Consider the following 121,896-nt stretch of genomic DNA (forward strand, 5'->3'; position numbering starts at 1 on the left):
TATAAAATCGTTACTCCAGTTGATGCTATACTATTGTTAGCTTGCGCACAGCTTAATTTACATCGCACACATTAAAAAATTTTTCATTTGTTACAGTAACTAGAAAAATTCAATACAACAGATATCGCTAAAAAAACTGTTTGAATATTGTTGGGATTACGAAAAACGAGGTACGCGTAACCATTTTGCGCTATTGTCGATCCTTTTTTGGTTATTGCAACGCAAAATCCGTTCGTTCGGTTTACTCTAGTTTTTTAGTTAAATAAGGCTTTAACGTCAATTTATTTTCGCACAAGCACAAAATTTTCGCAACTAGTTACAAGAAAATATAGTAACAGTGATCGTAATGAGAAAGAATAGTAACGGATACTAGACTTTCTGGCAACAGCTAACAAACTAATTTTCATTTTCTACCTAGAACTATATTTTTCGATTGTGGTAAAAAATGAAAATAGGTAAGGCCTGACCGGTAACCGGAACTAAAAATTTCTCTCAGTGCACGGTAAAGATGTAGTTTCATTCGTGTTTACCACTATTGGCACAAATAAGATTGCTGGAGATTTTTTAGAACATTTTCTCTCATTTCCCAATTTTTTATTCATGTCGCAATACAATTGAACAGGGGTGACTAAACGGGGCTCTTTTGCCTGGAAAGAACTGTCATGGCCTAGGAATCGAAAAGGTGTACGCACCTCGCAGACATATCTGACAAGGTTGCATACACACGACCCTCGAATACAGGTCTAATATATCTATCGACCAAAACATTAAATATAGCAAATGTTCCGCGACTCTGGGTCCAGGAGGAGCAATTATTTTTACTAAACGTCCGATCCTTACAATCGTTATTAAATTCTCGGCAGTGCCTGAAGGGAAACGGAATCGTTCGTGACTTCTCCGTACTTTCCATCGACGAACGAACGTCGCCTGCAAGATATACGACTTACCCTCGCTATTATTTCTCTCGCGATCGCGAGGGTGGAGAAAAAGTAAAAGAAACACGTCAGCGGAAAAGTTATCTAGGGACACCCTTTCGGTTATACAATACGTACATGTACACGCTGTACGTCCACGATAAGTCTTTGAAATCGGTAACACTGAAACATGACTCACGTCGCAAGTTTTCTGTGAAACTTGCCGCTCAACGCAGCGAACGTCGCTGCTTACGCTCATCAAAAACGTTGCTTTATTCTTCCATCCACCGGCGTTTAACGGCAATTTTTACAAGCGAAAGACTCCCGATACAATATCAGGATTGGATTTACAGGGTGTTCTTCGATTTGCGTCGAGTGCTTCCTTATTACACGGCGTAAGGGATCTTCGTGCAATATCCAAGGCATTTGTCAGGCAAAATGGAATCGCGGAAGGTTGAAAATCGGGTGTGAAAAGGATGGCGGTTATCCTACGGTAACCAAGACCTCTCTGTCGAGTATGTTGTCTCAGGCGCACCCCGTTGAATTCGACTTGTTGCTGTGGTCTCCGAACGACATGCGCAAATATATCGACCGCGCCTCACCCTATATAAGGTACGGGAACTATGGTGATGAAAGGCAGAACAGATTTCACAGCCGGGGTAAAATACGCCGGAAATAATACACAAGGCTGTACGAAACCGAGAGACAGCGACTCTGGCGGAAAGGGTTAGACACTCACCTCTCACGCTGATGAAAGATTATTAAGGTACGCATTCATCTCAATCGATCAAACCCTGATTACTTCTCCGTATTTTCCACGCTGTCAAATTCCGGCCGAGTTTTATTCGAAAACAATTCCACTCGATAACTCGCGCATGAAATATTCAATCCCACGGTACAATTTCCACAAGATTTTGCCGACAGACGCCCCCCTCTTACGTCACGAAATCTATAGGTTCGGAATGATGGTTAACTGCGCCGTTTTAGATTCTCAGTTCACCCGATTTAATTCATGTGAAATCGAGAATTCGTAAAAACGTCGTTGGAAGTTTATACTACATTTTCTTTTTCTCCATCCATGTGTTGCGGCAAATTATCCAAAACTCGGTGAATTTCTTGCCTAACAGTCACGGATATTCGATGAAAATTTTTAAGATTTTAGAAGAGAAAAATTAACGCGCAATTTTAAAAATTTTACGTATGAATAAGACGGAAGTTTTTACACTTCTTAGTTGATTTTTATTCTTAACTCAGGTGAGTATCCGTACGCAAATTGTCCTGGGCTGTAGGATATTTCTTTTACTTTTTGTCATACCTGCAGTGATGCAGATGTCGCATAGCGTGATTATTACAGTAACTACGGTCGCCTGGTAAGCACGATATGGATATGTGATTTTTATTGCCGCATCATCTTTCAAAATAATAACGATAATTCGCAACACTGGTTGGAATACAAGTAATATTAATAATAAGCCGTTGCGCAAGCTATAATTTAGGGTTGCTTTACAACCGTTCTAATTCTTGTATTTAGATACTTTCGTACTTCAGGCAACCCAGGGTACGGCGTTGCGAATAAATAAACGTCCACGATCCGCATCGCGTAAATTTACGCGTTAATTATAACATAACGAGTCATTTTGTGGAAACGTAACAAAGGGAATTTAACATAGGGTAAATCCTGCTGAATTTACGCAATTACGCAATACGGTTTTACAAAAATCTTTCCGCATTTATACAGTACAAGGTAAATTTTAATCGTGGATCGATTCGAAATTGTTACATGAATATGGTAAATATTTAGCCTGAATTGCTCAAGTGTAGGAGTATTTACCCTGTGTTGGATTATCGATGAGAAATTTTTATTTATTAATGACTTGCACATAATGGAACCAACTGGCACGATTGTAACGAAGGTTCAACGAGCGCAAAGGTGGTGTAAACAAGAAATGAATCTCAATTCGTTAATTAGGAGAACCATATAAGGGTTACGAATGTCAATTGTCTTCCCTAATTGTCACCTACTCGGTTTTAATCCTGCTTGTTAAAGTGAGAGTCTCGCAATCTTTTGACGTATTCTAGCACTTGAAATGGATTGCACTCACAATCGCCGTGAAATACGCGATATATGTATAAGGGATTGCACGAGGTATCGATCAAGATCGAAAGTTGAGATTTTTTTTAGATTTGTTCGAAAATTTTTAACACGTATCCAAGTCCTGGTCACAGAACAGATGTTGCTTTACCTTTTAACGTTCCAACTATCAAAAACTGAAAAAGTTTAAAAATGAATTTAGTAAAGTATACCGACATTTTTAAGCACTTCCAGACAGTGAAATTTTCATTAGAGAAAAAGATATGTGATTTTGTAAAATAATCCAAATTCGAAAAATAAAGTCTTAATGTTAAATTGAGAGAAAAAAAACGTTTCTGATAGCGTAAATTGAAAAAGTACATTTACAAAATCACAAAGTAGCGAGTATATTGTGTATTTACATATTTACAATTTCTGAATATTTATGATTATTTTTCAAAGTAACGGATCTTTGGCTTTCATTTCATCAGCTCCATATTCGACGAGAGTTCAAAAACTTCATCAAAATTTACCTGTTGTTTCTGAATTTATGGAAATTTTACAATATCGGCGGTTCGGGAATAGTAAAATAAATTTTCTATCAAATAGGAATGGTTGAATAAATGTTCTTTTTACTTACGCTCCGTCTTTTAATCAGTACTTGGGCATGAAAAATTCAAACTCTCACTTCTGGAGGAATTCGAGACACCCTAGATACAGACACGTTTTTCCGGCGTTGATCCCAGGAACGAAATCTCCCAAAGTGCAAGTGGGTCGATTCATTGCAATAACCGCACACGTTTGTAGTTACACATATATGACGTAGATCTTAGCAGACGCCCTCAGCTGAGACCAACCAATTTCTTCGAATAAGATACCAATTGCGGTAAGTACATACAAGTGGAGGCAGCGCACCCTTACCGTAAATGCTATTCCTTGCTATATGTATATATATATATATATATACATATGTGTCTGTATATATCTTGTATCTTTACGTGAGCATTTTACGCGTACAACTAAATAAATAATGCAAAGGCATCTAATGGAATTAAATACATTAACGAACAATATATTTCTATGTGCGGTGGCTGGTAGTTTTAAACTGAAATTAACACAATGATTTTCGGAAAATAAAAGCACTGTTTTCGAGAAATTTAATTGACAATCGGTAAGAAAAAAAAAAATGTGCTCAGCGAGTGCTTTGGGTAGTTTCAGGGATGATTGGGCTAAAATCAACAGTTTAGAATTAATTACATTACGTTGTAGCCATACATTGAGTATTTATCGAATCATTATATTTTTGAGCTACGAACATCTCTTAATAAATTGAAATATAGAAATTACTGGTATTGTGAGTAAAAGTTTAGCTGTCGATGTTTAATATTCAAAGAGCTTCTGGATGGAAAAAAATTTAGTCGATTTATTTCGTTTATTTTATAGTGTCTGATTTTATTCCGAATACTATTTTTTACAAACTCGCGGGAACGTATTTGCTTAATTTCAGTAGTCGATGTAATATAACCATTTGTTGATTATAATCGATATCGCTGCGATATCGTAAAATTAAATATTCCGCGATGTTAACATTATGAAAATAACGTGTTTCAGTAAATTTGTAAAAAACAGTCTCCTGAATAAAACAATCCATCCTATAAAGTGAAATCGAACAAATCTACTATATTGTTCGCTAATTCAAGCGATTTGAAACGAACAATCGATATTTAAAGTTTCATTCATAGTTTCAATATTTGCTATTTAGTTTACGATGTACAACTATCTCGTAATGAGATTGATAAAAGGTATGGATTTTTTGCCAAGCAACCCCTTTCAACGTTCGCTTTAAGCAAAGTACTTAACACTGCACACCCTACTAAGTACATTCATCGGCCGAATATATGCATAAAATGCTTGACTATGTTGCGTATAACATCAGCCGTGAAATAGCTTTTATCTGATTGCGAGTGCATTTTTCGATACGCCAACAATGAGCCAGCGTGCCGATATCACTGTTAGATCATGAGGCAAACAGCCATAAATCACATCGCCAAATGTCCAGTAATAACGCTTCGATAAAACTTCAACATCCATTCATAAATAAGAAAATGACAGATAATTTGCACGACTGTTTGATTTTGCAGCAGATATCGCTACTGATACGGCGCATTCCTTTGCTGAACTGTGAAAATCCTGCGATGACCATCGTGTAATAAATTCAGTCAATTAACCGATCGGTTCACGAATATAGAATATCATCGAAAGAATTGACAAAGGCGAATATCGAGGCATTTGGCCAAACGGTACACGAATAAATTCGACATTACATGAAAAATTTTCGACATTCAAATGGAGATGAACGTTTCAAGATTGAATAAATAAATACTGAACTTCCTCTGCCAACTTGCTCCATTTTGCAAATTATATGTAATCTTTTGTACATTAATAAATTAGGGTACTTGGAATGAGATGTTCAATCACACGTTTGCCTACATCAATTTTAGAAAAAGTCAATAGATCATTTCGAATTGATCTCGTGGGGTGAACAAACCAGGCTGTATTATTATTATTAATCTAAAACTCGACGCTATAACGATACATGTAAGAAAGACAAAATAAATGGTAAGTATCTGAGGAGATAGGAAAGACCCGAAGATCAATTTTATTGCTGATTATCGCTATAAACAATGAAAAGTGCAAAGAGTTTAAATTGCCTGAAAATTGCTAATAGCAATTAACATGTTTACATGTTTAACGGCAAGTTGAATCGATGACGATGAAGAATGACGACGAACAACGAATAGCACTGCAAATTATTTGTTCATTTTTCTCATTCATAACCAAAAAATTGAATTGGCGTTTAATGAACGTTGTAAAATAAACGTGAAAGATATTTATGTTTCAAAGTCGTCAAAACGAATTTATGGTGTTGATCAATAGAACAATAATCCGATCTAAATCGATAATATTCACTTGAAATATGCGATTCAGGTTATACCCTGAAGCTCTGAAGCTTATTATTGGCACTTATATTCAAACATGGAAATCGAATTAGGGCAGTAAATGATAGTTTGTTCGTTGATTATTATCGAAGAGTTTTTTCTCACCTATAAGTCAGGAATACAACCTTATTTCATTACATAAAACTTGTCTTCCAATGTACTGCATCAATTGTGAAAACCTTTTAGTTGTCTCACAATTTACAAAGAAGAATTTTTCCACTGCTCCACTGACCTTTGGAAATGATGACAACGTACGATATTCTATACTAATTATGCGTGGAAATTGTTGCTATTTTTCAGAGAGTCAGTGAGGCGGCATTTGGATATATATTTTTGCATCGATATTATCAACGTCTAAAAGTTAAAATGTTATTGACGCGATAAACGAATGAAATATTTTTATATCTCGACGTTAATACCCATGATAAGTTATCGATTCAGGGAAATTTCGGCCAGCTTTTTGCAAAAGAATATCGATTTTGCGTACAACGTATACAAACAAATAATAACATTCAAAGTCTTGGGCCCCTAAGTCGTACAGTTTACGAGGAATTTGTCGATCAATTTCATCACGATTTCAAATTAAGCCTTTGTCTTCGATTTTTAGCACTTCCTGCCATCGGAAAATATATCACGTAATGTACATTTTGTGACAAAAAGAAGACTGATTATTCATAACATGAAATCCATTTTACGGTAAACCTTGGAAAAATTTCGAGAACCTCGACGACTGATCAAGACTCGAATATTCGTTTCGATTCCATTCGCACATCCATATTGTAAATGGATGTAAAATTTATCGTGTTCATTTTGAGCGCGCTTCGAAATACCAAATGAGTAGCATAGCGGAGACAAACGCATCGTTACGCCGGTGAATGTGCGACAGATAGATGGATATAAAGAGGGTGTAGTCTATTGATCGTAACTCAAGCCGTGTCCTCAGGCCAACTTCTAAGATGCTATCTGACGATGAAAGAAAGCTCAACGCTCACTTACAATTAGTTTTACGATACTTTTGATTTGTCTCGGTGCACATCGGTAAAACGCAACAACTTTCGTCGGAAAAAACCTTGTATACTTTTTTGCTGATGAAAAACTCGTGTCTCAGTTCAATCCTCCGGTGCTCAATTCGCGGTACTTATACGTGTCAGCCTCAGGATCTGTCTTTATTTTTTGTAACAAGAAAGAAAACCACTAGATTGTTACATCGCTACACTGAGAAAAATTTCATTTGCTATAGTAACTAGAAAAATTCAGTAAAACGGATATAGTTAAAAAAAACTGTTCGAATATTGTTGGGATTACGAAAAACGAGGTACGCTATCGTCGATCCTTTTTTGATAATTGCAACGCAAAATCAGTTTGTGAGGTTTACTTTACTTTTTTAGTTAAATAAGGCTTTAACGTCAATTTTTGCAACAGTTGCAAGAAAGTATAGTAACAGTGATCGTAATGAGAAAGAATAGTAACGGATACTAGACTTTCTGGTAACTGCTGCGAAACTAATTTTCATTTTGTACCTAGAACTATATTTTTCGATTGTGGTAAAAAATGAAAATAGTTAAGGACTAAACGGTAACCGGAACTAAAAATATCTCTTAGTGTAAATTAAAATACTGCGCTGAGTGGCGATTTATTTTATTTGTCCAGATTAAATTATTTGAAATAATTTTTTTAATGCAATGTGTATTTTATTTTTCCCTAATTACAGAGTGATATAAGAAATATAATTTTTGTTTTATTCCACCTCAATTACGAAGAAGAAACGTTATTTTTTATCTCGTTCGGATTACAAATTCAAAAATAATTTTTGTTCTATTTTTTCAGATGACAAAATATAAGGGTGAATTTAAATTGATTAATTACAATTTTGCCCATCACTGGTACGTACACATCGTAGAAGATCTCGACACTCTCTTTGAATTATGCGTATTCCATATTTAAATACATTTATTGTACGTTAAAGTTTGCTCTGTTATAATGTATTCAGGGATCGAGAAACGTGCCAAGTTCACAGCGTTGAAATAACCGACAACTATAATTGACACATGAAACCCAGTATTTACTGTAGCGAAAAATAATTTGATCATAATATTATGTGACACACGCGAAATGACGAACGAAGCGCACCGACGAAAGATAAACATATTCTAATACAATCTCTAAAACTTGGGAAAAACTGTATTCGCAGTATAGTCGAAGTCGATGTTTAACAAACAAACGTTCAAAGAAAAAGTTTCACTTAGCGTGCAATGTTGACGTACCTTACCAACGGTTTTGAAAACTTTTTGCGACTTAATATCGATATTTGAAATTGAAGCATTAAGAAGACACATTCTATTATCTATCCAAATCATTGCTTAAATGTAATTGATAATTTTTCAGACAAAATGATGAGAAAGAGCTGGATCTTGTTGGTTGTTGCGGGTTTCGCATCAGCTCTTGGTCCACCACCACATCGAACAGAGGAAGGTTCGCTTCGGAGTGCTTTGAATGCGGTTACCAGAAAACAACGATCTCTAGAATCCAGCCCTGATGAATATTACAACGATCTTCATTCCCTGAAATTCTACGGGAATCGAGACCGCGAACGCGACGACGACTTAGAATTTTTACCATTTGGTAAGAAGTGATTTGGTTGTCTTCGACTTTTGATTATCAGCTTCCTGCTCGAAAAGAATGGGATATTATTGCGCTGACACAAAAGAAAATCATCACATCTCAAAAACTTGAGAAGCATTCGATTATTTTTAACAGATACGATTTGAATTTATTTACCTCTTCATACCTACGTGTATGTAAACGTAGACATTCCTTTAATTCATTGGTAAAACTTAAAATTCATTCGTTCGACAATAACTCGAAAATAGCTAATTGTAAGCAGATTTAGGTGAAATTTAGTAAATTCATTGGATTTCATTTAGCTGAGAACTCACAATATTTTCAAATAATCAATCGAGCCATTCGTAGGTTGTGTTTTTTTCTTTCGAAGATAAGAATGATTTTGCGCAACCCATTAAGTCAATCGGAATCGTTGCCCAACCAAAGAGCAGACTTAAATCTGATGTAAACGTCGAAGTACAAAAAATTAATAGTAAAGAATCGATTGTAATTAGACTAGGCCAATTGTAAGTTTCGAGAGTGAAAGAGAGAGAGAGAGTAATCTTGATACTACAATTCTGGCTTTCAGAAAATGGTCAGCTGGAGACAATCGGAGAAGGTGTTCAAAAAACTCTGCCAAATGCTCATTGGGCAGATGAAAAACCTAAAGATAATCTTAATACTAAACTGTTCGACAAGATGTTGCTGGACTACTTGGGAAGTGAAGCTGGCCAGGTGAGTTTCTACTTTTGATTATTATGTCAGAGTAGCGGCGTGCTAATCCATCAAACGGTATAACCAAGAAGTGCAGAACCATACACGAAATCGTTGTTGATATGCATATTGTACAGTAGTAGGAAAAGCCAAAGCTACTTTCACGGCTTATTTTATTTAGGGAGAACCGGTACCATCCGCGTTTAGGGAACGAGATCGAAGCGGAAGTCAGAAAAGGGGAGGAAACAATGCTCGGCCAAGTATCGACGACAAACAATTAGCAAAGTTGTTTTTAGAAGAATTGCAGGATGAGCCATCCGCGGATTCAGCAGAAGTTGATGACGAAGTGGACTTGAACATCTTCCGAGATTGGTACAACGATAAGCACAACGTTGAACCTGAAAGTAAAGCTGATGGGTAGGTTTCATTACGCATCGTAAGTTGGCCCAAGTTCCAATAAATAGTCGATTAGAGATGTCGAAAACCCCAATGAACGACCCTAGTGATGTTAAAACACCTAAACAATGAAGTCATTGGAATGGTTATTAACCGATGCAGTCAATCTGATATTTCACTTGTCCCAACAAGTTTCCTTGTCAAATTAAACCAGTGATTTGATGTCACATGAAACTTCAAGTGCTGAAAGAATGTGAGGTGGGAATATTTCGTTTACAGGTACAACTTCCTAAATACACCAATGTCTTGGGGCGGAACTTTCAGCAAGCAAAATGTCAAGGATCAGGATCGAAACCTTGTGTACGTGCTACCTGCGGAGCGCAGAAATGTTAATGGCAGGTATCCATTGGGACGAGAATACAAGGAATACATAGAGTTAAGAAAACGTTATCCGGTTGCTAAGAGAAGCCCGAAACCAATGCCGCAGAAAAGACAAGTAACAGATCCAAAGGTAATTCGTTGTCAGTGAATCGATGAATATTTTGCTGAGCATTGAAAGATATCGATTGTCTAATTGTCTTGCGTTAGGGAAATAGCGCCAGATCGATACTCTGCGTACCGCAATAACTTTTTCCTGTTTTCTGGCATCGTTAAATTAGGTGGCACAGGATCTGGGGAATTTATTTGGTGAAAAATCGAAACGCCATCACGATCATACACATGAACATGACCACGACCATTCCCACTCTCATGACCACGATCACAAACACGAACAAACATCGGAGGCTCCCAACACCACGACTCACTCGAAGGTTCAAGACAAGAAAGTAACCGAGCAAGATAAGCCGAGAGAGCATCCAATTGAAATCAAGAAGAAGAGCGTTGATTGGTCCCAGTATTTTGGAATCGATCGGAGGAAGAAGAAGGCAAATTTATTAGCCCGACCTGGTACACAGGACCAAGATGACGAATGGCTACTGCAACAATATTACAAGGTACTTTGTCTCGTTGATGCACGATCTAGTGCTAATGGAATGAATAACACTTCGAATTACATTTTCACTCTGCTGCGAATGAATTTTTGTATCAATAAATTTCACACACGAGATTAAGATTAAAATGAACCAAATATTGGACTTTCGAATAATATTAAAATAATGTTCGTATTGAATTAAAATATGCGATATGTCATCAGAACATGGGATTCTAATGATAGTGAGGATCGACAAAAATTGAATTGATTGAATTGAAACGTAGCTTTGAACAAAGCGATCAATCGTTCACGTTTCAGACAATGGCTGAAAATTTGAAACCATCAGAACGCGTTGCCAACAGAGATAGCAGTGAAAAAAGAAACATGCTGCAACAAATAGATTCGAGACTGAAGAGTCTTGAGGATCTGATAATCGAAGAACCGTTACGATACACAGGCTCTAGAGATGCCATCGATATTCAAAAGGTAAAACGCTGTGGAATATCATTAAAAAAATTACTTGCCATGCGGCATATTTGACTTACGGTAATAATTTTTAGGTCAAAGATAATATCATGGCTCGGGCAGCGGCGTCTTATTCTTTGGAAAAAATGAGACGGACGCTGAGTGAATTTCAAAATAATATAACCGGACAAAGACAAACTCAAAAAGTAACTTCTCCACAGAACAATCTTACCACCGGGCTGCCCGACAATACGAACGACGACAAACGAGGCGGTAACAGCGAAGCAAATGACGAAGGTATTTATTATATATTCGGTCATATTTATACGAGGTATTCCATTTCAGGTGGATCACTTTTCGAACGCGTAATCACAGAAATTCTCGAAGTTTGAAGTCTTGGAGTTTGCTTTACGTACATCTAATCTTCATTTAGTCAATAATTTGGTTTATTGGAAAATTTAGAACAATTCAATTCTAAGTACGTAATTCGGACATTACCATATCGACGTCGTTTCGAGAACACCATTTTGAGAGAACCTGCATCAAAGTTTTAAAACAACGTTATGATCATAAAACATTGAAGGTTCATTGCTTACCCTGAATCATTTATGCCTACCGTATTAAAAACACTTTCCTCAAACATTACGTTCACTATGCGCTAACAATAAGCGCCGTACATTGATACGTTCCAAGAAATTATTGACCTTGACCTATTCTTTCATGATTCGTATTTATACAATTTTAAAGGTACCGACGATGACGGAAGTTGTCCTGAAATCGAAATTGTCGAGAGAAGATGCAAGGCAGTTGATATGTGGGTGGGAAATAGGGCGCAAATTTTCTATCCACTTTGTATCATGCATCAAATCTGCCGCGCCTGTGTGAGTAAAAAATGATCGAAATTACTGTAAGATTTTGGGTTAATTGATGCATTTTTATTTTCGATAATTTACAAAGACGGAAACTTAATTATCTCAGGAACATAAATTGTTTTGTAACCTTAATACTAATTTTAAGCGGTTGCATCCCGTCGTAGCGTCGCAATAGAGATACATTTTTGGGATTTTTTTACAAGCAAAGTAAGGAATAGATTTCATTGATTTTTGAACAGTGATAACATACTATTATTACGTATATACAGTAAATTTTTTGGTTGAAAGAAAGGCGGTCAGCAGTTAAAACCATTGTGCCGAACCTCTGCGTTTCTTGCAGATCTAAACGATGGGGGTTTTAGTGGCGAAGCATCGTATCTGAAATCAAAAATTTTAAATCAGTCTTAATATAAATGACAATAGTTATGCTTTACTGATTGGGATTTTAAAAACTCGAAAAAATTCGAAATATGTGACGATTTGAACGAAATCACCGTTTTCTCGATAGAAAATCGTTTCGTATTTAGGGTGTTATCAAAAAATGGTGAATCTTATCGTAACATCCGATCGACAAAGCACGCTAAATCATAAAAGAAATGTGTATGCAAAACTTTGAAGTCCATTCATCGAACGTTGTTCGAGTCAGGAAGCCCATCACGTCACAAAATATTTGTAGATTAGTTTCGATAAACGCGTTTAAAGGTGAATCCCAGTGTGGCAGCCGCGCGTGAAAGATCAGAATCATGAATTTTTTTCACAGACATATTCAGAAAGATCTCCTGAATGATAAAACAAAATTGAAGGAAAAAAAAAATTACGTCTTCAAATTTTCAAACTGGGATACCACCTTAAAGTTTTGACCTCGGTTTTGACGCTGATTTTCTGTCAGATGAAATGAAAATTTCTCTTACCCTTAATCACCGATTCCTCGGGCATATAAGAGGCCTTCAATCTTTATGGCTTTCTGGCAGTTCTGGCCTCTTTAGTCGACGTTACCTATACTAACGCGGCTAGCATCTTCCTCGACACAGATATCGTGGGTTCGGGGCCCAATCGAGACATTCAAAATCCGTAAAATGTCAAGCAGGCTTCTGTGTCCATCATTGAATATAGTGGTCGCAACAAATGCCGCGATTTCGTTAATTTTAGCATTACTGAAGTTGGTTTTCGGGGCGATTTGCCAAATCAAATCGTCTAAACTCTCATTCTTGCCGCTCCTCACACGTCCAATGCTTTCTTTTTTTTTTACCGACTCATCATACGGATTCGATTCTGCAATGTCTTTAAAAATCTTGCAATCCCCGTCCCCGACGCTATTCAAATATTTCACGTCGTGTAATTCTTGCGATCTGGAAAACATTTCCCGAACAGCGTCGACTTCCATCTTGTCCGCACTTCCTTCCTGATTGACGTCACATTGGTGTCTGCAATTCCATTCTTCATATTCTGCAGTATTGGCTTTCGTTTTCATCGATTCACACTCGATGCAATAAGCAGATTTCACTGCTACATCGAGAACTTTTCCCGAATGATATCCTATCAGACTTGCAACACCGTACAATGAAAAAAGACCTTTCTTACTCCATGTTCCATACCCAGAAACAGTCAGTCCTCGAGGTTTTTCAATATTATCAGCTTCAGCTGTAAGATTTATTTCTTCTTTCGCCGCATTTTTCATAGAATTTTCACAGACAGACGACGCAGCACAATGAATGTTCTTTACTAACGCGTCGTAAGTTGTTTGCCCGCCGGGCTTGGGTAAATCCATGAGGCCACAAAATTTTTCTATACCTTTTCCTCCGATTCCTAACATTCTAAATGAGAACACCAACCGTCTATTTATCTCATAAGAGTGATTATCGGTACACGGACAAGAATTTATACTTTTTGAATCGCAAGAGGCACACTCTACCACCAATTTAAACCCAAGTCCGCGAATAGACGATTGCCCAAATTTGACGTCACCCCCGCAAGTCTTGCACTTGACGTAATTACTAAGCGAAGAGAAAACGTCGATAAAATTAATAATTGTATAGCCAAGCGACGGATTCACGATTACATCAATATTTTCACCCGACTTCAATTTTTTAGCCAAAGTACTCGTGCTGACTTGCTCCTGCTCTATTTGATGACGGTTCGGTGGTGGCCGTTTTTTTAACGGCCGTCTACGAGAACTTCTACTGCCTTTACGATCCATGATGTAATTTCACTTTCGATCAAAAACTTTTATTCACAAGCCAACGATGTGCACTCTTGCCCTGTACGCGGACGACTGAATGCTATGGCCAAATTTTAAACCGGCTTACATTCTTCCTGTCGAGGGTACGAACGATTTATAGATACAGGGAAGGTCTTCTGAAAAGGTCCGTTCCGATCCCTCAGGTAGAAGTTCTGTATATGTGCTAACGGTAACCGCTTGGGTCGGAACGGGCCCTTTTATGGGGCCTTCCCTCTACGGCAGCTGCATTGATTTTTTCTTAGAATTCATACAACAGGCCAAACTCGTGGAAGGACGCAGGGCCCATAAACTCGGCTTTAATGAGGCTCGCACCGATTTCCTCAATAGCTGTCGTGCGTTGTTTCACTCAAGTGCTCGTAACTTTTTCGGCTTTTGAAAATTCTATATCGGCTTTGGGCCTAAATACTCCTTAATGATGTAGTTGTATTAATATGCTGGAAAAAAGAAATCGATTTCTTTAAAGTTTCGACCGGATGGAACCGCTTCGTGGCAAAGAAGGTTTTTTTGTCTGGAGCTACTTCCTAGCTACGTTTGGGTCTCGTTCGTCGGTAATCAATAACTCTGACGCGGTCTTTTTCAATTTCGTTGTAACTGATTAGTCGATGAGAAATTTACTAAAACGCTAGTGACATTTTAGGAACACCTGTTTTTAGAATTCAAAAATAATGTTTGACCAATAAAAATGAATAATACGTAACACCTTACATAAATTTGGCACTTTTAATAGCTCTTCGATTCAATACATTGACGGAAGGTTTGTAAATGATTGTCGTTTTTCATAACAGGTTCAAGAGGAAAAGGACGATCGATCGTGCGATAAACTATTTTCTTCGGCGTCTAGGGCGTGCGAAGGTCACGTAGGCTGTATCAGGGCAGCACATGTTGCCCGCACCACATTATCGCAGCTGCAACCACTTGTTGGGACACCCGGTTTGTGTCTTTGCGAATTACAGGCTCAGATGAGAAAGTAATCACTGAGCGATAATAACCACGGCGAGGCTTTCCTATGATTTGAAACGACTTTCGTATGATGTTCGATTTAAAATAACCGTTAAAAGACATTCCATATGAAGATAAAGATTCGACACGCTAATTCCAGCATTGTACAAATTTGACACTGCAACAATGAAAAATAAGGAAAATAGTAGGGGTGAGCGGGACACAGATAAGCATTCCTAGTACATGCAGCTAGCGCCATTTCTAATTTTTTGGCACATTAGGTAGAACTGCAATTCTCATACCGAGGTGAAAGTTGGCGGACTGAGTAATCGACTGCGCATGCGCAAAATAATGGGTCTCCATTCGTCGGCGGGATCGTGCCGCGTCAATATTTTCGTCTGTAAAGCAGGGCAGCCAACTTACTCTGTAGCGTAACTCGGTTTATAACAAAAGTTTGCCAAATCAGAAGGTCTGCAACTATTCGAGATCAGCCTAACGTAAAAAAAGAATTGCATCGAAATAAGCTCTGTAAGCTGTGTTTGACGAATGAAATTTAGGCGACCTGCCTGCATGAAAATCAGGAAAAGCTTAGTTTCGCCGTTTCTATTTTTCGACAAATAATTCAATTAATTGAATTAATCTAGATGCGAAATCGAGTATATAATTGAAATAAACATTTTTAGCGTCAACGATAGACTCCCTGATGTTGTGTTTGACCAAGGGACAAAAATTTTCTGACGATATTACGATAGATTTTGTGAAGCTAAGCTTTCTCAACGTGTCTTCTGAGCCCCTAGACTCTCCCCTTCATATATAAATATAATTCAATGTACATGGTATGTACGTCACTATATTCAAAATTATACAATGTTTTATGGCAGTGTGAAAATTTGAAGAATTTGTTGTTATTTGTTACATGATATATATTATACATATATGTATACATAATACATATATTATATATAAATGAATAATGGTCTGGTATGACTGAAAATTTTAATCAGTTCTATCAAGATACACATTACATATTTATTATAGATATATTTATATGATGAGTGAAAATGGTTTATCCTTCTATAAATATTAATTGCCCTACGGTTTTTCTTATAAAGTACGATTTTTCCGAAGCACCTTGTGCGTAATATAATGATTTATAAATAGCTATTACCAACTATTGAAATGTTTATTGACTATTTCATAGTGAAACTAGCAAATGTAATAATCTTACATTCTACTGTTACATCGAAAAATTGATAGGATTATTTTTCAGCTCGAAAGCCAAATAATTCTTACGTGTAATTTAAAAACTGTAAAAATCAGTCTTATAATTTTCTTCTCTCGTTATGAACATGAAACGTACTAAAATTCGATGTGATGGCCTATATTGTAGTTCGAATGAGCTTGTCCTGATGTTATATGGTTAAGGAATTCATTAAAGAATTGGCGGAAGGTATGTTAAAAATAGGAATGGCAGAATGGAGCATGATCTATCTATTTGCGAGACATGAACTGGAAATGTACTTGATTTTTATACTGTTGCGTAGATCCATTTTTGAATGAACATTGGTTAAATATGACAAATATTTTCGATCAATCAAGACAATAATAATTGAACATTTTTTAAACTTGTATGTAGCACTTTAGGCGTATATATGTATAATTAATATACGTGTACAAACGTTTCATATAGAAGTCCAATTAACAAGAAGACGAGTTTGAATTGTGGATAATGTTAAATTTTATTTTAGCTCTAGCCGTATTTACTTCACCTTATTTAAAACTCAAACTGGGCTTCCTGTGATGATTATGATAAGAGCGTCAAAGATGACGATGATGATAGTAGTGATTATTTATTATCTTCTTCGCATATTATGAAAATATTAACATACCAAAGTACTTTGATGCTTCGCAAATAGATGAATTCATTCGTTTTCTATTGCCGAACACGGATGACACGCGACACCTTAATCGTCGCTTACAGAAACGTCCACTTACGATTCAAAAATACATCTATCTTGTGAAAATTCAGTGGTGCATACGTACATACTTATAGGGAAATACGTATGAAATCGATCGATTTTTTCTCTCGCTTCATCGAGAGTACCTACGATAGTAAGACCTACTTAAATTATTAAAAAATCTTCACTCGTTGCTGTTATAATGCTGTAGCATTTTGAAATTTTTATTGAAAAATTATTTACAATGATTAAGGGATTAAAAAATTTGAAAACATTTAAAATGGAATTCCTGTACCGTTCTACGCCTAATTTAAGAATTTCCAAAATTGTAACACGATTGAAGAAGGCGAGAAAAAACGTGTATTGTTTTCATTTGGCTTTCCTGTATATGTATCAGAGAAAATACTCGTATATTCATAAATATAATATACTAAATGTTGTTGAGGCACGTATTAAAAATGAACAAAACCGATATCTTATATATTATTAGATAATATACGTACTTGTACAATTATTGAAATGATATTCATGACCAGAAATTGAACAAGGAAAATGTTGTGTCCTACGAACCAAGAGCAGCGAAATTTTTTGACATTCTTATAAACGTATTTTCTCTGCTGCTGCATAGAAAACCGTCAAGAATTAAATGCACGTGGTATTGTGTATAGTATGGAATTATTTCCCTATAGATGAAGTACAGCCATCAAGAATAATGGACTCAGTTCTTGACACGCAATAGCTACCAAAGGACATGATGATGGATTTCAACAAGCACCTTTGCATAATATTGCGTTTTGTTGATTTGATAGATTCAATATTCTATTCATGTTATAAAATATACTCACGTAACATGTGTATCAAGCCTCCATGTATGAATATAATAAATATATTTAAACATAGCCAAGCAGGCGTTGCAGTCAATAGAACTTGCTGCATACTTACATCCATGACAAAGGAGGATACTTGCATCTACCGATAGGAAATGGTGAAACTTAGCAGATCGAGTACCTGACTGCGCATGGGGTAACCATGTGGGATTTTCATGCCGGTTGATCACCCCAACAGGTTACAGGTAACAGGATTTCTATTTTAGGCTAAACAGATCTTACATAGTTCGTACGTTAGTTCAAGACGGCTTGGTAAACTTGCTACCATTCATTACAACACCATAATTTCAATTCGCTATTTGACGTACATGAGAAAATTGGACATACCGTATGCAGCGTTATGATTCGGTTTATACAACGCAAGCATGTTTTACGTGTTATTAATGCGTGTTTTTCGTACACGAAGTACCCGTTCCTATGACGGTCGAGTGAGTCTGCGAATGCGCATGCGCGGAGTACGGAAAAGACCATTTTTCACTCCTAGCAGTTAAAACTGGTCTTTTCAGCACTGTGCGCATGCGCTGTCGTAAACAAATCTGACGTTATGCGGCCGTAAACTCAATCTCGAACTTCGTGAAAAACGCCCAACATACTCTTGTTACATAAAGAATCGTGTGCAACAAGAAGGCAGCGGTCCTTTCTCTTTTAAGAAAAAGGAACTATGCACATCAATTCGATTTTATTTCTTGTACTTTGTTAAATATCAACACTCCTTAACATCTGCCCAATCGTTTTTATTTGTACATTCATACGTATCTTTTCTTATCGTTAGCGGGAAGACATGTGGATGTAAGGTCTTGTTGCAGGCAATCCGCCACGCGGATGAAACAGAGATATGACTGCGGACTACTTTTGTCGCAATGAAACACTCGGAAATCAGTATGAATCATCCGAATCACCAATGTCGTTGGACTTGACGTGTATTCCCACTTGACAGTGGTTTGCGGAGTCGTGGCACTGTGAAATAACATCAACTATTTATTACGAAACCGTTACACCCATAAAATTGATAGATTTCAAACGTATTACATCGGAAATCCCGATTGAAATTCCAAACGATGTGCAGAGATGACGTGCGAAAATACTACAATCATGTACTACCGTTGTATCAGACAAGATTAATCCAAGTTTGTGAATTACGCTATCGCGCCTGACACAAAGTTTCGCCATTAGCCTTTGTGCTATAAAATAATGATAACCCTTGTCACGTGAATGATACGCAAGATAAGTAATAGATAAATTAACGTTAAAATTAGTCAAGTATTTATCGTCGAGCAGAAATGTCACAACACAATATTGGATATGTTCCCGATGAAATTCGCCCTAGTGCACCGCCAGAATCTGGTAAAACTATACTAACTTGCTCCAATTAACATGAAGATACAATAAAACTTTCCGTAGAGATAGCACTTTCTGCAACTAATTTCAATGTGTGAATCCAGCAACATTCCGTGATAAAGCCAAGTGCCGATATATGTCTGATCAAATAGTTGCTTTTATTGCACGACCATTTGTAATTCGTTGTTAAATTAGTATTTCGAAGATATTACACATGGCTCAAACTTTCAGCAGTTTACGATGAGGTTTCTCGGGACTCAAGGGGAAATTCAACACCTGTCGTTCCGCCCGTATACATGAAACAAACTATTATTACGGTGCAACCACACAATCAGAACGGTGAGCATAACGTTCTTTGTATCTCCAACTTTTCACCTCTTGATAAGATGAAGCAATTTACGTTACTCGTAATCAGGATGGCCATGATAATTTAACAAAAAAAATTCCGGAATGTTTTCCGAATGAAAATCACCTTGTTTATTTACATTTATTCTAATATCGTTCGATTTCAGACGTCTACTGTAATTATAGTATTTTGGCAGTATTCGGTATAATTTACAGTACAAGAATTTACTTCAAATAACAGAACACGCGATGAAGGGTAAAAATTCAGCTGCATAATTAAATAATAAACTTGGAGTAAATCTGCTTGCATTTATGTAATTCGGGGCACTTATTTTCAAATTTCACGTGTTTTCGGCAATCGAGAGTAAATTTTATCGATCGACTTTTTTGATACTTTTTACGACTGGCTGACTTATCACTCTCAAACGAATCGTAGACCGCGAGAAAAATATAGATGGATGAAATGTACTCTCAGTTGCCAAAATACAGGCGGGTTTCGGTGAAAAAATGTACACTGAACTGCGTAAGTGCATGTGGATACATCTTTTGGTTAAACAACCATGTTGTATTTCCACGAACAAATAAAATATGCATTATGTATAACAACAATAAAACAGTATCACTTCACAATATGTTCTAATGGAATGCAACTCAAACTCCGTAACATTTCTTTTCAAAATTTTAAAAATTAAACAAAACATCCCAAATATATGATTTATTTATTTAAACCACAGGTTCATTGTTACAAATATAAATAGTACCGCATGTAGACTCTAGGCAAGTATCTTTACATCATGATCTGAACGCCATCTAATAAAGAGCAACTTTGAATAGCAATTTCTAATCTTGATGGGATAGGTCACCGTAATTAGATTTCGCTGTTTTTTTTTTCTCCGCAAACTAAAAAATACAAAATTCTCAGCTTTTCGGTATATTGAAAAATTCCGAAATGCAATAATAAATTGCAATAACTGCTTCAGGTACAAATAGAGCACAAAGAGTCCCAGTTCCAGTCAACACAACCGAATGGGTTTCGACGCCGCGAAGTCAACTGAATCCGCTCATCGGAACGGACTTTTTAAATGGAATCGAGCAGCTTGAAATTCAACAGACAGTACAACTGAGCACTTGTAATTACTCTTTTATTATTTTTACGGAGCTAATCGAAGAAGAATAAAAGCTTATGTAAGTTTCTGGCTCTTCAGTCGGTAAAGAAATCAAATTTCTTGTATTTATTGTATAATTTGAGCGTAAAAGATTTACTTATCGGTTGTTCTCTCGCCATTATTTGAAACTTGCATTTAATGTATTGTTGAAAAATATCTGCGATGACACGTCGAGTCCTCTCGGGAATCGAGATCGGTACAAACGATTTATTGGGAGAATCTTAAAGCACGACGAATTCTATGAGTATAAAAAATGAAAATATATCTTTCGGTCCGAGACAATAACAAGAACTTTGTTTTCTTAAACAGGGCAGCGTGAATTCTAATACAAATATCTGACAGTCGATCGATTCTGTAGCAAAAGCTGTTTGTCTGATTTTCTATTTCAGTACTAGGTGAAACGAAGTCGGGAAATCAATATAGAGTCAAAGTTCCCAGAGCCGAGACAATATTTCTAGCCACGGAAACATCCACCGAATGCCAACGCGATATCTTGGGTTCCTCCAGAGGTTTCAGTTTGACTTTGACAGATCCCACGGGACAAGATGCTTTCAAATTTACAAAAAGTCCAGGCTGGGGTTGCGTACCTGGATTTTTACACGTAAGCAGGGTCGTTACGTCGTAGAAGAACTTTTATATTTAAAGTATTCGTAGGTGATACGTACAAGAACTTTTAAAAACTCAGTTTCTGGACAGGATCTAATCGGCAAGCAAAATTGTCCCAAAACATAAAAATCGAGTGAAAAAAATTAGACTTTCATTATTTTGAACGTTTTGGCTATAAAACCTTTTCTCAAATTATTCATATCTTAGCTTGTGCCCATTATTTGTTCGGATTCAGTTCTATTACAAACAAATAGTAAGGATGTTTTTGTCATCGGTGTTCAGTATCATCGGTGCTAATAATAATTCTGGAATATTTAAACGATTCTTTTCGCTTTTCCTAACTTCTGATTCAGGCGGTGGGATCTATGAATCCTTTTAAGGATAGAATAAACATTTTTCTCGATACTTGTGTTTTCAATTTCATGTAAAATTGCGCTAGCTGCGACGTCTTCGAGTCGACTATGAGCTGGTTCTGATAATAGCAAAAATAAGTGACATTTAACTCTGTCGGTTATGATGGACTATATAATTATAAGCATCCGCTTGATACATGAATAATATTACAGAAAATGTTTGTCGATTGCACGGATCCGATCGGAAGTATAGAGCAGAACTTTACACTTCTTGGGCCTAGCTTTACGGTGTACAATAATGCACGGAACCCCCTGTGCAAAATATATGGACCTAATATGTTTTGCTGTTGCATATCGAGAGATACCCAATTCCAGGTAATGGATCCTACTAAAATTGAATAAAGTTTTGTCTTATCTGTACTGTGATACTAGTTTTCCTTTAATTCGCGATTTCGCGTATTGCACAATTATTCTAGCATATTTAAACATTATAGATAGTATCTGTCGATGGAACACATCAGATTGCTTCCCTCATACGCCAATGGGATCACATACTACTAGATTATACGATAACGTTGACTGTGCCAGCAGGTACAAATGTGAACCTCAAAGGTTTGCTACTCGGAGCTGCATTTTTGTTGGTGAGTATCGTAATTCGGATGTAATGTCCGTCGAGAATTATAGAACACTTCGTCGTAGTTAATTATTATTTGCCTGTACGGATTATATTTTAATTTTTACTGAAAGAAACCACTGTACAGTTATTTAAATACATTGCAAACATGATAAAGCTGTAACAACAAAATAAAAACGTATCGAGTAATTTTTATCTACAAAAGTGCCCGTTTTTGGGACGCTTGGGATAGATTCAATTATTACATGTATTATAATTTTCACGTATGTTTACAGGAATATTTGTATTTTTCACGCTTGAAGAAATCTTGATACTGATAACACATAGCAAAACGGCTACTTACAAATAATAAGCCTTTCTGCAGTCAAAGAACATTAAAGAGTGCAAGGGAACGACTCTTCTTACACTGTCGAATTGCTTCAAATTTTTTCCTTATACAATATTATATGAAATGTATAATGTAAAGCAAATAAATTTGATTTGACCATCCTCGAAACTTGAAAAATGTCAACGAATATATTCACTTATATATAATACGAGCACATAACAACTTAATAACTAGTACAAAGAATGGTCACAGAACTTTGCATGTTTGATCTGAAAAAAAAATCCATTCCTGTACAACCAGAGCACTCGTTTCAAATTCCTTGTAGGGCTTGTAGGTATCAGTCAATGCCTATTCGGATTAACGAGTATTTGAATTTAAAATCGCTGTCAAGACCTGCATCTGTTTTCATGTTTCATCAATTTTATTTTATAGTTGAATGAGATAAGCTCACGTAGTCTATAACCGCATATTATTTCAATTTTGAAATGTACGACGGTCAAATAAACTTGGGCACACACATTTTGGTGAACAAACCAACGAAGCAAAATTATTCTGGCCCCCGAGATGAAAAAAGTGGACTTGGCGAAGGAATCGGTTGTATAACCTACAATCGAGATGATGTAGATATATATACGTTAATTATTATATGTTTTTTGCCTGTTTCTTCGATCAGTGTAAATAATTTTAATGCAAATCTATAATGATTTGTATTCCAGTACACGCAACGCTATGAGGGAAAATTCGTATGGAATAACATGCATGGTTATGGCGACTACGAGTACGTTATGTCTGAAGTTCGATGCTAATTTGTTACAACATATTTTTGAGAACAACTATACTGTAGAGACTATGCGCAATCATTTTGTAAGGCAGCGTTCCCCGGATCGTGGTCCAGTGCATTAGAAAAAGTAGCCAAATTTTGCAGTTAGGACGATAAAAAAATTGAATTTATTACCCATAAAGACGCGTTGGTTGAAGTTTAGGTTGGGCTAGATTAGGTTATGCTATACATATAGTACGTTTTTGTAAGCAATTAGTATCCTAGGCTACAATCTACGGAATCCATTTTATAAACGCCTTTCAGTAATGAAATCAATTTATCCGCATATGCCATTTTTCAATCAACTTTTGTACTGGTTCGTCAAGAAGAATACGTTCTTCCTTGCATTTAAAATCAAACACAAATCCTACTTCCTTCCGACTTATTGTTGATTATTTTAAATAATAGGTGGCAGCCAGCGAGATTAAATTACGAAGGCCAGTGGTATGTTAATAAGAAAGAAGGATATGGTCGCTTCTCGTACCCATCTGGTGCATACTTTGAAGTAAGTTTAAAAAAGATTAGATTTTATTTTCTATGGACTGTATCATGTCTGTTGATCATATTCACAGCACCGAATACCGCTGATTGATCGAAATTATACACGGGACATTGTATGCCAAATGGACAGCTGATGACCAATTCCGACCATATTTAGTTGAACCCATTTTTTTACTATATGCTCTACACAAGCGAGTAAAGCTGCAAGAAAATTTCATGGAATATTTTCAGACCTGCTAGCTTACTACCGATCTGCGATTAATTTTTTAAGGCGTGCTAAATTTAATCATGGTCCATGAATTTGCCATCGGTTATATGTTATAACGTAGAAGTTCCCTCGGAAAAATTAAGTACTTGTATAAACTAGTTACTCATTTTTAATTTTATTTTCATATTCGTACATTAGCTGTCGTCCATTTACAATAAGGAATTTATCCACCTAACGAACCCCGGTTATGTCGTGCGAGCTTTGGCGAATAAGTCGCACGCGTAAGGAACTTGAGAAAAGGGAACGAGAAAGTATGACGAGTGTTTTCCTCGGCTCTCGTTGACTCGTAAGCTCTGTAATGCGGACAAGCAGCTTGGCAATACCATGTCGACCAAGAGTCCGTAGGAGCTTATGAGGGTTGAATCAACGAGGTAGTGTTGCGATCTCGGCATCTTCCTGCGAATATTACGGCCGGAGAACCGTACATGCACATAAAAAAAGCACGAGGTTGAAGTTAGTAACGTTAGCCTGACTAATCGTTATGAAAAAATTCGTTACTTTGCAATTTTGGAATAAATTTGAAGGAGTTTGCTTTTCAAAATATCAGTATGTTCTGCTGTATTGAGATTTTATAAATTTCAGATAATCTTGAAACTGCGAATAAACAGTTTTTTCTAAACATACATCGTCAAGCTATCGTTCGTAACTTCAACCTCGAAAAAAAAACGAGCCAGGCATCGTGTAATGCGGCGCCGTTGCGAGCGAATCGTTGATATACCGTACTCGCGTCTACCGGTAGGGATCCGAGCACCTCTACTGCGCATGCGCGGCGGCGAGTTCGCGCGCCGAGCGCGGTTACTCAAGTCGGGTAGAAGCGAGCGGCGGTCAGTGTGAAATCAAACTCCGAGTACGGTGGGTGACGGGACGGGTTCGTCTCCACAAAATCGGAGTAACGTTAGCCTGTGTGTACGGGACCTTGGCAATCGTGTGTTTTGAACCCTTCGGAAAACACTTTTCCGAAGTTACAATACGAAAATCGAGATTTTGCAGCACGTCTTATTTGATTTTTACCTAGCAGGATAAGGAATAGTGAATATTAGAATTTTTTTAAATCGGAGACGATCCTTGGAAGAAAAAAGTTTCTCAAAAGTTATCAGAGTTCCTCTTACTTGGGTTAAATACAGAAAATAATATGAGTAAAATAAAGATTGGTCGGATTGTGTGGTGAATTTTTTTAGGGTCTATATCGTGAAGACGATAGATTTGGTCCAGGCATTTATACCGATGCTGCAGGGTGTCAAGACGTCGGTATTTGGTTATCATCTCAACTAATTCGTTTGTCCAGAACCTTTGAGGCTGAGCAAATGATGCCTCGTTTGGCTGTTAAAGATGAGGATAAAATTACAATTTTACAATACCGTCAAATTGTGCATCTACAAAAGGTAATCCGATTCGTCATTCCTAATGTATAGCATGTTATTGGAGTAAACTATACCTATCTGTACCAAGAATAAATAGTGAAACTATTTAGCGGATTCACCGTCCGACTGCGCACGTACGAATTTTGCCCTTTTTTTTATGCAGGTTATGCAAATTTTTTTAAATCAAGCAGATATGAAATAGTTGATGTAGTAAACCGAGAAGGTTTGGCAAACTTCTATCGTTTATTTATCGATGATTGATGAATTCCACGAGTTCAACATTTCGTGCTACGTTTCGAACAATATTTTACGCATCCGCGGTCGGCTACTCGGCCTCCTAATTTTCAACATTTCTCCTCGCGATGCTACTCACTTACCGAATAATACAACTAATTATATTACAGGATGCTGCAAAACATTTGGCAGAGAACTTAATCGAATCTCTGATGCATTCACGAAATTTTGACAAAAATGCTCTTAAACGAGCCAGCGAATTGTACAACCCACAGTGTAAAGACAACAGAGCACTGTGGTTTAACAAACCAAGGTATTGTTATTTTACGGCAGTATATTTTAGGTTTCTCTTTTTTCACCGACAGAGGTAGGTAAGTTTTATTTTTATCACACGGTTAAAACTAAAACATAAACACGTGTAGTCAATTTTAACTATTTCCCAGAAAGTTTATAGGAGTGCAATTCATTACAGGTATGTGATTTATCTGTCATTTAAACTAGGTATGACGAGACATTTTTTGGAAATGAATCCGAGCAATTTACAATAGATGTTCTTATGACGGATGAAGAAATCCAGTTAAAAATTGGTACAGTGTTTGCACTAGTTTGTATAATTATACTTTACAACATACAGACCTGACACGGGCAATCTGACAATGAGCACTCAACTAATCATACGATAGATCAGAATCGGGCACTGCCTAATTACAATTTCTAATTAACCTCATGTCAATTATAAGTTAGAGGTGTTATTTGTAATGAGTGCAAGAAAAGATACAAATTGCATTTGCGTTATTTAATCAAAAAAAGGAAACCAAACCATATTATTATTTTGTAACTAGGACAAAATAAAATATGAAGCAAATTTGTATTCGATAATTAGAAAAGAATAAAATGATAATATCTTGTGTACAGAGCGGAGTAAAATATAAACTACATTACTGATAGAATCGTTTTTAACAACAGCCGAAAACGAAGAAAAAAGCACTACTATGATGAAAGATTTGGCCATTGATACTACACCACAGATTCATGAATCAAGAGTTGTTCTCGAAGTATTACATGATTCGGTAGATATTGGTGCAAAAGAGCAATACACCAGAGACGATTCGAATGACGACAAACAGATTAAAATATCAAACAAATATGAAAATAAAGAAGAATCTGATTATTGCGGTATAAAACCAGCTCGAATTAATTCACAAATTATGAATAGCACATTTTTCATGGGCATAAATCACGAAGAACAGTGGAACATATTTCGAAACTCTGCTGTCACTATACCGCCAAAATTTGTATGTATTTCTACCAAAATATATTTACTCCTGAATTGTAATTGTTCACAAGTAATGCAGCGAGCCAACATATTTTGACAATTTGATTATCAGTCAAAGTCCGAAAGTTCAGATGTGAATTCCTCGCCTGAAGAACGGCTTCAAGGCTTAAGTAAAAAAGAATCCTCGGTTGTAGAATTTGATGACTTTGGACGAATAAAAGTCAAAGGAATGCAATACACGAAGAAAGTGTTAGTCACCGACCTGATGGCTTGGAACAATAGTCCGATATCCATTGAGCTTCTCAAACACGTTTTCAAGCATCATAAGTTTGAGGTGAGTATTATGAATTATGACAACCTTTCCAACAGCCAGGCCATTGTTGATATTCACATTGAATTATAACTTAAACCGGACGTGTGGCCAAGATTCTATACCTATAATATTTATGTAGAAAACATTGAGCTTTGACGTGAGTAAAGTCCTAGCTGGTAGACGAGGTTCGTTCAGGCAAGAGGGAGCTCACGAAAATGCTGCAGTAGAGTTATTGAAATCATGCTCTGATGGTCTTCACAAAAGTATCATCATGCGGTTAATTTCATCAAAAAACTTATGCCCAGATGTTGCTGACAGTAGAGGGAATACAGGCTTGTTATTTGCAGCAGCGAGGTAACTAACAATAAACAGTGTTCGCAACGAATATGCTTTTTAATCTGCAAGCCAATGAATCCAAAAAAGTTTTGACAAGCCTTACACTCTACCCGATAAAAAGCAAAGATTACGGGATTGAAATAATGAAAAATTTTCTATACCACAAAATAATGCAATCTATAATACTTCGAGTATGGTATGACAAGTAAAGACATTTGCATTGCATTGTTTACGCTTTAATAATGAAGGTTGTATTAATCCATTAGAGATAGATTGGAAGTGATAGACGTACTATTAGATCTTGGTGCAAATATTGATGCCATAAATGACGAATGTTTGACACCACTTTCCTTGTGCATCTTACGACTACTAGAATTGATACACGGTGTGAGCAATTGGTCGGATGCATTTTTACCAAAGAAAAGAATATCCGAACAGACAGTTGACAATGATTCTACAACGTTTAAAAACTGTGAACAATGGCACGGAAGAATCAGCTACGAGTCACTCGTCAAACGGGTTTGTCAATTATTATTAACCTCCGTAAAGTACCAAGTTGACGTTAGTAACGTTAATGTAACGAAACGTTGAAACTAAATATCAGTATTTCGTAATTTTTCTTACGCTGTTAAAAAAGTTGAGTCTCCGAAATATAAGCATGTTTTGACTCGTTATGATTTACTGAATTTCAGACAAACCTAAATTTACGAGACAACGAATTTTCCTGAAAATACATCGTTACATTAACGTTACAAAATTCAACTGATTAATATGAAAACAACACTTGCAAAGTTCTGTCGAACTTTACAATCGACATAGTTCAGTACCATAAGTTTGCAGCGAGGGTCAATGAGTCCAGCTTTGCAAATTGATTGAACGCAATTCGCTCTTCAATATTTTATTTCAGATGCCAAAACAGATGGATTTGACTCCAGCACCAACAGAAAATCTACTATCAAAATTTCAACCAAAATATTTCTCTAGTAATGGCGAATCAGGGTCAGGTACGAATGCAATGAACGCCATGACAGATCGTGCAGGCCCGATAAAGTTATTAGATCCCACGAATCAGGTAATAAATAATGCCACGGTCAGATAGTAAAGCCATAACATCCAATGAATGATAATTACTTCTTGGCAGCATAAAAGCATAGGCAGTCAATTAAACGAAAAACATCCAGACGTAGAAGATAATCATCAGATAAGTGTAGCAGCTAGTAAGTCAGACTTCAGAACAATTAATTTGACTTCTACATCCAAGAGAGAAGCTTTACAAATCTAAATTTTATGATACCGAAATGAAATATTGTCGCAGGTCAAGCACAGATCCAGAAATACATTTTCGACATGTCACCTATCATGGAAACATTTGATTCTCAGAGGAAATCGAAAATCAGCAAACCTAAGCGCAAAAATAAAATTGAAATTAAAACTACGGACGATAGAAAACCGACAGATAGAAAATTATTTTCTAAAAGTAACAAGCCGTTAATTGGACTGGAAAAAATTAGTAATAACAACAACAGAGAAATCTGTGCAAAGTTAGTCTATGTCTGTAGATCACATATCTGGATCAATAATAATTGAAATCATTAGACTTTCTGTGGAACAAATTTTTATCTATGAAATAACACAGTTGATTCACCTATCGTTTCTATGCGAGAATCTGACTTGTTTCTTATAGTATACTTTGTCTCGTATTTTTACTACGCTTTTCTTTCTTCGTGCAGAATCGAAAAAGTACATGCTACAATATCGAAACTTTTACAACGAGGTGCCGATCCAAACTTTTCACAAGTACCTTACCCGGTTACAATAATGGTAATTTTTACCAAAACGCCATCTCTTCTCTCAGAACTGTTGGAGTACGGAGCGGATCCCGATACCACATTATCCAAAGTTGTAAGCCAACATAAGCCTCGTTAGTGTACGTATGGGACATTATTTTTTATATCGAACAAGAATTGAGGTGAAATATATAGTTGACGTTATTTTTAGTTTCATTCTGCCTATCTAAAAAAGTATTCATGATTTTTCGTCAGGTTTTACTGTTTTTTTATTCTGTTTCGATGCATAGTTGTGATCCGATTACTTTTCATATTTTTAAATACTATTTATTTCAATGTGAATATTTTCGAGCTGCTCTCAAAAAACTTTTGTACCCCATCAGGTGAGAAATTTATTACATGAAATTTGTTGTTGTCTGACAAGCGACATTTTATACGATATATTCGCGTCCATTAAAAATAAAACAGACGGTTAATTTGACTGACGATAAGAAAGCCCAACTCTGATGCGTTTGGAGTCAATAAATCATTAACAAATGCTATCTTTAATTTTTATTTTGTTATTCACATAAGTTTAAAGCTACTCGACTGATGATATTCAAAATACGGTCAGTTTTAAGGTAAGAAAGTCGCGTCGATTGAGACAAAAAACATCAAGAAATTCCGTTTATCCATTCTTGAAATATCATCATTTTATTTCTTTCTACTTTTCGTCGCCTATAATGGTAGAATAGAAAAACAGGCTTTATTACATCATGTACCATATTTAAAAAATAATGCCCCATATGCATGATGAACGACTATGAAATATTACATTCCGTTTTATGCTTAATACTCAGGATCACTATTTTACACCACTGCTGATCCTGGCGATTCTTCAACCAGCTTACGAGCATGCGCTTATGGCAAAAGCTTTGCTAAAGGCCAAGGCAAATCCAAGTGTAAGAGCCGATTCTCACTACCGGTACATATTACGACAGACTAATTTCAGTAATATTGTCGAATGACTTCATCAAAAAAAAAAAAAAAACAATTTGCTGTATATAAACATTTTCTGATGTAGATCAGACGTAATGGAACGTGTGAGACAAAATAGATGTGCAGAATTTCTCGACAGTTGCCAAGGTATGACGGCCTTGCATCTTTTGGCTGTTAGACACGATATGGATGCAGACACGGGTGAAGTACGATTAGTATCAAAGTATTATGAAAACTTGTTACTTCGTTTATTGTTCGATTCAAACAAATGTTATAGTCATTTTATTCTAACAGTACTTAGGGACACTCATCAGAGCCATCTATCAATATGGACGTATCAAACGCAGTGATTTATATCAAGGACATTCCCCATTATCCTTAGCAATCTTCGAAGGTACAATTCATCCAAGCCAACTTCAAATGAAATAAAACTGATTACTGCGAACTAAATTTTTACCAGCTATTTTCTATTTTACCAAAATGTAATTTTTTTTTTTTTACAAATACACGTATTTAACACGACTTCATCAACTTTGAGCAGGTAATTTTACAGCGACAAAAGCACTTCTAAGATCCACGTATGTTGATGTTAACGAACAGTTGGGTATAGACTTGGGCAATGCTATGTTGATGCTAGAATCTCGTGTATTGCAAGAACTCTTGCCACCTCAACTTCTGCAAAAATTTGTAAGTCACAACTCTGTGATAGTTTGAAAAAAATAGTCTCCGAACTATCGAACTTATGAATTACATGATTGATTTTATAATTTCACAGCTCGAACTGCTGTTACAGTACGGAGGCTGTCCATTTGAGTCGGTCAACGTAAGGATTTGAATAATTATATAATTGTCATTTCATACACATTGTATGTACATGGTTCCAGCAATCGAGTATCGAAGTTCTTACTGTTCACTGTCAGGTATTAGGAGAAGACTATAACCAAATAGAATACGGAAGGAAAGAATTAATGAAATTATCCAATCCAGTTGTGAGTACAACAGAAATTAAAGAGAAAGGAAAAAAGACAAATGCATCGAAGAGATCCAAATCCTCAAAGCTATCTACAGCAACGAACTTTGCTAAAAGCATGAATTTCATTGAAACAGTGGCTAAGGAAAAATTGATACGAAGAATCAAAGCAAATCTTGTGCGAGGCTTGATGGACTTGCCTGTAATGCTGTAGGAAACCAAAAGAAATACAATATCGGGATTTGAATGGTCAATTTCAAAATTTAGACGCTGCTTCCATATTAACTATATCGAAATTTTATAAATTTCGGATTTCATATTTGTAAATAAGCCTGTAATCTCAAAAAGTGATTTTTAAGGAAAGTATAGTAATGCTTTACTAATATCGTTGATCCACTATATCGTGTAGCTTGCCTGTAGAAAACCGATTAGCATTGCTTAAAGAGCCATTATTTAAGCATGCGGAAGCTTGGATGAATGCGGAAGATTTGGCTATTATTATGGAAACTATGAACTGCAGTCGTAGTAACGTCAAAGGATTAGTGAGGCTCTTTGTAACGGCATGTATACCAGCTTACGAAAAAATGGTACCTGAAATAGATACAGTGAGTTATGAATAGATGTGAGTAACACTCCATCGACTTCACGCGACAACGTATTCTAAACGCCAATTGTAATTACAAATGTCATTTGTATTTGGGAAAAAAAAAATACTCATTAACATTATAATTTGTAATTAGCAATTTTCACGCAATTCAGTACAAAAATTATTGCTCAAAGGTACCCAATACGTATTCGATTTACGGTGCAAGGTTCGAAATGGAATCGTGAGAATATTATCAACAACTTTACAAAATATAACCGGAATATCATCATAATATAATCCGTTACCTACATCTTTCAGCTGATACAAAACGAAACAGAAACAATAATGAACAGAGTAATGCCGTTGGTAGGCCTTAAGAAAAATGTTGCAACAGCTGCAGATTATAAAGTGGAAAGAGCCAGTTTCGACACAGAAACCAAAAACTTGAATTCAATTGTAGTATATCCAACTGAGACGGATCCTAACGTACAGTATAACTGAAGCTTTTTATTATACAGTATCATATTTTGCGGATGTATCGCTTGATTCACTATAAACTTTCTTTGAAAATTATAATTAACTGTAGGATAGTTTTACATTTTCAGCGTAATAAGTTTAAAGTCTGTTTCGAGTGCTTCGGTGTTCATGGAAAAGTTCTGATCGTATGTCCCACGTGTAAGCAATTGTATTTCTGCTCGCAAGAGTGTAACGAGAAAAATGTTACACTGGAGAAAAATCCTCACCAATGCCCGAGTAATTGATATTTTTAATTAGACTGAATCTATTGTTTTATTCAATTTATAATGTTAATGAAATTATTTCAATTATGAATAACATTAGGCCTGACATCGATGACACATAATAACAACACCTATTTCCCTGAGAACACGATTGTTTTGCAATAATAATGAATACGTTGTAAAAATTGTTTAGTTTTCTACCAAAAGGAACGGACCAGACTGGAGAGAATTGCCATGATTTTAGGCATCGACCCAATAAATTGTATGCGAGAAAAGTTTCAAAATCCGGAGCTGTACACGGATCTTGAAAAACAAATTGGACTATTCATTGAGCAAAGAGGTAAAGCATTTAATTATTTTCTGAAAATTTCTTTAATTATTAAAAAATACTATAAATATAATATAAATGGCTATTCGACATACACAACAATGTTAAATAAAATTGACAAAAACAAGCTTACACGCTAGAGCTCATATTTAAAGAAGTTTAAACAAGTTAGACACAGCAGGAGTAATTTTGACTGTAGTCAAATTATCCACGGTTAAAAAATGACAGCTGCCAGCAATCTTATCTTAAATTGTAAAGATTGTTAGTAATATCTTCTACCACATAAATAACATATTTATCCTATTTTGTACTTTTTATTTGTATTTCATTTATTGTATATTATACTCTTGATATACTGCAATAGTGAAAATATAACCATCAAGGTTACTTGTATTTCAATATAAAAAACATACAGGAATACTCTTAAGGTAAGCCAGGTATCAGGAATTTGGACGATAACGCATCGATTAGTACATTGAAATATAATGATGAGGAATTTACAACTGATCAAAAGTATGTAGGATCGAACCATGCAAAATTGAATATTCATAGAACGGATCTGCAGATTAAAACGATGGGATTAGATATAATAATAAAGATAACAGCGCACACGTCACAGAAGCCAAATATCAAATGAATTCAGTTAATTAAGTAATTAAGTAACGTCTGTATGCAGTGCAGTATTTTGATTACTGAATTTTATCCACTTTCAGAAAATAGTATTGGTGAGCGGATCGAAAACAAAGCTGATGGTGATAATGTAAAATCTAGAAAAAACCCAGTGCCTGGTTTGATTTTTGAAAAAGTAAACAAAGAGGATGATGGCGGTGAAATTAATTTACAAAACATCGTCAAAGGTGGCGAATTAATCAAAAACAACAGTGGTGCGAAAAATGTTGGCGAGGCGAAAATTTTCAGCAAGGAAATCGATGAGAGTTATAAGGATGTCAAGTTCAAGGGTAAGAAAATTGAAGACGGTAATATTAAATCAAAAACGGAAGGAGAAAAAACTGGATACAAGACTATGAATAGTAAAATAAATAGTGATGAGGGATATGAGATGCTATCGGAAAAAGGCAGAGAATATCCTGTAAACGATAATTACAAAATTGAAAATAGTGGCGGTTATGGTAGAAAATATAAGGAAACAAGTAAAAAAGGTATTAAGCTTCATAAGAACGAAATCGAAGACAGTAGCTCGACGTTTAAAAATAAATTTGGTAATTTGGAAGGGAAGAAAGGTGACCGGAAACCAAATTACGTTGATACCAGAGACCGTGTACAAAAAAACCGTGAAGATAAACCGAATAAAGAAAATTGGATAAAACACACGGATAAGAAAACTAATGAACTGCCATCACATGCTATAAAATCACCAAAGAAAAAACACAGGCATATAGCTGAAAATAATATTCCAAAAAAATATATCAATTGGTTACTAAAAGTTAGTAAATCTGCAGGAAAAAATTTGGATATTGATATGCTTCTACTTCCTTACGTAGTTTTTGCACAAGGAGATACATATTTCAGAATACTACCAAGCGAACAATATTCCAAGTCTGCAGGAAACTATAGTCTGATTTGATCAGAATAATTTCTCTAAGTACGTGTGCATTAATTGAATAAAATTGATCTTGTTCTTCCTGGTGATTTGTAGAAAAAATACATGGTCATCTAATCGAGTGCTTAATATATCATACGAAATTATGATTTCGAGTACAACATGCTCGAATTAAACACTGGTTAGATTGAGCACATTCAGATAACTGTAGGTGGTTATTATACTCATTTTTAAATTTATTTTTTTTTTGTGTGTACTTTACCACCCCACCTAGCAACGAACGCCTTGACGTCGAACTTGCGCTGACATCCTTTGTAATTCATAAAACGTATTTTTCCAAAAATACTCCTCTCTGCCCAGCCTTGGTCGTGGATACCGCATATGGACCACATGCATCCTTAAAGAAATGTATTTTTTAAAGCTATCGATGCCTTGGGCCTGACAATCGTGTCACTGCTTAATACGGATCGGACATTTTGTAACGGTAGTGATTCTCAAAGACTATACTTTCGGTATGTATGTTCAAACTTCAATTACCAACATATCCACTCGGGTCGCGCCCATCCATACTGTACTTGTCGTTTAAGTAAATTGACCATTCAAGTGCCTCTTCGGGGGTACGAGTCCACTCTAGGATTTTCTTTGCCCAGTACATTCTCAAAAATCCATGTATTTTTCCATCCTGTAGTAACTGATTCTGAGCTGAATTCCACAGGTCATCGTGAGTCAAGGAATTTTCAAATTCCTTCAACGTGTATACATACTCACGTTTATCCTTGCTAATCAACATATTACACAGATTTAATTCAACAGTTATTATCTCACCCTGATAAGAAAACTGTCTCTCGCAAAAAAAAAAGTAGCACTGCGGTACTGAGATTACGAAAGTAATACTGATTTTTAATTACTTCGTGAGTACTTGAAGCATCAAAAATTCACACCTACTTTCACCCACAGAATTACGTTGCTGCAAGCAAATTTCAAAGTTACATCTTACCGATGATTATCTAAGGTATCGACGGCCCACTGCTTAGCACCTTTAAGAGAGTCATAATGTTCGTTATAAAAACAAAAATTATCGGACAATTCTCTCCTAACTATAGCTTCTTCCATGAAACTTTCGACAGATTTTTTGTGACTGTTCTTATATTTTGACACTTCTAAGATACATCGTTGTACAGATATCATGCCGAAATGAAACCATGGTGATAAATTGCTCAGAGCGTTGAGCGTCGGATCATTTCGCTTGGAATCATACAGCTTCAGACGCTTTTCTATGAACCTTTCAAGTTCCAAAATACCTTCTTCATACCCTGGCTTCGCCCATGTTATTTCCTTCACTGATTTATCGATTTCAACATCTTTCAAAGCATTTTCCCAATCATTTTCAGTGAACTTTTGCTTTGTAGTATACGGATGTTTGATTACGGGTGGAAATTGTGTCAAGTATTCATCCAGCTTGGAATTTATTTTATTGCGAATCGTTCGTGCTGAATATTCCAGTTTATCTGATGCTTCCCAACAAGGTACAATGTTATGCGCATCGACCTAAAACATGACTGGGATAAAAATGATACGACGATCATAAATGGATTACAATTTAGTAAATATTAGAAATTATTAGATCAGTTCGTTCCAATGCCCGCATATGCCTGAGAATTCTCAAAGATTTTGCACAATTATATATCAAAAGGAAGTAATTTCGAAATATTAACTTTAGAATCCTTCGCAGTAAATGAATCGAAGGTAAACAAAGTCTTATTAAATAATCATGAATTTCTCGATCTGTATTTACTTGACAAAGGGGAATGTCTTCTGGTAACTTCTTCTTCAAATCATCGACCCAAGAGAGCGGTATTCGTAACGGGAAGAAATCTGTGATGACTGCGCCCATATCATGTTTTTCCACGAATTTTAATATGACATCATTTGGTTCTCCGCGCAGGAGATGAAAATTCACGTTTAAATTCTTGCATTCTAATTCAACCTGTTTTAAGGCTGCCAAATGAAACTTATAATGTCGAATTGTTGCGCCTAAAAATTTTGGTAGAATGCAAAAACAGACATGAAGAGGCAGACGATTTTTTATAGCTGTTTTTTGAGCAAACAAAAAAGCCCAGTTATCTGTAAAAAGTTATGTAGGATATAACAACGGTTCTAGCTTAACAATATCAGTTACTTTGAATGAAATATTGAGTTCATGATTTTGAAAGGCATTGTGAAATTTATTAATGCATTGTTTCTCATGATACTCAAAGCATCGGTATTTATAGATAATTCTTTGGAAGTCAATACGGTGGTAACAGACTGTGGAACTCCGAATGAAACTATATTCTTCGGATATCAGGAAATTCACGTCGAAATTACTGGAATTTTATTACATGGTTTGCATTACTTCTGCTTCCCTAATTTGAATCTACCATGCGGATTTGATTAGAAAACATGTTTGCCTGAAAATCTTAAATTTCTGTTAAATTACCTGCATGTCTTTTAAAATTTGATTACCAGGGTAACTCATTAAAATGCAACTTTATAAATTCAGGAGAAAATTGATTTTCCTCTGCAACATCACTCTGAAATTTTCTTTGAATCTACCACCAAAGCTTCTTGTTGCTTACCTGAATTTTCTGTAATATTCAATGAATTTCTAGACTATAACTCATGACAATGAATAGATTTCCTGATCTAGATGGAACTGAATTTAAAAATTACATAAATCGCGCCTACCTTGCGTTTGAATCAACTTCTCCGCATAGGTTTTTCAGTTAAAAATGTAAAATATGATAATGACTTAATTTATTTTCCATTGATACTTGAACTTCTGCTTGCAAAACTTTATCTTCAACGGGGGGACTTTGGTGAAATTTTTATAGGAAGACTTTTTTAGTTTTCCAAATGCATATGAAAAAAAAAGAAAATTCTTGCCATCATATGGCTGAGAAGCCTGATATAGCACCACAATAATCTACATCTTGCAGGAATTTTTTATTAGATATTTTGCCGCTGAACTAAAAACGAAGATACCGTTTGTATCAAAATTTAAACTAAGTCTAACGTCGAGTACATGACGAGTTGGCATATTTGCAAAATACGAATAGCAGTTTCATGTTTCAAAACCTTTGCAAATGTTTACAATAAAATACGATAATTTCAAGGAATCGAGGGAAGCTAACTTCTATCAACTTCTCATGTGACAAATTTCTGCATGTAATATCCCAACAATTCGAATTATAATGCGTCAACAAAAAGACATATTCATTGAACTTAATCGCATATGCATTGTAATACTCAGTTTGGCACTTTAATAGCAGAACATTACTCTAGTAATAGTGAAAGTACCAGAAAATACTATTGACTTTCCTTTAGTAGCACAGTGGTCATTTACTAGAATAAAACCAGAAGACTTGGAAAATGCGAAATTCATTGAAGTCAGATTTGCACAGCAATTTATTCCTGACAGTAATCATTTATTTATTGTTAATTAATATTAATTCCTAATTCAGTATTTTACCTTGCACTCTGGAATCTCGAAACATCCAATAAACAATGCCTTTACAGTTGTCCTTGACTTTGTCTATGGCAGTCAGGACCCTAACTCTTTTTTTGTTAAACTTAAACTTCATTACAGATTCCGAATCCTAAAACATTTGAATAAATGATAACGAGTCTCAGTGTTTGTTGACAGTTAAGAATTGACATTTTGAACAACACAATGTTCGGTAAAAATTGGCGTATCCTAACGTTTTTTCTGTCTTCCTCCAATTTGTTGACAAAATTCGAAAGTTTAGCACGTTTTGCCACAAATTTATCCATATTTATTGATTATCGTTAATTTGTATCGTATAATGTAGATTATTTGAGATACCGTATTTATCGGGCATACGAGATTATCGAAAACGAGTTGATTAACCTCAATTTTTTTTACCGCACTACTGGAATATAATAATACTATTTTAGTACGCTATACCCACATAATATAGGGTGCATACCGAAAGTAGCTCCCAGTGTTGTCAACAATCTTTTATCTCTGTTGCGCTGGCAAGATAGTGAATAGCTCTGCCTCTGTCCTAGGGAGTTTTTAGCACTGCAAGCTAGTTTTGAAACCCACCCAATAGGGTACGTTTATTTTTTCACTGCCAGTACTGGCAGCGCTGAAAACGTGTTCCAACACTAGTTGTATCTCTCTCTACATGGTCCAGTCCAAAAAGATATATCGAGAACATAATGTGTCATCCGAAGACCAGAGACAAAATTACATTATGATGCCATCTCTCTCGGCTCGCTGATCCTCTATTCCGTAGATAGCAGGCGCACGTAATACACCCGTGGAAAGATAGTAGAAAGCGCGTCTCTCTAATCTTACTACGTCTCTCGCTCTCTCTCTTGCTCCAAAACGTTTTCGGCATCGGTGCTTCCTCCATGTTTACACCATGTGTATATACTCTAAGGATAAAACTCCTTAACTTCATGCCCACTTCATGTTCATAAGACATCTGGTGGATCTTTCGTGCAACAGGTCAAGATAAGCACAGCACACTAGTGCCACTTGAATCGTCTGTTCTTAATTTTTACGCCGCACTGTATATCTCTAACTTGAGTCGAACTCCGATTCCGACTCGGCTCCAACTTGACTCTGGCATACACTCGGTGTAAAAAATTTAGTTGCAAATACGATATTTATGGATGCTAATTTATTTCTGATATGACGTCACGTTCTATGAAATAGGGTGCTCCTAAACCGAATAGGTGAACTTAGTAAAAGCATTTCGCATACATGATTGTATACGTAATCTTGTATAAGCGATGTGCTGTCGACCTTCCCTGCCACCCGCTCATGTTTTTCGTATTTCTGTATAATATTCGAAATCATTCAAACAGAGCCCTTGCAATGAGGCAGCGACAAACTTTTTATGATAATTATTCTATTATATTTCACATTTTTACTTTTCAACGCTTATGGTGATGTAGGAACAGGGTTGAGATTATGTAATTTCACTTTTCAGATTTCCCACCATCCAAGTATTCTGATTAATTTACGAAGTTTAGACACCCAATCGGAATGTTTGGATGGTGGGAAATATGAAAAGTGAAATTATATAGTCGACCCCTTGTATTAGTTTCTATTGGTGCTGTGCGACTGATCGATTAATCGGCAGCTTCAATTAATCATTTTTTCAGTTCATCGAGTTTTTCCGATTAATATGCTAATCAACGATTCCGGTTAATCGTATTTCCGATTAATCGATTAACCAGAGTTGCCTCATAATAATTCTGCAAGTCAATCGATATATGACTCTCAACTCATTTACAATGTGCAAAATATATATCCGTGTCTGACGGACGTATCTGAGTCATAAATCATATATACAGAATCTCGGCAACTTCGATAAATGGATTAATCGAAAAAACAATTAATTGGTTTGTAAAGTAATGTAAAGTATAGTGAAAAATACTATTTTTACAGCATGTCGATGTCGTAGTATCATTCGAAATGAGAACCCATTATTTATATCAAACTTTGTAAGCTATCTTGAGCAAGAAATGTTTTCTTCATATTTTGAATCTTCGTAGTCCCTACGTCCGGACTCGCAATCTTTAAGTCGATCGTAAAAACTCACATGACAATAAAGTCGCGCCTTTGAATGGCCATTTCAATCGTCGTAAAATAGTATATTGTACATCAAGAACGGTGAGTAAGAAAGTGATTTCAAGTTTGATGTTGCATGGATAGTGATTACATTGGTAAATCAGCTCCCGTACGTCTTACACGCGATTTTTTTTTTTAATATATATTTGCCTAGTCTCTTTAAAAGTTTGCGTTTCCCACATCTGCAGCGAATTCATGAAAATGGCAATTTTGGGTGCAAAAGCAGTTCTTCAAGGGATGTCGGAAAAAATAATATATAGTGATTACAAGCGCGGACAGTAGTAGTAGTAGTAATGTAAACGCAGCATGAGCTGAAGCGAGCGCTGTAATCATACGAGTCAAATATGACCCATACGTGTGACACATGCTATTTTTTCCAACACCTGGGAAGAAGAGCTTGATTTAAGAAGCAAGGAACGTGCCATTAGCAGCACGTAACATTATAGTCAGGTAAATTACGCGCAATGACACAGTGCGTAAAATTGAGATATTCGAAAGTGCGCATTCGCCGACGAAAGCCCTAGTGTGCAAAATATAGCACTTCAGTTATGGGCAAGCGCCAACGTCATTTTACCGCATTGCTTGAAAATTGGGCACTTTACAACAGGTTTCAAAAACTGAGCTTTCCAAGCAAGTATTGGAAAAGAATGTCAACGGTTGAAAGTGCATTTTAAACAAAAAAAAAGATAGAGAGTCGCCTTTTAATGCACTATTTTTTCAGAATTTTTCCGGGTGTAAGTGTAAGTTCAAATTAACGGGGGTATCAATTTTTCATGCTCATCGAGTAAGTGCAAAACCCTGTACGAGGTTGAAGTTAGTAACGTGACGAAACCTCGGAAAAAGAATCCCTGTTTTTTTCAATTTCAGAACAGTTTTAAAGTACAATAATTGAAAGTTTAAAAAAATATAAGTGTACAGTTTTGCTTCATTGCGATTTACTGAATCTCATTGTCAGATAATTCTGAGTTGCGAAGTAACTATTTTCATAGAAATGCATATCTAAGGCATCGCTGCATTCATTACATTACTAACTTCAACCTAATTCATTTGAATGTGAAGCCGTGTAAATTTCCAATCTTTTCGGCCACTCGTTTCCGAGACCATCGTTCGAGTTTGTCGGGACCGACCGACAGACCGACAAAAACCTGTTTTTCGAATACTGTAGGTCCGAAAACGTGAAGATTTATTGAAATTAGAAAAATTCATTTTTGACCAAAACCTATACGTAGCCTATATTATCATAGACGATGAAGAGTAAAAAAACGTTTCATAGATTCTAGTAAAGATTTCAACTACAAAAAAAGCCAAAATTTGTGAAAAAATTATTCAAACATATTAGAGATCAACAACGATTCAAAGCATTTATTATAGATGCATGGAACAGAAGATGTTAATTATTAAATTAGACGCTCACTATTCAGCAAATTTGGATATTTTTTAATTGTCGAAAGATAAAATATTTCGCACGAACAAAAAATACGAATCTTCTCTTTTCACCTATACTTTATGTCAAAAAGGTTCGATGTATTTGAAAAATTTGAGGTCAATACTTGTGTGCGATAATACAACACGGAATTGCCTATTATTTGTTTACCTTGAAAATCACGTTTAAACGATGCAATTGGTTACAATAAATTAAGCTTCTTATTTCCACTAACCGTAATGACTATAATGAGATAAAAATTCACTGTCATTAACATAAATATAAAACCAATGATACAAAAGCCCATTGTTTTAGAATTAGTCTCACATAACTGTCAAGTTAATATACCCGAATAGGTTACTTTATTTTTGCTGGATAAAGTTACAATATTGAAAAAAAAATTATGCTCGAAAGGACCTCGGTTCGATACATACAATGTGAAGCCCGTTCGCTTAGGACTTTCGAGCTAGCTAGCAAACAATTACACGACACTTTTTTGTCATAGAACGATGGTGGTTGGTCAAAAGATTGCCATACAGTATCAGATATAGATATCGTAGCTATAGATACGACTTATAAGTAACCGCAAGAAGAGAACTATTTTCGGCATATTTATTTAATTTTGAAAAAAAATAATGCGATTTCTTTTGAAACCTTATACTCGTAGATTTCGATATTTGTCACCACCTTTGATGAAGTATTTCATCAATCGCTCGTTTGGCATTATCCATACAACTTTTTAACAGTAAATTCTTTGAAACCTGTATGAAATGTAGTGTGTGCATGAGTGTGTGTATACAAGTGTCACCTCGAAATTTGCTCTTATACACCACGCTTGCGTTTTAGTAGTACCTAATGGATAAAATCTTTATACCATTAATCTACCGGGAGTCTCTTGTGAAAGTGTCCACTCTGAGCCACGTGCCAGCGTATCGCCAACACAAGCCACAACTTTTGCGTGAGCCGAGCGTTGCGCTCAAACTCGACACTTTCACCAGAGACTCCCGGTATATAGATAGACACAAGTAATTGATCACACTCCCAACCCTTTAAAATGCAGAGAGAAAATTTAAGGACGTCAGGAAGGCTCAGGCAGGTTAAGATAGGTAAATTTGCACTCTATCCAACGAAATCAAATCGGTATCTATCCTTATCAATGCGTATTGATGGTATTTTAATAGTGGTCTGCAAAAACTTCAGAAACTAAATTTTTTGGTCAAGGCGCTGAGGAAAATACATTTTCAAGTTTTTTCTACCACCAAGGAGGCAGGAGTACTAAAGGGGTGAAAAAAATTAGAATCGACAGTATTTCGAGACTTGTATTATTTAAATTCATTTCGTCAATACACATAATTGATATCAAGTGAGTAAAAATTTACGTAACCTGATCTGCATATTTGCTCAAAAATGATGAAATGTGATATTTCAAAAAAAAAAAAAATGTACCGCGAATCGTCCCTGCAACCGAATTGAAATGGGCAACACGTTGCACTTCGCATATGTTTCGAAGAAATCAGCTTTGGCGTACTTGAGGAATCGTAGAAAATGAGTTTTAAATATGTTTGACACATTTCGAAATATATTTCAAGCGATAAGAAGGACTCTAGCGACCGGCGCGGCTTAAATCGAGTAGAAGTACCGGTCTCGCCGATAAGTCAAAATTTACTAATTTGCATAATTAATAAAAAGAGCCTGCGAAATTAAGGTAACTCGTTTGATGCAAAACTCCCCACACAAAATGTATCATGGAGCAAAACGTCAAGAATAAAGTTGTATCATTGCTTACGTCCCAAGCAGACACGCAAGATATGCAAAAAAGATATTTGGTTGTTACTTCGAGATTAACATATATTTATATTTTTTGGCAGAAATTAAATACGTTATTTACAGCTCTTATTGTTAGTCGTATCTATGTACCTTTCCCATACCTTGTACGTTCTAATATAGCACCAAACGTTTTAAAATCTATGCCGCAGGTAATATCCTTCGTGTCGCGCATAGTTCAAAACTAAATGACGAATAAAAAACCGGTATATGTAAAAAATCCAATAAACGTTGAATCCTTGATCTTTCTCACACATCGCTTGTGCTTTGCAAAATAATCCATATAATGAATTCTAAATCACGAAACTGTAATTCAAGTGTCGCGGTTTTTAACAAAGGTCCATATACATAGGTATACCCTCTGCCGCAGTAAAAACCGTTGTAAACTGCTATTCAAATAATATTACATACGTAGATATGCATGTGTGTATGTAACGTACATGTGATACACGTCTATTTTTAAGTAAATCAATGCAACTACGCCGTTATTCCGGTCTGCCCAGATGTTATTACAATGTTACGATACGTTGGAGATTCGAAGAGTCGTGAGTCGGATGTGGTCAGAGACGGGCGAAGGAAAATTTGATAATACAATTAAAAAGTATTTATTCGGATGACTCTTGGATTGATTCCGACGACTTAATCTGCTACCGCTTGATTATCATGCTAAAACAAACGCCAGTGGTGGCCTTGAATAATATGTCAGAATCAATCTAAGGGTCCGGTAGCGTAGAACTTGTGACAGACAGGCGAGTAGCCAGGCAAGCAAGCAGGCAAGCAGGACAGACGCACGGAAAAGCGTACGGGTAATCGTACACGCCGGGTTGCACACCGTTCAACGCATACAACGAAATGTCGGCGCGCCAAGGGGCAGGAGTGGGGGGGAGCCAATGCGGTGACGGCATCGACGTCACGTGGGCAGCTCGCAGGGAGCAAGACCGAAGAGACTGCGAGAGCAGACCTACCCAACTCACAATACCGTGCATTTCAGCTGCTGTCTACACGGCAGCTTAGCATACATCGGACGTAGGGAGCGTTGAATGGCCGCTGCTATGCGCTACGCTCTACAGCATTTAGTTAGCTAGTTTCAATCGCGCATACGACACACATTAGCCATAATAGTAACAGCAAAATGACTATAATTGTCTTTTTGATCGACACGTCGGCCTCTATGAATCAGAGGGCCTATTTGGGCGGGCGCCCTACGCTCTTGGACGTAGCCAAGAGCGCGGTGGAGACTTTCGTTAAGGTACGCTAGCTTTTCAAACGATTCCCCGTCAATATCCCTAACCGATATTATTTTCTAGGTGCGGCAGAGATCGCCGGAAAGCCGCGGGGACCGTTACATGCTGCTAACGTTCGAAGAACCTCCTCAAAATATCAAGGTACGTCCGCGTTTCAGCCATTCCTGCCATGTTGACTCCTCGAGTTTTCCGTTCGCTGCCGGATTTCGACCCTAGTTTACCTCCGACACAAGCCCCATTATAGAAAACTACATCCATGGTTGCACGAACGGGTTACGAACGAGCCGTGACCGTGATATCCTGGAAATTATTGCTGCTTCTGGGTTAAATTATTCCATCTATCGGGGATCAACGTGCCCCCTGCGATTTGTCGTCCTCTGCTGACGATGGGAGAGAGGTGCACACTGGGTAATCTTCCCGAGCATCGCCGGTGGGAGAAACTCACAATCACCGCGCCCCCTACCGCCCGCCACGCATTGCATTGACACAGCCCTGAGGTCGCCTGAGGTGTGTGACAGAGGCTGATTGCGAACGTCGAGCGGCAACCGCACGCCTCCTAGAAATTAATTACGATGTAGTACAAACTTGTTGTAATTACGACTATGACTATTTCTCATTGATCCAATGAAGATGAGTTATTGGTAATCGATGTTGAATGTTGAATGATTGATTCTGAAATTTCTCGGGGCTATTTTACCCATTTCACTGCCACAACTTGAAAATAAGCTTACAAATTTCGTTATGCTTTTTCCTGGGTATAACTACCGTTTTTTAATGTTTCTCAAATTCACAGATCTTTGAGGATCATGCAAACTAATCTCAATCAAACATCGCCATATACTACCAGATGCTAGGAATATCTTTAACAAGAATCCAATAAACTGGATCGCTTTCTGGTTGACATCAATATCCCTCAGCTGATATTTAAGAAATTGGCTCGATAATCAGCAGCATACTTTCTAAACTACTTGAGAATTTAAGATTTTCATCTCGGATCTCGCACATTGAAAAAGCTTAATAGTCACTCATCCACTGGAATAAAGTTGAAAATTTCTATTGAATCCAGTTTTTTCAAATAGCTAAGAATAATGACATGCTTCACAAGTTGATAGTGTAGTAGAACTACAGTTGTGCAGCATACGAGAAAAAAAGGGAAATTAATTTGTTTTACATCTTTATTAAAGATCTTGCATTACAAAGATTTGTTGAATATGAAGCTAGTATATTCATGCATATGTGACTTGAATCACAATTCCAAAGTCCCTTCATGTTTTATTGATTGAACTGTCCTTGATACAACTGCAAAGGCATCTATGTTAATTGAGCAATACTGCACCCCAACTTGAACTGGACCGTCTTGTTTTGGATTCGAACAAACAAGAGAAGGTTCCAAACTTTCCAATCTGAATTTGCTTACGACATATTTTGAAGTATAATTTTGAATTGTAGAAAAAGATTTCCTTGAAAGTTAAATTTCCTTGAAAGCCTGTAAATTCAGATATTCAAAATTTGCACTTCACTAATGTTGATTGTTTCATCATCTTGTCTTGCTATAAGCCTTAATTACAGCATAATGTTATTAAAGCTTAATTATTAAAACAGCAGACTACAATGATTTTAAACTTGAAATTATTTATATGGACAATGCTTGTGGAAGGAGAATTTTTTCTTTCCCCATTATGTTTTACCTTAAAATTAAAAAATCTTGACAAAACTTTTTTTTGTTTAAATGAAAACAGAGGTGTCAATTTATCGTAAAATCATCTTGTTTTAATTTTAAATCGAGCGCTTCGCCATTTTTATAATTTAGTGCCGAATCATTGCATTATATTAAGTCATTCCTGAGACACAATCGTGAGACGTGATATTTTTAAGTTGTGACAACTTTTTGACCTTTCCCCAATTTAAGGGTATTCTAAACGAAAATAAATAATAAACTTAATAATAAAATATGACTGGATAATCACTAAATTTTATTTACAGGCAGGCTGGAAGGAAAACTTGGCCACTTTTATGAACGAGTTGAAAAACTTACAATGTGTTGGCCTTACGACTTTGGGTGCAGCTCTGAAGCACGCCTTGGATGTCCTCAATATCAACCGTATGCAGACAGGTATCGATACATATGGTCAAGGCAGATGTCCATTTTATTTGGAGCCCTCAGTCATAGTTGTGATCACGGATGGTGGGAAATATACAGCTAATGGAGGAGTACAACAGGATGTGAGTGAATAAGTATAAATATAATATAATTGATTCAGCGATAAGTTGATGTTTTATTCATACAATTGCGGCGATTAATTTATAAATAACATGAGGATTTGATGCACTAGTTTGTTGTGATGCTTATTTTCCAATTTAATACGCTTATTCAGTAACAAATACTTATTTTGTTTTTTATTTACAGTTTGTGCTACCCATGCATTCACCTATACCTGGTACAGAGCTAACGAAAGAACCATTCAGATGGGATCAGAGATTGTTTTCTTTGGTCTTGAGACTATCTGGTACCCCAGCTGTGGAACGAGATACTGGACTTGTAGCCAGTGATTCATCACCGATCGATGCTATGTGTGAAGTCACTGGAGGTAAATTTTTTTTTTATGTATATATACTCAAATAAACGAAGTACAGGCATTTTTGTCTGAAGTAAGCTTCACGTACAAGAAACTGGTAACATATGCGTCTTTTTTAGAGAGGTATGTAAAAATTACGGGGATAGTTTCGAACAAATCACAGTTCTTCACAGGAGCAAGTCAGAATTTGTAAGATGTGACCTCTCATAATCATATATAATCAAGTTGAAAACAATTGCTTCGCGGTGGTATGTACGAAGGAACGACTGTCAAAATGGGTGAATTTTAGAAATTTATAAATCTACAACCAACTATTCAATTAGATCAAAAAATTTTTTTTTTTGTTCAAAACAATGGAGACCAAACTTGCATGTTTTTTTTCTATTAGAATCAATTTATAAGAAGCATGATTATTGACATAAACCGATCAAATTTAGAGATAGTATTCTTGTATAGTTTATTATCTTTGCCATAATACATTTTTTTTTTTTCTGTAAATTGGTAACTGTTTAAGAGTTTAAATTTGTTTTTACGTCCGAAATTTATGACTTTTCCTATATTGTAACAGAAAAACATGATAAATATTTTTAAAAACTGAAATAGCGGCAGAAGATCAATTATTTCGATCATAGACATTGCACTAAGATCACAGACTAAACAGTTCAGTCGTTTTTAGAGATATCCTGTGCACTGAAAAATATGTCTGCGCAAAATGGTTGATAACAATATTGTCCATAACAATGCTTCTTGTTAATTGATTCTAATAAAAAGGATATGCAAATAAATCTCTCCATAATTTTGAATAACAAAAACCCCGATCGAATTGAATACGTTTGTCAAGGCATAAATTCCCAAAATTCACACACTTTTTCAGCTATATATTCATATTATACCCCTTTAATTGCAGACTGTACCCATCATTCAATATTTTAGAAGTTTCGTGCAATAAGTTTACAATGACACTGTTCTGAGCGAATGACTATAGAACATGACCCTACTTCTGTAATCAAGAGTACACAACGCTTGACAATGTCTTAAGAAATATTCTTGACAAGTATCAAATTCACAACAATCTAATGGAAGCCTTGCAATATTGTTTGTTGAGCCCGAAATAGCTTTATTGTAGGATCTGCCTATTGCATTCCAGGCAAGCTAAAGTTTGGCAACTGCTTTCAAAATTACAGTATGCAACTAACAAAAACGTCATATCATAAATTCTGATTCTTAACTGACTGATACTTTCAAATACTGATAGAAAAATTTTGTAATAAATCCTCTGCATCAAGGCACTAATTCAAAACATATCAATGGTTGAAGATATCACTGCACAAGGTGTATAAGTTCGTACCGCTCTTAACAACCTAAACATTATTTTTATTGTGTTTATATTTCATCTTTGAAATACATTTGAATAAAATCTGTAATTTGTGCGCATTATATTATATGTTCAAGTTCTGAGGTATTCAGCTGACTGAAATTATATTGTAGCAAAAAATTTGAATATTTATAGTTACTCGAATAGAAAATTGAACCTCCTCGTTATAGAATGAAGAAAATTATTAAATAATGACGAATTTTATGTTAATTTCTGATACTACTCCTATCTCAGGTCGTTCGTATTGCATAACGTCACATAGAATGATGATGCAGTGCATAGATTCACTGGTTCAGAAGGTCCAGTCTGGAGTTGTAATAAACTTTGAAAAAATTGGTCCAGATCCACCGCCTCTGGCGAACGATGCACAGCATCCAGACGATGATGACAATGAGGATGAAATGAATCTATTGAATGGTACTAGACCTCAGTTCCCTCCGAATACAATGGCGCCTGGCAATACCGCCTGGCATTCGTGTCGAAGGTTAATTTATGTACCACGATCAGCACAGAAGGGCTTTGCGGTAGGCTTTTGGCCAATTCCCGAAAGTTTCTGGCCTGATCTCAGTGCCAGTTCTTTGCCGCCAAGGTCTGCACATCCAAATGTGAAGTTTACTTGCACTAGTCAAGAACCGATGGTTATTGAAAATCTGCCATTCGACAAATATGAACTTGAACCAAGTCCTCTGACACAGTATATTCTTGCAAGAAAACAGCCGACAGTTTGTTGGCAAGTTTTTGTGGCCAACTCTTACAAGTCAAGCGAAGTTGGACACCCGTTTGGATACCTAAAAGCTAGCACAAACCTTACCTGCGTCAACTTGTTTGTCATGCCATATAATTATCCAGTGCTGCTTCCACTTTTGGAAGAACTTTTTAAAGTGCATCGATTAAAACCATCAAATGAATGGCGAACCCAGTTTCAAAATTACATGAGGACTATGCCCACGTACTACGCATCAGTAAGTAGAAATATAATTATTTTTCAATTCAACCGTTCAAGTATAGTTATGGTGTGCAGATTTCCGAGACAATTATTGAGATTGATATATTACCTTTATTTCAATACTGTACATGTGTCACTGCACCAATTATCAGGCAGCATTTCACGTTCCCAATTTTTTTTAGCCTACAATTAAATTGTTTTGTAGGGCATGACATGTTAAAAATATACCTAAACTTTTAGACATCCAAGTACGATGGTAATCCGAACAGACCTGTTGAATTTTCACAATTGTTTAGAAGCATTACTTTTACACTTAATTTTTACACTAATGATATATTTGAATTATAGGTAAATGGAATTTTATACCCTAAACAGGTGCCTGAAAATTGGTGAAATCATCCACATATTATTAGAATCTTTGGTGTAAATTGTCAATATACTCATACGCTACTGACTCTGTTTTATCTATAACGATATTAAAGCCAGTAAATATATTTATCTTATTCAAGCATAAAATAATTTTAAGTCAGAATCAATTATAGCTATTACTTATCGTCGAATTTCTCTCTAATCTACTAAAAAAAAACTTATAATTATATTTTTTAATTTGTAGTCATTAAGAAGAGCGCTAACACGTATGGGTGCTCCTACTCCACTGGCTCAGACGTTGATTCCAGACAACATGGACAATTCCTTGTCATACAGTGTTTTAAACTATTTAAAACGGTTAAAAAATCAAGCTAAAATAGAGTTTGAAAAACTTTGTAACGAAGTGATTTCAAAGCAAGTGGCTAATGCTAATTTAAATAAAACTTTAGTGAATTGTAACTCAACAACTGTGACTGAAGGAGTTCGCGTTATGCCGCGAACACCATTGAAGAAAGATCTGGTAAGAAAAAATCGACTGTTATAGGTTTAAGGATGAGTGCTAGTTTAAAGTTTTCGATTACATGCCTGACAATTATTGTGATTTACCACATTTCTCGTTGTCTTCAATATGAACATTCACATTAAGTCTTATTGTAGCACACTCAAACTGTGTTATCGCCAAACATTTGGCCATATTCGTTATGTAATATGATTGTGTGTTTGGTTCATCAAAAATACTAAGACAAGCTTTTACAAGATTCATGATTATTCCAGGTATCACATCCATTGTTGCAAGACAAATTCACAGGGCTCAGAGATCAGCTTAACGAGTTTGGTGGGTTCGTAGTTGGACTTGTCAGAAATCAGCAGCAGCAGCGAGGGGCACAAAGTTATAGAAATGCATTTGATGTTCCAAGAAAATCACTGCTGGATCAAGTTGTTCGGATGCGAGCGAACTTTCTACAGCCTGGATTATTACATACAAAGTTATTAGATGATGATTATGTCCATTCAATGCCTGTAGCGCAAATGGGAAATTATCAGGAATATCTTAAACGAATGACTCCACCTTTGAGAGAGATAGAAAGCGCCCCAGTGAGGCAACACATGTTTGGTAAGTATCCTTGTAATTCACATTTTAACTTTTGCTAATTAAGCTAACCATAATAAGACTTTCAGAGTGTCTACTGTATGGAAGAACCCTGAAAATTTGGAATTTTGATGTAAAAATCTGAAAATCTCGGGGAATTGTTGATCAGTGAATAAATTCTTATTTATACTCTTCAAATAGCCAATTTGGAACTAAAAAATTATTTTATTCAAAATTTAGTGCGAGATCGAATATCCAATGAAAATGCCCAAAATTGTTCAAAAAGATGATCTGTAGAGTGTGATAAGCGCCGTTTGATTAAACTATGGACGAAAAATCATGCTTTCAGTACACCTAAAAAAGTTATGAAAATTATCTGAAAAACCTTGAATTCACGGGGAATTTCAGTGCTAGGTTGTAGTGGACCCTATAAGTAGTCCCTGCATGTAAATCGATTACTATTTTTAAGATTAAAGTCTACCAATTTATTTGAAAGGATTGCATATAATTTAAAAACCTGTAATAATTTGTATCGCAAAAGCATTATATATAGACAGATGCTGTAGAGTTTCGGGCTTGCATCATTCCTAACAAAAACAGCATTTTTCTATCCTGTAATGGAGCAATTTGTTAAAAGATAATATGATTTTCCCACGTGATCCTTGTCTCTTTGGTCAACACTTGCCACTAAACTATTATAAAAGAAACTGAACAATTTTTTAGAAACAATCTTTCAAATATATCCAAACAATTGTCATATGCAACTGTTTTAGATCTGAAATACAGTTTGTTAATCCCACCTCGAATTGATAATTTTTAAATATAATTAGCAGCATAGTACATACGCGTCAAACATTTAGGTTAAATAAGGAGCATTACTTTGGACTTGTTAATACAGTATCGTATCACTTATAATTAATAGTTTGCAACTTTTTTCACTGTCGTATATACCACCACAAAAGTTTTTGCTGCATAAAATCTTAACTTATATTGGTAATTGACATCTAAAACTAAGTTTCTTTTTTTTACTGTCCCAGGTAATCCTTTCAAAATAGACAAAAAAATGATGGTCGACGAGGCTGACATAGACATGGTTGGAGCTACTTCCTCGAATTTGAAAACGGGAAGCTTAAAGCGAGCTGCACCACCTTCGGATAGCGGAGGCCTGCCTGCAACTAGGCCCCCTCCAAACAAACGGAAACCAGGACCAATCCCTAAAGATGTTATTGTAAGGCGACCATCGTATTCCCCTGTCAACACTCCGCCAAGTTCGCCAATACCATGGATGGATGAGACGAAAAACCAGGTTGTGCCTACTGCCAATTCCATTAATATATCTAACTTGTCAAGTGCCTCTGGTAGTCTGAATTTACTATCCCAAATTGTGCCGGATAAATTGGTAAATGGTTTGGCTGAGATTCCAGCAATGCCACCTTTCGAACCAATGCCAATTGAACCAGACGTTATCAATTCTGAAGCTCTTCCCGCATCAACTCGAATAACGTTAAACAACTTTGATGCATCCAAGTGTGAGAATATAACTGAGAAGCTGGATGAAATAAAAACTGATCAAAACAGTTTACTAGTTAATGATTATGAAGAAAATCCGAATAATCTGAAGGTTGAAAATTGCAATGACGAACAACTTACCAATCATGTTGACGAAAAGCGAGAGACCAAGATCGAAAAGGATAAACCACTACCAAAGAAAGAGTTGGAGGAAATAAGAAAACACAATTTGTCCATCAGAGAATCTGTGTATAAAGAAGTACGAAGACGAGGAAAAAGTAAGTATTTTCATTTTGTGTAATCTGATCGAAATACTGACAAAATGTTGAACAAAATTTACTCAATCCTATCGGGATATTTCGAGATAACAATTGTGTAGGATTCTTTATTTATGCTTATTTCTTTATGCCAAATTACTTATTCATACTAATGTTACAATGTACCAGAAGCTGATTTATCTACAAAGTTTTTATCTAAAAATGGCTGAATTGTTCATTTCTCCAAAAAATTTTCTGAACAATTTCTCAAGACTTATTGCTTGTAATTAAGTACATAAAAATCTAACATGGTCTTCAGTATATCATTACCGTTCGTCTTGTAAGTTTCGGTACACATGTTGACTAAAATGTCGTGTTTCATAGTTTTTAACATAATAAAAGCATCTGTAGATATGTCATATGACTGTAATTGGAATTATTAGATAACTAAAACATTTAATAACACTATTTCATTTTAAAATTTGTAGCAGTGAATTAATAGTTCGTTAGTTCAGACTTCGTTTTCCAAAAAGTACATTTTTTATCTTGACAACAGTTGACAACTATTAAATTCCAAAATTTCCAGACAATCTCACTGTTCCAGTATTACTTTTTACTAAGAGTGTGTTAGTTTATGCATTTTTGTTTGAGTTGAATTCGATCACTTACAGAACTATCAACATTGAGATTAAATTTAATTTCCTATTGTATGGATGAACAGGTAATGTGAAAAAAAACTCCATTGAAATTATTTCATTTCTCTTGACGTGTCAATTTTTATTGATTCTCTTCATCGTAAATCACGTGACTGTGCACAAATAAGACGCGTCGACTGATTCAACAAATCAGGGTAAATTTATGAAAAGTCTGAAATCGTGGCCAGAAATCTGGAATATTTTTGGAAAAATTATAATCCCCCTTAAACAATAAAACAGTTATGTGTTTGGGGTTGTGGTTAATATTGCTTTCGTAAAACTTAAAATTCATCTTATATGCTTGATATACTGTAGCTGATCACTATAGCCACAGTGAGTTTCTGATTAACGTATTTAATGACTAAACTTTGGACAATATACTTGTAATGTAATGTACGCTAGTACATTGAATTGAAAATTGAGTATATCGATATCTTACGATTTCTTCAAACTGTAACTGCCACTTGGAAAATATGAAAAATGGGTTTTGCATAAAATTTTGCCAACTCGACCAAACTTTGATACGTACTTACATAATAGCCAAGAAAGTTAGGAAAAACAGCGTTTTTGCTGCTGAACGTGTTGAAAAAATTGCAAAAATTCATTTTGAAGTTTCAGTTAACACTTTGACTCGCTTATTCTCGTATTCATTGAACTATTATCAATTAACGAATTCGTATTATTATGGTAATATTAAGTGTCGTAACTCATACGAACTCGGTGACTTTATTTATTATCAAGTCACTTCAGTATCTATTTGAAAAATCGATCCCATTTAGCAGTTTCAAGTTTTTACAACTAATATTTCTCGACTACTCACCTCAAATTTACAAATCCCAGCATTGACTGACGCAGTGCAGATCCGAGTTCTATTCCATATAAAAAGTTGACCTTTCAAAATCGTTTTGTTCACTTTTTTTGTGAGATTCGCACTAAGAAAATCTCAATTCTTGGGTTCTAGTATTGGCTTTCAGCACATTTGCTTAGAGATTTTTAGACGGTTAATCTAAGACTTTGAGGTGAATTAAATAAAGAAAATAAAGTCCTGAGATTTATGAATAAAACTTGTATGTTACAGATTATGCCGCGCTATTTTCGCATTTGCACCAAATACAAGGAACTTTAGATATACGGCTCGCGTTTGTACGCGATGTTATTAAAGAATCGTTGCGGTTTAAACGACGTAATCTAGCAACATTATTAGAAGAATATCTTCAAACGATACAAGAAGATGGCCGAACAATGAATCATAAGGTGAACAACAATGGTGCAACGAAAATAAGCTAAGCACTTCATAGTTTAAACAGGGCATTATATATTGTTGAAATTAAAGTAATAATGTTCACATGAATGAGAAACTGTACCGTACAAAGGCTTGACAAACTAGAGTTCAGCGATCTGTGAGAAAAAAGTAAAAAATTTTTAAGATGACACAGATAGTGAGGTTTAGTGATACGCGTGGAAATTTGCATAGTAATTAATAATTACCTATAAATCTAATGAAACATAGCTTCGTGGTTTATCATGTGATGAAATGCAATTTTTACGAAATATAAATCGACTAAAAAATTTTGAAATATCCAGCTGGTGGAACTGTTGGAAACAAAAAAAAAAGGCTGATGAATAAAATCTGAATATTAAAAGTACAATGAGTATACGTTGAACTAGTTAAATTCTTGTGCACCTCAGAAATTACATTCAAATTCAACTGAATATTCCAATCACGTTGTACAATTCCAAAATGTAACGCAATTGATATTTTGCGCACTTTGTACTTTATTGCAGTGTATATATGAGCATATGTCTAGTTGAAATAAATTAATTGATCAACGCATTATGAATGGTAAAAGTAAAAAATGACCAACACTTCTGCCAATGCTTTGTTTCAAAGCATTTCATATCAGATCAGTAACATAACATTGTATTCAAAACCTAGCATTGTATTTTTGTAACGAAATCTTTTTTTGCGCAAAAGAACGGCAGAATGATGTTACAAAAATAGCAATATATGCCAATATTAACTTTTAAGTATATTCATTTTAAGGTATTATAATCAAATCCAATGTTGATCACTGTGTACATTTTGTTATATATACATATTATATTTGTTGACTTAGCAAAGTCGAGCTCTAGAAACGGAATATTACGTTGAAGATAAGAAAAAACGAAAAAACAAAAAAAAAAAAAAAAAACTGTAACAGTAGTAAAAAGCTGTGAAAATTTTAGAATTTGTTTGAAACAGATTTTCGCGGATCACACATTGTAAAAAGTCACATTCTGTAGTTGAAAAAACAAACAAAGAAAAATATTAAATATTTTACCATGTATTTTACTAAATTAAAAGGAACTGGAAAATTGAAACGTCTTGTTGGAATAAATTTTCTTATCCAAAATTCAGTACATTACATTTCAGTAAATTCTTGTGTAAGGTGTCAAGATGTTCACCTAATACGTTTTTCCTAATTTGTTTCCTAAATTCTCTCTGTTACAACCCTTTACGATTCGATTTGTCAAGTATTCGTGTTAAATGTCGAGTTTCCAACATAATCTTCAATAATAATTCCTCGCACTTTCAAGCCTGGATACTAGCAAGGTAATTTTTTTGTTATAAATTCAGAACCCATTAATATATCAGTAACACCAGCATTGTGTAGTTTGATTCTGAACTAGTCAACGATCAATGAAATACACTGAATTGAAATTTTGATTATTCTAATAGTGCTGGTAAAGCGCGATTACGTTTGTATATTCAGATATTTGATCATGCGGCAATAATTTATCACAAGAGTGTAACTGAAACATTCTGTTGATATCATCAGAAAAAATGGAAAACTGACCTTAGTATAATGATGACTCTACTCTGTTATTCAAGAGCTATGTTGGATTGGTTTTACTATATAGCAAAATTATATGATTTCACTCAGAAGTTTAAAACAACAGTTGCCCAGATTCTAGGTAAATGATGAATAAGCAATGATTAATAAGTCGGTATGTTGAAAATTTTAGGTGAGTTACAATTGAATGTCGTGTGTAATGTGTAAGAAGAATCTTCAGAAAATTTATTTGATGATGTCAACATCTATTTACTTCTGCACTGAGAATATAGATATAGCATAAACAAGATATATCAATATGTCCTGCCCTTTACAAAATTTTTAGCACACTGTACAGTAAATGGATCTTTATTTATTGTTCAAAGATTTAGATATTTAATGTAAGTTAATGATGTAAGTAATGTGTTTTTTTTTTTATTGGAGCCCAGCTGAGTCCGTTGGACAATGACGCTATACGCTTAATAGCTCCTACTAAAAATAAAGCAAAACACTAAGTGCGATTCTGTAATTTATCGATTATAAGAACATGTTTCGAAGAATAGCTCACGTATTTACAATTCGCTATGTGTAATTGATGTATGAGCCAATAGTGTGTTTGACTTTCATATCGATAACTCGTGTGTTAAAATCCGAAACAAAAATGTTAAAAATGGCTGCCATGCCTGTTTCCAGCGGCTTACACAGCACTATAGAAGGTACGAAATGAAAGTTGAATTCTTTCATTGATTTGCGAAGATATTCGATAAGTAGTTAACGTGTGAAAGGAAGTTTCTCTCTCTGACATTTTTAAGTCATCAAAGATGATTCTATACCAAGTTATCTGATTGATAATAACAACCTTGTGTAGATGGTTTCTTTGATATGAAAAGGGTAATTGACAGTATTGTCCAAATAATTACAGAGCTAATACATAAAGGTACTTGCACTGAAAATAACTGAAAAACACAGAAATGAAACAGAAAGAAAGTTTAATTTTACATGATAACCATGTAAAAATCCTTGGAAGAAGATAGAGATTGTTAAAACTGACTGAAAATTGTTTGTCGAGTAATCATATTTGTGATAGTGTTTATAAGATTTTATGACGCCTAAAGTTGTGTTAAAATTTTCCTCTAGTATAAAAAAATATTCATGTTTTCACATCTCGATTGAACAAGTTTCGTTTTGTTTTAAAAATGATAATATAATCTATGAGGTTGTTCTCTTTTTAAACAATGCACATTTTTTAAATACCTACTATTAACGTAGTGTACTATCCTTACCGTGTAAATATTGTAAATTGTAAATAGAATTAAAATTGATATTGAAACAATCGTTTCATTTTTACATTTATATTTCACAAGAAAAAAAAATTAAAAAAAATACGGTGAATGAGAATAAAAGAAACAAAACAATAAAATGGATTTCAATAAGCTGATTAGGGGTTTGTCATTTCTTGCCATTTTCAAATATCTGGTGAAGTTGTGAAGGTGAATAGGCATGGTATAACATATAGCACAAATTAGCCTATACACAGGAAAGATTTCATGGTCTGTAACGTTTTGCATATTTCAATAAATATCTGAACGGAAAATCTAAAAAATCTATGTAAGAAATAAATTAATATTAAGAAAATATAGGTATAGAAATGTGCAATAACTCATAAGTCGTATCTCGTTGGAAATACGCTTGACTGAAAAGAGCTTGAGAAAGTTATTAGTACATGTTTACATTTGCCCAATAAAAAGTTATCTATACATCAAATTAAAAAGCATATTCGCTTATCAATGCGGTGATTTCTCTGCAGCAGACGACTTGCTCTATTTTACAAACACAAGATTCGATTACTAAGCATATGTGTATAATTTCTCGTAATAACATCCTGAAATAATTTTCACTCCGTAAATATTTCGAATCGCAGAAAGTATGAAAATACATGTGATATTTTCCTTTATTTACAGTCATGGAGAAATCTATAATTAAACAGATCCTGTATGAACGGATAGGAACTCCGGTCATGAGACTTCAGTACCTGTAGTAAACGGTTAATTTTTTGCCCAATTACTTATGAAGCGGGTTACCGTAATCAAAGTAATGATATAATGGAGACCGGGAATTCGTCGCAGGTTAATTTCGTACCAGTTCTAGGTTATAAACTGATTTTACAACGTGCCGTGACGGGCGTTCAACTCCGAAATCCGACGAAAGTAATTTCGTTGTATTTGGCGATCGAGTTTTTCAAATAACGAGAGATTTTTATCACGGAATCGTAGGACGTTGTCCCGCGGACCGAAAGATGCAGCATTTCCCCAATTATTGACATTAGGAATTGCAAATATGTGGGAAAATCGCCGATGTCGGAGTGAAAAAAAAGCGGCAGGTGGGGCGAATCGGTGTATGCGTTGTCGCATGCTTACGCTGACTTCGCTAGGGAGGCAACGGCGGCGAGCTCAGATCACACATCAAAATGGCCGCATTTTAGTCTACAGACTGATTTTCTTTACTGTTTGCCAAACGTGGTAAAAGGGTGCATAAAGTGTTCGTTTAAGTGACGCGATCTGTTTCGCTGAAAATTCCTCCGTCGTCAGAGCAGAAGTTTTTCGTGAAATAGACGGGCTTTCGGTAAGGAGATCCCACTCGGTTTATCATTCGCACTCCGGTCCTTGCCGGACCAAGCCCATTGTGTATTGACCGATTTATTAATAGATAATAGTTACTTTACAATGATGAATTGAATGATCATTCGATGGCAGATAATGTCGTTCAACGATCTAACCTTCGCTGAAAAAATTAAAACGGTATATTAATTAGGCAATCTTGAGCGATCGCTTATTTTAACTTTCCTTCACAAACCAGCTTCACACTCTACTCTAACAATAAATACCCCAATAGTTAACAGTGTTTATGATTTAATTTCACTACGCGTGTGTCGCACGTTAATCCGTAAAAAGGTTCAAACTTTTATATTACACGCTAATGATTACGTGACATAATAATTCCAAGTTAATTGTTGCGCTTTTCCGAGTATTGTTTATTTTACGTCGACTGCAAAACGGTCCGCTTCTTGCCCTTTAAAAACTTTACAAATATTTCACCAATGTTTAGTTATTGTAGTCAATCTTTCAGAGTAATTCTCTCGGGAAAATTTGATACAAAATGAAAAAAAATTTCACCCACAGATGTGAACCTGACACACAGAATTCAGCTTTAAGACGAACTTGTTTATTTCATGATTTGTGGTTATACCATGCATTAAAAATTTAACTCCAAAACGTTTGAATTCAACTTCTATTTATTTTTTCATATTTTAGGTTTCGAAGAGTGGGTTTTGGTAGGATGTTGCGACACCAACATCATTCGATGCAAAATCAACTCAGAGAGCAGAATAGGTATGTATATTTATTTCAAATAACATTTGCATTTTGTAAATTACCATTACAAAATAAAAAAAGGGCCTTCATATCTGGTTACCCCCTGTCGACCCTGAAGAAAAAACGCTAATACCAATGAACACGTGTTCAAAATAAGGTTCATTTCACAAATGATGTTTGCAAATAAAGTATAGAAAGTTACAACAAAATAATGTGTCTGATAATCACATTTTGAAATAGAAACCCTACTGCAAATTCATATGGGATTCTGTTCCAAGTTCTCATAAGAGAGTGTACTTATGTATGTAGACATACAGATGTAATACAATTTTTTACTACCTATACTTATGTGTCTACCCACAAGAAACTGGGATAGGATCCCATATGAATTTGCAGTTTTCAAGAATTATATCCAAAGGTGATTTGATGAAATAAAAATATTCGCTATATGAAATTTCAAATTATTTCATTATTCTCATAAGTTGGTAAGTTTATCAATTTTCAAAAATTTCAGAAAATGAGTTCGAAATGGTCTCTAATCCATATAAATTACAAAATTTTGGACGTGGTTTAACTGATATCATGAAATGATGGATTTTAGAATGGCAGGACCTATGCATCCGATGCAGCAGCATCCACATCAGCCGCAGCATCCTCATCAACATCGAAGTCCACACATACCGCACCCTCAACAACAATTAGCGATGGCTGCACATCAACATCCTCCTCACCAAATACCACACGGTATCGCTCCTCAGAACAATCCTCGACAGCCAGTGTTGCTTGGAATCAACTCGCAACACACTAATGGTATGTTCAATTCATAATTATACACCCGACTTTCAATTACAAAGTAATTTGTTTCATTTCGAAATAATCAGTGTAACAGTTTAACAATTGAAGATATTGATGTACTTTCATTGTACATGACAACTTTTGATGTTCTGGTGCTTTCTTTTTTCGTTTATTGTGAAAAAGCAATTGAACAATGACGTAGAAAAGGGCAAGCTCAGATTTCAGTATCATTTCATGTAATTTATTGCTATATATGTTTTCACTTCATTTTATCACCGTAAATAAGTGATGTTTTCGAACCAAATTTTCTTCAACTTTCACCCTAACTCTGCAAAATATCTTTGAACAACTTTAAATTATCTTCACATATTTCACCATCACTCTGCTCTTCTATATAAATAGTTTTGATAAGTCAGTTTGCCTTTTATTGAAAGAAATAATTTATTCAGCAAACGGTGTACTTGTGATTTCTCCGAGAGGGAATGAAAATATGTGATAAATTACATAATTGAGTCTGTTCAAATTTCATTATTAAAAATTAATTATTAGTGATCTTTAATGAAAAAGGCATATCTCAACGTTAAATAGCCGTAACTTAGCATGAAGGTTTTAATGGACTTAGTTTAGAAACACGTATAGAAATAATTTATAATTGTTTTACTGAAGATTTTAAACGTGTATGGCACAATTTGCCTTTTTAAGCAGGTACGCCGAGATATATCATTTCTACATGTCTTGCTGACGTAGAAACAGATGTTTTGCATAAGGATTTATCACCATAAAGTTAGCACTGAACATTTTTTATGCATACAATATATTTTATCAATGTGAAAATTTCACACTACAAACTTGCGAAGTTTTGTTGAAATTAGATGATAGCAAGAGACTACGTGAAGTATGAGTAATTGTTGATACCATTCTCTACACTGCTTCTGTATCAATGATTTTATTTGATGTAATTGTTTATTTCTTGAAAATTCACCAAGCCTCGAAAGTTCAAAGAAAAACTGGGCTAAACATTACTTGTGGTAGTCCATTACGATAGGTAAGCTCTTACCATAGAAAGAGAAAATACGTAGACTTACTGTGTCGCTCTTACTTCTTTGAGAACGCTTTTTCTATACTAATCCAACCTACTGCAAAAATTGACATTTTTGATTTGGCTGAAACTTAGCTTATTTTTTTTTTTTACTCAGTGAAAAAAGTGACCTCGATTTTTTTTTCAAATTATTTCGTTTAGCCATTGATGAGTTATGTATTTTTGAAAATTTTACTCGTTTATATTTCAAATGCTTCTATCTTTTTGAAAAATCAATAAATGTAATAAAATATCAAAAGCTTTTATACGTAAGTTTTTTGCATTTCAAAATTAAAATGTTATTTTTAAACTTAGGTGTATCGATCGATTTCTTTTTTTGAGAAATCTTCAAAAATACCACTGTCTTTTGCACAAATTTTACGCCGGTTTCATTGGGGAGGAAACGCTCGTTTTATTTTTTTTAAATTTTCAATATTGAGTCACTTTTTTTTTTCAATTAAAACTTCATATTTTACTCGAACAGCTATACGAAAAAATTTAAAAATAATAAGGAACCTTTTTTCACAGAATGTGAAAGTACAGCAAAATTTCAGCCAAATCAAAAATATCAATTTTCGCAGTAAGTGGGTTGAGTATAGACTGCCCCGTATATCCTTAAGCCGCATGAGTACGCGTTGCGTTGTGGATCGCGCTCATCGCGCTCAAGGTTCTCAACATAGTTAGACACTGTTGTAGTGGTCACGAAACTCGTGATTTTTAGAACGCATTCAATCCGCCATTCGCCGGTCCAATTATCAGATTGTTTCTTACGCAGATATTACAAATATACAGGGACTTACCCGAAAACGAGCTTAGTCATTGCTGTTATTTAGATCACTCATCAGATATGTGTGCCCTATAATATATTACATACGAGGTCGAGAATTCTTATTCATCCGCCCTATAATTTAGTTGCAAATAGTCATGACTCCACAAATGAAGAGTAAGTTATTTACATGTAAAATATAATGTTTTGAGCTCTGTATAAACTTTTGGTTCTGCCGTGCATGCCCTCAGATTCTTTAAGCTCAATTACAACTAGCGAGGTTATTTCGTTACAGCAGCCTCAATTTCTCGTGCCAAACTTTAAACTAGCAGTATTACAAACAAAATCAAATGATCAATTTTTATATTTCTTCCACAGAGTGACTCCACCACACTCTGGAAAAACCAATTATTGAGTGATTTCAATTTTTCAGCAAAAATGACAGTGTCTCAACAATTAATGCAGTTACAATAAAGTTATGCACTAGCGGCTACAATAAGTTTGGATCCTTCAAAGGGACGTCGAAGTGCTGGTTAATCAATTCTCATTTCATACTTTTTTCTCTTCAAAGTAATGCAATCGTTTCAGACTTTGAGCAATAATAGTGTTAGCAATTTTGTTTGTGTATTCATCATCATCGTCCGGAATCAAGGGATTCCGGAAAATCCACGAAAATACTGAATATACTTATAACAGATTCTTAGTTGCTTAACCCTTTCGCTACGGATGCATTCTACGTCGCGCCGTCCCCACTAACCGAGCAGTCGCGGCAAGCGTCCGTACTTGCGGAACAACTGCAAGCGCCCGTCAGATGCACAATACCATGCTATCTTACGCAGAGCGAGTGCAGTCGCTCGTAAAAAAAATGCTTAAAAAATTATAACATAATGTTGGTTTACCATGGTCACCGTTCGTACATAACGAACGTCAAATGTTGGGTTACCATGGTCACCGCTCGTACAGAGCAAGCGTCAGGCGTTGGGTGATCATAGTCACCGATCGGGCCGAAAGGGTTAAAGGTTATGGTACTTTGCTCGTAATTAAATCTAGTGAAAATTTGAATGCTCTTCCATCATGTTTAATTATGAACTTTTACACCTGACAATGATCATTTAGATATTACCTAGGTTTTACGAGTCTATCAGTCCCGAGCGCTAGACTTTCTGCCTAAAATTGTAGAAAACTGTTGAAATTTTATCTATGGAAGTCTTATGATACTCTGTAAAACGAGTTACCCAAAATTTTTATGTGGCAAATTTGGGGATCTAAGGTGGAAAATGGCAGGTTTCGATCATGGTTACAGAAATTTTGCAAAATTTTATAAAACAGTGATAGTAACGGCTTAGTAATACGTAACTTTATAACATAAAAGCTAAACATCGATATTAATAGCAAAATTGTTGAAGCATACTATGCCGAACTTTTTTTTCTTAAATTTTACAAGTGGTATACATTTATTACGGCACAAATGATGTGATCACGATGAGTGGCCATCACTGATAGCATATTTTAGGTTTGCAACCTACCGATTACGTGCATGTACAAAGGTTAAGAAGAAAGGAGGGAAACTTGGATTGAGGAGTTTAATGTTTAAGTATATAATTGATTTACTGTAAAAAATATATGGAGTACAATGAAAAAATGTCAAGGAGGAAAAAGTGCAGAGAAGTGAATTTAGATGTTGGAATCGAAGATGACGTGAGTGTGTATTTCTGGAAGGAAAGATCCAAGGCACTAGCCATTTGCAGTTTAGGAGTAGAGGAAGCATTATCCTGATGCGGTATGAGATCCGAGACAGCAAGGTGATGATAAGAGGATCCAGTGTATAAGGTAGCTGTAAGTGTGTGAAAAGAATCTAAGTTCTGGAAGATGTAATATATTGGGCAAAAAAACCATGGATTTTGGCTGGAATATCTGTCGAAGTAAAAAAATGTAAAATTTCAGTTTTTACAACCATTCTGCTAGATTTAAAAAATGCTAATATTTATTTTATTACTTACATTATTGTTCTAAGAAGAAAATTTTAGATGCAATTGTAGGGTGATAAATTATTACGGCAGAGCCACAAGTTTCGAATTTTTACCAAACTCCATTTTCAATATGATTTATTTGATTTTATCAGCCCGCCACTGTTTTGCAATAGTGGCAAGTCTGTTACTTCTACTAAATGTCGCAGAGGCAAAAAAACATCTTTCCTCGTTAAACTACACTGCCGAAGACTTACGACTCTTTTTTGGACCAACAGGTTGCATAGAAGGTCTGTTTAAGTTTAGCATTTTATGTATAATACTTTACCATTTAAGCCTAGAAATAAGTAGACATCTTTTCTGTACTATTTTAGGGTGGCAACAGATGGTGAAAACTGGTGAAACTAGAATTTATCAGGTATTTTTATAGTTTGGGAAAACTGGGAATTACACACGTCCATAAGTGGCACGTAGTTTTTATCGGTAACTCATTATAAAATAACGTTTAACATTAAACTGTGTTTGAAAAATCTTTAAAAATATTTTTGTGCTATATATTAGGAAGAAATTATGGGATTGCATTTGAAATTATACAGAGTTTAGATTTGTGTTTGTCAGGCCATTTAATTTTTTTCTTAACGAAATCAAGAAAAAGTACAAAAAACCAAATGCTTGGGTTCATAAATTCAACAGGCTTCAATGTAGCCACTTCATCACCAGCGTGTGTTTAAATTTCAAGTTTGTTAATCGATTCTTATGCAACTTTTATTTTCAGCTTAAATTTCACAAATATTTCATTAAACAGTGATGCTGAAATCAGCAATGAAAAATAAACAGCAAAACACTGGAGTGGTCAATTTTAGTATAGTTAATCCAACATTTAGATTACAAATATTGAAACAAGTTTTACTCCTTTGATGAAGATGATGCCAAAATATTTAGAAAAAAAACTTTTGAATAATTTTAATAAGAACGAATTGACTTGCAAGTTATGATATTAAGAAAATTCCTTTGTGAGTGAACGCAATTCAAAATACATTGTGCTGCAGTCAAAGACTCTTTTTTCCTGTAATACCCGGTACTTCGAAAGTTTTGTATCTTCAACAAAGGTTCCCTAAGTTTTTTAAATTTTCGTAGTGGTTTTGTGGTACTCATTTCACTTGCTGTAATTTTTTCCTGAATTTTTCCACGGTTTTTTAGTAATCGAATTTCTCGATTAAGAAATGTTGACTCCTTGGTTGGAGACAACTTCTAGCTTACTAAGATTGTATTTTTCTTTCGAACTCACTGAATTATAAGAGCAAACATACTTTATGGATGATGAACCTCCTTTAATAAGTTTAATTTCTTAACATTTATAATTACGTAGCAGTAAACCTTAATTTTCAACTTTCCCCAGGCGTAATGGCTAACGTTGGATTAATCGACCAGAGCAATACAGTTGCTGGTACTCTTCCCACTCAACTCACTGTTCAACAAGGACAACATCAAACTGACCAACTGTCTCAACAGCAACTGCATAATCAACAGAATGCGGAACAGAATAATTCACCTCCGAATGAAGACAACGGAGAGTCCAGGGACCAGAGTCCATCAAATCAGAACCAAATCAACACAAATAATACAAATTTGGCAAACATGAAAGAGAAAACTCCGATGTGTCTCGTCAATGAACTCGCAAGATTTAATAAAATCCAACACCAGTATAGATTAACCAATGAAGAAGGCCCTGCACATAAAAAAAAGTTTACTGTTACTCTAAAACTTGGTGATGAAGAATTTGTTGCCGAAGGTCCAAGCATTAAAAAAGCACAGCATAGCGCAGCCACAAAAGCACTTGAAGATACCTGGTACAGACATCCACCGCCAAAACCAGCAAGGGCAATGAGGATCTTACATCCAGGAAAATGTCCTGCTGCTTCTGGTAACAATTAATAATGCACCCTCATTGCCGATTGTCTTAATAACATAGAATTTAACAATAGGGGGTCGGTTACATGACTAATTTGGCGATAATTATGAAACTGAGTCATTAAATTATGTAAATTCCAATGGGAACATGAAAGCTCTTGCTCGAGCTTCGAAATATTAATGTAAAGATAAAATTCTAGCACGTGAACGTAAAATATCGAAATTCTGCATTTATGTTGTAACAGAAAAAAAAAAATAAAACAAAGATTTATTCATCCAGTCCTCCAAAATAAAAAACGGTAATAGCAAACAGGCAATCTGCTAAAGTATGTATGTCAGCGGTACTAGTGAAATACAAAGTAAATCTCAGGGACATACAAAAGTTCAAGAGATACTAGTTACGATTTCATTTTTCAATTGATTATTACTTGATTGGACGAGCTCTTATATGAGAAATGAATGTAGGAGAGGGCACTATTTTGTCGAAGTTATATAACTGACCCATTAGTACTTCATGCGCTTCGAATAGCTAAAAGGATTACTCGAATTTGGTCTAATTTGCAATTATATCAATGTATGTCATATTGATAAACTTAAAAAAAGTTATTAAGAAAACAGGTTTTACTCTAATTGCATTTCACCCCAAGAGATAACATTTTTAGGGAATTCACAGATTTCTAAATTTTATTCAATAATTTCAGAACATCTACCACCAACAGTGGAATTAAACGCTTTAGCAATGAAACGTGGTGAACCAACAGTTTACACATTTAGCCAGGCTCCTCCAGCCCCTCTGCAACAGTTTGTGCCACATGGATATGGAAACTTTCCTCGAATGATGACCCCACGTTATCCAACCTATAACCGTGGATTTCAATCACAGCAGCAAGGACTCTATGTTGTAACATTAAAGGTTCGTTCTATTATTGAATCTTGGTGATCGGTCAATTATGTAAACGTATTTTTGTTAACGTTTCGGCCCGGATATGGGCCCTCCTCAGAACAGTGTATTTATTTAACTGTCAAGAACAACAAAAATTTTTTATAAGAAAAGTACAATCAGACATTAAATACAGTAGATGTAATACTCTTAGGGCTATTATATATTATAGGTTAATGAGTACTAAAAAAATAAATTTTTGTCAGACATGGAGAACATAGTCATAAAGATCCCAGCTCCACTTTCTAGGACATTGTGCAAACTAATTTTACTGCTAAAAAAACCTCTTTAAAACCTTTTAATACAATGACATATAGACTGTGAAGAGACATAGTTTTTTAATCTTTTTAATTAATGACCTCCAACTTGTAACTCCTACATGTTAAACAACCAGAGGATCCGACATTGACTACCGTTATTCAAAGAACATTGTCTCCACAAATTGTAAATTATGAATTCGACTGTATCTTAGTCCGCTTACTATAAAAAGGTAAATAACTCTCTAAGTCTATCTTTTTTTCAATTAATCAAAACTGTACTCATTAACCTATGATATATAATAGCCCTAAGAGTATTACATCTACTGTATTTAATGTCTGATTGTACTTTTCTTATAAAAAATTTTTGTTGTTCTTGACAGTTAAATAAATAAATCGTTCTGAGGAGGGCCCATATCCGGGCCGAGACGTTAACAAAAAATACGTTTACATAATTGACCGATCACCAAGATTCAATAATAGATTATATACGAGGTCGAGAATTCCTATTCTTCATATTAAAGGTTCGTTGCCTAAAATTCATCTTTGCTGATCGACAAATCTTGTCGCCTTTAAACAAAGCATAACGTAGCTAATTGCTCTAGGTTGGAGATCGCGAATTTCTTGGAAGAGGTGTTACTGGACAGGCTGCACGCCACGACGCCGCTAGCCGAGCTTTGGAACAACTGCGCCAGCTACCATTGCCTGAAGAAATAACAAACACTTGTGCTGCAAACGACAATGGAACATTGAATGGAATAGATGATCCTAATGCGGAATTGAAAAGCCCTGTTTCGCTTGTTCATGAGACGGCATTGAAACGAGGCCTTTCGGTAAACTTCGAAGTTGTATCAGAACGAGGCAAGCCACATATCCGAATTTTTGTTACCAAATGTACAGTTGGGGATAGAACTACAACTGGAGAGGGATCATCAAAGAAGGTAAGCCTCCAGATTTGTTTAAAATTACGTCTACAAGCATATTTCATTATACTTGAAAATTTCTTTTTCAGGTATCGAAAAAGCGTGCCGCAGAATTAATGCTGGATGAGTTGAAACGCCTCCCTCCTATTCCTCTTACAATTCAAACTCCCTCTGTACAGCGTTTAAAACGAAAACCACCAGCAACCAAAAAAAAATCACGAAATCTCATAAAAGTTTATCAAGAACCTCGCACTGAGCCTGAGGCGGCCGAGGAAGTGAATCCCATTTCTCGTCTCATCCAAATTCAACAAGCAAAACGCGAAAGAGAACCGGTTTATACACTTGTAGATGAAAAGGGCGCTCCACGACGTAGAGAATTCATCATGGAAGTAACTGTCGGATCAAATTCTGCTCAAGGAGTTGGGCCAAATAAGAAATTAGCTAAACGAGCTGCTGCTGAAGCACTACTAATGCAATTGGGATATAGTAAACCACAGCCTCAGCCAGTTAAGCCTTCAATCAAGACAGGAGATAATGAAAATTCTGAGGGAAAACCAAGGAAGGTTACGTTCTTAGAAGAAGATCAGGTCAACGAAATTCCGAATCATTCTGTTGGCGGTAGGGTCTTTATTATGATTGGTATAGATAATTACGGCTGTGGATCTGGCAGCAACAGTCAGTCAATCATATATTCAAATTCCAGGTACAACTGGACGACAACTAGTTCCCGGGCTTCTGTTGGTAGATGGAGGCCAGGAATCAAAACTTGGTGGAGGACCCAGTGTTCAAGCTGTAGCTGAGGAATTACGTGGTCAGCAACAGCATCAGACCCCCGTTGTTTCCCCCAAAGATCAGTTGAGGTATTTGGCTCAGCTACTAAGCTTTGACATACAGTTCAGCGACTTTCCAAAGGTATGTTCAACATGATACGTATATTCATTATTATGAGAGGTTACATTCAGGTGGAACAAAGAATATAATAAGTTATGAAAAATCATTGTAGTATTCAAGTGTCAAATATGTTATCCAAATACGACGATCAGGGTTTAATGGTGTGGTGGTGGCAGTGATGGCAGTGGGGGGGGGAACCAACCATTTTCCACATCTGAATGACACATAAAAAACAATTACCCTGCTGGACTACAACGGCCAATCTAGGTTGCTGTATTATTTCTGGTTTTGGTTTTCAATTTCCCGATTTTTGAAATTGATTTTAAAATTTTTTATTGTGTTTACACCAACTATGTGGTTATCATTTCCGCATCACTACACGTAGTAGATGTTAGGCCCTTTGTTGTAGTGCTATTCTTATTATGCTGTTGTTTTATTCAAAAATATTTCTCCATACCATATTTTCAAATTCATAGGTGTTTTTTACATTATTTTCAATAAATAATTTACCACAATGAATGCATCGTGAGAGTACAACATATGTGACTGTATTTTTAATTGCGTACTATTAAACAAAACAATGTGTATACTTGAAATTCCTAATGAGCATTACAATGGCACCTATTTTGAAAATGATTTGTCGATCGGAAGTTCCTGCTTTAAATCGGCCCGAATCCATCGCGGTTCATGTACCATGCTGGTACCTCACTATATCCTATTTGTCGATTAGGTACATTCTGGTAGTAACCGAGGTAGTTATAATATTATGCGTAAATTTTGCCCATACCACACCAACTATAGTATAAGTTTTGGCAATTGCCAACAAACGCCTAAATACTTGTAGTTGTTGGTTTACTTCATTCGATCACAATAATGATGGGATTAATAAGAATGTGAATGTGTATGCCGTAAACAGAAACTTCACATTTACTAGAAACTCCGACCTTCTCTATTTTTTATTAAAGAACAATTCAATTTCAGCATCTTTAAAAATACAGATAAAGTAATACAAAATACCATGTGCCGAAGCAAAAAGTCAAGAAAAATACGTTATTTCAATCAAGGAAATGAAACATTCAGGAGCATTTTCAAAACCAAATTGAGTAGCCACACTGGTTAAGGAATTTTTGATTTCACATCTTATAATGATCTTGATTGATACTACATGGTATTATCTTCCGCCATCACAAATGAAGTGTGTGCCATGTATCCAATATCGATTCTCCGATTTCTAGGGCAACCATAACGAATTCCTTTCTCTTGTCTCTCTGAGCACTGATCCGCCCCAGGTGTGTCATGGTGCTGGACCAACAACAGATGCAAGTCGAGATCAAGCTGCGCTCACAGCTTTGCGCACTCTCAGCAAGCTTGGCTTAGACAATGTAACAAACCCGCAAAACAAAAAAGATAAGGGAGCCTCAGGGGATGGCTTACACATTAGTAATCAAGTTAAAAACACCATGCTAAATGGAGCCATTATCAAATAAATGAAAACGGGCTTTGGATAAATTTCGATTCAATTTTAATTTAACAGTGTTTTCTATATTTTGCTAAGTGCTTTCTATTGACATGTGATTGTTGTACTGAAAGTATTTGGAAAATAAGCTCGTGTTAGTATTGAAACCGAAAAATGAAAATTGCTCTTATGCAAACAATACAGATTAATTTGATAGAAATTATATGTATGAGCCCAACAAAGTAATGAAAATTTCTTATTATTAATTCAATGCTGTAATAATGTCCACAATTTCCAAAATCAATGGATTTTGATATCTGAGATAAAATGCGGCCATCTATAACTATCTTCTGACGTTACAGATCAATTGCCATGAATGTAAACTATATCTAATTACCTAACACTGATATGTGAACTGAATATAAATCAATAGTTTCTTTTTTCGATTCATTTTAATCTAACGCTTAGATAGATTCTTATACAAAACATGAATATTTATTATTCCAATTTTTTTTTTATCAAAATCTCATAACCATATTCGTAAATAAATAATAAAGTTATCAAGTATCATGTATACACAATCAGCCAATATTGTTAGATGATTCTGACAGCAAATCTGTCGAGTTGTGTTGCATAAAATAAAATATATATTTGAAAATTGAAATCACAGAAAATACAAAGAAAAAACGGAAAAAGATAGGTAATTTGATGTACACTGTTCTATGCTCCAATGTGCTTTTAAAACAGGGCCTAGAAGCACTCTGAGGTTATATTCATGTTAATATCTAATGTAATAAGAGATAAGAAAAGATGTATCAAAGCTTTCATGAATAACTTGTAAACTGGAAATCTCTACTTTGTACAAGATGTTGAATTGGAAGTTTTGATAAACATACAGAGGTAAAATTTCAAATTCGTCTCGTCTTGTAATTATTTTCAACAATTCTAATTTAATTCTTCTAAATGTAAGAATTAGATTCATACGACGTATCGAATTTTGAAATATTACCGTTAATAAAAAATACTGAAAAAAGATAAAAAAAAACATTCACATAATATAATAATGGATGTAGGCAATTTGGAGCTCAGTACAGGATCGAGGCAAAATAAAATTAGGTTGCACATTTATTTTATTTTAATTTTCTTTTAAAATGTAACTGACGCTTTGGTTTTCAATTTTATTTTCATAGACATGTACGTGAAGTTCTGTGCTGAAACTCCCAAGCAACGTTATCTTATATTCATTATTCATATTGCATACATTACAACATTAATTAAAATTTCAAACTATGAATGATCGTTAATTTTTAATTAATATACCTAGTTTTTTTTACGCTAAGCAAGCGTTTGAGATGTTTGAAACATTGCAAGTTACTCTGAGTGAATTGTTTTCATATTCACGCGTTTTTTTTCTTTATCATTGTTTTTTACAATATATACTTACCATTTTGTCAAGTTGTTTATAGATTACTTCACAAGTTGATGAATGTTCATTTTCCCAGATATCGCATTGTAGTTTCACATGGGTCTATGTGTGAATGGGGTTCGTAATTCTTTTTCATGAAACTCAGCTACAAATTGTATATAACAGAATATCAACTGAATTTGATGTAGCAAATGATGAAAAATTTTGAGATAAAAAAATTTGAAGAGTCCCGAAACTTGAGTAAAGCCAAAAATTGTTTTACAATAGGACCTCCCATCCCCTGGATTACTGATTTGAACGAAATACGATATGGTGGTATTATTCGGCTACAAGTGCATAACAGTTAAATACTAGCAGCAATGTCCAGGCTGAGCTCCTGCCCAAAAAAACGCTCAGTAAAATTCGATATGGATGGAATTATTTTGAATTTGCTTTCACCTGATTTAGATTTTTTGAATGTAGCTCCAACGTAAACGTATATATTAAATTATTCAAAAAATGTATATAACAAACAATTTATAATATGCAACAATGTTTTTTGTTACTGCTAGTATCTTCTAGTGTATGAGGTATTTCCTGATAAGGAATATTTCGTATTACATTTATGCCAAATCACGTTCTAAACAGTGAGTCAACCAGTGGGAGTTCTTGTTAACTACCAGTAACAGGCACGGCTGTTTCAATAGAAAACGAATCATGTAACTCCAGAAGATGAAGCTCAAATGAGCCTTACTTTACCCACATTAATGTATTACACGCCTTATAGAGATAGTTGGTAAAATATTAAAGTATTATAATCAATATAAAATCTAAGATATTTGGGAAAAATAATTTTATGCGCAACAGTTCTAAAAGCAATTTTTGATATTTAACCATAATCCTAGTTAGTTATGCTAAAAAACGAATTTCACAGATACTGAAGTATGGATTGATTCCGTTAGAAATGTACTGATCATGAGTTTTTATGCTGCTATTAAAATCGTCAATACCCGTAGTATGGATTCTTCGTTTTGGAACGAAAATAAATAGTTGAACAAAATAAATATCCAATTTTAGAACTGTTGGCTACGATTGCGACATGATTTTCTCTGCAAATCGATTAAATAATTGTCTCACTTATAATGTAACCGATGACTGTGGAAGTCATGTAATGCCAAGTCTGTGTATGTCTCTTACATCCAATTTAATCAGTTTTGAAGTATATGAAGTTTCTGTAGTTGAACAGCAGGAAAGTAAAGATATAGTTGTAAATTCTATTATAATTTTAATTTCTGGAACAATAACAAATTTTCAAAAATTATAATTTATTCCTGCGTTGAGGCAGTAGCAATTTATTATTGTAAATTGTACAAAAATTACAAATTAGTACTACGGAAATTTTCAATGCCTGCCAAGTTTTTATGGGTCTTCAGGATGGAGCTAACAGAATAGACTTGGCAAGAATGGGTTTGACCATTCCGAACATTGTCGGTTTGTATTCGAAATCAATAAACAATTACAAAAATGTTGAAAAGTCAACAGTTTATTTTTTATGCAAGATGATGATAACCGAGATGTTTTGCAAATCCAGCTTGAACTGTGCAAACTGATGAAAATTTCATGTTATCCATCTTAAACTCTGAAATATTATTCAAATAAAAAGCCCTTCAAAATTTGTTTCATTCAGTGATAAACAAGTAATAGACTATTACGATAAAAGTTCAATAAGTATAGAAATACAAGTGTATGGCAGAATCAGAAAGTAATATAATTTACCTAGATCACTGATGTAGTGAGTAGTACATATATATATAAGCATATATATTAGGCTGATTAAAAAAAACGGCTAATTTTTTTTTTTCAAAATCCTCACATAAAAACTTCCAAGAAGGTGTGAAAAGACGCCTGTAACAAGCAGAGCCCTTAATATTATTATTAAGAGGTCGCGCATCGGGAATTTCTATTTCCCGTTTAAATAACACAGGAATAAATTTTTTTAAATTTTGCAATTTCGTATTTTTGCAACGGCTCATTGAATTAGCAGACCAAAGCATATTTTTGTAGGAAATTTGACGCTCTACAAAAAAAGTCCTTACAAAGTTTTCGATAGTCACACTCCTTCAAAAGTTATTTGAGGTCAAAGTTGAACGTACAAAAAAATTCAATGTTTTTTTTTTCGATGATACTATGAATCTTTTCTCATTATTTTGTTATAAAGATATATTTAATAAATATATCTTACTCTAATTGGGCTTTTTCAATCATTAATTTTCCCATCGAGTCAATATAAAGTTACCTTACAAAAATGCGATGTTAAATAATAAACATGTTATCATGGAGAATCCATAACTGATGCACTTGACTATTTAAAAATGTAATTGTTCCGAAATCTATTCTCTTTATAACAAAATAATGAGAAAAGATTCATAGTATCATCGAAAAACAAAAAAACATTGAATTTTTTTGTAAGTTCAACTTTGACCTGGAATAACTTTTGAAGGAGTGTGACTATCGAAAACTTCGTAAGGACTTTTTTTGTAGAGCGTCAAATTTCCTACAAAAATATGCTTTGTTCCGCTAATTCAATGAGCCGTTGCCAAAATACGAAATTGCAAAATTTAAAAAAATTTATTCCTGTGTTATTTAAACGGGAAATAGAAATTCCCGATGCGCGACCTCTTAATAATAATATTAAGGGCTCTGCTTTTTACAGGCGCCTTTTCACACCTTCTCGGAAGTTTTTATGTGAGGATTTTGAAAAAAAAAATTAGCCGTTTTTTTTGAATCAGCCTAATATATATATATATATACAAGGAATCCTTGTTCCTCAAGCAAGAGGTTTGTTCGTGCTAGCTACACTTTCTACACTTTCGTGGGAAGTGTACACTTGCGCGTTCGTTTTAGCGGACGTGACGTCGGATGGCGCTGTTCGTTTTACAAATGTCACTAGACTTTCGTTACACTTTTTACACTCGGTCTAGACCAAGTGTAAAAAGTGTAAATGGTTCAATTCACATGAATGCTACAGGTTTTTCCACCACGTTAGTGAACTGTAATGCGATATATACCTTAAAACTCTCGAGTGACAACAAACCTATGACCTCACTACAAATTAGAACAAAGCAGTACAGTATTTTACTTAAAAAACAACATTCAATTTGATAACGGTGTACTTAAAACATAAGGTATGAAAGATTTCGTTAACAAATTCCAAAGATGCTTTATCTTATATACTAATTTATTGTATTAATAAGTGTTTCGAGGAAAAAACGACTGTACGTAACGTACGCCACTTTCTTGTCCCCACTTTTCTGCACCTTCTGCACTATTGCGTTCGCGCTATACACTCGAGAAGCCGACGTACACTCCCCAGCAATCCCTAGCACACTACCCTACTTCTTTTTACACTTGCGAGTGTAGAGTGTCGTAGCTAGCACGAACAAACCTCGTGACTATGAATACTGGTGTAAAGTAACATCTAGTAAGTTACTACACTGCTGGTGCCTTTTGCTGCCTATGAAAACTCACCTCAATGCGCACAGTCTGTGTCAGCCGACGGTAGAGTAATCATACGAATTTCCGAGCCTCTCCTGAAAGTTTTGGCTCGTTGCGAGTATTTCCACCAATACCCAGTTTCCCACCTTATATTGCAGTATAATCATGATGGTATCGATCAAACAAATATCCAAACATCATCATAACCCCGGAGCATGTGTCTCGGAAAAGAACTCTTTAAATTTTTAAGATAAAATGTCAAATCTGCACGAAAAGTTGCGCAAATTCCGAGCCGTATATTATAAAAATAAGTGTTTCTTACAGTCAGCCGTTTTAGATCACTCGTTTTAAAAGTAGTGAAGTAATACAGATTCTAAAGCTTCGATAACGAGTAAAAAATTATATATGAATAAAAAGTTGGGTTATCAGTATAATTCGGACATTCGAAATTTCCTAAATTTGAACTTGTAATCATTCCACTTGAGGTTCGAGATCCGCTGACACTAAATCTACTGAAATACCGATACCATTGGAATTTGTATTCATTCATTTGAAAATGTTCAAGAATACTTTCCAAAGTGGTTTCTTATCCATTTTGTACAGCATTGGCAGCAAGCCCCTGCAAATTTGGGATAAAAAAGTGAGAAATGGTCACATAAAGAGGATCACGGACAATGACATTCAGAGTTTAGTTTTGGAAATTCTTGGTAGTAATGTCAGCACCACTTACATAACGTGTCCAGCCGATCCGAGAAAAACTCTCGGGATAAAACTGCCATTTTTGGTGATGATCATTAAGAACCTGAAGAAATACTTCACATTTGAAGTGCAGGTAAGATGAGAGTGATCAAATTTTCACCAATTATTATTTTTATTTATTGCATTGCTCAATGGTCTTCAGTGATCCTGAAAGTTTTGGACATCCTAACGGATTTGTAGTTTCTCAGTTATTTTAGGTCCTCTTTTTGTTCATCGTTCTTAAAAGGATATTAGTTTATCACTTATAAGCAAAATTCTCTAAGGCACTGAATCAATCGATAAATATTTATGATAAGATCCATGGATCTTACAGGTAGGCAAATTCTATTCTATTTTCAATGTAATGCAACCATTTGCCATATGCTTAGAATAATGAATTAGCAATTTTTTAGCTATTGTTTGAAAAAGTACCTTTTATTATAATTTCAAGGACAAAATGCAAAATTTTCCCATAAGAAAACTGGTGGTTAAACTACTACAATAAAGTCCCATTCTAATGGCATATTATTTACATCAAGAGGAAGCAGATCTTTCACACTCAAGCTTGAATGGGTTCATTTTATGATATCCTCCCTCGAGTACTGTAGCATAATCAAAATGACAAAATGGAACAAACTTTCCAAGCTGTGGTAGCAAATATGTTATAATTTATATTAAAATGAAGCAAGTCCATCCGTCAAATCATACTTCATGATTTATTTGGAAAATTCTTTGAAAAAACATGAACCTGAAGTTGCAATTGATCAAGCTTGTTGAAAGACTTCAACAGTCACCAATACTGAGTTCCATTAATGAAGGAATAGGTCACTAAGGTGAAGTTTACATTTTCATGCTCACTTAGGTTTCAATGATCCGACAAGAACTACTTATTGAAACTCAGTATCAGTGTAATTTGACTTTTCGATTGAAAGTGATCTCTCGAACTTCAGGTACCCTAATCTGAAACAGTCTAGTGTGTATAGTACAATTGAGATTTTAATTTCTAAACATGTCAGTTTGATATCCGTTACATACGGTATTTTTTGCCGAAAGGTAGCTTTATAAGCACTCTAAAACTGAAGGTTTTCCCTAAATTCCGCCTAAAACCTCCTTATTTTTACCAGTAAGTTATTTTTTTCTCATAAACTAAAATGGTCTAAAAAAAATTAATGCAACGTTGCTTGAGAATACTGTTTTCTACTTAGTATAGGGACAAAAAAAATATATTGCATCTCAAAACTCGCTTATACTTCACAAACCACAATTTTTACAGTTTCAATGAGTGCCATTATCTATGGAATAACTGTGCTCCCCTAAATTATTTTTTCCTATATCTAGTTGGAAATATAAATATTGTTCTCAAGCGTCAAATTGATTCTTTCAGCCAATTTTTGTTAATGGAAAAACAAAACAGAACCCCCCGTTAGTGTTAATATTGTCCACAAATTTTTATATTTACAAAGGAGTTTTTTATTCTATAATTTGAACATATTTTTGGGGTGCAATTGAAAAAAATTCTAAAACGGCGTAAATAACGGACACCTTAGTGCGTATCTAATTTTGTTCTATTTGGTCAGTACCGTAAATAAATATTGGAACCTTAATATTCCCAATTTTTAGAAAGCTTTCCCCTATTTCACAGCACAATTTCGTTGTAAAATAGTTAAAAGGGGTTTTCCTGAAAATGTTCGAACAATCAAATTTCCAATAAATCTGATTACAATTTGATTCTGAACCCTAATTCTTAAATTTGTTCAAGTATCAAAATTGCACAAAAGTTATTCAATTTCAGAAATGTCAATTCTATGTTATATGCTGCTATTAATTAAGAAATAATTACGATTATTTGATTAATCAAACAGCACTAAACAAAGACAATGAGGGATACTATTATGAATCACATTGTTCCAATTAGTTAACTTATTCCACATTTTTTCAAATTTATCCCTAGGTAATAGACGATAAAAATGTCCGACGCAGATTTCGAGCAAGTAACTATCAGTCAACGACAAGAGTGAAACCATTTATATGCACAATGCCAATGCGATTGGATGATGGATGGAACCAAATCCAGTTTAACCTTGCGGACTTCACCCGAAGAGCTTATGGGACAAATTATGTAGAAACTCTGAGGGTTCAAATTCACGCAAATTGCAGAATACGCAGAGTGTACTTTTCTGATAGACTCTATTCGGAAGATGAGCTACCTGCAGAATTTAAGCTCTTCCTTCCTATACAAAACAAAGCAAAGTGTTGATTTTAAGTAACTACTATTTTAAAAATGAACTCATACAACAAAGATTTTCCTTTTCTTACCGCATACTTGAATGCAAACTAGACATAATTTATAGAATAAATATTTCTCTCCATGTGCCTTCATTTCTTGTTTCATCATGACTATATTTACACCTGTTTTAATCATGATACTCAAGATTATTCTTTTCAGTTTTAACGTGTCTATCAACCTTGCAATCCTGGACAACCAAACGTTAAACGCTATTTTTGATGTACCCTTGCAAGGTCCGAAAATACACGTAGAATTCTGAATACAAACGTCATATCTGTTTGTTTTTATACAAATCTCCACCTCAAAAATGCAGATGAAAAATAATTCTTCAACTCACACGGTGAGCTCAATGATACTACAGATATTACTAATAATCAGACATATTTCTATATTTTATCATTGCATATCTCCTCCAAATTGAATAATATAATGAAATTCAGAGACTCCTTGAGATCATCCGATGAGAAGTTCCCATCAAACCTCAGCTACAAGAAACGAAATAATTTTGTAAGGTGTAAATCAATTATAAACATGAAACATGGTTTTTGCCGATAATACATTATTTATAGATTCAATTATGTACATTTAAAAGCATTTTTTTTCCGCTGATTTGGAAACAAATTGCTGCTAACTTTGAATGTTCCAAGTTTTAATGATTGCTCAATTGAAAAAAAAATTTTACTTATGGACAACGCATGAAATAACCATGTCTTTTATAGATTTGAAGTACTTTTATTTACATTTTTTTGTGAAGTTATAAATTCATTTCGTGAACTGGTCCAGGTTTCAGACGCAAATAATTACTTTGTTTTTCGATTAATCTGATTTTATTTTCATAATATGGGTTTTCTTTGATTAATGCGTAACTGTGTGTTACAGGATATTGATGATTTCAACTTTAAACACTTCTGAAATCCACTTCAGAGTCATACGTTTGCCTTTCAAACAAAACATTTACGATTTCTGTTCCTGAGTATTTTTCCAAGTTTTTAATGAAATCATCGATTGTATTTTTACTACTTTTTATATGCTCAACGTATGGTGTTGTCTCTGTATCATGTTTGAACATGCTTTCGTTGCAAACTTTTTTTTTTATATACTGCGCCTCTTTAACAGTGAAAAAATCAGATTTAGGTACGTGGATCTTGCCTTTCACAATATTTCCAATAGTATCCTGTACCATTTCCGTTGTTACACGAACTTGTGTTGATTTTAATTGGAGCAATGCAGTATCTAACTCGTTTCTGAGTTGCATACATATTTTGTCGTTTAAATTAAGATGTTCTTTTTTTAACGACAAGTCCATTTCTACTGGCCCTATTGAGGCGATTCCACTGCCTTTATCAGCACAACCCTTTCCACTTTCTATTAGTTTACCTTGGCCGTAACAATTTCTTCGATTCTTAGAGTTATATATTGATAATTCAACCTCAGTGATCGTGAAACCTTTGTCTTTCAATCTTGACAAAATTTTTTTGTTCACCGCATGACGTAATTCTAAGAAGTTACACACTGCTTTGTCGGTTGATAATACTGCCTTTTTTGATCCCTCCTCTGACAATACTGCTTGAGCTTCAACAACAGGCGGTACATTGTATGAAAAATCCTTCAAAGCACTTTTTACTTCACCGGAGGACATTCTTTTTTCAATTTCATAATTAATCAGTTGTTCTCTAATGCTTTGCACTTCGGTGATCACTTCTTCAATAGCTTTTACACTGTGACTCAACAAACTGTTACCTCGATTAGTTTCAACGTTTTTCAAGGTTTTTGAACTGCTTATGTCAGAGTTAAATTTTTTCACAATCATATCGATCTGTGTTCTTGAATTTCCTTTCACTGTAGTTATATTTGGAGAGGAGTGAACTAAGCCAGTGCTATCTATCAAAATTAGCTTTTCATTTTTAATTTTCTGCTTCGATTCAGTTTCTTCATTACACTTATAAGGCTTGTTTTGCAGATTTTTACTGTCCTTTTCAAGGCTCAGATTAAGCAAATTCTCACCGATCTGCCGTTTCAAAAACTGACTTTTTTCTATACGTACAAACGATTTTACAGTTGATTGTTTGCCTTTGAATATTAGAGACTTTCCTTCGGTATCCCAAGTTGACTTGTCTTTGATTTGTGTTTGATCTTTGCTTTTTCTACCCCTGCGATCTGATTTTTTCCCTTCCTTTTCGCAAGAGTCAGCAGATTTAGTTTTTCGTTTCTCTATTACACGTGAGATATTATCAGTGTTATTAGTCATACTGGAACTGTGTTTGCTGTTCGATACTTTGAATTCATAATCGCAAAGTCTCGCTAGTTTCTTGCCTAGCTGGTTTACAGATTTTGAATTATTTTTCAATATTAGATTCTTATTATTGCTTGTATTCATAGATACACCAATATCCTGCGCCATAATTTTTTTAATTTGATTTATTCGAGGATCTTCATTTGAACATTGGTTTGCAGTTGTCACACCTATAGACATATTGCTTTCGGTTGCAAAGTATTCCATATCGCATGGTTGGAGTGGGCCTAAACAAAAGCATGTTTAATAGTATATTAAACTATGTTATAAGTAGTGTCTTAGCTCTATAATATCCAGTATCTAAAGTCCACGGAGCAAATTAAATCCTAGAACTAAACATTGAGGGATAAAAATGTTGACTAGAATGAAAATTTGACAATTGTGGTAATTCGAAATTGATCTAAAAAAAATTATAACACAAAAGAGATTACGAAGTGAATGATTAGCTGTATCGGTTATATCAATTGCTACACACAGACCTGTGTATATTTCTTCCGTCTGACAACTTCTTTCTACCAAATGAATTCCCCATTTCAACATATACATATCAAAAAATGCCTGACATAATTCAATCGGAGTTTCATTCTGATCGTAATGTCTATCTTGGAAATAAACTCTTCTAAGTCGACAATTTGGATATACAATTATTCTTTGAATAGCTTGATAGTCCGATCCATGAACATGGTTGCAAAGGGTTTGTAGATTTATTTCCAGATTATTCCAGCCTTCGTCTAACTTTAGTGGTATTTGAGTTGTGTTTGCGTGAGCCGGTTGAGGTTTTTCATGGCTATGGGTAGTCAAAGAAAATTGTCGACGATGCCTCGCCTTGTCTATGAGCTAGAGTATATCGAACAATATTACCAGTAATAAATATAAGTATATAGTTGAAGAATTGACTCCAATAAAAATTTGCAAATAATTATTATTAAATTAACTTTGTATCACAGTACTGTCGTCAGTAACTGAAAAACCATTTCGTTTCACCAACCTGAAATTCGAGTTTAAACATTAGCTCCAAGTTTTTAACAACAAGAACAAAAATTGGCAATCTAATGTTCAGGACATCCATTGGATTGGCGGGACAGGTTATATTTGTTGGTACAGGAGTTTGGTGTGGTCCCATTATTTCAATAACTTTATCATGATTTAATATCTGGTCTTCGACTCGACGAATCCTTCCATCCAGTGAAATATGCTTAGACCATAAACCAAGAGGTCTATCTCCGATGCTATACAATAATGAGACAAAACCGCAGCGTTGTGGCCTTGACATGATTGCAAGTAATTTTGTAAGGATGATTATAATCTTCAACTATATTTGCTTTCCTGTTCAAATCCTATTAAATTTTGGGACATTTCTTGCAAGTACAGTATTTAGTTATTCGCATTGGATTGTCGTAAAAGACTTTTCTTTTCCACTGTCTTTGGAGTATGTGTATTTTGTACGTCATTTATATACTTAAACATATCTGTTTCTTTGTTAATGATGTATTTTGAAAGTCTTGCATTTCATTATCAGACATTGAGCCGAATAATTGTTTGAATTTTTATAAATTGGTACTGCATATTTTGAAAGTTCACTTTAATTGAGCATGATAGAGAAGTTACATGAGAATTTATTACATTTTAAGGGCAGATATCATTTATTTTCTGTACCGTTGGGTGTGTTTTTTCTTCCCGATCAAATGTTTCGTGAAATCCCACTATGAAATCTCAATCAAGATCCTAATTCGTTTCAACGAACGGAAATTGAGTTTCATATTTCCAAGATTTGTATATTATATTTAGTATATTCAGTCATTCATAGTTAATCATAATTGGTCTCTGTAATTGAAAATTAGCGATCTTAAAAGGTAAGAATAATTTGGATCATTTTCAGAGCATCTACTACATACAGTGAAAATCAATCACGGTGCTTGGCGACCTAAACCAAAGATGCTGACTCTTTACTACTGATGACCATGCGTCTAACTACATTTTCGCAATAGATATTCCTATCTAACTTCTGGCTTCAGCCAAAGATATCCGTTGGAATAATTGGAATATGGTATACAATATAACTGCACGGAGACTGAAAAAACTAGAGCTTAACTCGTGAACGTTGGTCATGCTGTATGAAGTCAGGCTTGAGGACGACAATAGCAGGGCTTCGCTTTTCGAATATTTTTTTACTCTGCTTTAGTGCATCGCAAAGAACGACGCCACGGACAATAAGCTCGGTGCATATAGAAAAGTCCCCAGCTTCACTTAAGGCAAATAGCAAGCGCTCTTTACTGGCCCTATGCGACAGGGCGATTCGAAACGAGGTGTTAATTTCGTGCCATGGAATAGCTACGGAGGCTTATGTATGGCTGGGTTGTTGGCGTAGAGAGGAAGAAATGCCTGTCGGTTGGGACAAATACGGTCGATTTGGTGCTGTCGTAAATTTCGCGCACGGTCTCTATGGAGAGAGTAGTTCCGAGGGTCAGCTGTAGCTATGTCCATGGCTGCTAACATGGCGAAGAAAGATAGCCTGGTGGTATCCCCGTCTGTGTTGATCCAGTCCCGTCCAATTAGGTAAAACAAGAGCAAGGAACTATCTCTCTCTGTCCGCTCTTCTAATGGAAGCGAATGGGGAGCGCGCGGTCCAGTTACATTCACGATTTCTGTGATTGGAATGTGCGGATCGAACGTGATTCGAGTCGGCATAGCAGAATACTACAATTTCCTTCGGCTCTTCAGCTCCCCTTAGCAACGCTCCAAAGTCCATAAGGTCAGTGAGTGGTCTTTATATAACTTTACTATATGTCGATGAGTCGACGCTCCAAGTAAGCCCAATGCAAATATACCTACTTTATAAAAGGCGGGAAAGATTGGTTTTGTAATTCTAATTTTAAATATTGCACTTGATTAAAACATGGCATGCAAACCTCTAATCTGTCAAACAATTTCGTGATTCCGGAACAACGAATTTTTATGATTAGTTTTAGAAGAATTATCTGAGTTTTCATTGTAAAATTGAAGATATATGGCAACGGTAAAAGGTTGAGTACCGGGCAAAATGGCCGACCAATTAAGCGTCGGATTCCAATATGTATATTTTATTTTTCACTTAGAACGTACATACAGTTGAAGATAATGGGATTCATTTTTTTTTTATCCCGATGTCGACGAAAGCTACCGCCTCTGCATATTTAAAAGGCCTTTTCCAGGCTCTCTGAATTTATCGGAGCCGACAGTACCCTATCTATAAATAAAACAATCGTTCATGTATACATATGTTTTTAAAATCGACGAATGCTATTATATATTTTGTATTGAGCACTCGTTTCGGGGGAGACGCCGACGCCCGGCGCCGACGTCGTTTTTAAAGCGTCGGCGGTGTCAGAGTAATCTCACCAATCCTAGGGCTCATAAGTAAAAAAGATCGTTACAATAATCAACCCTCTCAGACGCTGGTTCGTCATAAAGATGAGCTTCTGACAAGTCCGTAGAGAAAGCAATAAAGGGGGATAAATTTTAAAGGAAACGAAAAATTCAAAGAAATAAGTAAAATGTATAAGTTATCAATATAAATGAACAGACCGTTGCCCTGTCCGGAATAATCTTTGCGTTACTATTATCAATGTATTAGTATTTTATTTCGTACATACGATAATAATAATAATTATTATTATTATTTTATTTTGTTTTTGAAATGGGCACGGCTGGCCGCGATTTTGATCGAGACAGAGAATGCGAACAGTGTAGAATCTGTGCAAACAACGTTTCGAAGGATGAAGGGGTGTATATTTTTTCTGAAGAAAGCAGACGACACTATCTGCAAGCAAAAATACGCAAATATTTATACGTGTTGGTGAGTCAAATTTCCTCCACCTGATGCTTGCTGTCAAGAATGGTAGAAAACGTTATTTAGTTACACGACCATAGAGCGTATCAGAGCGTATGCGTGAAATATAATTTTATGGATATGAAGTTCATTTGCTTGTTTCTCTCTTTGCTCCAGAAATAACCTGAATCTAATGAGATGCATAAATATTTTTAGTTTCTCGTAAGTCACTCGATCAAAGTTTGCTGAAGTGAAAAAATAAGATCCCGTCGCGAAAATTATAGAATGCTAGTCAAAATATTTTGACGAATAAACGATAGCAGTATAATTTACTGATTCGGCGTCTGAAGCACTTTGCATCAGGATGAAATACTGAGTTTGTACGATATAACATCGATGGCATTCGGATTTATTTATGTAATGCCGAATTATGAGATAAATACGCCAGTCCCTGCGGTCGTTTACTGAAAAATTCCCAAAAAATTCTAGGTTACGATAAATTATCGGGGAACCATTTCCCCGTGTCGTATGGAAATGTTAAAAAAATTAGCATTTTATTGATTAACTATGAGGACTGTATTGCATGAGCGTTATACATATGTATATAAGCGCGCCTCTAAAATATTAGCAATAATTATAATGCCGACATTGAGGATCATTACGAAATGTACTATAGACTTCGAAATACGTGTGTATCGCATGTTTTCGCTATTTTATACGAGCGAGTTTCACAAATTATACAATAATTTATGTCGTGGACTCATTTGAAATGAGTAATACTTGAAGAATAATTAGAACAGTGACTTTTTTTAACGATAATTTGTTCTGTCCTATTAAAAAATCCAATCAATCATCACAACAAATTACATATCTGAATTATAAAAAGTCTAAACATTTTAAATATATTATTCAAAATCTCAATACATGTCCTGTTTGAGTACATATTCATTTACATCAATTTCGTCAGACATTTAATATTAGGAACAGAAGTAAATTGTACATAATATTGATGAAATTAAACACTCCAGATCAATATATTCTTTTTAATAAATAATGTACCTATATCAAATTTCTATTCAAGGTATCCTCCGATGATAAGTTGCCACAAATCGTTTGTTCGACATGTACGAAAAGATTGGATGGCATTCATCGGTTTGCAACAATGGCACATCGAGCCCAGGAAAAGCTAAGATTACAACTATCAGAAATAATGGAGAATGTGAAGGAAGCGGATGAAATGGCAGATGGGAAAATCAGGATTAATCCAGAGGCAACCAGAAGGTTGGAAGATCGAGGATTGCTGCATTCAATCCTTACTCAAGTGCGTCCGCCAGAAGTAATTCAGTGCTTTAAGTATTCCATCAATTTTTTTTATACATCAATTACGAAACATTTATGAGTCACTAATTATATCACCAGGTCTAATTACATACCCGGCAATTATTATGAATTAATTTATACTTTTTTGACTGCTTAGAAATTTTCTTTATGGCTAGTAGATTTTTTATATTTGTCATTACTTAGGGCGCTATAGAAATATTGGCTGAAGGCGAACCACTAGAGTCAGTTTCTCTGTTATCCCATGAAGACAGCGAACATACTCAAAGTATGGAAGAAATGGAAGTCAAAGTTGATCCCATGTTATTTTTGCAATGCGCATTGGAACAATCTGGGTCCGATGTATCTGATGTATCGGATAATGAAGACAAAGAGTCTAGAACGTCATCACCTGAGCCGCCGTCAGTTACGCACAAGTTAGTGCATTAATAATGATATGCATGTATAGATAAGCTTAGCTGTGAATAATTTACTATACATATTTAGATTGATGAAAGGCAAGCTTCTTGAATTGAAATTATGAATTTCAATTTTCTAAATTCTAAGACAATGGGTTTTTAGACAAAGTATTTTTCCTTTCCTCCAAAGTTTGTTCAAAACAGTTTGTACCGATGTAGATTTTTTGACATCTGTTTTCAAATTTGCCATTGGCAAGGAACAATTTTCAGCACTAATTCTTTTTTTTTTTATGCTTTTAGGAATATTGAGATAAAACAAGAACCACCCTGTTACGACACTAAGCCATTTGAATTAATGGAGACTGACGAAGATGTATTAAACAACAGCATAAAACCTTACGAATGTACAATATGCGCTCGATCTTTTATATCTCAAATTGGACTGCAAAACCACTTGTGGTCACACTTACCCAGGGATCATAGATTTGACGGGAAACCTATACTGAGGTCACAACAAGTGTTTTCTACAAATGGAGTGCTACATACAAGTTCGGATAACAATTCGACTGGAAATTTCATATGCCCAATTTGTAGCAAACGGATATCAACAAAAGGAAATTTGAAAGTGCATTTGGAAACGCATAGGCCTAAAGGGAAGTACGGCTGTGATATATGTGGCAGAATGTGAGTACAGGTGTTTGTTTCAAGTCTCAGACTTTTTTCGTATCTTACAAGGAGAGGTTACGCAATACTAGAATTCGATCTTGAATAAATTATTTTTCACACAGTCATTAGCCAACATACAGAGACCCTTAATTTCGATTTGGGTGGAAAAAATCGGTTGAGTAACTTTTAAGAATTTTTTTTTTTTTCACTCTTTGTATTTCAACGATATCTCTTGAATGAATCAATATTTCAACTTAAAGATTGACTTAGAGCGTACTGATGTTTGAGCACACAATATACTTGAATAAGGATAAGATTAGAGCGGGAACAATTTGTATATAGTTATCCGGTTATGCCATTTGAAAGATTTTAGTATTCATTTGTTTAATTTAACAATGACCATCACGCCCATTTATTTCAACTACCTTGGAATTTTCATATTATATAATTCACTGGAGATGACCGATGACTATTAAAAATAATAGTATAATTGATGTCACCAACTTTGCCTTGTCAATATCAGTTTGATAACATTCTTAAGCTTATAAAATATTATTATCTGGTGATAAAAGCAATCAATAGTTAATAATCAAAGTCGAGTAAACAAATCTAGTGAATAGTTGTGAAAATATTCTTGGTTCTTAAGGACGTTTTCTAATATTTGTTGTCATCATTACCATATGACACATGATGTTCCTGTAATAAGCACTCTAATAACCACATTTAGTGTGTCCTTCAGAAAATTTTTCGCTTGCTCGATACTTATCAACTTTTTTTTCCAGTTTCAAAACACAGTCCAATTTATTCCGTCACAAAGAGTATCACGGAGGTATTCAATTTCCGTGCAATGTTTGTGGCAGAGTATATCCAACAAATTCTACACTGCGTGCGCACAGTATAACTCATTCGGATCTGAGACCCCATGCTTGCCCGTTATGTGACAAAACGTTCAAGAGAAATCAAGACCTGAAGTTCCACATAAATCAACACACTGGTGCTAGGCCTTACCAATGTCCGTATTGTCCGAAAGCATTTGCAAGCTCTGGAAATTGTTTTTCTCATCGAAAACGAATGCATCCACGAGAAGTTCATCGAGATCGGCAAAGAGCAGCAGATTTAATGAGATGAACCTCGGAGAGCAAGTTCGAAGAATGGGTGTAATGAGGAGTCAATGAGAATGCAACTCTTCTAATAGCGGTATCACATCTTGAAGTATTTTACATACGTAACCATCAGGACTGGGCGGGCATCCAGCATACTCGGGTATCTGAATCGAACATTGAACTTGAATGAATATATACCCGTAATTCTAGCAGCGTGATGCTATTTAATTATTTTGTCAAGACACTGGATAAAACAATTCCAAATCTGTTGGGTTACCTGACCTGACGAATTTGACTACCCACATACGTCTAGTAACCATAAATATTCTACTTTCAAATTACGTGGTGCTAACTATCTGTCGCATCATTGCAAAGTTTTTCCTCCAGCTTGTTCTTATTTCGTTATAGTAAATAATATAAAATGAGATACAAGTTGATATCCTTTGAGTATACAATTCAAAAATTAGTATGGAAAACTATAACAATCATTTCATAAGGATTATTGTTTAGGCATGACCATATTTTTTGATATTTAAATATTCGTTTTATTATAAAATAGGTGTAACGCAAATTTGTAAGATTGGACATCGTAGAGACGATTTGATGACCGTGATTTATGTCAATTTCAGGCATTTAAATCTAGATATCACCAGTGTATATTATTGTGTTCAGAATGTCCACCATTTCATATGATTTGTTCAAGGCGTCTGTTAAGTTAAAATTAGATACTTTTCACTAATTCTATTATGAGGTAGTTACACACCAAAGCTTTATCAAATTAATATGTTCGTAAGCTATATGCAATGATTTCCTCAAAAATGCAAAATAAAACATACTCAATTTAAAATCAAGAGCTTACATATCGCATGGATGTAACAATTCAATAAGTACTCAATGCGCGGCCATGTCCTAATAAAATAATTAAATAGTGTCAATTTTTTGTCAATCAGCTTCCTTAAAGTGCAACACCTATGTTTGAAATGCAGAGTACCACATGATCGTGCCTGTAAGGGGAATTCAAGTTTATGATCAAGAAATTTCATTGCATAAAATATAATGAGATCGTGAATGCAGTGTAAGTTAGTATTCTAGTCATCATGTTTGAAATGAAATTTACACACATAGGTATGTAGGTAGTCGAAGATATATAATACAGTATTTTGTCTATGTGTAGGATTAAGCCAATTTAGTAGGTGAAGTAGCGTAGGGGGAACAAGAAAAGTGATTTTATACAACGTACGAAAACTCTGCATGTATGAAGAATTGTCGAAAGCTATTTTCTAGTTTGTGACGGTTTAATACAAAGCATATACGTAGATATGTCATTCGGTGTTAAGACTGTATACGAAAAGTGTGTGTCAAATTAGATTAAATAAGAATGTAGGTAGTTACCGTCTAAGATACGTTAATTTCATGTCATGAAAAATATATTTAGACACGTATATTGATAGTATTACAATTTAAGAAAGGAATTAAAGGGCCTACTTAGAATCGTATTGCAGCTCGTATCATTATTCTTATAAGAAAACTAATATTAATGAATGTTAAATGAAGTCTGAATAGTGTTAGGAAACCAATTTTCGACTAGATATTTGTGTACTGTAGAAATATAGATCATATAGAACGTGCTTCCGTACAATATACCTTAGGACGTTTTTAAAAAAATCCTAAATTTTTTAAACTCCTTCTACCATTTATTATAGATTTAGTTCGCCGCTCTACAATATAAAAGTTAAATGACGTCGAAAACACAGTAAAAAGAATCCAATGTCCGAAAACTCGTCGTTTCCGTAAGCTTCCAAAATTTTTGGATCTCGTATGTTTTTTTTTTTTTTTTACTGCAGTTTCATAATTTCTTTTAAGGGGGAAAGCCACTGTGATGGCCGAAAAAATTACCGATTTTTAAGAATTTTTTGCAGAGGGATATCTAATTAATAAAGGGATCGAATTGATGGTGTTTTACTACGTGTATACTAAACTTATTTTATATAAATTATTATTAAAAAATATTTAAAATTAACCAAAACCACCGTTTGCCGAGATATCAATGCCACGATGGGGAGGGGAAATTTTTTTTATTAGTCGTTAAGTTAAGACCCATATCTTTGTTAATTTTAAATATAATTCAATAAAAATTTACATAAAACAAGTTTAATATACACGTAATAAAATACCAATAATTCAATTCCGTTATTAATTGGTTAAGTCTGTGAAAAAAATTCTTAAGCATCGGTTATTTTTTCGGCCGTCGCAGTGGCTTTCCCCCTTAATTCAAAAGTTTTATTCATTGAGAGTACAGAAACCAATTCGTAACTTCAGGTTGAACCTAATAGATTTGAGGGACATTCAGTAAAGAGAAGAAATTTGCACCTCTTCTTGAAATATCTGTAATATATATATGTGTATAAAATTACTAAACACGTAGCGAAGATAATTTGCAGTGACTAATAATTGATGAACCTGATGCGTAATCTTACATTAATCTTATCGCTGAATAGTGCTATACCAGCTAATTGATTATGTGGCTAGTGAGACGTTCTAATATAGTTTAAATAAAAATGGGTATCTACACATTTTGCAAATACTTTACGCACGCGCTGAATTTGCCAAAAAACTAACAGCCGACAGTGCAGTCGAATGAAACAAGGAGTATTAGGCGAGTTTTGCAAAGTGAATAAATTAAAAGAAATTCGAGAACTTTGTAAGCAATGACGATGAGAAATAGTTCGTAATTTACGACTAATCAATCAGTGTTCAGCGTAATTTAATCAATTTTGGTACGCCTTGAAGTGGTCAAAATTTCAATACGATTGATTGGAAATACTATAAATGAGTATATAAATTCTTGAAAAAAACAGGCTTCACACCGTTGGAACTTGCAATTGATCAATCGGAAAGACAGGGATTTTATCTTTTGAGTAATGTAAGAACGTAATGTGATAAATATACAAATTTTGGTACACACTGCAGGATCCTCCGATTTTTATGATCGTTTGACGAATTTGAAGATAACAATGGGGACTATTTTACTACCTTAAAATAGTGAGTAAATTGCCGATCCCGTTCCACGTGTAACTCATGTGAATTGACATCATATTATTAAAACCGAAAATAGAACTGTAGAATCAACATGTACCACACAATATTATACACTGAGTATTATACAAAAATAAATCATACCACACACATCGGAGTGAATGAATAGTTTTTCTGCAGTTTCATTATAAATTTGTGTAGTTCTTACGTAACTTCATCTTTCACTTTCCATCTCTTATCTAACAATTTGCTTTTAGAAGAGCGTTGAATCGGGCCCTGATTGCCGGTCGGGCGCGCGCTTTCGGCGGCGCTGCGGTATTTCGCCCCCCCCCCCCCCCCCATTCTGTTTCGGCTAGCGCGGCCGGCGCTCAGTCTTATCAAGATATCAGCGCGACGCGCACGTGTGACGTACGAGCTGTGCATGATTTTGAGTTCGAAATGATATCGCATATCAAAAGTAATTTCTTGATAATTTCTTCGTCGTTGTAAAAATTGTTATTTCCGAACAAAATCAATTTTCGTCAAACCTCTATGTACATTTGTAATATCATGATTGACCGATTTCTGTACGCATTCCACAGTGTATTCCTTACAACTGCACATAGGAGTTTAGCCTCGAGTTTTACAAAGAATTGGTTTGTTCGAAAATAATAAGTACGTCGACGATGAAGAAAAAACCAGAACTAACTTTTGATGTGAGACATATTTCGTAGTTAAAATCATATGCAGGAAAATCAGCACCCTTCTATAATAGCAAACGTATGTGATCAGTGTACAATTTCGCTTGCTGGTTCCCTTAAAGATGAATCGGCCGGACGTCTGATTCAAAAGTTTGGCAAACTGAAAAAACATTTAAAAAATTTGCTGCGGGATTGTTCGTATCGATGATACCGAACCCGACTGAAACAACCTCTCTATTATGTAATATAGAAATTGATCTGAGCAAATTCGAAGCTAATATATCAACCATTTTATTTTAATTTTAATATTTTTCACATTAAAACTCCGTAACAGAAGTTGAACAGAAGAAGAACACGTTTCTTCTACGTCGATGAACAGTTGACTACATTAATTACACCGGGTTTAAAATTTTCATCAATTTCAGTCATGTTCAAAAATATTACGTGACATCTGATTTACATGTAACATAATGGCGAGGAAAAACTGAGCGACACATGATATGATTTCCACACGTAACACTCGACCATTAGAGGTCCATACAGAAGTAAATGTTCCGTGTGGGTAAGATAGCGGTGTACATTAATAATGGGTAGAAAGGACGTCCATTCTAAAGATAAATGTCTTTTTCACGAAATCTATGAGGTCTCTAATGGAGATTATAATAGGCCTACGCGCTATGATTATGGGCTATTCCGCGTCAACCGGATCAGTCATCTCTCAGATATTTTTTTAATTTGGCATGTGGATTGTGTAAGGGGAGTTAGATTTTTGTGCCAAAGCGCGAATCTCATAATGCAAAATTCGATTTTTTATTAACAATAACAAATTAGACTCCCATTTTTTTCAAAAATTCATAACTTCGGCAACAAATTAGATACAATTTTTTTTTTTTTTTCAAATTACGCGGAAAGCTCCATAGAATTTAAAAAAAAATACGAAATGGTAAAAAAAAGTTGTTATCAATTGTTTATTTAACAATTAATTTTTCAAAGATTTTTAAAACAGTGACCGACACGATCAAAAAATTTTTTCAAAATTCTGACATGTTCCTTGAACTGTACTACAACCTGTGAATTAATTCCAGAGGGGTGTTTTTCTTCGTTTTCGAGTAAAAAATCATTAAAGGTGTCGATGCGCATGAAATTGCGGCGCGTCGAGTCTCTACGTAATGGCGGGCGGCCGGTTGCCGTCCACCGCTACCCCGCGGCGGCGTCGCGGCGTTATTTTAGAGTCATTTTCACGATGTAGGACATGATTGAAAAATCTGAAAAAAATACTGTACCTTCACAAGGCCTGCTCAAAGCGATAAGTGAAGTTTCAAGAATGTGTTTTTCACCGTTTTTTTATTACAGAGATTCAAAATAACAGTTACGCACCACCAAATTTCGAATCTCTGTAATAAAAAAACGGTGAAAAACACATTCTTGAAACTTCACTTGTCGCTTTGAGCAGGCCTTGTGAAGGTACAGTATTTTTTTCAGATTTTTCAATCATGTCCTACATCGTGAAAATGACTCTAAAATAACGCCGCGACGCCGCCGCGGGGTAGCGGTGGACGGCAACCGGCCGCCCGCCATTACGTAGAGACTCGACGCGCCGCAATTTCATGCGCATCGACACCTTTAATGATTTTTTACTCGAAAACGAAGAAAAACACCCCTCTGGAATTAATTCACAGGTTGTAGTACAGTTCAAGGAACATGTCAGAATTTTGAAAAAATTTTTTGATCGTGTCGGTCACTGTTTTAAAAATCTTTGAAAAATTAATTGTTAAATAAACAATTGATAACAACTTTTTTTTACCATTTCGTATTTTTTTTTAAATTCTATGGAGCTTTCCGCGTAATTTGAAAAAAAAAAAAAAATTGTATCTAATTTGTTGCCGAAGTTATGAATTTTTGAAAAAAATGGGAGTCTAATTTGTTATTGTTAATAAAAAATCGAATTTTGCATTATGAGATTCGCGCTTTGGCACAAAAATCTAACTCCCCTTACACAATCCACATGCCAAATTAAAAAAATATCTGAGAGATGACTGATCCGGTTGACGCGGAATAGCCCTTATGTTGGTATGATTATGTCGATTAATGATAATTAATACGCACGTGTAGCTGGATTCACTATGTCATAATATGGAAGTATACTTGCTTTATTAAGCATTATTCGACATAATCATATCATAATCATACCAACATAATCATAGCGTGTAGATTAGAGATCGGTGTGGATATCTAGTAGAGTTCTACTACGTGTATAGCAAGCGGACATTCGGATCTGTAATAGAACTCTATTGTATTTCATTTTGGTTGAAATGGCTGTCTAATAGATCAAGTATTGCATATCCATCATGGATAGCATGGTACGCCGATGGGAGGTAAATTTTCAGTGTGGGATTCATGTAAATTATATTCCCTACAAAACTACAACTATTGCACACTTCAAAACCGTGCTTGAATGGTTATAAAAATGTTACTTTCTGATTTCTATATATTCACGGCAACATTTATACGCGTATATTTATAATGTTCCTCCAATGTAAAATAAAAACGTCACTATATATATATATATTAGTTGTCTCCCTAAAGCGTTTAAGCAATATTGTAAGTATCTGAAGATTGGGGTAAAAATTGAATTCAGTTTATACATATATCACGTATATTATCAATTGTGGCTTATTAGAATTTTCGATTCTATTATTTACATTCAATATTTATCAAACACTTGGCTTTGCCAAAATTTCATATCGATTATAAGAAAGATTAGAATTTTTGTTACAGCTCAGAGCCATATGTTCATTTTTTTAGAACGAATTAAACTGATAACATGCTTTATATCAAACTGATAAAAGTATTTATGTATACTCATGCAACGTAATAGATTATCCGTTTCTACGATGCTACGCTATTGAAATTTCAAACGTCCACCACATTTTTTTGAAGTGCGATAATAGCTGTGATTAATGCCCTAGAAAACACATTAAATTTATAGGAGGTTGGTAAGTTGAAAAGTCAGATATCAGTATTTCGTTATAGATTGAGTCAAGATCCTAAAAGAATCTAATATATTCGGTCGATTATTATTCAGAAGATTGTTCGCCACGATCCCACTGGGACGCTTTTTTATGACGTTACTAAATATCTTATTCATCAATATTGTACTGATATTAAGTTTCAACAACAAACAGATATTTCGAAATGGCAAGTGAAAATATTATTTCACTCAATTAGTGAAAAATAGTTTTTCAAATAAAAGAAATCAAACTGATCTGATCAGTAAAAAAATAATTCGATCGAATGAGGAAATTAATGTCATTTCTTTCTAAGTATACTTTATGCAAAAAAAGTTGCCAATTTAACAAATACGTGGTCAATATCTATTCCGTTTACCGTGGTATTTCTACGGGAGTTACAGGACACTCTGTGCATTACAGCCCGGCTATTTATAGCGTTTGCAATCACTCAGAGCAACTTCAGAACGCTTTGAGACAGGGGGGGGGGGGTCTGAACTTAGCTAAGTGTATAATAAGAAGACTTGACGAGTGATCTTTCTCCTGTATACGCGGGGGGTTCCCACTATTCCACGGCCATATATATAGTTATTATTATAAATACCTCTTGTCGTCAGTTATATCTGGAGTATAATAATTTTACGTCAACTAGTCATAACGTATTAATGATCAACATATTTTTTAATCGTATGATTAGGACGATAAGACACGGTATTTAGCTACAGGTAAGCAGTTTATACTTCGCGTGTATATGATTAACATAAAATGGATACGGTATGCAACGCATTCGTCGCAGCAAGTGTGATTTTTATGAGTAAATCCGATGAAAATCGTTTCTAATTGGACATTAAATTTTCAGATTAAAAATCTAGAACTGTAAATTAAATACTTATTAACATCCGGTACGAATAAAACAAAACCGCATTTGTATTTTTTTTTTTTTCGTCCGTGATTTATGTAAAGCTTCTTTGGTTTTTAGGAATCAGGGAGAAACATAGTCAACATGACATACAATTATACACCTGAAAAAGATGCAAATTAATCACAGATAATTTTATTTTGCAAACATAATATAGACAAAGTGCGCCCAGATATTTGAATCTGAGAATACGATAAATTTACAATAATTTTCCGTTGGTATAACTGTAAAGTAGTGGTACGCAACGGTGTGAACATGGGTCTCAACCGAACGTCCTTCAAACGTTCTTATCGATTGTAGCACGTATCGTGGCGATTCGGGGATGTACACATACATATATCTCTCCACGGTTACTGAACAACATTAGTACAGTTCGATCTGCTGGCGGGTGGTTAGTCGTGTGCCGTCTCCGCTGTTAAGAGGACCGTTGCGTTAAGTTAGTTTTTTTTTTTCATTTTACAGTGAATATCCAAGCATGTCAGCAGACATGGACATGCCGCGGGGGCAAATGCGGCAAAACAGTGTTGTTCAACCACTTCTTACAGGTATTTATTTCCTTGTTTTATAAAAAGTAATAAAGGTAAATGCAATCTTTGTGTTCGATTTCTAACCTCCAATTTCAAATCCCTTACTTCAGCCGCCAATCTTTCTGCGATGACATGTGAAAAACAGTCCGTTTCGTTGTTCATTTATTCTCACTGTGCCCATAATTACAACAGCGAAACATCCGCAGAATGTTATGTGCGAGCCACGTGAATTTCGTTTTCTTTTTTTTTGATACTGAAACAGTGTTTTAAACTTGTGAATTTTTCGTCATCATTTATCAAACGTCGGACATTTATGCATATACACATATACATCTGAAACCAGTTGTCATGCACGTCACGGAGTTACGTCACTATATAAACTGAATCGTCGAGACGTCATTCCTGTCACTCATTGCGTAATATTTGAACTGCTTTCCCGCCTGTCATGTATTTCCTTTTGTATTCACGTGTAATGATAATATCAAGCTATAAAGCGGTAATACTTAAAGATGCTTCTTGTTTCGATTGATTACCAACTTGAATAATTACAACAGTTTTATTTACTATCACACGAGACAACCTTGTTTATAATTTATATTGACTGAGGAATACTTTCGAATACGTTTTTAAAAACTTGGTTATTAAAGAGAACGGTTGATATACTGCCAAGCTGAATATTTTATTTTTCGTAATTACACATGATTCAATATTATTAGTAGTATAAAACAATTATAAAGCAAATTGGAGATAAATTCGAACACCTAGAGCATTCACTACCTCAAAGATAATAATTTTAAAAAATGCCAGTCTGCCATACATAATTTGGATAATTGTTGGGCACGGTTGAGTATATTTTGAAACAAACAACTACATTGAATATCTGAGTTATAAAGACTTTAATTCATAGTTAAGATAAAGATATCCTATCACTTGTCAGTATTTGATAGGAATTATTTTGTACTTTATTATGTTTGAGATTATAATTTGTATTATTAGGAAAATACATTGATACATCAATATTATTTTTTAATTATATTATGTCTAACTATTGTACTTAGCAGATATGATCTTAGTCATACTGGTATATTATAAAATATAGTTATGTTCATTAGACTGCCTCAACAAAACCTTAATTTATTTTCATTTCACTATACCATACTTCATAACATGATATCGAACCTCGCGAAAGGAAATCGCAGTGCAATTTTTTAAAGCAGTACTGCATTGAGTTTTTGTATTTGGAATTTGATTAACATGTAAAAAATCATTCTAACTGTTGGAGGGAGATAATAATTGTTCTATACTATTCAATATTATGTTATAAACTATGGTTTCATGAAGTGGGGGATCGAAAAAAAAAAAAATAGAGGTTTTTTTTGAGGCAGTCTAATGTACTTATATTAGCTATACAATCATTCATACGTTGACCGATTGCAGAAATATTATTATGCTATCTTTGTGTAATATTTTTTTCAATTTTTTTTTCATGCAACGATAAATAATTAACCTACACTCTATGTATGGAGTATTTCTTATCAAGTTGAACAAAGAAATGGAAAGTTTTCTCCAACTGCTTTTGACGCTGTTGCCCTTTATAAAATTCAAGTACGTATTGAAAAGATGAGCCATATATATTTTTAAAATCTTGAATCAAGGGTTTTCTTGCGATACCATTCCAAAAATTAGATTTTAATGTGTCATTGATTTTTTATGTTAACGTACCTTGAAATTTGAGGATCCTACAACTAAAGTTTTTATAAAAACATTATCTATCTTTAAATAAAATTTCGAGGCACCTGAATTGTTTGATTTAACGTACAAAGTCTCATATATAATTGATATAGCTGCAAGATTTCAAAGCTCCAACTTTTTTTTTATTGTAAGTTGTGAAGTTTATAATTTTCCAGTGTCTACCTTGGCTTCCATTGGATAAGAGTAGGAATCCTCACCATCATTTTTCCCTTTTTTATCAAGATATTTTATTAACAAATTGCATACGGATCCAAATATTTAATAGATCACTGACCATCCACTCAGATTGCTCAAAGTGATTCTGGTTACTTTTTTGTTGAGGGTTACTGGAAGTAATTTTCCCAGTATAAATATGGTTACTTGTCATCGTAAAAAGTAACATTATGGAGGACAGATAATTTTCAGCAAAGATAACGTATGGAAAATAACGGCCATGCAATCACATGCAACTGTTACATGTACAATGAATTTGTGGTACTTTACAGGTAGATTGTCTTTCAGTTCGCTTATTGGTAGCTGATTGCAGAGAAAAAGTTTTTGAGGTTGAAAATTATTTATATCTTTGGACAAACAGTTCGGAATCTGCAAGAAAAACGGTCGTGTCTATCAGATCACCAGCTTCTATGTATTTGCCTAAAATTCATCACCTCGGTAAAAAATTGTTGTAACTTAATTGGACAACGGAAAAATTCAAGTTTGTTAGTTCGCGTATTTACATTGACGTAGCGGCTAAAAATTTTGCACACATGTTTTTCTAATCATTTTTAGGATTCGTTTGGAGAGCGTTGTAGAGGCTATTTTTCCAACGCCAAGTTAAGTACCACTCTAATGCCGCACGAACAATTAAAATGATCGAGTATTTACAATTAGACCATCTACATGGCACAAAGTTTTTTAACAATATTGTGTGTGTTCTAGACTTGTACCAAATCACAATGGCCTTTGCTTACTGGAAAAGTGGAAAGGTGCTGGATCGTGCAGTATTTGATTTGTATTTTCGAAAGAATCCATTCCAAGGAGAGTTTACGATTTTTGCTGGTCTTGGAGAGTGCCTCAAGTTTCTTGAGAATTTTTATTATTCAGATAGTGGTATGCCGTTTTTATTAAAGTGTTGAATAACATGACTCTGTTATCTCTTAAAAAGCTACATCATTAGTTATAATGAACAATAATTTCTTGACCTTTTACGTAATAGGATGTGAGCATAGTAAACAGCATTTGTAGTTTGTAGAACAAATAATACCCGTCAATAGGAACTTACTTTATTTGAGAACCGTCGAGACAATGAGAAAATTAATAAAATGGGATAATGTTTTCAATTTTTTATGTTCTGTTTTAACAAGGATGAGGCTTGCCATAAACATGATGCAGAAATCTTGGAAGAATTTCTTTTGATTAGTTTTGACGATAAGATGTTATTGTTAAAGTATTACAATTGTAGAAAGTTGAAAGTTAGCCATATTTGAATTATTAGTACTCTCAATAACTTTGATAAATTACTGGCCCATCCTATAATGTATAATCCTCGTTAGAAATATGACAGAGGCTTAGAGATAATGAAAAGAATTAAGAATTTACATTCTGCGTTTAGAAGGAATACAATTACCAAATTCTTATGTCAAGGGAGAAAAAAACTTTAATTCGAAAGAAAGAGAAATTAGACTTGGAACTTATTACTCCTGGAAATTTTAATAATCTGGAACCAATTCATGTTCAAATCATTGTCCATTCTGATATTTCAATCCAAAAATCCTGCTAATTATAACATTAATCCATTCATCAACAGTCCCGTGAATTTTTTTCATCTCCTAAATTCCATTGGAATTAAAATCAAAAGTGATAGTAAATTTACGTTGATAAATTTTTTACACTATTAAATTTTTTTATAATAGAAAACTTTGTTTATGGAACAAATCGTGTAAAGTGTTTTATTTAGATCCGAATCTTCGTCAAGTGTTCCTAAATTTGAATGAATACATTTTTTCGTAGGAAATTTTCGTATGGATATATTTCAGTTCTTCTCAATCTGTTCAAGCATTCTTGTTATTACTATTCTGCAATGTCTTTTCCTCCTTAATAAGACAGCTCTAATAAGGATGCTCAAAAGGGCTGTAAATAAAAATTCACGCGTATCTGACCTTTTGATCAATACTACTTATTATCAATTAATTACATTTAGATATTGAGTACCTGAAGTCAACTCTACCAGCTTCTGTTGAACCCGAATTTTACGAATACCTAAGGAATCTTACCGCACAAGATGTAACCTTATACGCTATCGAAGAGGGATCAGTTGTATTTCCAAGGTAACTGTAACATTCTTAAAAATATCTATTTGTTCTAAATCGTGAACATACATTGCGATAAACAATTTAACAAATTAATAGTGGCACTGTTTAATGAAACTATGAGATGTTCACTGTATTAGTTTTCAATTTTACTGAAGTGAAATGCTTACTGTACTTTCAGAGTACCATTGATCAGAGTACAAGGTCCTTTGATAATGGTACAGCTTTTAGAAACAACCTTGTTAACATTGGTGAATTATGCAAGTTTAATGGCAACAAATGCTGCCAGATATCGAATGGTTGCGGGAAAAAATGTATCCTTGTTGGAATTTGGCCTCAGAAGAGCACAAGGGCCTGACGGTGGACTGAGTGCCTCGAAATACAGCTACATTGGTATGTTATCTTCTCATGCTATGCTATTTGAAACATAGTTTGTAGATATTTAACTCTTGAAAAGCTTTTGTAGCCCTACTAAAAGTTGCAATGTTTAGACTCAAGGTTAAACGGTGATTAATTTATCTGTCCTTGTCACATGTGCGGGTAGCCAAAAAGCTGTATTCTGACCAAGATGATGAATTAGAGTAAACTTCGCTCAAATGCTGCAGTGTCCTTATTTGAAATTAATCACCTTTCATATTCTTAATGGCTCTGTGTCATGCAATTTCACCCATTATCGTTTATAGCAGTAGTAGTCGGGCAATTTACGTATAGCAACCGATCGTGCGTTGATATGAGCTCCATTAGAAGTTTTCGACATTTATCTCCACACAAGACTTGGAAATGATTCATAATTTTTATTTCTTCGTAGCTTGGATGCAAATTGATTACTGGGCCTCAAGTGTCCAATATCTGTAGTGTAGTTCTTCATTTGAGTCTGAGATAAATGTATTCATGATAATCCACAAGTTATCAACCCCAGTCTTCAATACCTGTCATACATTGTTAAATTTTTCAAGATATACGACATAAAATGCTAACATGATAAATTATTGTTGCCTTATTTAATTATCAGTAAACCGAAATTAAATTGGAAACACTATCCTCGAATGCCAATTTGCCGGAATTACGAATTAGTACAATATTATATTTTGAAAGCTTCATCAATTCAACAAATGCGATTTTTCATTTCAATGTGTAATTTGAAATTTAATACAAGACGACTGGATTCCTATCCACATTAATTTCTATTCTAATGAATTCAATTCATTGAATGCAATCTCAAATATTCACAGTATAATTAAAGAATATAAACTGATTTAAATCTTTGAGACATCAGAATTGGAAAAATACTGTACGGAATTATTCTGAATATAGTTTTTCTAATTCACCTCCGTTTACTTCCGCTGTGTTTTTAGTTTTCAGTCGATGGTATTTTAGTATTCACAATTTTTTGATCAGAATAAAATATTCAGTAAACCCATCATTTTTTTTTTTTTTTTCAATTAATATCGTTAATGCATCATAAACGGCTGAAAAACTTTTGACCAATGTTTGACCATCGTTTGATGTATCACTTGAGCATATACGATTCTATTTGAAATACAATTTTCGATTTTTAATGTGGCAATGTGGTGAAGTTGATAACGAATAACATTGCAATGTTATTCAGAGATGTAAGGCAAACAATAAATTCGTGTATTGCTAGTAAGGGTATCAAAATTCACCAAGCCAAGTTAAATTCGAAAAACTACAGTTTATTCCTAATAGCAATCCTATGGTTGTTAATAAAACTCCATAGAATCCGTGGTGGATAAAGCAATTTACTGTAAATGTGTTGAACACTGTGCGTGAGTAATTGATTGACTATAATACGGACGAGCCAGGTGTCTGGCACCATCACACCACAGGCACTATATGCCAAACAATTTCGTCAAAACTAAAATCAATATGATGTTCCATTCAGTACCAGCAGGTATCATCTTAGCGATGTGTTACAATTTTAGGGACTGCTTGGTATTATATATGTGACCTACCTATTCTTTATGACTCATCATTTTCCCACACGCTTCTAAACTTTGCTTTAACAGTCACCTGCTAGTCAAATTTCATTGGAGTAACTGGGGGATCAGCGGAAAAATTTATATAAATATAACAAACATACTGAAACTGTTGTGATCAATTGTCAGGTATTTGCTTGCAGAATATCTAGTAATTTTCGAGTCAAAAGTTATTCGATGTTCTTTGAATCCCATAAAAGCATCGCTAATTTTTTCATTCTCTTATGGATCGGTGAAAAATTTATGCATTTCGCTGCAGAACAACTTACCTTATTGATGATCTAAACATGATATACATAAATCCAATTAGATATTCATAGATATCACAAATATTTTATTTCACCCAGACAAAACATTTGTTCTTAATATGTCGATCAGTTTTCTCCAACAAGCGTTTATCTTGAGGAAACATAAATTAACATTACAGCTGCACTATATTTTGAAAACATTTTGTATTGTCTAATAAAGACACAGTTAAAACAACAGTAAACATTTAATCAAATAATTATGATCTGACTTAAGAATATACCAATTGGAATCGAGTAATGTAATTCAAACTCATGCTAAAGTTCTATTTTCAATAATCAGACGATAAATGCATTAGCATTATACGATCTTCATGCACAGAACAATTGCCAGAACAATATTTTGCTTGAATAATATTTATAAAACGTTAATTATTCATATTCATTACAGATCCAAATGATTCATAATTAGCTTATTCGTAGCTCTTGAAATAATAAATAGATACAGTACAAATGTATATCAAAAGTCATATAGTGTCCTAAAAATATTTTTCAATCCGTAAAATGTGAATAACAATGCTTGACTTCATGTTTTTAATGATTTTAGGTGGTTTCGATGGGACAAGTAATGTCTTGGCAGGAAAATTATTTGGGATACCAGTGAAAGGAACCCATGCACATGCATATATTACTTCCTTCACTGGCGTCGAGGACTTACAGAATAAAGTGAGTGCTATTACTAATAAGAATAATGTACGATAAATTATATCGATCAGCCACTAAGGATATTTACAAGGAGATCAAACTTGCTCAGTGATCAGTGATAATGCGATATTTTTATTGCTGCATGTTTTAATGAACTCAATGTTTCGTTATATTTGAAGTTCTTGCTCCTTACCTCTATTCGTCATATAATACTGGGATTAGCTAAAAAATTCTTTATCTAATTTGTGAATAATTCTTCTGCTTTGAGTAATGGATAGTTCGATCTTATTCCTTTCATCTTAAAATTGAAAAAAATCGTACTTATTCTTCAAAAAAATGTATTTCATGACGAGTAAAGCAATATTTTTGTGAGAGATAACTAAATTACACGATTATAGAATAAGATACTTTTGTATATTAGCATAACATCTACCTTCTGATTATCATCGTAACGTTTAAACGAAACGTTGGGATATCTTTTTCCATTTATTTTCGAGACGTAAACATCAAGAACGTAGCATTTGTAACCCAGACACAAATAAAATTCAATTTTTTGATTAGTGTTACAGGTTGCATTGTCATAAACATTTTCACAAATAATGACGATCTACCAATATATTTTAAATTGCATTCGCTCTGGGTATATATGGAAAAGGGGATAAACTTGGGTATAAAAACATGCCAACAGAAGGTGTCTTTCTCACATTTGACCTTTTATTTTCAGACATTGGTTCACAAAGAGACAGGTATAACTTGTGATCTCTTGGCTCTTGCTTACACTTATCGTGATTCTATCGCCTCTGAATTGGGAGCTTTAGTGTCTGAAGCATCGGATGGAGAACTAGCGGCCTTGATAAGCTTTGCAATTGCTTTGCCAGAAGGATTCATGGCCCTAGTAGACACGTACGATGTTAAGAGGTATTTTCACACTGTGCACTGTAACCCCACACTTGCTCGTGATAGCTCTCCATAACCAAATTGGCACATTACACAATTGGAATTGGTACTTAATTGTTGAAATAGAATTGGTACTTTTTGAGGGCTTGGAAGATAAATTGTAGATAAATAATTAAAGACTATTTTTCTTATAGATTGACATGATAATACTTACATACATTTACATTTATGGCGTTATATTTCATATTCCGGGTAGTTTATCTCCCTAAAATTTGTTACACGACAATTTCCAGCTTTCTTTGCTTACCTTCAATTTTCAAACGGTTGAAGTTTCACTTCCGAAAATTTTGTGAACTGTTTATGTCTTCGCAGAATATTGTCTATAATTACTTCCAAGGTTGAAAATGGTTTGATTAATCGATATTAAATAGGAAGAGAAGTACGAGTAGTTCCATCTGACGGTTCTACAAAGGTGACTTTAAAATTAGGAATGGCGGCGGTTATAAAATGAGTGTAAATAGCTGGAACTCTCCGTGTATGTCTAATATTGTAAATATATAAATTTCTTGATTGTAGATATTCTGTCTATCAGAATGACCTGCATATTATATGAAGGTCGAAAAAAATTTGTTTGCTGACTTTCATCAAATAAAATTTCAGCGAATTGAAATTCTGATTAGTGCTTGTGATAACTGTAGATGTTTTATCGTAAATGAAGGTGTCAACCAAAATCTTGTTGCATTTTAGTATGGTGTGTGTATATTATAATGTTTATTTTGTTTGCATGACAGCCATAACTCATTAAATTCAATGTTCTAAAACTATTATCACTCAGTTTGTCATAAAATTAATAATAAAATCACCTTTTGACAATTGAATGTAAGTATTTGACGTACTTTAGCAGAGTTGCTGATTTATAATTTATTAAATTACTTATTGGTTTATATAATTTATCTCAGGTCCAAAATCTAATATACTTCATTTCGTTATAGAGTTTAATTTGTTAACTTACACAGTATCTTACAGACGTTACATTGACATGTTCAGTTATAAGTAGTCATTTCTGATCCTGTATCACATAGACCAAGTACAGACAATCGAAGGTCCTTTCATTCGTGTAAAACATATTCGCACAATAAAATACAAATATTGAAAGATTAATCTTAATAAATACAACAATAATGAGGAAGTTGTGAAGATAAAGGATTTATATGAATTACAAAGAATACTTACGAGTGTTCGCACAAGCACATAGCTGATGGCATGTGCACAGTAGCCTAACAAGAGTGTGTTTGTAGCATAGAAGCATCGGCCAAGCGACAGGCGCACATAGGCAGTCTAAATGTAAAGCCTAAACTTCTAACTAACGGACTTGCTTATGGGGCAAGTAAGTCAGTGCTTAATGGTGGAAAAAATGGCCTGCTAATATCAAATTCTACGATGTATTGCAACAATGGCTGTTTAAAAAGAGGTGAATTGGGTGAGCTCTATGTGAGGTACGAATCCGCGCTGTTTATAAGTTCTTTTTTAAACACAGAGTGATACTTTTATTAGTACAACCCAACATACACGAATTTATTATTACACTCGTTGAAGTATTCCTCAACTCTATATTAATGAAAATATCTTTTATGACTTAGAATTAAAACAATTATCAACCCTCTTTACATATTATAATTTCAAAATTGAATCATGTCTCATATTCAGCAACTGATTTTAAATACAGGTACTAATATTTAATACCATTGAATTCCGACATGAATATTACCATCATTTTTATCAATAGTGAATTATATCAAATTTATCTGTGTAAAAGAATCCAAGTTATGAAGATTCGTTTTTGGTCCAGTTAGAAATTGGCTGATATTTGTACGTTTTGTTTGCCAAATTTTACATTTTTCATTAAAATCTTGCTGGAGAACGCCATATTTGCCTTATTCAATAGAAGTTGTAAATATACAAATGCGTGTATTTTTGGTCTAGTGGGTGGGCGAGCACATTATATTATATTCATGAAAAAATATTTTATTTGAGATATGCCAAGCAATTATTAATCAGTACCATCACCAGGGCTTGATGAGGTCTAAAGTAATTGTGCTTTCGTTTGTTTGCCATTTATTTCAAGTAAGGCTCGTATACGCATGCAGTTCTACGTTTCTGTCAAAAGTTGCAATGTGGGGGAAATTAATAATCGTTGTAAAAAGTAAGCAATGTCAGCTACTTCCATAATTGGCTAAAACAGGTTTTTACACACTGCTCTTTTCATTTGTATCTAAATCGAACAGTGAATACATACAGTTGTATCTGTTATGCAATTTTTGAGTAACCTCGAGTTACAGAAACAGTACTAGATTAAAGAAATCAGTTTTTAATTCGGAAATAAATGGGAAAGAAACTTTGTATTTAGAATTCCATTCCTTGGTTGTGGAACGGAAGATTCTAATTTCATAAATAATAATAATAAAAATTCACTCATTGACTACATCTGTTCCCAGGGGTTGTACTAATGAATGGTGAAATAAAGCATCACTTTTTATAACAGGCAAATATAATGTTTCATCATATCACTATATTCACGCAGCATGAAGTCATAGAATAGGCAAAAATCAAAAGGATTTCATTTAACATAAAGCTTTATGTGTTTTTTTCGTACAAAAAATGGTTGTCAATGTTCGACCTTATGTAGTGCCTTCCCAAATTCAGCCCGAGAGTAAACTGAAGTTAAAGATTTTTTGCTATTAATAAATAATCCGTCATGTTCTTGTTTCGCATAATTTATAAATTATTGAATCTGAATACTTAAATCAAAATGACCATTATTTAAAAATATGTTTCCCAGTCCTTCTTTATTTCTCTCTGTCATTTTTAAACCAATTTTTCGTCAAGGTTTCACTAGTTGTGCAACGTTACAGAACACTTATCAAAATAATGTAAAATATAATTGAATGACGTCCAGTGGTTTTCAAAGATCGCGCTTTTGACAAACCTTCCTTCTGCCACAGTTATTTGTCTTCGTGTATACCTATTGTAGCGTGTGTAGTGTGCCTTGTACACACGCATGATTGTCTATCATTTAACAATATTTTCTGGGAAAATGGGCGTTTTATTTGAATGTACAGTCAATCACTACCCTGACAACAATTTGTGATATTTATGCAAGAATTTCTTAGTTCCTTAAACTTAGACGGCATAAATATATGCATACACCATCATATTTTTTTATCATTGTCAGCATGGGGTAAACAGGAAAGTTGCACAATTCATGATACCATGATCTTCCGTTCAAATTTATCTACGTAATCACAAGAAATTATCAAAGTTTAGACGGTCCAAATTTGGGCCGGCTGTTTCGGGCCATAATATGATATAGTTTGTGACGCCAAGCACCTGTGATTCAAGCCCATCATTTTTCCGCAGGATTCATAACATTGTATTTATAAAACTTACTTTTTGAAAATCATGGATGCGAATAATTTGCACAGAATAAAAAATTATGCAACTTTCTTTTAGTAATTGGTAAAGTGATAAAATTATTTAGATGTAGCTTTGAATGAAACATAATTACGTGCGCTTCATAGAAAACATCAATTAAGCCATCGTCAGTGAAGGTTGAGTTGAAATTGTCACCATTGCTGAATCAATCTATGCATGTGTAGGGTCAGAAATATACTAGTTCTGTTTATTTACCAATTTTCTGAACAGGAGCGGGCTGTTGAATTTCTGCGCTGTGGCATTGGCATTGTCTGACCTGGGTTACCAAGCAATCGGTATTCGCATCGATAGTGGAGATTTAGCCTACTTGAGTATGACTGCACGAGAAGTATTTGAAAAAATTGCAGTCAAATATAATTTACCATGGTTTGCTAAGCTGACGATAGTTGCTTCCAATGATATTAATGAAGAGACTATATTAAGCTTGAACGAACAGGTAAATAAAATTAGTTTCGTTGAATCCTACACCCTCCAATTCTCTGTTACGCTTGTAATAATTAATCCTTCAAAAACGTCAAAATTGCAGTGTTGTACGTTATCCAGATAATTTAATCTAAGATCAACTTTCGTCTTGATCTTGATCAATCTACTATTCCTTTTCACCTTTTTTACTGTATGAAGATGAGATAAACTGAGAGAAGAAAACACTGAACCATAGGTGCGGCCATTTGAACTCAAGACTCTGATGTAATTTTATTAATATAAATTATTCAACAAGAAAAACCTATGATGAAATAATTTATTGAATCAACAATTCTTTTTCTCAGTGTATTACGAATCTCTCGTTTTCATCGTTATCCTTTTGATTATCTAAATGAAAATGAGGATAGTCTTATCTGTTAGAGAGATAATTGTATGAGAAAGTATCTTTCATGTTACTGTTAGCTACATGAGTTTGTGTTTAAATAATCTTTTCTTTATCTAAATAATAATATTCAATTCCTTATACAACACTACAAATTTCTATCATCATTGTATAATACATGATATGTATTTCAGGGGCACAAGATTGACTGTTTTGGAATTGGAACACATTTGGTAACATGTCAAAAGCAACCTGCATTGGGATGTGTTTATAAAATGGTGGAAATAAATGACCAGCCAAGAATAAAACTTAGTCAGGATGTCGGCAAAGTAACAATGCCTGGTAAAAAGAATGCTTATAGATTATATGGCGCTGATGGACATGCATTAATTGATTTGTTACAAAGATCCATAGAGGATCCGCCGCAAGTGGGGAATAAAGTTCTGTGCAGACACCCATTCCAAGAATCGAAACGGGCGTATGTTATTCCAACACGCGTAGAGTCACTGTACAAGGTGAAGATGTGAAATCAAATCGAATTCTTTTTTCGCTAACCGATATTTAAGAGTAGCTTTCAGTTCTTTTTTTTTGTAATAATAATAATAATAATAATAATCTATACATTTAAAACATACATTTGTTCGAATATTTGAGTTGACTGTGAATTATTGTTACAGGTATACTGGGAGAATGGTAAGATATGCACTCCGTTACCGACGCTAGAAGAAACTAAAAATAGAGTACAAGTTTCCCTTCGAACATTACGTAACGACCACAAACGAAATCTGAATCCAACACCTTATAAGGTAATATATATAAGTTCATGGAGTAATATAATATCAAAGATAGGGATGTTCAAATTATTCGAAACCACATATGATTTGATATACGAATTGAATAATTTAATTTGAGTAATTCGAAGATTTCAGATCATTGGTTCGGAACCACGAATCTTCAATTTTCATTATGCATACTTGTGACAAAGGATCCTAATAATTCCACCAGAGGTTCAAGTATGCGATTTATTTGTTTATTTATTTTTTTTTTTTTTCAGTCAACTCTTACTTTACAAATTCTGTTACTTTTGAAATTTAGGAATTGTTCGAATTGATCCATCTTTTGACATGAAACTTATGATTTTTTAAGAAATCACATTCAAGCTACCATTAAAACGAATTTTGATAGTCATACATGTCATTCAACTAAATACTTTTAAAACAGAAAAGAGAGAATGTAATCTCAATCGGAGAATTGAAGATTTGAACCGAGAAATTTGAATAATTAGAGCTGTTAAAATTGTTAAAATAACTCGAAGTATCCGAAGTACTCAAAAAATTAGAATACACGAATATTCGATTTGACCATTATTTGCACATCCCTAATCAAAAGCTTTTGTTCGATGTTATGACACATTGTTTATATTTAATTGTAATGCTCATAAGATTAAAAAGCATTACATATTACTTCCCACAGGTTGCAGTCAGTGATGATTTGTACAACTTTATCCATGATTTGTGGCTACAGAATGCACCGATTGGTGAACTTTCATAGGGTAATAAAAAGCTGATAAGCACAAAATGACTACGGATTAACAATTCAAATTTTTATGCTGATGTCATACCTCTACATACTATCAGTATAATATAGCTGTAGAGCGTCCATTCTTCAGGATATATTGACAAGCCGACTGTGAGAAGGCTATCCAATTATATCAAGTGCAACAGGCCTTGGGAATGCTCTAAGATTCCTAGGTTTCCTAAAATTTTACATTTTATCCCAAAAATATTCCATCACCTTGTAAAATCAGGAAAATTCCTCTAACCCTAACGCTATTGACTTGATTATGTCATCATACGTGGTTAGAAGCAAGGTCTCGCATTCGGAAGCCAAGATATTTGATGGAATCAAATGATTTTGGACCTAGAAGATTCTTAGCGGATCATCGTTTGATTTCGAAATCTAGTTTCATTTAAAACATTAGTTATATTGCTCTTCCAAATTTTTTCATGGTAAATTATTGGAAATAATAATACTAACGATAATGAAGAACTTTGAAAATACTGAAAATCAATATTGAGAAGATATATAACAAATCCTCGATTATGTTTCAAGAAAATTGCAAAAAGTCGTTAAAAAATTATCAATTTTATTTTCAAACTGAGATATTTGCCATTTCATAACGAAAATGGATAATAAAATTGGAGAAAATTCATTGAAACTCAGAATATTGCAGCGAATGACTTTCTTAACCAAATCTGGGTAGTATTTCAAAAAAATTCTTTATATAATGCAAGTATGGTTTACGCGTTTTTTGCCTACTTAATTCCGTACATAAAGTAATCGCTTCTGTAACAGTACAAAACAAAAAGCATTAAAGTACAAAAACAAAAATAGTAAACCATACTTTTATTAAAGTAGCGTATGCACCGTGTAGGCAGTTTTTTTTTGCATCACATTTTTGCAATATCCGTTTTTGGCTCGCGCATGCGCTTGCCTAGGACTCTTATTGCAAACTTACACTCGACATAAAAAGATCTACTATGTATCCTCGATGCACAATCTACTGTTCTGTGTCTACTTATACCTATATGTATAGTACGTTGTAGGCAGAATTCAAACGGTCCTCAAAAAAATCTAAAAATTTTATTATACATATCTTAAAATTTGAAGAAACAAGTTCAGTTTATTACAAGACATGGAAGTATTATTGATAACCAATTTTTGTTAATGAGGTAGAAATAAGCAGACGACGGAAAAAGTGGGCGAATTTTGGAAATTTATATCTCAGCAAACAATTAAGAATTTTTTATTAAAAAGTGTACAGATCAAGTTTCATTTAGATATTTTTTTTATCAGAATTTATAGCAGCGGTTCTTGTTAAGAATAATGTCTACTATTTCACTCATTGACATATTTTACGGTGCCCATGATATCTCAAAATGGGTCAACGAATTTACTTCAAATTCGGAGATGTTATTCTTGGATAGATTATCTTCTTTGCCACACTCCCAATTTTTAAAGAATTATATTTTTTTTTATTATTGAAATAAAAAAAGTCGCAAATTTCAGACTAAGAATATAATTTTATCTATAAATCGTCGCCGTTGTGTTGAAAAGTAAAAAATCAAATCCAGGCAAAATAAATTATCTAAGAATACTGTCTCCAAATTCAAAGTAAATCAGTTCGAGTTGTTTTTGAGATATCCCAGGCGCTGCAAAACATATCATCGAGCAAATGCTCTCTATTCATGGAATCTTATAAAAAATGTGTCAACAAAGCTCAATCTTCATACTTTTGAATGAAAAAAAACTCTATTCAAATTTAATAATCTGTTGTCAAGATATGAAGTTCGAAAATTCATTCGTTTTTTCTGTACCCCATTAATGTGACAAAAGAAGGATGTACTTTTGGCGGTAATAACTGTAATTCAAAAGAGAAAACAAATATTGTAGAGCTTAGTAAAATTATTATGCATTGTGCGTGGAATATTCAATGAAGAAAGCCACATATATTCACACAGTTAGAGTCAACTGATGGTTATCGGTTCGAGGCAACGAATTTACTTTCAATTGCCTGCTTTCTAAATATATTGTGTATGTATACGTGATGTACATAACAAGGTTAACGAGTAAGTCTCAAACAACGAGAACATTACCCAGAGTAATACAGAGCATAATAAAATGAAAAGTTTTATTCATTACACTTTGTAAACTGTTCAAAATGAAAGTTCACATACATTGATAATAATTCATATATATATGGAACAACAGTATGAATTCTGTAATATACATTTAAATATTTTACAGATTTTAAATTAATGATTATGTTGTTTCAATGTCTGAAAGGATTGTAATATTCCAAAGTTTATATAGCTTTATATACCATATACCTAGGTTGGTTAGTTTTGTAATCAAACATATATTTTTTTCAAACATCATAATCTAGCAACGTTATGTCAATATGTGATATAATTATGTGCGGTAGCACAAGTATGCATAGCGATATACCGTATTGGTCCGAATTTAAGCCGAAGTTTTCTGTCTTCAACAGCACCCGCCAGAATCGCCCTCGTTTTATACGCAGAATTAGCGGTCGTCTTAAAAACCGGGTCGGCTTAAACTCGAAACAATACAGTAATTTAGATAGTTTTAAGGAATAGTGCTAAAATTTCGAATCAATGTACAATTAAAAACTACTTGGCTTGCTATTAAGTTAGCTTGATTTCCCATTACGAAGCCAAGCACAGATTACTTTTTAGGGAATGGCAGATTTATATTTAGAGTATTTTACATAATAATTACGCTGTTAGAATGGGCTTATTTTTCAAATGTTTTTTTTTAACTTCGCATTGTGAAAGGTTGTTTACGGTTTTAGCTTAGTCAACAAATAAGTGTACATTGCATCTCGTTTTGAAATCTAATATTGTATTAGGAGGTAACTATGCTGAATATACTAACCATCCACGTAGCAAATTTATAATGCTGGAATTTAAAGCTCAATCATCTGCACGGATTCTATTTTGTAATATTCATTTAGAAATAATAAATATCAACGAAAGCCTCGCAGTATCTATCGTTCTCTATGGAGAAATCGAAGAATTTTTTTGCGAATAACCGCATTCGCATTATTATAACGGACTATGGATAAAAATTGTAGCTGAACAGTGCCTGATATATCCTTTTATTTTTTACTATCATATCAAAACTGTGGTCACAAATTAAATTTAATCGCACAATATATTATTGAACTCTTGTACACTTACGATAACAATTGATGTGCTGGGCACTAGTCAATTATAATTTATGATAAATTACATTGTAATTACAAACACGTGTAAATACGAAATCAAATAGATAATACGATCCAAATTCGTAATTAAAAGGGAATCAACTACAAAACTCATTCGTGATTTGTATTTATTTTCATCAATTCAGTTACAATTTTTTTCAGTAACCAACATCTTAGTTACCTTAATTTTATAGTCTTCAATATAATTATCATCTTTATTCAACTCGATCAAAATTTTCAAGTACAACTTATGAGTTAATCAAATCTAATTACAATCTGAACATCTTAATTAATAAAGACTCAGTTGAATTTGAAAATTTTAAATCTACCAATCGTATCAATTTGAATGGATTTGAATTGCAAAATACATATTTTGTAATTCACAATTCCTAAATGAAAAATTATAATTCGATCCAACACTAAATAACTGCATTCCTAACTTGAAACAGTACTGATAAACACAAATAATTTCTATTACACATATTTCTTTCAGAGATGAAATACCTTTTCATTATGTGCATCGTCGGCTAATGCTTCTCTACTTACCTATTGAATACGATTGTATTTGGAAAGATAACTGGATAAATTCTGAAACCAAAGTTGCCTGAATCGAATAACATACATCTAAGTAGTACAACGAAAACAAAATTTTAATGGCGACTTATACAACGTAATTACTAGCTTATATATGATGGCATTAAGGATTAGAGTGGTTTTTTAAATTTCAAATCCACACTCAGCATAAATATATATTCTTTAATGAACATACTTGTTAGCAGCATTGCATTCTGCAAACACCTATGTTTCTATTAATTGAGTACCAAACAAAAGTAGCAGTGCCTCTAATTGGCAACTCAGTTGGCAATTATTCTTGCTTCACTTTAGTAACGCAAACCATTTCACCATTTTATTGATATCTGAATTATCCACTGTCCAACTCAAGATAAGGTACTGAAGTACGTACAAGGGTATTGGTACATATGTGGAGCATTTCATACCAGATCAACCAAACGGAGTGAACTTTTGACTCAAGCTTTTCAGATGTAATTAAGAATACTAAATGCAGAGAAAAGCAATTTAAGAAACATTAGGAAAAAGTCTTTGATTTACAGTCTTTAAACAAGTATATGGGTTTAATGGATGTGGAAAGAATTCTGAAAATGAGTTGAAATGTTCTTCAAATACAAAACACTTTACTAGTTGCAAAGGAATCAAAGACTATAAGCAAAACAGCCGAGATAATCTCATTTGGCATGTCCCACCTACATATATCCATGTAGATAGATTTAACCTTAATATAATTACTATGAGTAGTTTGAGAGTGTAAAAAGACTCACCGATTGTGAGATGGGTATATAAATCTGGTCTAAATTGTAATAAATATTAACCAGATATTAAATATAATTTGCAGACATATTTTATACTATATAGTACGATTAATACCATCTGATTGAAATTTAGAAATTTACACTTTACTTTTTTTCTTATGCTTAATGTATTATTTATTTTTTTTCTCGTAATCTATCACTCAGTTCTCCTTGCATAGTGAATTATTGTGCTTTATGTTTCGAAGATTGTTCTTAGTGTTCTACGATATTTGATAACTGTGACAATTCATCAACTATCAGTTTTAAGATCAAACTTTTGATTTCACTGTGAGATGGTGCTATAGCATATATCCCACTACAGATATATATCAAATTTCAGACCTTTACGTGTCATATGGTTCTCAAGAATTTCCCTATTGAATTTTGGGAAATGTTATACTCAATTTCCATACCAATGAATGCTGTATTATAAATTTTTGAATCAGATGTTTTTACGATAACGTGTCTGAATTTAAATTTAAAAAAAAATATATATATAAATAAATACTTTAATCGGGATAGCTTTTATACTTTTTCTTTTTGCATTTCTCATTCTGTACAGAAGAAGTCCGCATACAATTTTTTGTTCATTTATCGTATGAACTTTCAAACATTTTTAGAGATTTATCCTAGGATGGATAATAAATAGGGTTTTATGTTCTCAACTAGAGCATTTATCGCATTTATTGCACGTCTTTCTTAGCTACTATATATATATATTATATACTCTGCATGTGACCGTAAGAGAGAGCAGGCTTAAATTAATTAACGATGAGAACTCCGACACATGCGATCATACACACTTGCATCCACACACACATACTTGAGTTTGTATTGAATCCATTTCCAATATACATTTTAGAATTTTTCTCCCATTTTTCCTCTAAATACATGTATGCAATGGGCGATTAATTTTATTGGGGTTTTGAACAACTATTTCACAAATTTGTTGTTATTTTGGACAATATGCAAAGTATGGTATAATTTTATATGAAACATACTGTAAAAAACTTAATCTCTTATCAGAGTACTGCTATAATAGCTCTGCATCTCTCTTCTTTCAAGCTTTACTTTAAACAAGCTGTTGTTTCAAATTTCAAATACTGCTAAACAATCTCAACATATTTGAAATTCTCCAAATTTTATGATTCACCCACCCCTGACAAATGTTGGAAAATTAGCGAATTTGTACCCGAGTATAACTCACCCGTAGATTGAATAAAATGAAATTTTTGTTATTAGTTTGCTGTATGTCGAATTATTGTTTTGGAGCGTAAGGTTTGCTCATATTCAATCTTTCAGTTTCTCTGTGAATGAACTGTTATTTGATTAATTCAATGATTCTCTTCAACTAGAACTAGTTGGCTAGGATGACGCTGATAATGATACTTATAATCTGTAAGGTTAATCATATTGACAAAATTTTACCGATAAACCCTAATACAATTAATCGTATATCCTATATATATATTAAGATAATTCTTAATATGGTGATTATCGAATTTCCCACGGGCTTAAGTCGAGGCTAAAATATCTCGTCATAAATCTTTTTAAATGTAGTCAAAACCCCAGGTTCCATTTTAATTTTAAATTCTACGTAGGACAAAAACTTAAGAACGTTTTGTACACGAATTCCCCATAATTTATTTAAATAATATGATTTTTTTCGAGAAAATTGAGACTTTTATCTAAGGAATAACTGTATCGAAAATTTTAAATTATCAAAATATTGGATGAAAAAATTGTGTTTCTTAGAAATCTGAAAATGTAATAACTTCGTTCACAAGCATCGTGATAAAGGCCCAACAATAACCGATACATATCTTTAGTGGGATGGTTATTATATCTTTAATATTCAAAATTTTGGACCCTCAACCTGACAGTTGATAAGTTTAATCCATATGTATTATCGAAAGGAATGAAAGAAATTATGCCATTTTGCCTACTACGAAATATAGAATAAAACTGCTATAGTCTGTTGTAGGATATATTTCCAAGTTGTAGAGGGAATTCCAGCTAAAAATTCTCACCCGTGGAAAACGTCAAGTAATATGAAAATACAGAAGTGTTTTAGTATATTCAGAAATTGATGAACATTTTAAAAGGCATTAAATTTAAATTACACATAGAGTGCATAAATAAATTGGAAGTATTTTACCTGTCTGACAAGCTTGCGGATAATTTTTTGTTTCGTCCATTTTTAATTGAAACCAATTTTTTTCATATTTTACTAGATAGAATTTCATGTGATATTGCAAATATTCATTTTTTGTTCAAATAAAATTATTCTAGACTCGCACATACCAAGTATTACTACTTGGTAAACAGGTGGGTGTGTAATATTTGCACAACTAACAAACCCAAGAATTGTTAGTTACATATTTCAACTTATAGTTGGATATATTGTATGGAATCTGTTGGATAGCAGCACACAATTTGCACAGTTATTATAAGCAAGCCTAAAAGTACATCTGCATAGTGAATTAGACACGCTATTTGATAACAAAAATTTTTGTATTACACTTACTATTGTAAATTATTGTTACCAAATTATTAATAAGATGTGCTTCTAAAAAAAAAAAAATAAGTTACTTGCACGAATTCTCCAATTCAAATTTATCACTGTTGGGTATTGTACATTTTTTTACGTCGTAAACGGAAGTAAAACACCTTTAGATACTGAAAGCTAAAACATCCTGGAGTGTATGAATTGATTTTTAGTATAGTAAACGACCTGATCGTTTGTCTGGATTATACGAGCGATTTCAGAGCACACTAAATACAAACCTGTAATTATTGGATTTGGAATGCCTAATATAGGAAGGTTAGCTGAACGTCTCAAGCCCAGTATGTTTATGAATTTCTAAAAATTGTTATAGGATAAATTACAAGTCATTTGTGTTCAACATATTCTCTCTTTATTAAATATAAATACTCGTACATGTAAACAGATATACACATCTTATTGTGAGGAATCACATCGTATCCGCATATATTGACTGAAATTGTACAGTCAATGTCACATATCACAAGCAGATATCAATAATTTATTACTCTTAAAAGGCCTGTAACTATTGCACGATTTAAACATAGACTATAAATTAGGTAGCATCTATCATCAGATTGTGTGATAAGTTGTGCATAAATTCCTGTTTACTAACTTAAATAATGAATTTTTGTATAATCAATGTGCATCGTGCAACAATATCTTACTTTTCAAAAATAATTTTTTTACCGATATGCTAATAGTTATACTGATAATCCCAGAAAATCGTATACTGCGAGTGTACACATCAAATTGTTTGAATTTCATTAGCTGGCAGTAAGTAGTTGTCAGAAATATATTATAAATTCACTTAATGACCACCGATGAAATTCAACTGATTCGATACTGACACGTTAGTTGTTATTTGAGAGATTTTCAGTGCATTGTAACCTTGATTATAATGATATTTAATTAAGCTACGAAAAATAATATGATTTATAAATCTTTATAGACAGAGAATTGTCATGAAAAGCTTTGAATTTCAGGAATGGATACAGTTGTGATAGCAAACTCGATTATCTTCAAGCTCTGCTTGAAAATAATTAATTAATTGAGATTTTATAAAAGAATATTGATCCTGGATTCCAATGGTGTACAACAAGCTCGTTAGACAAACAAATGGATTGTCATGATATACATGACTAAAATATTAATTACTACGACATGAAACGGTGAACTTTGTTCTAGTAGTCATCAAAGGAATTAATCAAAGTTGTCTGATTATAATTTCATTACTTTACAGATGACAAAACTGCTTCAGTGCACTTTTCTATTACCTGACATGCATGTTTAATTTCCACGTCCTCTAAAACTACAGAGACACAAATTCTCAAGCTTGATCTTGGTGGAGTTGTCTCCGTTTCGAGATATGCAGATACTATAACAGCGATATTGTTGTCAATACACTTATCTGAGATAAGATTTAGTAGTTCCCACTCATCTGCATGGTTCGGTATCTCTTTGAGATACAAATGCTTAACTGGCGATTCAGCAAATCCCGATAAACAAAAACTGGTTAATTCTTTAAGTCGGGCATCAAACTGCAGACATTTTTGTTTGAGCGTATCAAATATTTCAGGGTTACGTTCCATTATTTGAAGTGACTTTGTTGCCGCAGATGTTAAAAATGGAGGAAGAGAAGCAGAGAAGCAATATCCAAGGCCCGACAGCCGCTGGTGCTCTATGATGTACGATGAACCGACACAGAAACCTCCGATCGATGCTACAGCCCAATCTAAGGAACCTGAAAAGTAAAATCAACATGGAAATTTCATAAATAACTTATTCCTTCTTTTAGCGAGTTGCTTTCCTCAACGCAGTAAAAAAGTTTTAAAAATACTTACCCATGATCATATCTATTTCATGTCTGGGGACTCCAAAGTGCTCCGTAACTCCCCTACCATGTTTACCAAGAACTCCAAATGAGATAGACTCATCGATGAATATTCGCAGTTTGTATTCTCTGCATAATTTTACCAAATCTGGCAATGGACAAATTTCTCCAGTATTCATATAAATTCCTTCAACAATTAGAAACTTTCGAGTCTTGGCAGCTCTTTTAGGATTCTTGTTTTCCTCCTCAGCTTGCTGCGTTAATAAATTTTTCAAGTTATCTGCGTCATTGTGCTTGAAGTATTTAACGTTGGATCTTGAAGCGTCAAGACCTTTCTGAATAGAAAAATTGATCTTTTCATCAACAAACACCAAATCTCTGCGTTTACAGTACGCTGGTATGGCGGAAGCAATTGTGGTAAACCCATAAGAGTAAACAATAGCCTCTTCTAATTCCATAAACTTGGCCAACTTTTCCTCTAATTCTAAATGGACGTCAACAGTGCCATAAAAGCCTCGGGGTCCGCAAGAACCAACTCCATATTTTTCAATTGCTGCGATAGCGGTATCCTCAATCTCTGACGAACCAACAAAGCCTAGGTAATTGTGTGTCCCTAAGTTGAGGCAATCCTTGCCATTAACAGTAATCCTTTTGCCAACTTTAGTTGAGACTAATTTCGGTTTTAGAGCATGATGATACTTTTTTTCGATCGGCTTCACCAATGGCTCTGGTTGCCAGTTAGCTATCTTTCTTTCCACCTCATCGTTGGACAATTCCGGCAATTGGCGGTTATTATATCGTCTTTTGACAGTCAGCCATGCAACCCAGAGTAACAGAAATGTTCCTAATACAAGATGGTATTGTGGTATAGTACTCAGCAAATCCACTGACTCGAGAAATATGAATTTAGAAGACATTGTTATTGTTTCGGACACTGCTTCCAAATTCACTAACCCTCCAAATTGCGATCACAATAGCCGCCAGTGCTTGTTACTCCACACGACGTGCAGTACTCAGTACAGTTTAATAGTCAAACACTCAATGTATACGTACAAATTTCTTAGGCTTATTGCGGGACTCGATTCTACGGGACTCGACTCAACGGAAAAATGGCTGAAGTTGACCAATCATACATACTTGGGACACCGCGTATTTGATAAGCGCCCAAGGCCAAATCGCCCCGGCTCGCGTATGTCAATTACGAAGCCTTGTAGGTTTAATTATAACTTGCTTTCGTAGCCTGCCATTCTTTCTATACGTTGACGCCTTGATGTACGATCATCCTATGCGTGTGATATCGGTTTGCCAAGTTGTGCGTAGTTTCGTATACACATGAGATCCCAATTTTTTGAACAAGTTGGTTATGTTGGAAATGCACATTCAATCCGCAGTGCCACCACAGGCTTAGAGAGATAGACTGCGCGGTCTGTGCTGACTGTGCGCCCAGCTCAAGCCGCTAAAGGCGTAATTACACGGCAGAGAACAGCTAGAACCGGACCTATGTGTTCGACAATCAAAACGTTGAGATCACCGCTGGGCGGGGAGGTATATTTGTACGTTGACTGAAGAATGGAAAGACGGATATCCCTGGGTGAATTTTAGTGACCAGTTTCTTCAGTTTATACAATCACTGCACTAGGATTACCCTTGCCACGTTTTATGGTGCGCTTGTGTAATTTGTATATTATTAACCTTATGTTTTACTCTATTTGCGAAAAGTTGTGAGTGTTTCTAATTTCTTGGCAATTATTTATGTACATGTATGTGTATATATGTATATGTATACTTATGCATGTGTATATACATATGTACACATATTTAAAACTAGATTTTTACAATAAACACAGAGGTTTTAGTATATTTCAATACGGATTTCTGTGTATAGGTATACTTGAACTAAAATATCCTTATCTCTAATACGGAGTTCTTCGTAATTCGCATTTGTTCTTGTAACCCAATGTCCTACATACGATGGCAAAAATCGAGATCCAACTAAACTGAGTCTCAAAGCTCTGTTGACATAAAAGCAGCTATTTGATAGAAATTATAGTTTATAGTTTACACAGCCCATTGCATGATATTTCATTACAAATACATATGTTTCAATGTATTTAGGAATAATTTATCAAATATACGATAAAATTGATGCACCGGATCATCGTCGACTTTAACTTTTGAAATGTCCTACCATTTCCAAACACCTCCAACCATCCTATTTACCTGTATTACCAGATTAGCTATGATATGAAAAGAGAAGAATTATTCATTTCGAAATGGGATTCTATTCGACGCGCGCTCGATGTATTCCATAACATTAGTATTCATAATTATTCCAACAACTTTTCATTTGCTCTCTCGATCTTGAATTTTCATAGGCATAGAATCGAAACGTTGTTTTAGCTGGTCGCAAGTGAAGTATCTGCGTTGGGTGGAGGAGCAGAATTGTTTTTCGAAAAGTATTCGGATGGAAAAAAATTCAGAGTAACTGTAATACATCAC

The 121,896-nt window shown here is 34.4% G+C and overlaps 11 protein-coding genes across 31 annotated transcripts; 8 read left to right on the forward strand and 3 right to left on the reverse strand.

The window, feature by feature from the left end:
* The first annotated feature begins 1,535 nt into the window (after positions 1-1,535).
* Positions 1,536-18,040, forward strand: LOC124179695. 2 transcript variants are annotated; one of them, XM_046564365.1, is made up of 10 exons: positions 1,536-1,680; positions 8,370-8,606; positions 9,175-9,320; positions 9,481-9,716; positions 9,975-10,206; positions 10,355-10,690; positions 10,987-11,154; positions 11,229-11,430; positions 11,881-12,014; positions 15,030-18,040. In XM_046564365.1, exons 2-10 carry the CDS (start codon positions 8,375-8,377, stop codon positions 15,213-15,215), a joined length of 1,872 nt encoding a protein of 623 aa, XP_046420321.1. In that variant the 5' UTR covers positions 1,536-1,680; positions 8,370-8,374; the 3' UTR covers positions 15,216-18,040. The 2 variants fall into 2 exon arrangements, with proteins under 2 accessions (XP_046420321.1, XP_046420322.1); XM_046564366.1 differs by having other exon boundaries at positions 11,355-11,430.
* Positions 12,126-14,033, reverse strand: LOC124179698. The gene is made up of 2 exons (XM_046564372.1): positions 12,917-14,033; positions 12,126-12,383 (listed from the first exon to the last, which is right to left on the reverse strand). Exon 1 carries the CDS (start codon positions 13,816-13,818, stop codon positions 12,988-12,990), a length of 831 nt encoding a protein of 276 aa, XP_046420328.1. The 5' UTR covers positions 13,819-14,033; the 3' UTR covers positions 12,126-12,383; positions 12,917-12,987.
* A 386-nt stretch (positions 18,041-18,426) lies between the features above and the next one.
* Positions 18,427-23,327, forward strand: LOC124179697 (phospholipid scramblase 2). Of its 4 annotated transcripts, none has more exons than XM_046564369.1 (7): positions 18,427-18,992; positions 19,598-19,705; positions 20,692-20,841; positions 21,267-21,478; positions 22,050-22,211; positions 22,331-22,477; positions 22,746-23,314. In XM_046564369.1, the coding sequence occupies exons 2-7, from the start codon at positions 19,663-19,665 to the stop codon at positions 22,779-22,781; spliced, it is 750 nt and encodes a 249-aa protein (XP_046420325.1). In that variant the 5' UTR covers positions 18,427-18,992; positions 19,598-19,662; the 3' UTR covers positions 22,782-23,314. The 4 variants fall into 4 exon arrangements, with proteins under 4 accessions (XP_046420325.1, XP_046420323.1, XP_046420324.1 ...); XM_046564367.1 differs by lacking the exon at positions 18,427-18,992 and adding an exon at positions 19,000-19,372 and having other exon boundaries at positions 22,746-23,315; XM_046564368.1 differs by lacking the exon at positions 18,427-18,992 and adding an exon at positions 19,000-19,372 and having other exon boundaries at positions 19,601-19,705; positions 22,746-23,315.
* Positions 23,328-25,549: 2,222 nt separating this feature from the next.
* Positions 25,550-34,881, forward strand: LOC124179851. Its single transcript, XM_046564658.1, has 22 exons — positions 25,550-25,769; positions 26,153-26,295; positions 26,484-26,569; positions 26,949-27,277; positions 27,371-27,592; positions 27,711-27,925; positions 28,174-28,426; positions 28,815-28,979; positions 29,049-29,124; positions 29,223-29,448; positions 29,638-29,809; positions 30,534-30,658; positions 30,758-30,878; positions 30,967-31,066; positions 31,214-31,359; positions 31,448-31,495; positions 31,593-31,852; positions 32,052-32,247; positions 32,547-32,714; positions 32,834-32,981; positions 33,162-33,308; positions 34,010-34,881. The coding sequence occupies exons 1-22, from the start codon at positions 25,692-25,694 to the stop codon at positions 34,879-34,881; spliced, it is 4,296 nt and encodes a 1,431-aa protein (XP_046420614.1). The 5' UTR covers positions 25,550-25,691.
* A 210-nt stretch (positions 34,882-35,091) lies between these two features.
* On the reverse strand, positions 35,092-38,955 carry LOC124179852 (deoxyribodipyrimidine photo-lyase). Of its 3 annotated transcripts, none has more exons than XM_046564660.1 (6): positions 38,847-38,955; positions 38,369-38,495; positions 36,653-36,981; positions 35,855-36,405; positions 35,395-35,636; positions 35,092-35,254 (listed from the first exon to the last, which is right to left on the reverse strand). In XM_046564660.1, exons 2-6 carry the CDS (start codon positions 38,478-38,480, stop codon positions 35,094-35,096), a joined length of 1,395 nt encoding a protein of 464 aa, XP_046420616.1. In that variant the 5' UTR covers positions 38,481-38,495; positions 38,847-38,955; the 3' UTR covers positions 35,092-35,093. The 3 variants fall into 3 exon arrangements, with proteins under 3 accessions (XP_046420616.1, XP_046420617.1, XP_046420615.1); XM_046564661.1 differs by having other exon boundaries at positions 38,829-38,930; XM_046564659.1 differs by lacking the exon at positions 38,847-38,955 and adding an exon at positions 38,599-38,814.
* Positions 38,956-44,683: 5,728 nt separating this feature from the next.
* LOC124181353 (integrator complex subunit 6) lies at positions 44,684-56,061 on the forward strand. Of its 5 annotated transcripts, none has more exons than XM_046567843.1 (9): positions 44,684-45,000; positions 45,059-45,136; positions 46,979-47,218; positions 47,403-47,583; positions 49,181-49,908; positions 50,506-50,781; positions 51,036-51,375; positions 52,389-53,142; positions 54,891-55,109. In XM_046567843.1, exons 1-9 carry the CDS (start codon positions 44,884-44,886, stop codon positions 54,970-54,972), a joined length of 2,796 nt encoding a protein of 931 aa, XP_046423799.1. In that variant the 5' UTR covers positions 44,684-44,883; the 3' UTR covers positions 54,973-55,109. The 5 variants fall into 5 exon arrangements, with proteins under 5 accessions (XP_046423799.1, XP_046423797.1, XP_046423798.1 ...); XM_046567841.1 differs by having other exon boundaries at positions 44,688-45,000; positions 52,389-53,138; positions 54,891-56,061; XM_046567842.1 differs by having other exon boundaries at positions 44,688-45,000; positions 49,289-49,908; positions 52,389-53,138; positions 54,891-56,061.
* A 2,753-nt stretch (positions 56,062-58,814) lies between these two features.
* LOC124181354 (double-stranded RNA-binding protein Staufen homolog 2) lies at positions 58,815-73,924 on the forward strand. 3 transcript variants are annotated; one of them, XM_046567846.1, is made up of 9 exons: positions 58,815-59,247; positions 59,937-60,014; positions 60,598-60,806; positions 66,002-66,526; positions 67,215-67,426; positions 68,316-68,651; positions 68,723-69,251; positions 69,337-69,545; positions 70,760-73,924. In XM_046567846.1, exons 2-9 carry the CDS (start codon positions 59,962-59,964, stop codon positions 71,009-71,011), a joined length of 2,325 nt encoding a protein of 774 aa, XP_046423802.1. In that variant the 5' UTR covers positions 58,815-59,247; positions 59,937-59,961; the 3' UTR covers positions 71,012-73,924. The 3 variants fall into 3 exon arrangements, with proteins under 3 accessions (XP_046423802.1, XP_046423803.1, XP_046423804.1); XM_046567847.1 differs by lacking the exon at positions 58,815-59,247 and adding an exon at positions 59,359-59,423; XM_046567848.1 differs by lacking the exons at positions 58,815-59,247; positions 59,937-60,014; positions 60,598-60,806 and adding exons at positions 62,590-62,732; positions 62,778-62,812; positions 64,758-64,892.
* A 1,975-nt stretch (positions 73,925-75,899) lies between these two features.
* Positions 75,900-78,997, forward strand: LOC124181356 (cilia- and flagella-associated protein 20). Its single transcript, XM_046567856.1, has 2 exons — positions 75,900-76,712; positions 78,570-78,997. Exons 1-2 carry the CDS (start codon positions 76,437-76,439, stop codon positions 78,873-78,875), a joined length of 582 nt encoding a protein of 193 aa, XP_046423812.1. The 5' UTR covers positions 75,900-76,436; the 3' UTR covers positions 78,876-78,997.
* A 4,080-nt stretch (positions 78,998-83,077) lies between these two features.
* On the forward strand, positions 83,078-91,704 carry LOC124181355 (zinc finger protein 16-like). 7 transcript variants are annotated; one of them, XM_046567853.1, is made up of 6 exons: positions 83,078-83,950; positions 84,910-85,033; positions 86,088-86,342; positions 86,531-86,760; positions 87,043-87,426; positions 88,191-91,704. In XM_046567853.1, the coding sequence occupies exons 3-6, from the start codon at positions 86,169-86,171 to the stop codon at positions 88,534-88,536; spliced, it is 1,134 nt and encodes a 377-aa protein (XP_046423809.1). In that variant the 5' UTR covers positions 83,078-83,950; positions 84,910-85,033; positions 86,088-86,168; the 3' UTR covers positions 88,537-91,704. The 7 variants fall into 7 exon arrangements, 6 of the variants coding, with proteins under 6 accessions (XP_046423809.1, XP_046423810.1, XP_046423805.1 ...); XR_006870434.1 differs by lacking the exon at positions 83,078-83,950 and having other exon boundaries at positions 84,513-85,033; positions 88,191-88,605; positions 89,462-91,704; XM_046567854.1 differs by lacking the exon at positions 84,910-85,033.
* Positions 91,705-96,538: 4,834 nt separating this feature from the next.
* On the forward strand, positions 96,539-117,720 carry LOC124181581 (nicotinate phosphoribosyltransferase). 3 transcript variants are annotated; one of them, XM_046568264.1, is made up of 11 exons: positions 96,539-96,699; positions 99,352-99,522; positions 100,613-100,739; positions 100,903-101,114; positions 103,571-103,689; positions 104,393-104,586; positions 105,864-106,061; positions 108,268-108,493; positions 109,057-109,377; positions 109,540-109,668; positions 110,336-117,720. In XM_046568264.1, exons 1-11 carry the CDS (start codon positions 96,630-96,632, stop codon positions 110,411-110,413), a joined length of 1,845 nt encoding a protein of 614 aa, XP_046424220.1. In that variant the 5' UTR covers positions 96,539-96,629; the 3' UTR covers positions 110,414-117,720. The 3 variants fall into 3 exon arrangements, with proteins under 3 accessions (XP_046424220.1, XP_046424222.1, XP_046424221.1); XM_046568266.1 differs by lacking the exon at positions 105,864-106,061; XM_046568265.1 differs by lacking the exon at positions 99,352-99,522.
* A 199-nt stretch (positions 117,721-117,919) lies between these two features.
* On the reverse strand, positions 117,920-121,033 carry LOC124181582 (serine palmitoyltransferase 1). The gene is made up of 2 exons (XM_046568268.1): positions 119,408-121,033; positions 117,920-119,307 (listed from the first exon to the last, which is right to left on the reverse strand). Exons 1-2 carry the CDS (start codon positions 120,312-120,314, stop codon positions 118,796-118,798), a joined length of 1,419 nt encoding a protein of 472 aa, XP_046424224.1. The 5' UTR covers positions 120,315-121,033; the 3' UTR covers positions 117,920-118,795.
* Between the last annotated feature and the right edge of the window lie 863 nt (positions 121,034-121,896).

This window comes from Neodiprion fabricii, chromosome 4 (genome assembly GCF_021155785.1).
Source record: "Neodiprion fabricii isolate iyNeoFabr1 chromosome 4, iyNeoFabr1.1, whole genome shotgun sequence".
Taxonomy (NCBI): Eukaryota; Metazoa; Arthropoda; class Insecta; order Hymenoptera; family Diprionidae; genus Neodiprion; species Neodiprion fabricii.

Excerpts from the sequence above, each read along its gene's own strand:
- LOC124181354 (XM_046567846.1), top strand. The coding sequence starts at position 59,962 with ATGTTGCGACACCAACATCATTCGATGCAAAATCAACTCAGAGAGCAG. Across the intron at positions 66,527-67,214 it reads AAAATGTCCTGCTGCTTCTG|AACATCTACCACCAACAGTG; the intron begins GTAACAATTAAT and ends CAATAATTTCAG. Across the intron at positions 68,652-68,722 it reads GAGAGGGATCATCAAAGAAG|GTATCGAAAAAGCGTGCCGC; the intron begins GTAAGCCTCCAG and ends TTTCTTTTTCAG.
- LOC124181355 (XM_046567849.1), top strand. The coding sequence starts at position 84,875 with ATGGGCACGGCTGGCCGCGATTTTGATCGAGACAGAGAATGCGAACAG. Across the intron at positions 85,034-86,087 it reads GCAAATATTTATACGTGTTG|GTATCCTCCGATGATAAGTT; the intron begins GTGAGTCAAATT and ends TTTCTATTCAAG. Across the intron at positions 86,343-86,530 it reads CTCAAGTGCGTCCGCCAGAA|GGCGCTATAGAAATATTGGC; the intron begins GTAATTCAGTGC and ends GTCATTACTTAG.
- LOC124179851 (XM_046564658.1), top strand. The coding sequence starts at position 25,692 with ATGATGCCTCGTTTGGCTGTTAAAGATGAGGATAAAATTACAATTTTA. Across the intron at positions 26,570-26,948 it reads AGAAATCCAGTTAAAAATTG|CCGAAAACGAAGAAAAAAGC; the intron begins GTACAGTGTTTG and ends TTTTAACAACAG. Across the intron at positions 31,853-32,051 it reads ATGGACTTGCCTGTAATGCT|CTTGCCTGTAGAAAACCGAT; the intron begins GTAGGAAACCAA and ends TATATCGTGTAG.
- LOC124181582 (XM_046568268.1), bottom strand. The coding sequence starts at position 120,314 with ATGTCTTCTAAATTCATATTTCTCGAGTCAGTGGATTTGCTGAGTACT. Across the intron at positions 119,308-119,407 it reads TGAAATAGATATGATCATGG|GTTCCTTAGATTGGGCTGTA; the intron begins GTAAGTATTTTT and ends TTTACTTTTCAG.
- LOC124181356 (XM_046567856.1), top strand. The coding sequence starts at position 76,437 with ATGTTCAAGAATACTTTCCAAAGTGGTTTCTTATCCATTTTGTACAGC. Across the intron at positions 76,713-78,569 it reads ACTTCACATTTGAAGTGCAG|GTAATAGACGATAAAAATGT; the intron begins GTAAGATGAGAG and ends ATTTATCCCTAG.
- LOC124181353 (XM_046567841.1), top strand. The coding sequence starts at position 44,884 with ATGACTATAATTGTCTTTTTGATCGACACGTCGGCCTCTATGAATCAG. Across the intron at positions 49,909-50,505 it reads TGCCCACGTACTACGCATCA|TCATTAAGAAGAGCGCTAAC; the intron begins GTAAGTAGAAAT and ends TTTAATTTGTAG. Across the intron at positions 50,782-51,035 it reads CACCATTGAAGAAAGATCTG|GTATCACATCCATTGTTGCA; the intron begins GTAAGAAAAAAT and ends TGATTATTCCAG.
- LOC124179695 (XM_046564365.1), top strand. The coding sequence starts at position 8,375 with ATGATGAGAAAGAGCTGGATCTTGTTGGTTGTTGCGGGTTTCGCATCA. Across the intron at positions 10,691-10,986 it reads TACTGCAACAATATTACAAG|ACAATGGCTGAAAATTTGAA; the intron begins GTACTTTGTCTC and ends TTCACGTTTCAG. Across the intron at positions 11,155-11,228 it reads ATGCCATCGATATTCAAAAG|GTCAAAGATAATATCATGGC; the intron begins GTAAAACGCTGT and ends AATAATTTTTAG.
- LOC124179852 (XM_046564659.1), bottom strand. The coding sequence starts at position 38,670 with ATGGATAAATTTGTGGCAAAACGTGCTAAACTTTCGAATTTTGTCAAC. Across the intron at positions 35,637-35,854 it reads GATACCTTAGATAATCATCG|CAAGGATAAACGTGAGTATG; the intron begins GTAAGATGTAAC and ends TATGTTGATTAG. Across the intron at positions 35,255-35,394 it reads CGACCCGAGTGGATATGTTG|GATGCATGTGGTCCATATGC; the intron begins GTAATTGAAGTT and ends CATTTCTTTAAG.
- LOC124179698 (XM_046564372.1), bottom strand. The coding sequence starts at position 13,818 with ATGTTAGGAATCGGAGGAAAAGGTATAGAAAAATTTTGTGGCCTCATG.
- LOC124181581 (XM_046568264.1), top strand. The coding sequence starts at position 96,630 with ATGTCAGCAGACATGGACATGCCGCGGGGGCAAATGCGGCAAAACAGT. Across the intron at positions 96,700-99,351 it reads TGTTCAACCACTTCTTACAG|ACTTGTACCAAATCACAATG; the intron begins GTATTTATTTCC and ends TGTGTGTTCTAG. Across the intron at positions 106,062-108,267 it reads TTGGGTGAGCTCTATGTGAG|GAGCGGGCTGTTGAATTTCT; the intron begins GTACGAATCCGC and ends TTTTCTGAACAG.
- LOC124179697 (XM_046564367.1), top strand. The coding sequence starts at position 19,309 with ATGTCACAACACAATATTGGATATGTTCCCGATGAAATTCGCCCTAGT. Across the intron at positions 22,212-22,330 it reads CGAGAGATACCCAATTCCAG|ATAGTATCTGTCGATGGAAC; the intron begins GTAATGGATCCT and ends TAAACATTATAG. Across the intron at positions 22,478-22,745 it reads TCGGAGCTGCATTTTTGTTG|GAATATTTGTATTTTTCACG; the intron begins GTGAGTATCGTA and ends GTATGTTTACAG.